Here is a 140,000-nt window from a genome sequence, read left to right as displayed (position 1 = left end):
GCTCAAGGTTTGAACGATGCTGTTATAACAACTATTTTGTAGTATATCTATGAGTCAACATTTGCTAACTCGGCTGATTTTGCATATCAGTTGAATTCTCGTCCCCATCCCCCAATCAACAGGTAAATCTCACAATAGGGACACCAACTGAGTGCGTCTTCAAACGTGCTGCGACAAGTAGCTGAGCTTTGTGTTAAATGCTATCTTTTAGACGTTGGTGCTGCAGAATTGTTTTAAATCCTGTTTTCAGCATCATGGAAATTGCAGGGTTCGCAAGTGTATACGCCTCGTTTTTCAATACTTGCATGGCTTTGCACAGGGTAGGTACGCCGTCTATCGCTAGTCGCAGCCACGTAGAAATGCCAGTAATAGAACAATGATCTCCAACAACTGGACGAAGAAGAATTAGAATCAAAGCCCACAACTGGGAGGGAACAGCGTAGAGGATTTAGCAAGCCGTCTTCTCAACAGACCAATAATAGGGAGCGCAGCGATGGGCGGGACAGACACACTTGATGTTTATTGCTCAGCAAAGTCAGTTTAAGTCTGCGTTTCTGTTTTTGGCGACTCTGGAGAAGAGTTCTCCTGGTCAGTCCTGCCCAACCCTGTATAATCTGGCACAGGCAGGGTGATGGCAGTTAAAATTAGCTGCTCTGAATGAGCTTAGAGCATCAAGGGGAAAACGCTGAGCTTGATGATTGTAGCCAGATTCAGTCTGGCTGACTTCCACCTGCCCTCCAAGACCAGGAGGGTGAGGTTCACATTTGCTTCCCTGAAGTCATCAGTATTACCATGCAGAGTTTTGCTGGTTTGTTTCCACTGATTGGTATGGTATGAGTTGGTATGGGTCACCTTTTATCAGGCTTGTGTTTTCACTGCCAAAAGGGTACCAATGGTGGTGTTCAGACGACATCATTCTCACTCGAGGGAATGTCTGCAGTAAAGCTGTACGGGTCGATCACACATCGTATGAGAAGCACTTCTCACAAAACAGATGCTTTATACACATAAATACTTGTGTATTGATGTTTACTAACCTTACTATAAACAGGATTTGATTATAACTACAGATCAATGATGATATGAAATAATCTACTGTAATGTCTGCAATTATATGAAATATATAAATGCAACATATATGAACACATACAGACCCTTACAGTCTCTGATATGTTACCAAAACTACACACAGCGTACAATTAGTCCTTATTTGGGTGAAACAACAACATGCAACCTATAGCTAGGCCCACCCAGAATCTGCGCGCGCAGAATTCCGCAGATTTTTAGCCCATCATTTATTTTATTTACTTGAGTAAATGTTTGTAAATCTATATTTATTCAGTTTTTTTTTATATAAATTTCAGTAATATTATTGACTTATGTGAAAATGATTACCTGATTTATGTACAATGCAGTTTGTACAGTACTATTTTCTGTCTTTTAATAGATATATTATATGACAAACTTGCTTTATTTACCAAATAAAGAATCTAATTGGATTTGCATTTTAAACATTAAATAAAAGTTAAAAAGATATAATTTTTTATTTCATATATTAAGGTTTTAGTTATGATTCTCCTAAAATAATTCCTCAGAAATCTGCAGATTTTTACCAAAATTCTCCGCAGAAATAACAAAAAATGTCCGCAGATTCCGTCTGGCCCTACCTATAGCCCACAGTTACCCCTCGTCTGTATCTTTAATCTTCACCAGCACATGAAACCTCTTGTTAGAGAGTAATTCCGTCATTCCGAGTAATAGTCCAAAGGGTAATGATGATAGTTAAACATGGCAGTTTGTTCATCTTTTAGGTTGATGAAAGAATCATTTGCTCTTTTGTTTTTTCAGGCTTCTCCTTTGTTTTTTCACGCTTCACTCTCGTGGTTGTTAGTTTCTGAAAGGATTGAGTGTCAGAAGCACTTTAAAAATCCTGCATTATTATCAACAGCTCAAGAAGTTTATTTCAAAAATAGACGCGCACACAAGCAAGTGAATCCACTTTGGATGGCCTCGTAAACAACTGCGGGGCACAGGGTAGATTCTGCTCTTCTTTTCGGCTTTGTGGCTGTTCATCAAGACGACGACAGTTTGTTTGAGCTCGGGTCAACCATGACTTGCTATTATATGTATATATTGCAGATCCCCTAGTTTTTCACGAAAAGTCATTAATTTTTGCAAGCCTGCAAAATTCTTAATTTAAACGCAAAATAATCACGAAATATTTAAATGGCATCAAATTCCTAAATATATTATCAAATTCTATTTATTTCAGTTTGCATTTAGTTGTTTTATGTGACTTACAGACGTGGCAAATGCAGCTTGAGATATATATTTGATTCTCTGTCGAAAAATTACATTAATATGTAATTTTAATGTAATTTATATTATAATTTATATATATATATATATATATATATATATATATATATATATATATATATATATATATTTTTTTTTTTTTTTTTTTTTTTTTCAGAATTGTCACCAAATTTTTGGGAATTACCACCACAAAATTTGTCATTTTTATTGCAAAAGAACTAGAAGGTCTGATTATTACGGCGTAGCGTCTGCTGTGTATTTAAAAATGGCGCTTCCTTTGTTTTCATTCTCCTGGCTTGTGCACGAGTGAGCAACGTTTTTCTATAAACTAATAGCGTTCAGCTGCGCATTTTGCTCTGTATTTTGGTACCCTTTTGTTGTGCTAGGTACCCTTTCGAAAAGGTACCCAAAAAGTTTTACGGTACGGTTTGCTTTTTGGTATCTTTTGAAAGTGGAAAAGCACACTCGGTTAAAACAGGCCATTAAAAGGTTAGTGAACCCCCACCTCCCAAAAACATTCCGTCATCAATTGCTCACCCTCATGTCTTTACAAACCTGTGACTTTCCAAAAAGAGATGTCTTCATCCCAGTTCAGTGCATACTTCTTCCTTTAAATTTAGAATGACATGAGGCTGAGTAACTGATGACGTGTTTTTCTTGTGGTGAACTATCTTTTTATCCTGGTTAAAGGTTGTTTTTAGCCCTATGTAGAGGCAGCATCTGAGTTGACCTCTGTGGCATAAACATCTTATCAGTTTTTTTGGGGGGTTTCCTTATCTAGAACCGGTATCTGGAACCGGAAAAATCAAGCAGATCTGCACTGGTTTTCCTCTGATTGATCTTCTCTGCCCATGACTAAGTGCGAACAGAAGTGGGGGAAGGAAAAGAAAATCGGTTAAAAGTTCATGTAGAAGTGGCTCCCTGGAGGAGATAAAGCCGGGATGAAAGCTTTACTGTGATAAGATATTAGAAATCCACGTCTTGCTGATAAAACGTAATGCCACTATCACCCTTGCAACCTCGGCGGTTCTAATGACTTTTGCTCGGCTGCATGAGTGAAGGCCACTGGAGTGTGTGATTTAACACTCTGATGAAGAGAACATGATGGCTGGGAGACTTTTAAGATTGAATCGGAGAGATTCCACATTACCAGTGAACGAAAGGGCTTGCTTTCATTACTTTCTTTAACTTGGTTCTATTTTGCACCAGTGCGTCTTGTTTTTAATATCTCAAAGTGAACAAATTGAACTTTTAGTTTGCAGATGCTATTTACATTTGCTTTTCAATAGATTTCATGCAATTTGAGACTGCATAGAGGAATATCATTTGTGATTGATTAATTTAAGTGATAGGGGTAGCACTGTTGAATCTACCACTCAGTCCCGATCTGTGCTCCAATTTGAGTCATTAAATGCTGAGTGGCTTCCAATACAGTCTTCATCCTGCTTGTGTAGTTCTATAGATTCCACTACAGGTTACAAATATAATGATGAATGAAAAAGTTGAGGTGGAACCTAAATGCTTTCTTTGGCTATTACTTAAAGATGTTTTCTGTCACTGTTTGCTTAGTCTGCATTAATGCATTCAGTTTAAAGCTGCACAATAAAAACTATAAAAAAATTGTGATCTCGATTCAAACCAGTGATGCATGAATGATAAATGAAAATGATTTGTATATGTTTATTAATTCTTCAAAGAGCTGCATTTAAATAGTTTTTGATCAAGAGAGATTCAGTTTTTACACTTTTTTCAGTTAGTTACAAATAATTAAATAACACAGCAGGGTTCAACGCTAAGGATTTTTTTCTACTGGCCCGATCGGACCAGTGGTTCAGATTTTTACTTGCCTCGCAAATATTGTCACTGGCACCACCAAAAAAAGTTATTAGCTATTGCTTAGCCACAAATAAAAAAAATGTCAAAATGTTTGTAAATCTAGAATTTAAATATTTAAAAAATGTTAAAGTGTTTTGCAAACAAAAGTAGCAAAATGTGCAGGTATTTTATTGCAAAACAACGGATGACTGACCTGCCAAACTAACGGCAAACTATACAAAACATTACTTTTTTTTTTTGTCGTGGTTTACCCTCGTAAATGTCTGCCTCCAAGACGTTAGAGACAAATGTTTTCCTTTAGCATCATCACTTGATGTTGCCGCCATGTTGCTGTCTCTTAGCTTTATTGGTTGTTACGGAAAAAAAAAGAACATGCTCACAACAGCCAATCAGATAAGAGGAACCAAGAAGGTAGCATTTGAAAAACACAAACGGTTTCTCTATTCTGACTGTATTTGCACGCAATTGACAAATAGTCGCAGGCAAATCAAACTTTAGTTACAGGGCATTAGTGGCCCGATCGGGCCAGTAACGATCCTGTCTACTGTCCCGAGCATCTCACACGTTGGCCCCGGGCCATCGGGCAGACCTTATTGTTAAGCCCTGCACAGAAGTACTGGGGGAACAGTTTATATTTCAGATATAAACACTGATGTTTATGGTAAAGATTAAAATGATCGTTTAATGGAACTTGATGCTGGGAAATGTCGCATTAACATTATGTAACCAGTGGGTGGCGACAAACAACCATCTAAATTATGTCACTGAATAGGGTATATGCCGAGCTAGTGCTGTTCCCATGCTGATACACTTCCGGTGACCTGTTATTGTGAACTTTTTTCTCATTTTATACGGTTCCTTATACAGCATCGATGTTGTAATGTCATTAAAATACATTCAGTTAAATAAACTTTTGCATTTATGTAGTGCTCAAGCGTAAAACGAGACAAAAAGCCGTTTACTCGCACGCGCCCGTCAGAATCGGCAGGCTAACGCAGGAGCTCCATTGAATATACTGGGGTAAAATAAATGCTCATATTATTAAGATATGGCGGGGGAAATGTAAATTAACGCAGTGCTTCTTGTACAATCTGAGACCCACTTTAAATCGGATATCACTCAGCTAGTGGAGATCGCTGATTTTTTTAAAGAAAACAGACCTTAAACGCACCGGATTTTGCATTGCCATTCAATTCGCCGGAAGCGCTTAACCCATGGGCAAATTAAAAGTCCTATTAGCATGCTTCGGCATATACCCCATAGGTTTTCAAAAATGATCCACCTATATTAAAACAAAGTTTTATGTGTGACTTGTAGCGTGAACATTACTGGCTTGGGATGGACATCACATCTTAACCAATAAGAACCTGAAAACTTTTCCACGTGGCTAGTTGATGAAACCAAAGATATTCATAACCACCGAAAAGTTGAATTGTGTTATTACCATAGTACAGTGTTTTAATTTAGCATTTTTCAATCTCGGTCCTCACAACCAGGATTCAAAATAGACCTTTTATAACTATTTAAAAATGTGTCGAAAGTGCGAGGTGTGCAGATTTCTCTAACAATTTCAGCTTTCATAGCTTCATAGCTTTCATTGCTTTCATAGCTAAGCAGTAACTGCACTCTGCAAGGAACCACCAATGACAAACCTTTGCTGTAGCGCTGATAATAGATTTATTTACAGGGAAAGGAAACATCTGATGTGATCTGTTTGTGTGCCCTGCGTTCGTCTGAGGTAATTAGTCTACTTTATAACTGAAGTATGCATAATACCTATGGTGCATGCTGTGGCGTTACACAAATCTCCTAATGAACATTCTGAATTGGAGTAAAGCAGAGATGCCAAAACTAGGGCCTGTGGGCCAAAGCTGGCTCCTGGTAACCTTTGATTTGGCCCACCATCCAGTCTGAGAAGGGACTGATGGGAGGGTTGGGAGCGAATGCCTTTAACTGAGATTGTCGTTTCTAATAGGGTTGTGCTGATAGACGATGCCATCGTTCATCGCCGATGGCCGACAAACTTCATGATCCTGAGCCGGCATCATGATCCATCGCCCCGCCCCACATTGATATTGATATACAAGTTATTATTTGCATGTCATCTTAAAAGCAATAACGGCCTTTTCATGTGCTGTTAAATTTTACATATAGCTGCTGCTTGCACGGCTGACAGTATCCTGAGGATTAAATGAAGGATTAAACAGCCTCTCTCGCGCTAAATGTGTAGATTCAGAGGCAACCGCTGTTACCTGCAAACCCCATCCCACAGACTTTGCAGTAAATGGCTTTAGTTATTTTCATAGCTAACTTGAAGCCACTGGAAGTCTTTTATCCAGTCTTAGAATAGTGTAAATTGTGGATTAACATTCAGCACATGATCACTAATAAGATGTGCTATTATTAGTAACTGTGGGTGAATCTGTCAGTGTTATTTTTACTCTCTCATCTTTAGCGCTTTGGATTTTTGCAGTTGTAGTTGCTAAAGGCAGAAGGCATTGATTTGGTGATTGACAGCTGATATTAACCAATCATTCGTGTTCAGGTTCTAGAGCAGTGGGCCAATAAGAAGAGCACAAAGGCGGGGCAAGCACTGCGGGCTTTTTCACCTTAGCAAGTTCACATAACAACTGTTTATATGTTTCTGAGTGCTGCGTTTGGCGGTTTTAGGTGCAAAGATGCGTTCTGCATAAATGTCGCCTAAATCCGCGCACACGGTGAGGATTTTGCTGTGAAAAAAAATGAAAATGTATGCACTACAGTGAACTCCAATTGAACTCTCGTCTTCTACACCAGCTGTGGGAAAAGCCATTAGAACGACACAGATCACGGTATATTATATATAATATATTAATGCCAGAGTTCCGCAGAAAAAAAAATATTGACAGGTTGTAATTCGTTTGTAACTTTATTTATTTATGGTATGGTTGTGGGTAAGTCCACACGGAATCTGCATGCGATGAATTCCGCAGATTTTCCACAGAATTCCGCAGATTTTTAGCCCATTATTAATTCTGTTTATTTACTTGAGTAAATGTGTAAATCTGAATTTATTCCGTTTTTATTCAGTATTTTATTACTTTTTATTTAATATATTAAGGTTTTAGTTAGGATACTCTGCTGGATACTCCCAAAATAATTCCGCAGAAATTCAAAGGATTTTTACCAAAATTCTCAGCAGAAATAGCAAAAAACATCCGCAGATTCAGTCTGGCCATGGTTAACAATTTATTAATTCGTTATGAAGTAATTGGTATTTAACAGCGACTTCCAGCCCCTGAGGTGCCAAAGGATCGAACACCTGCAGCGCATATTAGATTTACTTCTAAAAGGCTTACAGTAAGATTATATATTAAATACATTCACAAATACGAAAACGAACAAGGTTTTTGCTATAATTGTTGTTAGTTTCAGTCAGTTTTGTATGTACACAATACAGTAGTAGTTAGTTCTAGTTTTTAAAAAAAAAATCGTTTTTATTTTTATTTCAGTTACAAACAATTATTTTACATTTTAGTTTTCGTTTTTTCTTTCGTTTTCGTTAACTATAATAACCTTGCCTGGCAGTGGCAGATAGCTTTGGTTTTAAATGTAATTTGTTTGAATCAATATATTTTAGCTCAGGACTAGTGCTATAAAAATATCTATTGTTTAAAGTTACTACACTTTGTTGTTTCTATACCAGATACACTGCTTTTGTACACATGTATTTAAGCATTTGCTTTCCTACACATCCACCGTTTTTGCTTGACTGACAATAAACTTTTGTACGGCTAAATCATTGGATTTCTAAGAATGGCAGTATCAGGTGAGGAAAGATATGTGGTAACTTCATTGATGTTGATTTGAATATAATAAAATTCATAAACATAAAGTCTTATAAGAATCTCTAGCAAAACTCCAGGATTTTCCCATAAACATTTCAATGAGTGACCTATAATGGGTTAAGTTTTTGGCCATAATTTGCAACAAAGCACATCTTCTGATTTGTCAGGTATGTTCACCTCACATATTGAAGCCAATTTTGGAAGTTTTTGAGTGTCACAAGGTACAAGATGTGCTCTGATGTCTCGGAAAGGTCTTTTTTGACACTCACAGACCCTTTAAGTGAGTGCACGCGCAGTTCAGAAGACCTGCACAGGCCTGTTGGTAAGGATTGTTTGGCAGGCGGCCGTCGCAGGCTGCTCCTCATGCTCAGCAGTCCTCACATAGCAGGAAAATTGGCCCAGAAACGCGCCCTGCCTGACCATTTATGGTTGATTTAATCATATCCCTACGAGGAACTCCCCTGTGACGCGTCTGGTTTCTGTCTGGGCAGAGTTGGCCGTCGCGCTGCGGCGTCCCGGACATCTGGAGCGCTGTCTCCACCGCCGTGTGCCGGTAACTGGAGTTTTTTGGTCTCGCTAGTGTTGACATGAAGATTGTAGACATGAAAATAACAGCTACTAGATGTTTAGCTTATGGAGCCGCAGCTGTGAAAGTATTAGACATAGCTAATGGCTCCTCCTTGGCAATGGCGTTTGGGACACAACGCGCTCCTCAGTGTCTGCTTGGGTGGGAAATACCCTCGTGGTGTGACATGGGTGGCAGGATGACCTAGAGGCTCACATAACGCCTAGGATAACACGCGGGCGCAAACATAATCAAACACTTGATCCCTTTTGCCCTCAGTTTGTTCTTATTTGGGTTAAAGTGTTCCCAAAACACCTGTCCAAGTACGCAGTACTGCACGCTTGAGATCAAGGAGACAGATTATGCCTATTTTGACTATAATGTAGACTGTTGGCACAGGTTGCTTGTTGCATTATTTTCATAACGGTGGTATAGTGGAGTCTGTGCTCGTGGAAAAGTCTAGATGCTTTAAAGTTTTTCTCAGGCTGTTTTTTTTTTTTGCACTTAACTGTTAAGTAACAAATGCCAATATTTTATTAATAAAAAAAGGAATAATGCCTTATATTGGTTCAGTGTTGGTGTTCTCATTCAGTTTATTGTTGTTTTTTATTTATTTGTGTTGGTATTGGTGGCTATTGGATATACAGTTAAAGTCAGAATTATTAGCCCTCCTGAATTATTAGAGCCCCTGTTTGATTTTTTCCCCCAATTTCTGTTTAATGGAGAGAAGATTTCCTAAACACATTTCTAATAACTGTTTTTTTTTTATATTTGCCAAGACAGTGAATAATATTTTCCCATATATTTTTCGTGACACTTCTACACATTTCTAAACATTATAGTTTTAAAAACTCATTTCTAATAACAAAATTATTTTATCTTTGTCATGATGACAGTAAATAATATTTGACTAGATATTTTTCGTGACACTTCTATACAGCTTAAAGTGACATTTAAAGGCTTAACTGGGTTAATTAGGTTAACTAGGCAGGTTAGAGTGATTAGTCAAGTTATTGTATAACGATTATTTGTTTTGTAGACTATCTGAAAAAAAAATAGCTTAAAGGGGTTAATAATTTTGTCTTTAAAATGGTGTTTAAAAATTTAAAACTGCTTTTATTCTAGCTGAAATAAAACAAATAAGACTTTCTCCGGAAGAAATAATATTATCAGACATGCTGTGAAAATTCCCTTGCCCTGTTTAACATAATTTGGAAAATTTAAAAAAACTTAAAAAACATTTAAAGGGGGGCTAATAATTCTGACTTCAACTGTATATATATTTAATAAACTGCTCTATAACTACTCTAAACTCTAATGCTGAATAATATGCAAGGACAATAATGTCAAATGTCTGTGATTTTATCTGTGAAAAAATTTGCCCATTTATCAATGACAAAGTGCTCATCATATTTAGGTACACCTCTCACAAATCTACCTTTTAAATACATATTATTAGTAATACATACAACGTTATATTTGTGCATATACATTAAAACAGTCGGTACTGAAGCCAAATCCGAAGCTTATCTAACAAAATAACTTTCGATATTGGTCCAAAAACTTGTTCACGCAAATTTACGTTATAGAAAAATATTAAATGCAAAATTAGAAAAGAGGAAAAATCAAGAAATCAATTGAAGCCAAAAAAATGTTAAAATTAAGTTAAATTTTATAGGTTAATTTAATTTAGCTTGAATTCAATTGTATTATCTTTCAATGTCTAAATATGTTTGGTGACTAAAATATTATTTTAATAAATATATCTGTTTAATGACTCTGTTTAGTTTAAATGCACCAATATACACTGAGAAATGGATCAAAATATTCATTTTCTAAATGGGGTGTACTCAATTATGCTGAGCACTGTATATTAGGGCTGACATTGGAAACAGCTGAAATTCCAATATTTTATTTCTCTGTGATGCATATTGCGATCATCGAGTATAATTTTAAGTGATGAATAATTCTATTTGAAAAGAATGAATAAATTCAGAATATATTCATATGAAAATGTGATGATTTTGTCTTTTGATGGCTTCTGTATTTTGGTGAAAACTTTATTTCATGGCACGGTTAATAAATCTAAGTTACAAATTAAATAAATGCTTTATGGTTTTTATGAGAGTTTAACAGTATTTAGGTACACAAATTTAATAATTCAATGCAAAATAAATAACACTGTATAATAGTCATTTGATAAATACTCTATTGATCTTTCTTGAAGTTACTAAGCTTTTAACTGACTTAAAATGCCTATATAGTCACTGGCCTTAAAACACTTGCAAATTACACATTTTGTTTGGTAACTTTATGGTTAAACTTTGCCATTACACCACAATCAGGTATGTTTTAAAGTCCTGCTTAACTACAATCCAGACCCAACATTGCAGATCATGTGATGTTACTATTGCGGTTATGCACATTACGATATTGATGCTGAAACAATATTTTGTGCCACTCTTAGTTAAAATATTTAAAAATTCATTATTTAAAACTTGTGTTAAATGTGATTTTAGTATTTATCTTTTTGTTTTTTGTATGTATTATTTAATAACTTTTTAAAATACTCCACTGGTTTGCTGTCTGCAGTGTTTTTAAAAAGTTTTAGCATGTTTGTCATTTGCGATATTTTAGTTTTTTTCTCTTAAATTTATATTTTTAGTTTCTTTTATTTCCAGGTAAAATATTTTAGTGTTAACTTTAATAACACTTTGTCATTCTCTACAAATCTTTTAGCACTTGTTTATTGTAGCTGCCAATGTTGCATTTCACACTTACAACTCTGCTAAACTAAATCAACTCTTGTTATTGTGAAGATGCTTTGCTCTCAGTAAACCTGTTGCTGATGCCTGTTCTGTCACTTCTTTTGACTCATGTTTGCACATCGCCATGCGTCTATGAACTTCAGCAGTGGCCCTGACGGAAATAGCCTGCTGTGATCAATCAACCTTGACTTATTTACAGTTAAAGTGATAAACCCCTTGTTACACACACACACACACACACACACACAGCGTAGTGTACAGTAACATGTTATTGTTCAGTCAAATGAGCTGGTTGTGCCACATGTCACCAAATACTAATCCAAAATAAAGCTCCGTTGCAATGTGTTCTTTGCAACCACTTAATGTAAAGCACGTTTATTGACTAAACCTTACTGTTAAAAGCAGTTTCAAGAAAAAAAATGTTTTTTCGTCTAAATATCCAACAGCCACTAGAACGATTATATATTTCTAAATATAGGATCGACTTTTTAAAAGTTTTTAAACGTCTTTTTCCTGCTAATATTTGAGCGGATTCTTAAACGGTGCTAATTGTCCATTGTGTTCACATGCACAACAGATATGACTGTGATTAGTTGTAAAGATCATTGGTTTACCACGCTCCACTACTGTTCACCAAGTACAAACTGAAATACAGAGAATCTGGAGTGTTTCAAAACAATGTTGAATGTTGATCAGCTGATCTGTCTTATTTACTGTCCGTGTAGCTGTGTTCGCACTCAACAGTTCTTAAATATAAGAAGGACACATTTAAAAAAAAAATTCAGCACTGATTGTTACCGGAATCAACGCTTTTGACAAACCTAATGTCATGCGGACTTGTGCTATTTCGAAGAAAGTTTAAATCCAGAAAATAAGGAATTTTAACTAGTGACAAAGACAGAGTATTGTTTTGCCATGCTATTGTTCTGTCACATCCTCAGTTTTTGATTGTTTTTTTATATTAAACATGGAAATACTAAAGACGCTTCAATATGTTGTGGGTTTTATTAGACTGTGAAAAGCAGCATTATAACAGAACTTTTTTAAAGATTTATTTTTGGCCTTTTCCCTTTATAGGACAGTAATGGGACAGGACTCCAGTTAACTCCAGCTGTATCTCTTTTTGGCAACAACTCTTATTACGTAAAAAGTGGCATATTCCACAATCTGACATTGGGCTTCGGTAGCAGCTATCTAAATAAAATGAGAATGTTGACTCCTGAAAGATTTGCCATGTTTTAAGCCTACTTCATAAGCAATTTTAACTAGGACAGAGACCGTGTATTGTTTTGCCATGGTCACCTTCAGGGGAGGTGGATTTTAGTCGCACTGTTAAGTGGTAAAGTGTAGAAGCTTTGGATACACACATCGGTATAGCATCATTTTTTGTGACACTATGCAACAATTATTACTATTTAGTTACAGTGAGGGTTTGGTTTAGGCGTAGGTGTTAATAAAATGCAATTTAATGGCTTATTTATTTAATAATATGACAAATGCTCTGTATAATCACTGTTTTTTCGTTAATATGAGGGTTGGGGGTGGTAGATTTTTAATAAAGTACAATTATTTGGTATTTTCATTATTAATGTAAATAATACTGGTTAACCACAGCTGTATCTCTTTTTGGCAACAACTATATCACGTAAAAAGTGGCATATTCCACAGCCTGACATTTGGCTTCAGTAACAGCTATTTAACTAAAATGAAAATGTTGACTTCAGAAAGATTTGCCATGTTTTAGTAGTACAACGACGACTTCTGATTTCTCAGTCGTTTAATGTTAATGCTTAGGTAAGCCTACTTCATAAGTAATTTTAACTAGGACAGAGACCGTGTATTGTTTTGTCATGATCACCTTCAGGGGAGGTGGATTTTAGTCGCACTGTTAAGTGGTAAAGTGTAAAAGCTTTGGATACACACATCGGTATTGCATAATTTTTTGTGACACTATGCAACAATTATTACAGTGAGGATTTGGTTTAGGCGTAGGTGTTAATAAAATGCAATTTAATGGCTTATTTAATTAATGATATGTCAAATACTCTGTATAATTACTGTTTTTTCATTAATATGAGGGTTGGGGGTGGTAAATTTTTAATAAAGTACAATTATTGGGTATTTTCATTAATAATATAAAAAATACTCGTTAACCACAGCTGTATCCCTTTTTGGCAACAACTATATTACGTAAAAAGTGGCATATTCCACAACCTGACATTTGGCTTCGGTAACAGCTATTTGACTAATATGAAAATGTTGACTTCAAGGCACTTCTAATGTCTTAGTTTGTGACGCCTTTAATGTTAATGCATAGGTAAGCCTACTTCATTACATATTAAACTAGCATCCATTTTGCAACCAAGTGCAACTGTAAACCTTTGCACTGTGGCGGCAGCACTTTATTAGCATTGATGGAAAATCAATAAAATTCATTTGGAAGCACTTAAAGTAGTTGTAGCAATTAGTCGAGCAAATGAACACCTACTTCAGTGCAAGCATGACCTGTTGAAGTCAGCCGTGTAAGCAAAGCAGATAAGAACGCAGCATTTTTTTGGTATCATTCGTCCACTTTCTCAGCATTTTTCCTCGTCTCGTCGGTGTCCTCAAGAAACTCACACCGCTGGCCTGACCCTACGGTTGGTAACTAGAGATTAACCAGCAGGGTATCAGCACACCTTCTCCAGTTAGCACCGCATCGGCTGCTCCAATGGATCAGAGCGCTTTTTATTTGCTTTGGGGGTGAAAGAGATGAAGCGTAGGGATTTACGTGCCTGTCTGCTGCCTGTTAGGGGCAACAACCCTGAACCTTTCCTGTCATGCTTGGCAAGAGGAGGCATGACTGTGTTGTGGGCAGCAGAATCCACACAGACACACACACACAGTGTGTTATGTAAGAGTGCATGGCGGTGATCATGTGAGGGCTGCAGGCTAGCGCTGCGCATCTACAGATGACTGGCCGGCGCTTTGATCCTCTCCTCTCAACCTGGAGTGTTTGTTCTCTGTTTCTGGTTGACTCGCTCCCTCCATATCTTCACCCTTTCTCCGTCTGTCTGACTGTTATCCAGTGATCGCCTTATTCTGCTCAGTGCGATTCATTCTTTCTTGTGTAAAGATTAGTTTGGAGCAAGAATGGATGATAACTGAAATATTGGTGCTGTATTAGCACTCCATGTTGTTTTCCACCTTCAATACTTAAGGTATTTCAAGTTGAATTAATGTAAATAAATCTTTTATTATTATTATTATTATTAGTAGTAGTATTATTATTAGGGATGACCCGATCAGATATTTTGCCTTCGAGTCATTTGATTTTGAGTATCTACCGAAATCGAAACTCGATCTGATACTTTTAGAATTAGGGATGGGTATCGTCAAGGTTTTAACGGTATTACTACTTTTATTGATACCACTTATCTGTTTGGTACTTTAACGCAGTGGTCCCCAACCACCGGGCCACGGATCGGTACCGGTCCGTGGAACAATTGGTACCGGGCCACATAAGAAATCATAAATTATTTCTGTAGAAAATATTCCCCCCCGCGACTTGGTTTCTTCCACTCACCCCCGCCATCTCACGTGAAATGGACTATGCCAAAATCCACCATGGAGCGGGAAGAACGATCGCTAGAATACCTCAGTGGTGGTTGTTGATAGTTTAAAGTTATAAAACAGGTATTATAGAATCCAAGTCATCAGAGCATTTAAGGATTGTGCATATATGTGTGCGTGCATCGATAAGTAAGTACCCGGAATCATTGCAATCTAAATGGAGTTTCACATAATCATACTCATTAGGGCTGTAACATGCCAATGCATACATTTAATTCGGCTATACGGTTGTATAATTGTTAATATGTTCGTCAGTTGAGATGTTTGGCACAGATGTTATGTATTTGATGCATATAAACCTTGATTGAAACATAAGCGATAGTGCAACTAGCGCATGCGCACTGAGTTATTCATGATTAACCTGGATGCACGAGCGCAGCAGCTGTGTCCACGTGAAGACACCCTCCTACATGTTTGCCTTTTCTGGCAGAAGTCGGGATCTTTTTTGGTTTCTTGTGCTCCCTGCAGTTGAAAATACCCTCTTTTAGTTGCAAAATGCAGATAAATAATCAGATAATGATTATGATTTTATATTAACGCATTCACATAAATGAGTTACCGGTGTTTTGGGAGTTAACAATGTAAAAATAAGCAGTTTATTTGAGATGTTCTTAATAGGAATAGTTAACTATTAAGTTATATTTGTAAATATAGTAATGGAAAAGCATTTTTAATGTTTAAGATTTATTTAGGCTACTGCTGAAAAAATACTGTTTACATTGTAACCAAATGTGTGTGTTTAATAATCTATTACTAGTGTACTAATTTACAGAGCCCTTATGTGCTAGCATAACAACACTTTGCTATGGCAATTTTGTCGTCTTCAACTTTGTAATACCTCCAGACCGCAGACATACTTGCGCTTTCCACTTCAAGCTGCTTCCGTGTTCTACTTTGCCGGCATTTAACCAATAGGGTCTCTGCAACAAAGTGAAGTCAAGAAAGAGGTCTAACTGTGTGCTTTCATCATTAACTTCAATATTCTTTAATAAAAAAAAAAAACTAAGTGAAAATTCAACAAAATGTAATAAATCAGGGCTGTGTAATGAGCAGTAGTGTGGATTTCAATCAATTTCCTCAATGTTTTTGGTCTGAATTGGATATATTTATTTGTCTTTCGTGCTTGGTCGTGCCCAACTGTGTCAAGGTTTTCTTTCCTTTAATTTTAGTCAATTGGTGAAGTTTGTTCCTCTCCACTGTTGCCACTAGCCTGCTTGGTTTGGGACTTGTGGATTTGCTCTTCAGTGTTTGGACTTTCAGCAGTTTAAGTTAAACCAAATTGAACTGAACTAAACTGAACTTCAGCAGTTTCAGTTTACTAGAACTTCTTTTTACTTGGTAGCACCGGTGCTCCCAACTTCAAATATTTAGGAGCACCAAAAAAATTTTAGGAGCACCAGAAAAAATTTAGGAGCACTTACCAAAAATGAATGAGCACAGCTGGAAATTGTTTTTTAAAGGATTTATTGTATTTTAAAACAACATTAATAGGACTGACAAAAACCAGAAACAACTATCTGACTAAAGCTGCGAAAACATTGATATTTGTGAGCAATAATTCCAAAATGAATGTCTAATAATTAGGCTATAGAATATAAATTATGGTAAAAAATGACAATAATAGTAACAATGAATTACATTTCTCATTATGATACTGCCTTGAATGTGCATGAATGTAGGTTATCTGCTATAAAAAGTGTTACTTTATGAAAAATAATTGTATAGTTTGCATCAAACAAAAATGAAGCATTGCTGTAAGAAATATTGATTTTGTACTGCTGTTTTTATATGCATGTCAATTTAATAAATAATATTTCTGCTACAAAACAAACAAAAGATTATAATAAATCATTCAATTCAATGATAAAAGCTGCAAAGCAGTCATCAGTAAATAAATAAAAAATAATATACACCTCAAAAAAGAATAGACAAAAGAAAGTAAGTAAAGTCTCACTTCTATCACTCTTTAAAAGTTTTGGTTTCAGTTTGTGTCTATTTAAAGGTTCAGTCTGAGCTGATCTTCATTTTTCTGTGTTAGTGGAAAAGCTGGCGAGTCAGCCGACCCAATTTATGAGCAGGCAGAGCAGGATTCTTGCGCTAACCATCGGCGCAATACCGGTCTTTGTTATGAGCCGCAGTTTCAGTGTAAACTTAGTAAAGGCGAGCTTCTTTGGCGATGATGTGTTCAGTATTAGATTTGACTTTTAGCGAACATTTGCGCTGAACACGCAGTGAATGCAACGCATGGAGATTCGGGCGCCTTCTCCAAGAAGCGCGTACTCGATTGATCTCAGCTGGCGGATCATTATTCACCACGTGACGAGTCATGATTGCTTTCATCTGCGCCTCACCTTTAGGTGGGGTTTGCAAACCTGTGTGCTTTAAGTTTTTACTCTTCAGCCGTTTGCATTTCCCGTGGTCTTAAAAGCTCCTTCCCTGTCACCTGACAGTGGAATACCTTGAGTGAATGACAGCTAATATGAACCATTATAGCGGCAGGGAAGAGCGATTCAGCACGTTTTTACAAAAAATCAAAACAGGTCGCTCTACAACCATTATCTGCAGTCGCACTAATGTGCCCAAATATATTATGAGGTCGCATAGATTAATTTTCGGGCGCATATGTGACCAAAATGGTCGCAATTTCGAGCCCTGAAACATGAATAGAATTTAATTTCTCTACAATCGTGTGTAGTTTTTGAAAATCATTGCATAATACTATATGATAATAATATATAATAATGGCACAGTAGGTAGTGCTGTCGCCTCACAGAAAGAAGGTAGCTGGTTCGAGCCTCAGCTGGCTCAGTTGGCATTTCTGTGTAGACTATGCATGTTCTCCCCGTGTTGGCGTGGGTTTCCTTCGGGTCTCCGATTTCCCCCACAACTCTAAAGACGTGGTACAGGTGGTTTGGGTAAGCTAAAATTATCCATAGTGTATGTGTGTGAATGAGAGTGTATGGGTGTTTCCCAGTGATGGGTTGCAGCTGAAAGGGCATCCGCTACGTAAAACATATGTTGTATAAGTTGGCGGTTCATTCCGCTGTGGCGACCCCAGATTAATAAAGGAACTAAGCCGAAAAGAAAATGAATAAATGAATATATAATAACAATTTTTTTTGTTGCCGTGCTAGAACTTCATTGACAGTGATTCACTGACATATGTGTACCTAAATGAAGCAGCCTCAAGGTTTCGCCCAGATGAATGAGATCTATATTGCCCCGAGAGTATGTGGAACACACAAACATGCCGTTGAAGGCTTTTGTTGTATTTTTCGTCGGAGGCGTTCTCATTATCGCAAACAACACTGACTCATTCGACACAGCTCGGATCAATGCAACCAACTGCGGATTGGATACGCGAATGAGCGCCGCAGTGCCCCGTATCATTCGGCCGCCAGTATTTTTCAGCTCTGTGCGAGGCAGAGTGACAATGTCGATTGTAAGTGGAACATTTAGGCAGCAGAGCCGCTTGTGGTTCTTTTGTATTACTCATCCTGCACACATTCATGCTGGCACACACTCGTACCTCTTTTTTTTCCCTGTCGCCACCATCATTAGTAGATGGAGAACGACCTTTTCCTCTGCCTAAATATAGAGCCCACAAAGAATAGGAGGAAGGGAGGGAAGTGGGGGAGAGATGGAGAGAAACAGAACGAATGAGCGCGGGGGCACTAAACATTTCAGAGCCTTTAAATACAGACCAGAGACGCAGAGGACGGCGTTTTTTGTTTTCTTTTCGTACTTGCGTCACGGCTTCACCATAAAAAAAGAGCTGTTGCAGCTGAACGCTAATGGCAAACAGAGACGGCAGCAATAGGTGCAGTTTTCAGAGACTTCACGTACTGAAACTGAACGCGAACAAAGCCAAGATGGATATTAGCGTCCGATTTCCTTGAACTTGCATGTAATGTTCAGTCAGACATTCGTCAGCCGGTTTGTTTGTTCATGCCGGTACAGTTTGTACAGGTGCTATCATGTAAGGCTTATGTCACTTTGTTTTTGTACGTGTGTACTGGGCCACTGTCAAGCAAGGGTTTCGTCTGGCGGTCTCCTGACTCCAAACCCATTAGTGGCAGTAACTGTCAGAGAAACAGCAGTCCCAGAAGAGCCCGCAGACACTGGGGACGTGCCTGTTTTAGCTGTTGTTGCGCTTTGATTGAGTGTGTTTGTGTGCACGTGCTAAGTTGTCTTGTGGTCTTGTGTGAAAAAAACGAGTGTCTTATGGTGCACTGGTTTGTTTGAAAGTACCTCAAAGCGGTTTCTTGTAAAGTCATTCCTCGGCCCTCCCCAGAGTCGAACATTTAGCTCGCGTCTGGGGTTTATTTTATGTCCCCTTTTCTTATTAAAAATGTCTACCTGTTGATCGTCACCATATTGGCTCTTTGTGAGAGGGAAACCTCACTGTTTCTGCTGCTAGTTTTAAGAGGTTTTGTAAAAACTTCTAAGGCTGTATATAATAAAATTTGGCACGCAGCTAGTCCTTCTGTCTTCAGCTTATTGGGAACGTTTCCAAGTATTTTAATAGTTGCAAAATGTGAAGGTATTTTTGTCGAAGCCACTTATCTGTTGTGTAGTGATAAAAGGAACTTGACTTTATGAAAGGTTTATCCAAAAATAAAGGCTCTTCATTTACACAAATCAGGTCACTGCAAACTTGTATGTCTGTGTAGTGTAAGTCCAACGTTGGACCAAAATAAATCTCTATATGTGTGTATATATATATATATGTATATGTGTGTGTGTATATATATATATATATATATATATATATATATATATATATATATATATATGTATATATATGTGTGTGTGTATGTATATATGTGTATATATATATATATATATATATATATATATATATATATATATATATATATATATATGTATATATATATACACACACACACACACACACACATATATATACACATATATATATATATATATATATATATATATATATATATATATATATATATATATATATATATATATATATATATATGTATATATATATATGTATTTTTATTTTATTTTTTTACAAAAAGGAAGATAGTGATACAGGTTTAAAACAATGAGCAAAAAAAATTACAGTGGGGGTATAAGTATTCAACATGTCAACATTTTCCTCGGAAAATATATTTCTAAAGGTACTGTTGAATTTAAGTCTTAACCGGATGTTGGCAACAACCCAATAAATGCATATATACAATGAAAACAATATTTAGTTTACAAATGAAGTTATGTGTAATAAAATTAAATGACACCGGAAAAAAGTATTGAAAATCATTGTAAATGAATATCAGCTGCTTCAGTCCAACATCTACATCAGCAGAATTTCAGCAAGACAGTGAACCAAAACACAGCCAACAAAACTCTCAAATGCTTTCAGAGAAAGAGAATCAAGCTGTAGAATGGCCCAGCCAATCCCCCGACTTAAATCCAATAGAAAATACAAAATCAAGCTCAGATTTGATAGACGAGACCCACAGAACCATCAAGATTTTTACGTTCTGTTAGGGTTGTGCAATTTGGCCTAAAATAAAAATCTCAATTAATTGAACATTTTAACTCAATTACGATTAATAAGCGATTATTTTATTTATTTTATCTTTTGCCCTCATAGTTCACTGACATGTTTTCTACAGTAAATATGATCACATATCACAAGTGAGAGATTTCTGAATGAAGGGTGCATTACTTTAAAATAACTGAAGGAAACGCACACTATCTACTATCTGTGATTATTTATTGAACATCAAGGATAAACAACTGAAATTAAAGCACACAATGCCAAAAAGAACATTTCTTATAAAAAATATAAAATAAATAACTTGCATATTTAAAAAAAAAAAGAAAAAGGTTTTCAATGTTTTTCATACTAAAAATAGAAAATAAGCAGTATCCCTCCTAAATAACTTTTGTATATTCTGTAAATAATATTTCAAGCTGTGCATTTTTTAGCATCTTCTGTAAACAAATATTTTACTGGAAATAATAAACTGAATGTAATGGAAAATATGAAAATCTATAATATAAAATCTCTGGCGCAGCTTCCAATTATCATCACTGTAGTGCACCGGTGTCAATTCCAGTTCCTGGAGAGCCGCAGCTCTGCACAATTTAGTTCCAACCCTGCTCCAACACACTTACCTGTAGGTCTCAAACAAGCCTGAAGAACGTAATTAGTTTGATCAGATGTGTTTAATCAGGGTTAAAACTAAACTGTGCAGAGCTGTGACCCTCCAGGAACTGGAATTGACACCTGTGCTGTAGTGCAAAGTAATGCTCAAGAACAGGTCCATCATCCTACTTGACCAGAGACTAGATGTAGCTTCAAACTCTTGAAAACCTGGAAAAATTAGATTGATTTTAGCTTATAAATGTCAATTTTGATTACTTTTCAATTAATCGCTGAGCCCTACACTCTATTAATGTCTGTGAAAACAATCACACCTGAGCAATGCATGACTTCATTCTCTATATGAGAGGCGTCTTTAAGCTGGCATCACAAAAAAAAACGTTTATATAAAGTATTAAACTAAAATGTCAGTAGTTCAGCACTTTCTCCATGTGTCATTCAATTGTTATTACACATACTCATTTTTCAGATTTTTAAGTTTTGTTTTATTCTTATTGTTTGGGTTTTTACTAAAATTTGGTTCAATTCCATGTCAACAGCTCCTTTTAGAAATATTATTCTCAGGAAAAAACCTGACACAGTCGTGACGTGTTTAACTTAAGTTGGATGAGATGTAACATTCAGTGAGTCTCTGATGAGAACGCACACATCCGATAGATAAGTGAAACAATAGTTAACAATTTATTAAACAGAGCAAATCAAACAATGAATATAGGAATTTAGAATGTAAATAACAGAATTAAACGAAAAACAGGAGTAATGCCAAAACAAAGAAATAAATATAACAAAATCTAACCAACACCCAACCCACTAAATTAACTAACCAAAAAAAAATGCAGAAACAAAACCGTAATCTTCAGCGTATGCGACGTTTAACTAAACTTCATTAATATTCTAAAACATAATTACAAATGTGGCAACTCCTCCATAAACTAACTAACACAAAAAGACCATGCTGCTCAAAATGACCAGAGTTCTCATGAAGTACACACTGTTAGCCATTAGCAAAACAAGAGCTTATCTGATAATCCAATTCTCATAAAGATCATTCAACTTCTCTATAAATGTTAAATTGAGCTGCACAAGTTTTTCTAATGAATAGATTACTTAAACGAGAGACAAACTACACAACAACAGCAACAACTAAACAAAAACAAATGAACAGGCTGGCCGACCCAAGTGAGGAGTTTGGTGGTAAGCCAAGCGCTCCTGCTTGACCTTTTATACGTGGCGGACCAGCTCCTGATTGGTGCATCATAATGGTGACTGACATCTTTTTCGACCAATGGGTGCACACCTAAAAAAGGACAGAGTACACAATGAAAGAGAGACGAGAAAGCGAAACACAAAACAAAACATGTGTGAAATGTAACAGTCAATACTTATTTCCCCTGCGGTATGTATTTCAGGTGAACTGCCCCTTGTGTTTAGTTGTACTCTGTGTTTGTTTATTAGAATGCAATGTCCTTTGGATATTTAGTGCTGCAGCTCGTGCGTCTTTATTTCATTAATTGATTAATTGAGTTAATTTTTGTTCTCTCTGCTATACGTGTATTTATAGCGCTAAAGTGTCTTGTTGCTAGGAGATGGTGTGGGAGCCAGGGACCCAACGCACGAGAGAGAGAGAAAAAGGTATGAGAGCTGAGGGAAAAGGCGCACTTCTTGTGAAAGCTGAATGACAAATACGCTCCCGCATACGGCGTGAGTCAGCACTGACGCGCGCACGCTGTGGGAAGCTTTGTGTTTCTCTATGCCCACTCTCTCGGTGGAGGTCTGGACCCACAAACATGCAGCTAATCATATATGCTCTGTGTAATGTGGCACATCTTGATAAACTAAGCTTAATTGGTAGAAGATGCACTTTGTCGATATATGGAGACTGACGTCTGGCGTTGCATTCCAATAAAGTTCTATAAAAAGGTGCTGGAGTGGTTTACGTTTTGAATTCTCTGTGTGGATTTTGCGGGTTGTACCTGCATCTTCAACAGCCAACAAAAGAAATCAAGTCAAGCTTGAGTTTTGAATACAGGTTTATGGTTTGAATTGAATGTGCTGACGTAAGAAGACTCTGCCAAACAATGGTGAATAATAGATCTTTCAGCTGAGTTAACCTCAGTAGAAGGATGCATTAATTGAACATACGTTGTTAGTAAGAGTGTCACGATCCTCCAAATCCTACATTTTCGATTCTAAAGTCACGGTTCGATTCGATTTTCGATTATGAATAATTAATTAATTAATAATGAATTAATTATTTGTAGCCTGCTGTTTAAACTACCTGACCTGCATGGTCTTTGTTTTACCCATGAACAAACCATACATTAAATGAATAAAGGCAAGTTACACACATAATTGCCACCTGTCAATCACTTTTTCTGCGGGACTCGTGAATAGGCAGTGATCTGTGTCGTTATAATGGCGTCGGTAAAAAAGGTGCACAACCAACAGGAACCAGCCAACAGTATCTGAGATGTTTGCTAAAGTGACTAAGTACTAGTGTGAAAGTGAAAGGTTGAAGCAGTCTACTGACCCGCTGACTGCCTGGACCCGCTTGTCTTGAGTGCATGATTGTGTGTGCGTCAATGTCTATGTGTGAATGAGTGTGTGTGGTCACGTGATGTGCGTTTTCAGCGGTAGTGAGGAAGGAGGGCTGCTCAGAAATGCTACACGCCAGTGTGGATGTGGATCGTTGTTGTTCTAAAACGCCATTTAAAAACAAAGACCTAGTAGTGTAAACGGCCCAACCCTAATACGTACATAGCAGAGCTTGCAAACTGTGTTTCGTCAACATAACTCACTGGAAATCCAAAATACTTCCACACCGGCGACTTCATTGAAAGAAGTTCTGTCGACGGGTCTCATGTGTCTGCAGTTTAACAAGCATTTTCAACAAGCGTTTTTTTTTTCCTGCTTGGCAAGCCAAGCTGACGTGACATGGGGGCGTGGCAGCATCGACGATTCTATTTTTTGATTCGATAATCAAAATTGAGCATCAATTTCGATCGATTTCAATTTAAAAGCGAAATCGTGACACCCTTAGTTGTAAGCTATTTCAAGCATAGTACATAATCAAATAGCTAACAAGCAGTTCTTGGTTATGAATCAGAAATCTGCAGTCATACCATTGAAATCTGATTACTTGCGTCTAGTGTAACATCAAGTGGTGTACAGGTATAAACAGAGTCTGGTCTCCAATTTGAGCTTGTCCATTTTGTCTAGTTCCAGAGTCGATGGAAAATGGCTTTGATTGGATTCACACTAAATCCACCTTGGATCCTGTTTACACCTGGTTTAAAGGGGATGTTTATGAATCTCTTATGTATGTTGAATGTTTAAAAAGCATGTTGAAACTGGTAGACAGTGACATCAGGGCTGCACAATATATCATTTCAGCATCGATAGTGCAAATCTTTAGAAGTCTCATCCCAGGATCTGCAGTGTTTTAATAATATAACCTGACCTAATCTTATCATTTGATCCTGCTTTTAAAGTCTGTGACTAAGATTTCAAGCGAATTTAAGCCATTTGGGCACTTGAAATTATAAAGTTTGTTACTTTAGCAAAGATTAATTGTTTAATTATTTATACAGTGAAGGCTATGTGCTTTGTTCTATTGTTTTCATCAATTGTGCTTTATTTTTTGTGTATTTTATGCAGATGCACTCTGATACAAAATTACCCCAATCAATATATAATTAGCAATTCTTTCCAAATAAAGTTACTCAAGTCATCTTGCAAAATTATATTCATATTGCTATATACATCACAGAAAAATAAAACACCATGTCAGATTTTCTAATGCCATGCATCCCTAATTGGCATCTATATTGTGATAACAAGTGGACAACAGATGTTTGCATAATCAGAAATATTTCGAGCTTGTCTTATTTTGATAACTTCCATAACAATTTGAAAACAAATTTGACCAGATTTGCTTTTCATATTATAAACACTTGTGGTAAAAATTAATTTTACTTTTTACCAAAAGCTCCTCTCCACCTCGGCACCTAATCCCACTACAGAACATTATGTACTTGTTCTGGGATTAGCTGAAACGTGTCTTAATACCACATGTAAAAAGGGCCTTAAATAACTCTGATATTATAATCTGGTTTTACTTACTAAAATAAATTGTTACTCTAACTAAGGTTGTGCAATATGAGGATTTACAGGGGTTGGACAACAAAACCGAAGTGCCTGCTTTTAGACCACAAAAATAGTGGTATAGGGCCTCCTTATGCAGCCAATTCAGCATCAATTCATCTTGGGAATAGACATAGGACGATAACCGTTTTCAAGTTATACCGCAGTTTGGAAAAGTCAAGGTTTTAAATCAGCCAAAATTTTCTAAGGTTTGTGTTCGATTTTTATTTTTGTTTTTTGTAAGTTTTTTTTTAGGAGAACCGAATCTACGGAGATATCCAAAGATGCAGTTTTAAATTGTAAAGAAATCTGTGTTGTTGAAACAAATAAAAAAAAGCAGAAGTCAGTAATTCATTTGAATCATTTAGCCTGACATGTTTACTGCTCCAAAATATTTTAAATGTTTCTCAAAATTAAATAAATTGTGTTCAAAGGGGAAAGTTTTTTTTTTTTTTTACCCAGACATTTAAAAAGAATATATCTTAGAGCTGTAATTACAATATCGTGAGACAATGATATTATTATCCAGGGTTATTATACCGTCAGAATCTTATACCGGCTCATGCCTTCTTGGGAATGAAAGATACAAGTCCTGCACGGTGGCCAGAGCCAATTTTTTATTTTATTTTTTATTTTTCTTGCAGAATAAAGGCCAGGTCACGTTTTCTGACTTGTTTCTCCAAAACACCCCAAAGTGGCTCAATAATGTTTAGATCAGGTGACTGTGCAGGTCATGGGAGATGTTTAACTTCACGTTCATGTTCATCAAACCGCTCTTTCACCAGTCTTGCAGTGTGTTTTGGTGCATTATCATCCTTATGCACGGCCCCTAGTTCAAAATGAGGTACAGGTGGTATTCAGATCATGACATTTTTGCTACTTGAAACAAACACATTTTGCGTTATCCTTGTAATCTTATTAAGTAAAATATCATCTTAGTTAAAGGCTAACAATAAATGTGAATGAATAGACGTCTGTCGGTTGTCGTGAGTGCCTTCCTGATTTTTCAAGGTGAAGCAAAAGGAGAAGCTGGTACAAAGTTTGATAGAGGTGGCCACCTCATAATTCTCTATGTAGGAAAAACCCTATGAAAAGACCGTCATTTCATATTATGTTCTGAGCCTATCGTTTATTTTTAAACAAAATATATTGTTTATAGTAATACACTTTTCATCACTTATTTGAGTGCAATATTACAGGCCATTATGAGTATGCAGACAGAAACGCAATTAACCACATCAAGACTAAGTTGCAGACTTGAAACATTCTGCATTTAATTTAGCACCTAATTAGTTTTTGAAACATGTTTTTATTTTATATTTTATTCATATTTATTTTATATTTTGAATCAAACATTTCCCCCTTTAGTTCAAAATAAAGTGTGAATTATGATCACACGAATGAGTACAATGTGAAGCTATTTATTTTTTGATATAGTGATATATATCATCATCAGGATGTGAGATGACTTATATCGTGATATTAGATGTTTGTCATGTCGCTCAGCCCTACCATTAACTGCCTTTTGAGTTTTTATGGCTTAATTGAACAGATCTGCTTTTTTGTCAGTAGAGAAATCCTCTATCCGCCAGATTTCTCAACCACACTTCTCAATCATGAGTCAAGCCGCATTGCCGACTGTTCAGCAGTTGTCACGGACAGTTAGTACCAGCCCACGGTGTCCAAGTCATCCTACCGCCCCCCTGCGCAGCGTGGGTCCCCGCAGCACATGTGTGCAGTTGGCGGTGGCGGTAATGCTGAGCTGTTCTGCGTTCGCTGCCTAACACGGCGCTAGGCATTATTAGCAGCCAAGCTCTAAACTGTCTGAAAGGGGCATTCCACTGAGCACAACAACACATCGTGCGCCAAGACCCTCTCTTTCTCTTTTGTGTGCGAGTGTGGGAATTATGCTGTTATTTTCAGCCGTTCCCACCTGACATTGGGTGCCTAAGAGATAGAATCTTGGTTCATTGTGTTTTACTCCGATTTGTTTTTCCATCCTAATAGGACATTGTGTCTGATTTAGCCGGCAGAAATACCTCACCTCATTTTGGTTGAGTCTGCAGCCTTCTCATTCTTGATAATGTACGTCAACGGCTAACATTCTCAGGTGCTTCTGCGATGCGCCGGTTTCAGAGAGCCTTCCGCCATCTCGTTCTGTCACGTTGACTCAGCGTTGTGCATGGATTCGTAATAGGTCTGTCACTTAGCATGTTGTGTAACCGCCTGTCCATGTAAATGTCCCAAGGCACAAACAGTTTCTGTAATGAGACAAAAGACCCTCAAAGTCACGGCCTTGTTTTTGTCTCGCCTCCAGCGACCTCCTGCTACTTTTCTTCTGTTTCTGCAAGTATTGAGTCTAAAAGTAGAGACTGAGACCATCTGTGTATGTGTGTGTGAGTGTTATTTTGACTGCTGCCTCAAGGATTCTGGATTGAAACTCGTGTTAACTAGACACTGTGACATTCTGACAACTTATTCAGACTCTAAGGAGAGCCGCATACAAACTTTAACCAGACAAAATGTTAGTTTGCCTACTGCCCTGAAAGCACATTGTTCTCTTGGCTGCATGTCTTTTGAAAGGCTGCAGAAATAACAAAGGCCGCTTATTATTCCCAGCGAATTTAGCTAGATTGCATCAAAGTAGCAAGGCTCTCAAGTGTGTTTTATGTCTGACCTCTAGGGTTTGCCTTCCCAGACTGGGCCTACAAGCCGGAGTCGAGTCCTGGTTCCAGACAGATCCAGCTGTGGCACTTCATCCTGGAGCTGCTGCGCAAGGAGGAGTACCACGATGTCATCGCCTGGCAGGGAGATTACGGCGAATTTGTCATCAAAGACCCGGACGAGGTGGCACGACTGTGGGGGGCCCGCAAGTGCAAGCCACAGATGAATTACGACAAGCTCAGTCGAGCGCTCAGGTAAAGACTCAACCTGCCTATTAAACCCCAAAGGACTGCCAATTGCGTTCTTGTTTTAATCTGCGGTATCTTTTCTGATGAGCACATCTGCGTTAATGGTAATGGCTTCATTCAACCGCCAAGTGTGCTGCCTACCTAGGTGACGTGTAGGTGTCAAACTCTGGGCTAATGTAGCCTCTTTCTTTACTATGCTGACGCGATACAAATGAATGAATGATTTTGTTTGCCACAAACACAATTGTAAAGATAACCAAACCATTTTAACTTGTGTTTAGTTCCCTTTAGAATATTTTTAGCATCCTTTGAGGGATCTTCAACTGTAAAAACAGGACTGACACGGTTTCAGTTTACTAGAAATTCTATGTTAAGCTGCTTTGACACAATCTACATTGTAAAAGCGCTATAGAAATAAACATGGATTGAATCTAATTAAATCGTTTGATCCCGGACGAGCCCCCAATAAGTGTTATATCCTCATTGATGTTAGTCTAGGGTAAAAGGAATCTTTTGATCTTTTGCACTGCAACAATCTCAACTTCATCTAAGAAACGGGTACAGTTGAAGTCAGAATTATTAGACCCCCTTTGATTTTTTTTATTTATTTAATTTTTAAAAATATTTCCTAAATTATGTTTAACAGAGCAAGGACATTTTCACAGTATATCTGATAATATTTTTTTCTTCTGGAGAAAGTCTTTTTTGTTTTATTTGGGCTAGAATAAAAGCTGTTTTAATTTTTTCAACATCATTTTAAGGACAAAATTATTAGCCCCTTTAAGCTATATATTTTATTCAATAGTCTACAGAACAAACCATCGATATATAATAACTTGCCTTATTACCCTAACCTGCCTAGTTAACCTAATAAACCTAGTTAATCCTTTAAATGTCACTTTAAGCTGTATAGAAGTGCCTTGAATAATATCTAGTCAAATATTATTTACTGTCATCATGACAAAGATAAAATAAATCAGCTTTTAGAAATTAGTTATTAAAACTATTTTAAAAATCTTCTCTCCGTTAAACAGAAATTAAGGAAAAAATAAACGGGGGCTAATAATTCTGACTTCAACTGTATATGTATGTTCCATCTATAGATTCTAAATAAAAATACCCACTATTTGGTGGTATTTAGAGTGACCCTCACAATGAACGATAGAAATATTTGCATCCACACCAGCTGTACACCCACCAACTATATTATTACTTCAAGCATACTACGTCTATGTCATCTGCTTCTTGAAATTCTTGAGCTCTTTAAAAGTCGAGTGACTGTAATTAATTTTGTTCATCAGTGGGTAGAAATATTTCCCACACTGCTGCCTCAGTTTCAATATCACATTAGATTAGGGATCACCAAACTTGTTCCTAAAGGGCCGGTGTCCTGCAGATTTTAGCTGCAACCCTAATCAAACACACCTGAACAAACTAATCAAGGTCTTACTAGGTATACTTGAAACACCCAGGCAGGTGTGTTGAGGCAAGTTGGAGCTAAACCCTGCAGGGTCACCGGCCCCTTCTGGACCGAGGTTGGTGACCCCTGCATTAGATGTAATAATTATTCAAATATTATAATTATTCAAGGCATGGTGGCTCAGTGTTTAGCACTGTCACCTCACAACAAGAAGGTCACTTGTTCAAGTTCCAGCTAGTTGAGGTCAGTTGACATTTCTGTTTGAGGTGTGCATGTTCTCCCTATGTTAATGTGGGTTTCCTCTGGGTGCTAAGGTTTCCCCCACAGTTCAAAGACATGCACTATAGGTGAATTGAATAAACTAAATTGGTTGTAGTGTACGTGTGTAAATGTGAGAGTGTATGGGTGTTTCCCAGTACTAAGTTGCAGCTGTAAGGGCATCCACTATGTAAAACATATGCTGAATAAGTTGATGGTCCATTCCACTGTGGCGACCTCTGATTAATAAAGAGATAAGCCAATAAGAAAATGAATGAACGAATGAACGAACGAATGAACGAACGAACGAACGAACGAACGAACGAACGAACGAACGAACAAACGAATGAATAATTATACCAAATTGCTTACTCAACTTTTAGGCTAACCTAGACTATGAACTTGGAAACATAAAATTGTTGATGGCAACTCTGAATGTTAGTCACGTCTTTCCTGTGGTTCATTTTTTGTGTTTGTGTGGTGTGTCATTAGTGAAGTTGCTTCCCATAAAGAGCCTTTTCGCTCTCTCTATTTCAATTAGGATGCCTCTGCCTATGTAGGTCTACAACATGTTGTTTCTCTGATTTGATGTTGACGGACGATGTTTGTATCCCCGTGTTGTCATTCATCTTGTACAGCATTTTTCCGCCTTTGCCTTTTTCCGTGCTCGTCTGTCACCCGCAATCTGTCCAGTTGCCTGTTTGTCTGTCTCTTCATGTTATTCAACGCTTTGGACCAGTCACCATGGCAACCTGCGGATGCCCACTCAAACCTGCTGAACCTGCCTTTGCCATCCCAGAATAATCAAGCCCACTTAGTGCTCATCAGCCATCACTTACAGGCCTAGTGTGCGTCCTCCACTTCCGAGAACTCTTTCATTTCTCGAAGAGATATGGACGCGTATGAATGGAAGAGGGAGGGAGGGGGCAGAAGAAAGGCAACAGAAAGCAGTTCAGATGGGAAGCAGAAAGTTCTTTAGTGTCACAGCAGAGACCATGACGGCTTCTGAGAAACGGAGAACTGGCCTCTGTTCTGCACATGTGGAGGACACAAAACATGTCCTCTCAGTTAATGCCAGAAAACAGCACACACACACACAAAGGCGTTCTCGTGACCTCATACTGGCTTTTTCGGTTGAAGCTGGTTTTCTTCATTTGTGTTATTGAGTAGTCGGAGGCTCTGCACTGACCCACAAAGACTCTATTCCTCTAATGAAAGCTTTGCACATTTAATGTCCGTTGTTTCTATCCAAATTTGGTACTTTGGCTTGAATTTAAAGAGATCTTTCACCCAAAAATGAAAACCTGCTGTTCATTTCCTCACCCTCAGGCCATCCAAGATGTCTGCTACTACTACTACTTTTGCTACTACTACTACTTTTGTTTTTTTGCCGTAGAAATGTACACCAAACAATCAGGCTGTGCTGGAAACTGAACATTATTTACTACATTACCTTTAATCCAGTCTTGGCAAATGGCTGAGAGTCTGGAGCGTCAGTGTGTGCAGGTGCAAACTCAGACACGAGCTGACACTGTTTTTTTTTACAGCTTTTATGGGTTTTTTCTACCATAAAAAGTGCTGATAACTATTTTCTTACACTGTATCACCAAGGGCCATGGCTCAAAAATATTATTTTCTCCTGAAGAAATAAATCACTTACATTTTGGATAGTCTGAGGAAATAGTCTAGAGTAAATCGCAAGCAAATTAAAATCTTTGGACAAACTATCCATTTACGTTTCAAATGTGTAACTCTAAATGCTAAGTGTTGCTAATTTTTTTGTGCTCTGTTTGTGTAGGCTCTTTTTACTCTAGTAACATACTTGGGGATATACCATAGTACGAATTTGATTGATTCATAAATAAATCAGAAACCATGGTAGTTCCATTACAATGACTAATACCACACATACACTGTAATGCTGTGTTCACACCAGACGCTGGATGCGCAAATAAATTGTGTTATTCTCGTATAAATGGACGTATGAACACTTTGAGTTTATTCGCTTTATTCACATGTCAAACTCGATTGATGCTTCTTTAGCGTGTCAAATTTGCTAGATTCAGGTTGCTTTGTTTGAGTATCAAAGTCGTTTCGTTTGCACATCAAAATCACTTTGCGCATCAAAATCGATTCATTTACGCATCAAAGTTGCTTCCTTAGGGCGTCAAAGCCACTTGATTCAAGTTGCTTAACTTGTGCATCAAAGTCGTTTTATTTGTACATTAAAATCGATTTGTTTATGCATCAAAGTTGCTTCATTTGCGCGTTAAGACCTCTTTATTTGTGCATCAAAGTTGCTTCCTTGGCGCATCAAAGTCATTTAATTCAAGTAGCTCTGTTTGCTCATCAAAGTAACTCTGTTTGCGCGTCAAAGTAGCTCTGTTTGCGCGTCAAAGTAGATTTGTTTGCGCGTCAAAGTTACTACATTTTCCCATCAAAGTCGATTTCTTTGCGCGTCAAAATCAATTTATTCACACTTCAAAGTTGCTTCGTTTGCACGTCAAAAATGCTTCATTCGCTCGTCAGAGTTGCATCATTCCCGCGTCAGTCGCTTTATTAATGCATCAAAGTCACTTCGTTTGCGCATCAAAGTTGCTTCGTTTGCGTGTCAAAGGCGCTTCTTTCACACATCAAATGGGCTTCATTCGTTCGTCAAACAAGTTTCGTACGTCAAAACCAATTCCTTCACCTGTCAAAGCCGATTCGTTCATGTGTCAAAGTCCACTAGATTCTTTCTGATGTGCACCCAGCTTTGAGAGTCCATTAACTCCTCCAGAAACCATACCTGGATGATGGAAGCTTTCAGCAGTGCTTCAGACTGAGCCAAGCCCAGTTTGATGAGCTGTAGTTCGGTGTCGGCAGGAGGATTACCCCTCGGGACACCAACAATAGGTGCCACGTCACATCCCTACAAGAGCAAGCTCGTGATTGTTTAACACGGCACAAATGTCCACTAAAGTTCAGAATTTCCTACTCAATTGACGCAAATCACGTCATCGTGCCGCTTCATTCCTGCAAACAGCCTTGCAGGATGTCTATTATCATCTTTGCATTGACTTAACATGTAAACCACACGCACTTGATGCTTCATCTGCGTCTGGTGTGAACACATCATCAGTGTATACTGTATAACGGCCTTTAAGTCACTGTAAAACATTTTTTTAGAAACAAATTCTATCATACTTTGAGTAATTTATGAGTAATAACAGTTTAACACATTTAAAGATTATTTGTTGTTTTAGTGAAAAGTTTGTTATTCACAAGTGTTGATCTAGTCATTTGAGAAAGAAAAGCCTGAAGGCATTCTGTCTCTGCTCTCTCTTTTCATCCATACCTAAGAGGTTGCATGTGTTCCTCAAAACTCAAACAGCATTCAGACTGACTCCAGACTACACAGACGTCCCATTGTTGAACTGTTGAGAAAATGAACAGACTTCAGGCGAACAGACAATGCAAAACAACATGTACACACTTGTTGTGTTTACCTGTTAACCCGATGCCACTTCAGGTAGATCATACTATAATCGGGCCTCTGCTTTCATGATGGATGTTGTCTGTGTTATGCTTGGTGAAATTAAACAGAAGTGCATTAAGATCATCTATTTTGTTCAGCGGTGTATGTGAATGTCTGCACAGCACACGTGTGCAAAATCACACTAGTTAGAGCTCTTTTGAAGCAAGTTCAAATGCACTTCAAAGTGTTGTTTCCATGTGCTGGTGTTGTGTTCATGCGTATGTGCCCTTTTCTCAGAGTATGCGCCTGTGAACTTTTCAGATCCGCACATCATTATATATCACAATCATGTCTTCTCACACATGCACCCTCAGTGACGTCTTAATTAAACACATTGAAGCCATAAATCAACTTAACATCTGTAGCTTCAGATGGCCATGAAGTCACGTATCTGCTCAGCACATATCTGAATCTGGTTGGCTAAATGCTTTCATGTATGAAAGAATTCAGCATGTGTGTGTTACACACAGTGACCTTCTGTACTCCGTAATGATAAATATAATTATATCAGGCTTTTACTGTGAAAGGTTTGATTTTTTTTTATTTATTTATTTTTTTGATCCTGGTCTCTGAAAAATGTATATAACATGTTGCTTCTCGACAGGTACAATATTTGAATGTTTCATCTTGACAATCTGTTTACCACTTTTGCATATGCCACATTTTTATGCATATATCTTCATTTAAAACACATCTAGTTAACATTAAGAACATTTGCCAAGCGTTTCCATGTCATCTTTTCCATTTTAATTGGATTTTAAGTAAACAGCTGTTTGAATGAGTTTTAGTCATTCAAGGTTCAAGGTTAAATTGATTGCCTCCCTTCAAATGAAAGACTATAGTGTAATCAGTTAAAAATATATATTAATAAAAATTATATGCATTTATAAGCTTGGGTTTTCAGTCCTAGGTGTTTAATTGTAATACATGAGTTATTTGAAACTAAAATAGAAGTTGATCGATTCAGTTTGAAACCTGATCACATTGTTTTACTCTTATGCTACGATGTATCTTAAACTTCCTCAAAACAAAAGTCTCTAAATTGGTCATTTCTGTGCAAGTTTAGCGAGTTCAAAAGTGTCGCAGACAAAACTAATTTTGACTCCTAATAATGTCTTTTGCAAATGTGTAACTATGCCAACACTCTCTCTGCAGATACTACTACAACAAAAGGATCTTGCACAAAACCAAAGGGAAAAGATTCACCTACAAGTTCAATTTTAACAAGCTGGTGCTGGTCAACTATCCATTCATTGACATGGGCTCTGCAGGTAAGGACCACTACTTCTAAATCTTTCAGACTCGCATATTTAATCTCATATGAAAGTATAAGTCCTTTAGATACTAATGTTCTCAACCTCTCTCGTAGGTTCTGGAGTTCCACAAAGTGCTCCACCTGTCCCATCTGGCGTCAGCACTCATTTCCGTTTCCCTCCATCCACACCGTCGGACGTTCTTTCTCCTAGTGAGGAACTACGCAGTCCTGGTGTCTTCAGTGCTGTGCCTCGACGCATAGCTCGTGGCTCTGTCTCTGACTGCAGCGATGGCACCTCCACCAACTCAGAGCTTGAGGAAACTGGCATGGCTCCCGGCGATGACCGCCCGGCTGACCGTGCCTTCAGAAACCTGCTCCACCCACGCTTGTCCCATGATTCATTGTTCCGTGTCTATGGCGCACCGCCCAACCCAACTGGCCTCCCCAGGAGTGGGCCCCATGTGCCACCACACCGGATGCACCCTGAACCCTTGTCCCCATTCCCAGTGTCCCCTCTCCCAGGCCCTGGGGGCTTGTTGCCTCCTACTCTTTCTCCAGCTCTCTCCATGACCCCTACATCTCACATGCCTTACACACCCTCTCCATCCCTGTCACCCATGCTGGGCTCCCACTTTTCGTTCAATCCAGAGGACATGAAGCGCTACCTGCAAGCTCACACTCAGAGTGTGTACAACTATCATCTGAGTCCTCGTGCATTCCTGCACTATCCCAACATCGTCATCCCCCAGCCCCAGCGCCCAGACAAGGGACTAGGTGGGCCAGCGGGTGTAGGTCCACACCTAACAAGTCACCCTCTGCACCACCAGGCTGATGAGCCTCATCTATCTCCTTTCAAGTTCAAGCTACAGCCACCACCACTGGGCCGCAAACAGAGGGAAGGACCAACCCAGACTGGAGGAGGGCATGCTCCAAATTCTGGAAGTGCTGCTGCTTCCTTCCCATACTGTGGGGAGTCTGGTTCAGCCTCAAACTCCTCCTCGTCTGGGATGATGACCAACAACCCAGCGGCTGGTCCACCAAAGATCAAGGTATGTTCACCTTTAAAGAATTCCACATTTCAGCTTTTCTGAGACTGAAATCGGTTTCCTGATTAACTCTCCTTTTTCCTTTTGTAGGTTGAGCCAATCTCAGACATGGAGTCGGAGGAAGAAGTTGAGGTCACAGACATTAGCGAAGAGGAGCATGAAGATGAGGAATGTGATGTATTTTCCCCTCCCCATCCCAATGGTGGCCTCGCCCCTCCACCCAACCATGATCGTATGACAGATGATGATGATCTTGAGGAAGATGTCTTCAAAACCCCAGCTGCCCCTACCTCAGGGGTTGGGCTGAATCTGTTAGGTCTTAAAGCAGAACCCAGGGAGCTAAACCTTGGCCAGGGTGCTCCCATCAGTCCCGGGGGTACACGCTGCATCCCCTTGAAGCTGCGTTTCAAACGTCGCTGGAGTGAGGATCAGCGAATGGAGGCAGGAACCGAAGAGGCCGAGGACAAGAAGAGTAGGGGTGAGAAGGAGGAACTTTCCCAAGAGGTAGACCTTAAACTGGGAGAGGAAAACGGAGACCGGAAGAGTCCAGAGACTTTGGCTGCGCCCCTGGGGACAGGCCAGAGGAGGGTGAGCTCTGAGCTTCAGCGAGCGACAGCACAGCTGTCTTTAGAAAACAATGTTTGCTGAACAGGACCTGGTCAAACACATAAACTTACCAACCCAGAGCTGTCCTCCTTAAAGCCAGAAGGCTATTGTTGCTCTCAGAAATTATGTGAAGACCATCCATTTAGAAAGTGCAGATGACCAAATCATCTTTCTGCACATGCAGGTTCACTCACTTCAGAATGTTGTGACACTAAAAATAAATACTGACCTGTTTTGTTTTTTTGTTTTTTATAGAAATTGAAGTAATCAGGCTCCTTCCCAAAGTTTATCCAGAGCCCCTTGCTTACCGAACCCATTCCTGTCTGTTTGATGTGTTAGACTAACACCATCCCTCTTGTCTCGTTGAAGTCTTGAACACTTTTTTTTTTTACCCCCAAAAAAGCTCTCCAATAGGATCTAATGGTCAACCCAACACCTTTTCATCATATTCAAGAGTTTACAGAAGTGCCTAAACAGGACATTGATGCATCCCCGTTAAATATGAGCAGAGATGATGATCATGAATTGGTCTCAAAGTCTTTTAATTCATGCTCATGAAAATTAGGATCAGTTGGCAAGATGCTTTAAAATTAACACTCTTGGATGAAGTGGAAAGTTACAAGGAAGGAAGGATGCTGGCTGACACCTCCCCCCTAAATACTCAATCATAGTTCTCAAACATTGTGGTTACAGACGCTCTCCTTTTTTGTTTTGCATACCAAGATGAAAGTCCCAGACGTTTTGCAGAACCACCTTGCCTTTCACTTTTAAACCATGACTCTTCATGTCACTGCCTTCAGAGAAATTGACGCTAGCGTGCCACCAGCCGCTATCACTGCCGGCTCTAAACATCAGCTGCTCAACGGACTCTGCCGGCTAACGGGACCACTCAGCAACCTCAACGTATCTTAAGACATGTATATACTTTGGGGGAAACATTTTATATACGTTCGATCATCTTCATGACCACCAGCTGGATGAAAAATGTGATTTATTCCTGCTCCAATTTATTTATTTATTTTTTCATAATGAAGTTTCAACCCCAAGGGAAAGTAATAGGGACATTGGGGCAACATATCAAAGGGCGCTCTCTGATTTTTAGCTACGTAATCATCCCTAAAACCATCTATACAGTCCTATTTTGTAAAGAATGCAAATATTCATCGTGTGTTGCACACCCCTCACATCCAATAGGTTGTCTTTTGAATATAACGCCTTCAAATTAACAAACATTTGTGCCTTTAAATGGAAAAAAAAACGACCGCCCAATTCTTTTAAATGGGTTGTTTTATCGACTCGCATACAGGAGAGGCCTTAGAAACATGACCTCAAACACTGCTTTTATGCCTTATTTAGTTTTGTACGTTTAAAAGAGACTATCCTAAATAAGATTTGCATTTAGAGTCCGTATATTCTCACGATAGCCGTATATATTTGATAAAAGAACAAACGCTGGTTTTGATACAAATTATATTTCAGAAGGTAAATCTATATGTAAGGAAGACCATTAGTTTCAGGGCACTACAGTTCTGTACTGTGAAGCAAAAGTGTTGTTATAGATGAAGCTAAACTTAACTGACCAATAGTTTCAAAAACCCTGAACGGCTTTGCCTTGTAAGGTCTACGTAAAAGGTTTAACGCGTCCAGCCGTGTTTGCATTCTCCCGCTCAGTCTTGCTGCAGTGTTTTAGTTGCAGGAGGCTGTGTTTTCTCCGTGATGATCAAGAACAGCTATTACATCCTATTTGGCTAAGCGTTTGGCTACGTCAGCTCTATTTGTAGCAAAATGCAAGGACTCTTGTAGGAAATGACGTCACGACCATGTCCTTCAGAAAGGGACCTCATTTTATTAAACTGACAACTAAAAAGTGGACATTTAGCCCTCATCTGAGGAGGACAGATAGGACCTGACAGACTTAACACACACTTTTCCCCCCCTCTTTTAACTTTTTCGAGTTCGTTTGGCGGCCTTACACCGGTTCAGTATCTGTATTTCAACTGACAGCTGCCTTATTTGTTAAATACGTTTTTCTTCTTGCTCTTTCTTCAATATAAACAGTGCTGTTTTATTATTTTTTTATTTTTCGCTTATATTACCATTTATCATTTTTAATGTTGATATTATCGCTGGTATTCGTTTGTACCCCCTTACCTGAATTTTAACCTCTCGAGATGAACATTTTAATAAAGCGTACTCCTCTACCCTCTTTGATAACCGTGATAGAAAAGTGCTCTGGCTTTGTATTAATGATGGTTTTAGTTGTGACCAGATGGAGAGGGAGGGGGTGACATTATGCTATCACGTTATTTTTATTTGAATATTACGTTTTTTGGTTGTGTACATATATAAATATATATTTTCCATTTCGAGGGGATGATGTAAGAAAAGACAAATATTTCTTTATCGTGTTCAAGGTCTCTCTTTTTGCTTCTTTCTTATTAAAGCTTTCCATCTGTCTCTCAGCGGTTATGTAATGCTTTGTAAAGAGAGACAAAACTTGACGTTACAAGGAACCATGTATACTTTAGTTTCTCATGTGGTTTCTTTTGCTCTTGTAATTAAAACTGTAATCAGGGTTCATTAAAACAGGTAAAAACGGATCTGGCTTTCTTGTCATTCCTTTGCATTTTTTCTACTTTGGGTAGTATTTTGGGCTGTGCGATATGGCAAAAATTCAACCTCGATAATTATTTCCCATATTAAACGATAATGATAAACATTTCAAAATCAGTTGTTAGAGCTTCCAGCTTTAAAAAGAGTATGCCAACAATGACTTAAACCATAAAGATTAGACGCTTTATTAAATAACATTTTAAACCGGGTGTCCGCGGAGTCTTAAAGTCTTAAGATTTAGGCCTTTAAAAGTCTGAAATTCACTGAAATGGTGTGTTGTAGGTCTTAAATTATTTTAAACAGGTACACGTTATTAAATTATTTTAAACATTTACGTCCAGGTACAGCTACTCTATCAGGTCGACACACGACACAACTTTTTTTAATATTTAATAATTTATTGCCAAGAAATGCTATTCAAAACAGCTGTTAAGACATGTTTAAAGGGCATTATCTAAATTAAATTCCCAAATTTTTTTATTAAGGTGAATTTATTGTAGATAATTGATTAATTAAATTTATTAATCAGTGAAATAAAATAAATCGACACATTCCTTAACATTATCTTTTATTGAGACAAAAACTATTAGACTATTAACTATTAGAAAAGACCCTTCATGTTAAGTCTAAAATTTAATTTATAATGGTCTTAAAAATCTTACATTTGATTTGAAGAGATCTGCATGCAGATACCCAGTTTAAAGTATTGTTTAATAACAAAAACAGTTTACACATCCAATTTTCTGTATTATACTTATGATATTCAATCTAAAATATAATATTCTGAAGAACTGTGACTGCATATACAGTACAGAAACAAGAATATACTTGTTGCGTTTTCTAAAAATAAGCAATTACATAAATATATTTAAATAAATGTTTTACATAATTAAAAATGGTAAATACAGTCATCATTAAAATAAACAACAGCAAATATAGCTGGCGGGAATTTGAATCAAGCTCACTTAACAGTACCAGGTGATGTAGCTTGTTGTTGCATATGTGTGCTGTGTGATTGACTCTTAGATCAATATCGAGTAAAAATGTGCATAGAATTATCATCGACATCAATTTTATTATGATTCAATATAATATCGTTTATTGGCCCCGCCCTTATTTGGATCAGTGATTACAAGTAATTAGACTGCTATTTATACACTTAAATACCTTTTATGATGATTTATTTGCTTTCTTACGATATAGCTTACCGTAGTAATAGCATGGGTATTCCACAAAGGGCATTACATAAATCTGACATATTTAATTGTGTTTATATAATGTTTAATTCTTTAATATTCTTAATCCCCCTTCATTCATATCACCTGTCTGGCTTTTTATTTTTCCATTGAACACAAAATAATGTATTCTGAAAAAATTTAGAAACCTGTAACTATTTACTTTCATGGCATTTGTTTTTCTTACAGTTGACGTCAGTGGTAAAAGGTTTTCATCTTTCCTCAAACTATCTTTAGTGTTCAACAAAATAAATAAACACATGAAGATTTGGAATCACCTGAGAGGAAAGTAAATAGTGAATACATTTTCTTTTTTGAGTGAACTATTTCTTTAAAATCTTTTTGCTTAAAAAAATCATGTTACCTGTGCACTAGCTGTTCTTCTGTAGGATCTGTTATAACTCCAGCAAATCAAGAGTTGTTATTCTAGATCCTGTTGAGTTTAAGCGAGATGCAAAATGAACCAGGATTTGTTTTCCTAATGAACTGGAAATTCACGTCAGGAAGACGTTAATGCTAACGTTTCTGCACGAACCGGATAGTAGACGAGGACTGAACGTCCAAACGGAATTCCTTATTTGTATAGAGAAACCTGAAATCAAACTTATCCGTCTATACATTTTTCAATTAACTTGAAGTTACCAAAGATATCTTCGAAAGAGAAGTTTGAAGTGTTTCATCCGCGTGCGATTATTTGTAAAATGGCGCCATCTGCTGCTAAAACATAGTAATCGTTTAGTCCTGAAGTGGTAACATATTCGAGGCTCTTAAAGGTGAAGTAACATTTTTGTTGTCAAATACTTTCCTCCGATGTTATTTTAACACGCAAATGCTATACTTTAAGTTCTCGACGTTATTATAAAACACTGTTTTAGTTTATTCACGAGTGTCGCGAATGAAAATGAAGCTACTTTTGCTGACAGTTCGGTTGTAATGACAAGTAAGTTAAGCCATAAGAGAACCTCGGGCCTATTTCAAATGCTAGTTAAAATAAATCAGATCTTAAACATTACATTAACGTAACCTTTACCTCATAGTGACGGTTTTATTAAGGAAATATGGGTCGCCAGATATCCACTGTAGTTTGTACAAAAAAGGAAAGAAAATTAGCTATTATTTACAGCTAAGAGTGTAGAAAGTGTACAAATGAAATGAGAATTATTTATTTGGCCTGGTGGACAATGATATTGGTTGCAGCATTCAATTCAAGCAAATTGAAGTACCATTTTGATTAAATAACATGCCGTTTCATCAAGAAACTTAAATTAAATTGTATTATTTGGCTACGGGATGAAGGCAGTAATGCAAATCACATTACTTATGAAGTTGTTAAATATGTAAATGTGTCCTTTAAGCACTTTACAAGCCATAACCAAAAGCCAAATCACTTTTATCGTGGTCATTAAGCATAATTAGTTACAAAAACAATGTATTTGATCAAGTATTTCAACCAATAAAACAACCAAAATGTGTCTTCCTGCCATTGTGGTATTTTTGTAAAGTTAAAATAACACATTTGCTAAGATTAGCTACATTTTAGCTAGCAGTTTTTAATCACAAACACTATAGAAATGTAAATACATTTTCATTTCAGTTCAACAAAGCTCATAATAATGGGGTGAAGGTGGGGGAGTTTGGGTCAACGATTGCTTGACTGACAGGGAAGCCTGGGTTCTTGCTGTGAGTCTCGTTGACCTGTTAAGGGGAGGTCAAAGGTTACGTTTTGCTGGAAAATAAGGCTTTACCATCCAATGGTTGGTTGTAACAAAGAGGTCTAATTTGTCTGTGATTGTGTGCTTTGAAGACATGGTGTGATTCTTTAGTATTTGGCTAGATTGATTGGCACTCTGACTGACTTTTGACTTTCTTTAAATGTATCCAAAAAAAGAAATGGATGCAATAAATAAATAGTTGCTTCAGTGTCAGAAACTATTTATTTCTGCTCTGAAACGGACTACTTTAAAGTTATTACAGTTGTATGACTCGACTTGTAATTAATAGTATGTGCTTTTGGTTTTTTATTTTATTTTATAAAGTTCTGATAATGTTTTCTATGTAATATTATGATTATTTATTTTTTTAAAAATTAGGTACATACTACTACCCTAAAACTTTAAAGGGATAGTTCACCCCAAAATGTAAATTTACTCTCCCAAGAGGTTCCAAACCTTTATGAGATTATTTCTTCTGTTGAACATAAAAGATGTTTTAAAGAAAGCTTAAAGCCTGTAGCCATTGACTTCATTGCAAGAAAAACAAATAAAATACTATGGAAGTGCCATATTTCCATCTTTCTTCAAAATATCTTCTTTTGAGTTCAAGTCGAACAGGTTCGGGCTCATTGAAGGGTGAGTAAATCACTTTCAGTTTTATCTTTTTAAGGACTCAAAATATAGGATTTTATATTCTATATTATCTATTGTTATTTTCTGCAACTAACTGATCTAAGTTATAATATTGTAATTAGATGCAGTTACAATGCTCATAATCAGATTACCATGACTTCCTTGTGGATTACATGATTATATATTATTTACACAATGGAAGTGAATTATTCATAATTGATCCTCCTCTTTATTTATTAAACTGCTTCGTGTAATAATTTAGTTTTAAATATTCACAATATTAACATGAAAATGTGAAGTAAACGAAAACATACATAAATGGATAAAGACAAAAGGATAAGGTTAGTTAAAAGTAGTTTAAAAGTAATCCAAAGGTATTTTGAATGCATTAAAATAAGCTGGAGATTATCTATCTATCTATCTATCTATCTATCTATCTATCTATCTATCCATCCATCCATCCATCCATCCATCCATCCATCCATCCATCCATCCATCCATCCATCCATCCATCCATCCATCCATCTATCTGCATTCAGACAGACAGATAGATAGATAGATAGATAGATAGATAGATAGAATAAAAATAAAAAATAAGGTAAAAGTAGTTTAAAAGTAATCCAATTTATTTAAATATATTAAATAAAAAAATCTATCTATCTATCTATCTATCTATCTATCTATCTATCTATCTATCTATCTATCTATCTATCTATCTATCTATCTATCCATCTATCCATCTATCCATCTATCTATCAATCAGTCTATTTTATATAATGTATTAAACATACTTTTGGACTTTTAGACTAATTTTAACGCAAATTAAAAGTAATTTAAAGTAACCCAAAAGTAATCTGAATACATAAAATAAGTTAGATTATTTAATTGATGAGTTTTTGTCATGCAAATTCCATCCATCCGTCATTCATTCAACAATCCATCCATCAATTTTAGATATTCAGACTACTTTTGGATTACTTTTAAACTTCTTTTAACTCAACTATAGATTGATGGATGGATGGATGGATGGATCAATTGACAGACAGACAGACAGACAGATAGATAGATAGATAGATAGATAGATAGATAGATAGATAGATAGATAGATAGATAGATAGATAGATAGATAGATAGATAGATAGATAGATAGATATTTTGGATTCCACCTTGATGTTACCTTACTTTATGGTATTATTGCTCTTCTTCTGATCTACACTCGAGATCCTCAAATACTCCGGTGTACATGTGAATGTCTGTGAGGGTTTGTTTTTAAGTCAGAGCAGAGTAGATGTTTGTTTACTAATGCTATGAGTCAAATACTCAAATAGGCCGCATGTACACCAGAGCCCTTTCAAAGCCTTCTTTGTTCTTGATGATATTCTCATCAAAGTGTGAGACTAGTCAACCTGAAAGTCTCAGTATGACAAACTGTTTTACATTTAGCCATCTCCTTTCCTTTCGTTTTCGCTTGGTTTTATAGGTCAGGACGAAACTGGCCTTTGAGCGTTGACATAACTCCTGATCATCCTTATCATAGTTAAATGTTAACACCACACAAGACAAACAGCTGCTCGTATATAAACATATATCTGTATTGAACGTCAACCCCTGGCAGGAGCTATAACTGAACAACAGCACAGGGTGTGGCGTGTGTTTAGAGATTACAGCGTGTGTGTGTGTGTGTGTGTGGATGAGGGAGCACTGTGTGTTTCTGTGTGCGCGTTATGCAACTTTTCATTGCATGCCATAATTGCATGCAGGGTGCGTGACGGTCCAGCTGAGCTGTGATGCATACACTGATGATCTCCATAGTACACACAGACACACACACACACACATACACACACCCACAAACATTTGCATGAGCTGAGACCACACATTTATTCAAACATGGCCACCCACTACGATACAATCACATTAAAAGTCAATTTGCAATGCAGAAATATGGATGTGCTACACTCTGTGGCAGTGCATTTGAAGGCTTCATTTAGAGTAATTTAGTCAGAAACCCTTCCTGTTTGGCTGCAGTGATGGCAACAGGCATAATGAGCTCATCACAGGGCTTGGCCATTGGTCTGGAGACCCCTGCGGTTTGGCCAATCACGGGTCGACTTGATGACGCTGCCTTGAGGAAGGCGGGCTCAAGGTTGCCGCTGACGTCATAAGCTGCCCTGTGATTGGCTGGATTCGTCGAGGTATATAAAGTGTAGAATGAACCAGGAGTTTTTGTGGTTGGTTTTCTTTTTAGGTTTCTTTTTTGTTGAATGAAATATGTTCTGACAAAGAAACGAACTTTTTTACTCTTCATTATTTACCTAAACTTCATCCCTGTTGGAAAATCCCATTTCAAAAGCAAAGTTACCAGGGGGTTTCCATCAGAACTGACTATTATATTAATAATAAACAATATGGAAACTAATATTCAAGTCTAATATTAAAGTCTTAAGTCTACATTTTATGGGAATTTTTTTTATTTAATTTTTGTTATTAGTTTATATAGTTATAAATATATATTATACTGATGTATGATTAGTGTATTATTAAACTTAATTATTTAATCAATATATTATATAAAAAATAATAAAAATTATTATTTATATAATATATATATATATATATATATATGACATATATATGACATCACGGTGGTGCAGTGGGTTGTGATGTTGCCTCATAGCAAGAAGGTTGCTGGTTCACGCCTCGGCTGGGTCAGTTGGCATTTCTGTGTGGAGTTTGCATGTTCTCCCTGTGTTCGCGTGGGTTTCCTCCGTGTGCTCCGGTTTACCCCACAGTACATAGACATGCTCTAACAGTGAATTGAATAAATTTGCCGTACTGTATGTGTGTGAATGAGAGTGTATGGATGATTCCCAGTGATGGGTTGCAGCTGGAAGGGCATCCACTGCGTAAAACACATGCTGGATAAGTTGGCAGTTCATTCCGCTGTGGTGACCCCTGATTAATAAAGGGACTAAGCCGACAAGAAAATAAATTAATGAATGGAACATATATATATGTGTATGTGTATGTATATATGTATATATATATATATATATATATATATATATATATATATATATATATATATATATATATATAATACTTATACTACTTATATTTAAAATCTATATAAATTAACTTATACACACACACACACACACACACACACGCACACACACACACACACATATATATATATATATATACTTGTATACTTTTTAAATGGGATTTTCTTATGTATACTGGTTTGTGCAGTGATGCATTAAATGCTAATTTTAAATTTTGATAATTTTCTCTGTATCGCCCACCTACTCCCTTCGGCTGCCCCTCCCTTTAACTCCCATTTGCTGCTGCCGTTTCAGGATCAACCAGCTGTTTCTTGTTTTCCCATAACGCGATTGGCCCGAACGACCTGTCAATCAAGCGGACTTTGACAGATGGCTCCGCCCTCGTCGCCGCTACAGGCTACTGTACAGTTTTGTGGACGCTGATTGGCTCTCGGCGCTGGTTGTCAAGGCTTAGTGCTTCATTCACCATTTTGCGACTGTAGAGTACCCTGGAACCTCAACGGCTGGACTTTTTCTCGTTTGCGGAAGAAAAACACTCTTTGCAAAACCTTTCTCGGGGATTCCGCGGTTTTATAGGCTCTGTTTGTGCATCGACACCATTTCGACGGCAATGTAAATATCCACGGGGTGAGTTGAAACCTTTCATCTGCAGCACTGCAGTGATCTGCCTATATGTTTAATGCTGTGTTTTGCCTTTACGTCGCGGATCCATACACAGTGCTTCGCTGTCACTTGTTTATTTTTTCTTTAGTGGATTGTATAAAATGGCGGAGTAAGCATTTTAACATACACACACACACACACACATTGAAAGGGAGGGGTGGAGGTGCACAGTCAGCCTAAAAACTTTTTTTTTCCTGAAAATGTTTGTGTGACACAACAGCTACAGCTTCAACAAACTGCTTTTGTCTATTCTTTTAGCATCCAGTGACTGTCATTGCTTAAATCCGCTGTTTTTATGTAAAGACAAGGCGATTGTTTTGTTATTTAAACTTGACTGTTTCGTCTAAATATATTTTAGTTGCATTCAGTAAGTGTAAATCGGATGCTTTAATCCTCCAGCCTTTCTCTATATGTTTGAGAAAGATAGTTTTTGTATTTTCTCCCATATTTAATAATATGGGCACGGTCGCCCTCGATTCAGAAGCCTGAGGGAGACGGGAAACTGCTCTGCGGCCTTGTGTTATGGAGGAGGCCTACGCCACTCCACTGTGTCGTAGGTGGTTGTAAGCGTAGAGTAGGGCACTACAACCAATAAAAGCGCTTGACACAGATACGGCGCTGTACTACTCAGCAAAACTTTCGCAAGTCGATGACAGCGGTGGCATTGTTGATGAGAAACAGGGCTTTTACTTTGTTTCAGGGCATTTGTGTTCATTTGGAGTCCTGTTGCATAGGAACATTTATTACTGTGCAGTTAGCAAGTCATTATAAGATTGAGTTGGTATTTTGGTGGGTCATTTGGTGCATTGCAAATGAACGTATTGCTGTTCTGCAATTTTTACATTTTACTTGAAAATATTTACTTTTCATTGATTTATGTATTCATGTGCATTGAGTTTAAATGTGACAGCAATCAAGTATTCATCTCCAACCTTGCTATTGGTAGCACCATGCATTTTAAAATCATTAAAGTTGCATTATGGGTGTCACCATGTTGACATCATATGGCTACTGTTGATGGTTACTACTGCTAATGATACCACAAAACAAAATTTAAATGTCTGTTTTATAAACATTTAAAATATAAATGTGTATAAATGAGTACACTCTCAGATTTCTCAGAAAAAAACCCATATAACCTTTGTATAAGGGGTCTTATAGATCAGAGATGCCCAAAGTAGGGCCTGCAGGCCAAAGCTGGCCCACTGTCACCTTTGATTTGGCCCACCATCCCTTCTGAGAGAAGAGTGAGAATGAGTGGGTCAAATGACTTTAAAAGAAGTCATCATTTCTAATTTGATGTAACATTTTTTGTTAGTACAAGGCCCTTTCATCGCTGCTTGCAGCTTTATTTTGTTTGTTTTATTGCTGAGCTGCAAAAAAGCAAACTAAAATTAAATGTTTTAATTAAATGTTGCAAATGAATCTGATTTTTAAAAGTGTAAATACTGTCACTCGACAGATAGAGGACTATGCGGAAGACATTGGTGATTAAATCGAGGCAAAAACTAGTGTATTTCTGTTATAAATGAGATCGTTTTGTTTTTATTAGTTATTATGAAGCAATGTTTTCTAGTCATTTTTAAATAATATTAAATAAATTGGGAAATGACCCATGGCAACTATATGTACCTTCAGCCCACTAGCCTCAAGCAAGTTTGAATTTTGGCCCTTCACAAGAAAAATTTAGGCACCCCTGCTATAGATCTGTGTTGTTCTTGTTTTTTTTTTTCACGTTATATTGGAATCATCAGAATTATTTTAAATGATTACTCTTTAGTGAAGAAACAAATGTAAAACATTAAGAAAGAAAATTGGCAGTTCATTCCACTGTAGAAGGTGAATGAGGAGTCAAGGAGGCCATACAAAACATTAGATTTAGTTGTAGGCGGTAATTATTTTTGCAACACCTCATTTGATTGTAAATGTTAAATTCTGCGTGACTTGAAAGTCGTAGGTATGTTGTTTTGCATTTCTGAGAAAAACTTTATACTAAATGAGAAAAATAGAGGGTGTGGTTTGCTTTTTTACTGTGACCTGATTGGATGTAGTAAAGTAGACACTTTGTTTATTTTAAAGCTAACAGTCGGAGGGACGTGATTGCTCAAGCCCACTCTGAGGTGTCAATCTGATGACATCAGTCTGTCATTTCAGGGCGGTGGTGCATTTCTATTTTTCAGATTGACTTTCACATATGAATCGTTCACCACAAACTAGCAATGTGCACTAACAAACTTAAATGTATTATATGTCATAATGTAAAGATGTTAGTAGTACTGCTGCACAATATATGGAACTCAGCGGATACAATGCTGCTCAGCAAATATGAGTACACCCCCCCAAAATCTCTTCTTTAAATTAATATTTTTGGTAGGATGCTTTACGTTATTATATTTGTGCATATACATTAGTTTAGTCAGTGCTGGAGCCAAATCTGGAGCTAAGCCAACAAAATAACTTACAATAATGGTTAAATAATTAGTAGCACAAATTAATAAGTTAGGGAGAAATATTAAATAAAAATTTCAAAAATAACAAAAATCAAGAAAAACAAAAATATATTTAAAATTTAGTTTAAAAGCTGTAGTTTTTTGCAATATTTTCGATGAATTTAAATGTATTATCTTTCCATTTCTAAAGATGTTCTGTGATTAAAATATGATTTAATAAATATATCTGTTTAATGAATCTGATTTGTTCAAATGCACCATAATATATTACCCATATTCGCTGAGAACTGAATAAGAATATTAATTTTGTACTATATTTTCCCGTTTCCTGATACATATTAATTGTAATCTAAAGATGTTTGTGTAGAGCTGCTAGTAGTTGTTTGTAGTATAGTTCGATATATTGTGCAGCTCTACTACTAACATCTTTAGATTGCAACAAATATGTATTAGGCAATGATTTGCATAAAATTAATTACATTTAATAATTAAATAAAAATATATCAATTATTATATAATACAAAAGTACATTTTTGTGCCTGCCATTAGGACGTCCTCTGAAAGACTCTTCAGCACATCTCTGAAACTAAGCACAGTGGACATGCTGGTTTTCTTATTTAAAAATCTGCGTTGATTTTAGTATCGATGTTGAAATACTATGATGACCAAGCAAGCTATACTAAAAAGCAATAAGGCCGCAATGTAACTCCACTTTGTTTCAAGTGTTTTGCTTCTTTGATTGAATTTGATGCTTTTAGATAAAACTACATCAGTAGTGCAAAGTCTTGGTGATATGTATTTAATTACATTTTTGTTTGTTTCCACTGTTAAAATGTCTGAATTGTTTTACGCAGCATGGCTGTTCACTTACAGAAGTTGTAGTGATGCTTTTTTCCCCATGAACTAATATGAAACATACGTTGGTTATATACATATTTTTAAACGTATCACATCCCATACCATATAGTCGCCTCACAGCAAGGAGATCACTGGTTCGCCACTTGTATATCGTCCAAGCTTATAACAGGGTTCGAAATGAACCTTTTTGCTTGGTAGCACCGGTGCTCCTAATTTAAAAAAATTAGGCGCATCGGCCAAAATTTAGTCACACACACCAATTATAAGCACCGTTACTACAAGTTTTATGTAAACAGATTTATTGCATTTGAAATCAACACTAGTCAAACTAACAAGCAAAAAAATATGCGTGCGTGAGGAAAATATGTCTCAACGAAATCCCATTATCACAAGAAAATACATTTTCATATCATAACCGAGTGACCAAATGATACACGGATAGCTCACCGGCCCTGCACGCACTGCTTGACATGGATGAATCTGTTAACGATATAACTGTGCTGTTCTCACTGGTGCTGTCTGATATTGCACTGATGCTTTTGACATATACTGTACCTTATTTTATGCATACGTCATGTTAATAGCAATACTGGCCTTTTCATGGGTAGCGATATTAGTTTACTTAGTGCAAGCCAGTTTGCGATGGTGTATGTGGTGTTAAATTTTACATATAGCTGCCACTTGCACGGCGGACAGCATCTGGCGTTATATGAAGGATTAAACAGAACCTCTCATGCTAGATGTGGCAAACAGTTAAAATTGCTTAAAGTTCCATCCCACAGAATTTTTTTTGCTAACTTGAAGTCTTTTATCCATTCTTCGAAAAGTGTAGATGGTGGATTAACTTTCACCTCATGATCAATACTAAAATGTGTCATTGTTTGTAACTTTAGATGGTTTCTAAAACGAAATCTGTCAGTGTTATTTTCATTCTCATCTTCAGCGATTTGCATTTTTGCAGTTGAGCTCTTCCTCATCCCAAGCCAGAAAGCATTGACTGAGTGATTGACAGCTGATATTAACCTATCCATTCAAGTTCAGTTCTAGAGCAGTGGGCCAAAAATAAGAGCGCAAAGTTGGGGCAAGCATTACAGGCTTTGTTTACTGCAGCAAGTTGACATCTGTTTTAAACCATTCCTGAGCACTGCGTTTCAAGTGCAAAGATGCATTCTGCATAAATGTCTCCTAAATCTGCGCATGTGGTGAACATTTTGTAGTAAAAACTGGTCGCACAAAACAATTTTATGCACTCGCACAAATGCTCCCAAATATATTTTGAGGTCACATAGATAACATTTCAGGCGCATATGCAGCCAAAATGGTCGAATTTTAAACCCTGATATAAACATAATAGTAGCAATGATATGGACAAACATGCTATTCAACAATCCAAACAAAATGAGGGCAAAAAATAAAAAGAGATATTGAGTGAAGTCAGTGTAATACTCTAACCGGTGTATAATTTGGCCAAAAACCGAGCTCACCTTTTAGTATAACCTATTTTTTTACGTTATGTGTTATCTTATATGGATTAAAAGGGTTAAATTTTTCAAACCTATACTCATCAACATGACCAGGCTATAAATTTCATAACAGGTCTTAGTAAAGTGTTTTATGATGTAATTTTCTTGCTGAAGGTAATATACTTCATATCATACATTTGCTTATTGCCTGCAAACTTGTCTTACAGTGCAAATGGCAGTGCGGTTACTGTGGTTTCTGCTCACAAGAATGGGACAGTTTTGCACCGCGGACCTATCTTCTTTAATTCAAGCGTGCATCAAAAGAGGTCATTCATGTCCTGACCTTCAACCATAATATACACCTCCGTAATAAAATGAAAACCAGTCAGTCATATTTACCGGTCATAAACTCTGAATGCAGTTTTTGAGATATTCAAAGCTTTAATTAACATTTGACTACACTGGATTATTTGTAATATGTCACATGCCTACATATAAGTAAGTATCTAAATATGCTTATGCAAAGAGTGATGTTGATAACATATCTTGATTGTGTTTAAAACACTAATAACATTGTAAGGTGAAGGGTCTGGCAGGAGGAAAGACTGTGTATAGTAGTAATGTGTAAAGATTGTAGTGTACATTGAATGTTGTAGTGCTTTGACAGGAAGTGAGGACTGTAGGGGTGGATTGCCTCTGAAATGAATGCAAAAAGGTCATTTGAAAGAGCGAGTGAGAGAGAGCCTTAGAGTCACAGAAATACCACTGAACAAGGAATTCCCCCGCCTCTTCCAATCCAGCCAAAAAACCAATGTGTGTGAGACTTGTCTGGGCAAGCATTTTTCTTTGTGTTCTGTCTTAGTCAAAGTGCTTAGTATTTAGTTTGGGTTAATATCTACTTTGTAATGCTATGGTATATCACACTTATGAAGGTCTTTTGATGAGGTTAAGTACTACAAATGTAAACAACTACAACTACAAATGCGTTGTATTCTCTATAAAGGGATTCAGTGATGTGTAAGTGACTGATCCATCTCATGTTCTGTGTTTCGTTGCAGGGTCTAATTTAAGAAGGAAAGGACAGCACAAACAGGAAGAGGCTTGAGCAAGAACAGAAGAAAACGACAGAGAAGGGGCGGGATGCAAGAGAGAAACAGAGTGGAAGATATTGATAGGCTTGGACTCACAGGAAATCAGGAGGATTAGAGATTCTCTTAGAGTAAGAAAAGATGAAGCCCATTAAAAAGCAAGAAAGGCGGTCTCCTCCCTCTACTCGTGCCAAGGGAGTGAAGAAGAGGATAGTGGATAGTAGTCCACAGGAAGAGAAAAGAGAAACAGAGGAAAAAACCCAGATTTCACCTACCTCTCCTAAGAGACATATCTCCTCAAATTCTGACTCGTCACAGGAAGGGCCACTGAGAAGCAGCAATTCTCCGGAAAAGGAAGGGATACACAGTGATGGGGTCCTCAGTATAGCGGTGGATTTGGGGAAGACGGAGGAACACCCTGGGAGCTTTAAGTCTGGCGGAACACAAAGTGACAGCAACAGTAGCACGACCAGTGCCAGCAATAGCCCTAACCCTTCGTCTAGTCGTAAGACGGCCACTTTTAAGGCCCGTGTGCCCAAGAAGAAGTACACCTTCGAGCACTGTGCCGGAAACCATGGCAACGCTAGCACTCCCAGCACACCCCCACAGAGCAGCAGCAGCTCTCACAATGGTACTGGTACTAGCCAGGTCCCAGCTGCCTCTGCTGCACATACAGACCCAGACGGTCAAAGCCAGCAAGCTGAAGGCAACATTGCAATGTATGCACACAATAACATAACAGGGCCCACGGGAAGAACTGCTAGTGATTGTGGTGAAAGGGACAGGACAAGTGTATCCAGCCCACAGCGTTGCTCCTCCACAGATACGGCCAGCGAACACTCGGCTGACATAGAAGTGACAACTTCTGGACATGATTCTAGCGCTAACTCCCAAAAGCCACAAGCACATAGCACTTCAATACCCACACAGGAGAGCCTGTCATCTGGGTTAGCTGGAGTCCTGGCCAAAGGTCTTAAGAATCAGAGAGTTTTGGCCCGACAGGGTCCTAGATTAGGAGAAGGCTGGCCTCATGATCGTGGCCGGGATGTATCAGGAGTGTTTCGCACTGGTGTCGTACGGAGAGTTAGCGAGGAGCATGGGAGTTTGGAGGTGCAGCTGAACGGAGAAAAGACCATTTGCAAGTACCCTTTTCGAGTGGCTTCTGATTCTGTTGATCTTATTCTAGATGCGTCACCTCCTGGTGTGGCCCCAGTGGCAATAGGCACCCGTGTTTGCATCCCCTTTAAAGGGGACGATGAGGGGAGTGAGGGAACACGTCAGTGGTACAGAGAAGGTGTAGTTACTCAAGTAGACCAACATCCAGCTGTGTCTTGTCAATATCGCGTCCAGCTACGGGAGGATGTATCTGATGAGAGAAAGGAAATTAGAAGTGAAGAGGACGATGGAAGGGCCATAAGTGCTCAAGCCATTTGGGTCTCACGACAAAACCTTCGCCTCCTAGTTCCTCCTTGGGACCTAGAACCACCCCAGGCAGCAGAGCCAGAGGGTGATGGTAGGAGGGTTAGAGAACGAGAGTGGGAGGAAAGAGATGACATGGAAGTTGAGCAGGAAGTTGTTCGGCTGACCAGGCCAGGGTATAAAGTGCCGAGTTTGTTACATCCTGTGATAGTTCCTTACACCTCACCACATACTTCGTCTTCTGCCATTAACACTGCCATCACGTCTGTACTCAGTGTAGTCCCAAACAGAGACTGGGAACATCACAGAGAGAAGAATCAGGAAAGAGATTTGCATAGGCACTTAGAGAGAGAAAGGGAACGAGACCGAGATGACATTGAGGTCAGTCGTCTCAGTCAGCTAAGGGATGGCAGCATCACTGCAGCCATGGATGGCAAAGCTCAAGGGGTTCCTTCTCAGAATCGACCCATTCTTTCTAAACCAAACTACCTCAGCCATCCCCTGCTGAGAGGGCCCCCAATTGCACCCCACCTACCCCTTGCTCCTCATCCAAATCATCCCCATATGCTTCTGGGCCTGGATTCAGCCACAGGTGCTGCAGTCATCTCCACACCCCAGCTTCCTCCTTTGCCCCCAAGCTCATCTCGAAGCTCCCTTGACAAAACCCCCAGCTCCAGCTCACATGGAGTGTCAGGGGGTGGATCTGGATCCTCATCCTCTTCGTCACGTTCTCGCACACCCCTCACAGCTGCTCAACAGAAGTACAAGAAGGGCGATGTGGTGTGCACCCCTACAGGTATCCGCAAGAAGTTCAATGGCAAACAGTGGCGCAGATTGTGCTCACGTGAAGGCTGTTCAAAGGAGTCACAGAGGCGTGGATACTGTTCACGGCATCTTTCCATGCGTACCAAGGAGATGGAAGCTGGAGGCGGGGTGGGCCGAGACAGGAGTGGGGCCAGTAGTACAGGCACTCTCACACCTGACCTCCGTTTAGGTGGACGCACCAGCAGCGAGTACGACTGGGATGACAACTCCCGAGACAGCAGTGAAGCAAGCAGTCGTGGTGGGGACTCTCGACCACGTTTGGTGATGACCTCTCTTATGCCGCAAGAACTGCCACGTGATCTATCTCGCTTTGACTTTGATGAGTGTGAGGCTGCAAATATGCTGGTCTCACTTGGCAGCTCACGCTCATGCACACCCTCTTTCTCACCTGTATCCAATCAGTCACCATTCTCCCCTGCACCTTCCCCCTCACCCACGCTATTTGGCTTCCGCCCAGCTAATTTTAGCCCCATCACAGCACCTTCGCCTCTGACACCCCGCCGCCCTCGCCACCTCAGTGGCACAAAGATCCCAGGGACCCCCACCACAGACCGTGAACGTCACCTCTCCGGCATTGTGCCCACTTTTTCGACCAACCTTACCTTTACTGTACCCATGAGCCCCAGTAAACGCAAGTTGGATGCCCCACCACCATCAATGCCCAGTGCATCAGACTATGTGAAATCTGATCCCCAACTCAATGACCCTAGCCTCAGCATTAATGCTGCAGCATTCAGGGTTCTGTCCCCACAAAGCCAGCCTACTACCCCCTCTTCTCTTTCATTCCCTAGACAGAGGAGTGTCACAAGTCGCCCCTCGTCCTCTGCTGCCTCTACTCCACCACCTATGCTGGTTTCTCCCACACCACCCTCACCTCTGCCACAGGATCCCAGCTCGCGTCGTATTGTTCCCCTACGAGATTCGCCTGTCATTGTTCGTAACCCAGATGTGCCATTGGCAAAATTCAGCGATAGTCCCCTGAGTCGTCGAGCAAGTTCCTGCTCTAGGGAGCACAGCCAGACCCCTCACCATGCTGTGGGACTTCAGGCCCCTGTCCCCATTAATGGTGCTACCACCAACGGAGCTGTTCTTCTCCGAAATCCAGCTCCAACCTTAGTTCTGGTGACCTCCTCTCAGTCCTTGGCACCTGTGGCTCCTGGATATCCCACCCATTCAAATTCTACCGCTTTGAATGTGTCCACTTCTAATGCAACCACTGGACCCGCACTCGCAATATCTGGCTCAGGAGGTAAAGATCAAGAGAGGAAGTCGGATGCAGGCAGCGCTCTCCCTCAGCCTGTGGCTTGCCATCCTTCACCCACAGCCCTGTTACCCCTCATCCTTCCAGCTGAGTCCCCTCACCCTGCTCCTCGCAAAGACATCATCATGGGAAGGCCTGGCACTGGTAAGATCCCTAAAAGATAAATACAAAAAAAAGAGATGTTAATGTTTGTAAATTACTTATTGCCAGAGTTCTAGAGTGGAAATATATTTAAATTTACAAATGCTTAGTTTTTATTAATTATACACTGTATTGTTTTGCGTAAAATAGAAAGAAGAATGACCAAAAAAAGTCCTTTTCTAGCAAGTATGCGTAAAACTGATTAATTGCTTTTATAATTCAAATGATTTTTTCTTTTTTTAAACACTTGATTTAATCAGAGAACCAGATTTAATCAGAGAATCTATCTTTTTTTCTAATGAAAATGATTCCCATGTGTGATTCTCACAGGAGGTTATCACACTTTGCTCAGATTTCCTGAAGTCTGTGTGCTTTTTTTAGTAACTAAAATCTAAAAGTCAAATTCTTCCAGTGCCAAAGATACATTTATTTGATGTATTTCTTTATATAGGCAATTTCTATATATTAAGAAGGATTCAAAAACTGCTAGATTAGTTTGTGCTGGCAGGAATATGCTGCTCTGCATGTTGAAGTACACCAACAATCACTTTCTATTCCTTTCAGTCTGGCAAAGTGTCAAAATAAGGGGGGCTCAGTGTGACTTTGGTATGCTGGTCAGCAGCAGGTGTGTTTGGGTGTGTGTAGTGAAGAATGCACTGTGCTTTCGGGTCAGTGCCTCTTTAGACAGTTGCAGCATGTCTGAAATGATACACAGGAACTTGCCCAGACATGCACAGCTAGAGAGTGATTAGGCCGCCCTGATTCTCATGAGTATTTAATCTGAGATGCACAGTTCACTGACATGTTACGCTAGTCACTGATACACAGACATATGAATGGGTTCATTCAGCTTTAGTCTAACATTTTAGACTAACACTTTAGTCTAAATTTTTTTTTAAAGCACTGCAAGTTTTCTTAAATCCGTCATGCGTAAATGTGAAAGTTTTTGTCTGTTTCTGCATTTAGTTTGGACCAATGTGGAGCCCCGCTCTGTGCCAGTGTTTGCATGGCATTCATTGGTTCCTTTTCTGGAAACCAGCCAAACTAAAATGTCCACGCAGCCTGCAGATGGCCAAACACTTGTAAATCAGAGCAAAGGTAACAATCAATGAAAAAAAAAAAAAAATGAAATTAGCATTTTAAACTGCAACATATTCTTTAATGACACAAAATGGCATTTAGAATACTTGAGCTGATGTTTTGGAACCGAATGAACTTGCAGAGCCTCGTTGTGGAGTAGCCCTTGTGTCTGAGGGGCTGACTGACCATCCAACACCAGAGAGAGGCTCCCCGTCTTGCCCCCCTCCTTCAGCTGAAGACCCACCCGTGGAGAGAGAAGGAGGCGACAGCGAGACTGAGAGTGACGCTGACGACCTGTAAATATCTGCTTGCATCTCACTTATTGAGCAGGGGGTCATGGAGGGATGGGTGAGGAAGGCATGAAAAAAACAAAACATTTAGATGACAATATCTTAATCTTTTTTGCTCACAAACAGAACTGATCACAATAGTAGTATATGTAATATACAGTTGAAGTCAGAATTATTAGCCCCCTGATTATTCTTTTCCTTAATTCCTGTTTAATGAAGAGAAGTTTTTTTTTTCAACAGATTTCTAAACATAATAGTTTTAATAACTCATTTCTAATAACTGATTTATTTGATCTTTGCTATTATGGCAGTACGTACAATTTTACTAGATATTTTTAAGACACTAGAATTCAGCTTAAAGTGACATTTAAAGGCTTAACTAGGTTAACTAGGGTCAAGTTATTTTATAATGATGGTTTGTTCTGTAGACTATAGAAAAATATATAACTGACGTGGTTCAAATGATGGATCTGCGACAAAGCAGCTACGGTTTTGGGAAACACTTATCACTGTATCGTTCTTTTCCTTAACGATGCATCATACTATGATAGTTCAGCTGCGAGTTATGTTGTTGTTTAAGAAACGCCTCACTGTTTGGTTACTGTTTTTTGATGGAATTCTACTTTTTTATTAATAAATGTTTTTAATTGCTTTTCAGTTTTTTACCAGGTGTAGTTCCAGACTCTTCTCCATCCCTCAACCCAGTGAAAAGGCGCACGCAATCTCTCAGTGCGCTCCCAAAAGATGGTGACAAGAAGGTAACTGTGAGTTTTATGTTAGCATTTCCATCCTGTGGTTTTATTCTAAATGTCTACAGTAGTGACATACTATAAAACAGGACGTTGGTTTTCTATTGAGTAGTAACGCAAAGTTCCCCCAACCTCTTTTTAGTTGACTGAAAAAATACCCTGGAAACTTGTCAATGTGTTCAAGCTACAAACATTTCCCTTATTACCATCTATATAAAGTTCTACACAACTGTATAATTTCTTCTTTCTCTGTTTCTCTCTAACGTGCACAAAGAGGGAAAAGGACCACATCAGGCGTCCAATGAACGCATTCATGATCTTCAGTAAGCGGCATCGTGCATTGGTTCACCAACGACACCCCAACCAGGACAACCGCACTGTCAGTAAAATACTGGGCGAGTGGTGGTACGCACTGGGACCCAAAGAAAAGCAGAAGTATCACGACCTTGCCTTCCAGGTCAGACAATCCTAATATTGCATGAGACCATCACATTCATTCATTCATTCATTCATTCATTCATTCATTCATTCATTCATTCATTCATTCATTCATTCATTCATTTATGCATGCATGCTTGCATGCATGAATGTATGCATGCATGAATGTATGCATGCATGTATGTATGTATGTATGTATGTATGTATGTATGTATGTATGTATGTATGTATGTATGTATGTATGTATGTTTGTATGTATGTATGTATTTGTTTATTTATTTATTTATTTATTTATTTATTTTATTCATTTATTCATTCATTTATTTAAAGGTGAAATTAAATAAATCTATTAGCTAATGTGCTCCAAAACAGTGATATCATTCGTGTTTATAAGATATAAAACTGATATAAACATACAAAGCTTGCTCATACTTTAGTTTCCCATCAAAAATATTGTCCAATCAAATGCTCTCTAGTATCTGACATGGCTCGTCTTCTTCAAGACGCTTCTCATTTGCCTTTCATTTGATGCGCTTGAGCAAGACCACTCTTACTGGCAGAGCTGTGATAAAAACGAAAGGCTATTGGCTGTTTTTTGAAGGGGGAGGAGCTATTTTGTGTTCCACCCTCTCTTTATTTTTTTCTGTTAAGATTACATCAAACATAGAATAAAAAAAAATTAGAGCACAGTAATTAAAGGCACAGTATGTCATTTTCACCACTAGAGGGTGCATATTCATGACAAACAAAAGTGTATTTTGATGATGCTGTGACTGAGTGTGGAATCGTGGGAGTTGTAGTCTTCATTAGAGAGATGAGTGCAATTTTATTACCCTACAGTCCACCAGTTCAGGTTTTTCCTCTGTTTTTTTTATGCTAAACACATTTGAATGTTCTGTTATATTGCTCTGTACAGTCTAAGAAGCCCATTTATGTTCTATCAACTGAATCAGCTGCAGATTGTTCACGAGTGTTGCTGTTATATATTGGTAATAATTGTAATATTTTATAATATTGGGATATTCAAGATTTGTAAAGTCATACAGCTCTTAATAACTTGAAACAGTAACTACTTGTCTCTCCTCCATCTTTAAAAGTCTCCATAGTTGTCTTTACAATACAGCCACTGCTGTCACATCAACGGAAAACCCGCCTCTGCTTTCATTTGATCGGAGAATTACTGACATAGCGCGTTTTTTCTGATCAGAGTTGTCTTTTTTTGTACTGCAAGCGCACAACGACAATAACGCAAGGTGCAGCAGGTGGTTAAAACGCAAGGTGTGCAGGGTTTATAAGCAGCGCACAAAATGCTCGCGGCTGTTAGTTAATGATTCAAAAGATGCGCAGCTTTCAGCGCAAAAGAAAATGTTCGGTGTAAACGGACGCTAATGAAACAAAAAGAAGATTAAATCCTCTTTGGTGTTTCCCTCAAGCAGAAATGGAGGATGTCAGTCCACACTTTAGCTTTTTAAAGAAATTGCATATTTTTCTGGAATTTGAGCATTCTTCAAAACATTTAGGATAATGGATAAGTCAGCACTTTAAAAACGAAATCTTACAGATGTCCCTTTCATATACAATGTGGAAGTGAAACATGGTTTTGCATTTGAATTAGTGGTAGACCCATATCAGTTTTACTGTGGTTAATGTACAGTGTGTTCTGTAGATGCAAATTTCTGGAAAGCAGGATGATCGATAGTTTCTAAGAAAGCAGGATGGTGGATAGCTTGATGCAAATATTCACTTGCATTTTCTGCAGGCTTTTGCTTATCATGGCTTTGTTTTTTTTATCAAAAATACAGTAAATAAAATAGTAGCATCTTATTTGCCTTCTATTTTAATATTTTATAAATTGTTAAATTCTACTCCAATCCTAAGTGTCACATGATGCTCAACAAATTAACCAAAAATAAATAAAAGCGTGTATCAGTCTAGTTGCTAGTGTAAGTCTTGAATATTTTCAGGGAAACAGTGGTAGATTATTCAAAGATGCTTTGATTAAAAAAAAAAATATATATATATATGTTTATTGAAGTATAAATCATCAATACTTTTACTCACTGCCACTTCTTTACTTATATATTTGGCATATATCATTGTATAATAAAATAATTTAACATTTAATATGAACACAATATATCAAACAAATTTCAAATATTTCCCAGATGATGTTTAAAAGAGCAAGGATTTTTTTCATGGTGTTTTCATGGTGTTATAATATTTTTTTCTTCTGGAGAAAGTCTTATTTGTTCTATTTTGGCTACAATACAAACAGTTTTTATAAAAAAAAAATTAAAAAAAAACATTTTAAGGCCAATATTATTAGCCCCCTTAGGCAATATATATTTTTTCAGTCGTCTACAGAACAAACCATCATTATACAATGACTTGCCTAATAAACCTTGTAAAGCCTTTAAATGGCATTTTATGTTGAATACCAGTATTGTAAAAAAATATATAGTAAAAATGTATATACTGTCATCATGGTAAAAATAATAATTATTAATTTAATGCACATATTGTGAATAAAAGTATTAATTGCATCCTTTAAAAGAATCTTCATAAACATATGAATGATAGAATATACAATTGAAATCAGAATTATTAGCCCCCCTTTGATTTTTTTTTTTCTTTTTTAAATATTTCTCAAATGATGTTTAACAAATCAAGGAAATTTTCACAGTATGTCGGATAATATTTTTTCTTCTGGAGAAAGTCTAATTTGTTTAATTTCAGCTAGAATAAAAGCAGTTTTTAATTGTTTAAAAAAATTTAAGGGCAAAATTATTAGCCCCTTTAAGCTAAATATAATTTTTGATATTCTACAGAACAAACCATCGTTATACAATAACTTGCCTAATTACCCTAACCTGCCTAGTTACCCTAATTAACCTAGTTAAGCCTTTAAATATCACTTTAAGCTGTATAACAGTGTTCTAAAAAATATCTAGTCAAATATTATTAACTATCATCATGGCAAAAATAAAATAAATCAGTTATTAGAGATGAGTTATTAAAACTATCATGATTAAAAATGTGTTGAAAAATCTTTTCTCCGTTAAAAAGAAATAGGGAAAAAAGTAAACTGGGGCTAATAATTCAGGAGGGGAGTTAATAATTCTGACTTCAACTGTATGTAGTACATTTATGATGAATTATTTATAATTTAATAATTATATTTACTGATGATAAAGTGAACATTTTGAATTTATATTAAATAAAGAACATTGCTTAAAACATAATTTTTAACCAAACCACACTACATTACCTGCAACTATAGACCTTTTTCTTCATTGCTGCATGGAGGGTGCATTAGTTACCAGCGCCTTTCAGTAGGGTGCTTATGACCATTGAGAACTGTCATCGACCAGAGCAGCGTTTCTCAACTGGGTGTCAATACTGTTTTCAGTGGCTTATGGAGTGTTTTTGTGATGCAAAACTTTAATTTAGAAAGAAAGACTTGTGTTAAAGCCGTTAAACTTCTGTCAGATGCGGTTTAAGTGTGAGAGAAAAACGTTTTCCTTATTTAGTGTCTGCCATCAGATCAGATGCTGAAGTATAGCGTCAGTGTTCCCAACCTGTCAGCTGTTATACTGCGCTCAGCGGCTCTTCAATACACACACACACGCACACACATAAAACATTGCTGCATTAGAAAGAACAAACCATATTACAGGCATGAAACTAGCAAGTATGTAAGCTGTGCAATTTCCAAATAATTACCAATTACTATTCTGGTTGATTTGCATGTTGATACTAATCGGAAGCCGTTTTGTTTAATTTAGTTAGTTTGTATTGTGTGGTATTTACCAGGGTATGTGTTTTTCTGTCTTTTCAAAATGCCACTTCATTTTCACGTTGTGACACTTATTCAACTAATGTGTTAGTGGGACAGTACAGTAGGCTACGCGTGTGTGTCAGACATTTTGGTGGAGTACATTTGTTTGGGTTGGTTATATATTTGAAAGAAAGAGAAACTGTTGACTTTAGCGATGACGAGGCTTTATTTAAATGGCACAAGATGCCATCTGACGGTGAGGGTAAATGACTTGCTGTGATTGTTTTTCTTCTTTTTTATTTTTTTTATTGTAGTTTCCAAATTAACATACAGATAGGGTTTTCCACAGTGTATTCACAAAACGATCGGATTCCCAAAATTGTAGAAATAAATGAAATGATATAATACAAAAAAATTCCATTAATAAAAATGGAAGTTACATTAATGAAATAAGGACATTATGAGAAATAAGGAAAACAATACACTTATAATTGTTTTGTATATCATCAAAAATAAACAGATAAAATTAATTTGTTGCCTTTCAGTTACAACTCTCAATTGTGTACTTTTTGTCATATTGTGGCACCCAGTCACCCCTTTTTCTTTTTGTCTTTTTTATTAATTAATTAATTAATTAATTTATTTATTTATTTATTTATTTTTTTTATTACCTAAACTATGTACATATGGAACTATGAGGATAGTACGTTTAGGATCTTAAATATACTATATTTAAAATAGCTAGTGTTCTTCTTTCTGTTATGTTTTTCTCATTACTAGAAATAATACATAAAATAAACAAAATAAAATTCACATCTTTCTAACTATACATTCATTCTATAATAAATCTGGTCTTGAAAAAAAAAAACTGAAAAAAAAAAAAAAAACTGAACTACACTGTTCCAGTTACTATGACCATTTATGTGAAGCTGCTTTGACACAATCTACATTGTAAAAGCGCTATACAAATAAAGCTGAATTTAATTTAATTAAATCTTAATGGCAAGATATGATCTACCTATTTTCTCCATGTCTCATTAAACTCCTCCGTCTGTAGACGACGGTTCATTGTTAGCCTCTCTATCTTATAGATTTCATAAATTATGTCAAACCAGTCACTAATTTGAGGTATTTCAAGCTGTAACCATTTTTTTGGTAATAGCTTTTTTACAGGCTATCAGCAAAATTTTCAGCAGTTTTTTTGTCAGATTTTTCTTCTAACATAGGATTTTTAAGGCCTAAGTATAAAGTTGAGAAAAAAAAATCGATGGGGATATGGAATATATTTTCTAAACATTTATGAATTTCTTGCCAAAATGCCTGAATTTTTAAACATTTCCAGAAAATATGTGAATAATTAGCTTCATTTGAGCCAGATAATCTCATGCAGACTACCTTTTTGTTTAAGTATCTCTTTTGCTTAGGGGTGACGAAAATACGAATGATGTTTTTCCAACCAAATTCCTTCCAGACCGAGGAGGATGTTGATTTCCACTGTGTTTTAAAAATTATTTTCCATTCTTCCTCAGTAATTTCAAGTATTGCACTCTTACTGTGATTGTTTTTCATTGACTAGATCGCATTTTTAAATGATCAGTCCAGTAGGTGGCGCTGATTAACATCGGTATAAGTTTAAAGACATAAAAAGTAAACTATTCTTAAAACTATCATTTCAAAGCTGTCTGAATGTGACTGTTTACATGCATCAGCTGCTGACCTGATGTTCGAAGCATCCTGTTTGCACATACAGGCAAAGCATAATGGGTGATTTGTGTATGTTTTCATCGCATAACTCTATCATTAACCATTAAATTTCACACTCTTGTAGGTGAAGGAGGCTCATTTCCGGGCTCACCCTGATTGGAAATGGTGTAACAAGGACCGAAGGAAGTCCCTGTCTGAGGGCCGGGGAACTCCAGGGGCCAAAGATGCTCGCGAGCGCAGCGTGTCTGAAAGCACAGGTCCGTGTGGGTGTTTGTTTACATGAGTGGGTGTTTGTTGGTCTTGTGAAACTATGAGTGTATATAGTAGTGTGAAATGTAACTGATGGCGAATTATTAACTTTCTCTGTTTCCCCAGAGCCCCATTCAACGTCTCAGGGTGCAGAACACAAAGGGGCAGGGCCCAGCTGGACTTCACCTCCATCTGACTGTCACGGACGATCACCAGCAGGACAGCTTCAGCGGCCTCGTGCTTTTTCCCAGAGCGCCGTGCACACTTTGGAGAGGAGGGAGAAGGAGAGAGAGCTGGACAGTGGGAGTTTGTTTCAGGCCCGTCCTCTTACTCGCCCGCGCCGCCCCAGTGAGGATGTGACCAGTGATGAAGAGCACATGGTGATCTGTGAGGAGGGGGATGATGATGTCATAGGTAAGTTATGTGCATTTGTTATATACTTTTATGATACAATACATATTTAATACAATTGATAAAATGTAGTGTAAATGTACTGTAAATGAATGAGATGAAAGCTATATTTCCTCAGTGTATGTTTATATATATAAAGAGCATCCGGAAAGTATTCATAACACATCACTTTTTCCACATTTTTTATGTTACAGCCTTATTCCAAAATGGATTAAATTAATTTATTTCCCCAAAATTCTACACACAATACCCCATAATGACAATGTGAGAAAAGAGTTTTTGAAATGGCTGCAAGTTTATTAAAAAATAGAAAAGCTGAAAAATCACATGTACGTCAGTATTCACAGCCTTTGCCGTGAAGCTCTAAATTGAGCTCAGGTACATTCTGTTTCCACTGATCATTCTAGAGATGTTTCAGCGGCCTAATTGGAGTTCACCTGTGGTAAATTCAGTTGATTGGACATTATTTGAAAAGGCATACACCTGTCTATATAAGATCCCAGGGTTGACAGTGCATGACAAAGCACAAACCAAGCATGAAGACAAAGGAATTGTCTGTAGACCTCTGAGACAGGATTGTCTCGAGGCACAAGACTAGGGAAGGTTACAGAAAAATTTCTGCTGCTCTGAAAGTTCCAATGAGCACAGTGGCCTCCATCATCCATGAGTGGAAGATGTTTGGAACCACCAGGACTCTTCCTAGAGCTGGCTTTCCATCTAAGCTGAGTGGGAAAGAAGGGCTTTAGTCAGGGAGGTGATCAATAACCTGATGGTCACTCTGAGCTCCAGCGTTCTTCTATGGAGAGAGAAGAACCTTACAGGAGGACAACCATCTGTGCAGCAATCCACCAATCAGGCTGTATGGTAGAGTGACCAGACTGAAGCCACTCCCCGCCTGGAATTTGCCAAAAGGCATCTGAAGGACTCTCAGACCATAGGAAACTAAATTCTCTGGTCTGATGAGACTAAAATTTAACTCTTTGGAGTGAATGCCAGACGTTACGATTGGAGAAAACCAGGCACCACTCATCACCAGGCTAATACCATCCCTACAGTGACGCATCATGCTGTGGGGATGTTTTTCAGCAGCAGGAACTGGAAGACTAGTCAGGATAGAGGGAAAGATGAATGCAGCAATGTACAGAGACATCCTGAATGAAAACCTGCTTCAGAGTGCTCTTGACCTCAGACTGAGGCGACGGTTCATCTTCCAGCAGGACAATGAGCCAAAGCACACTGCCAAAATATCAATGGAGTGACTTCACAACAACTCGGTGAATGTCCTTGAGTGGCCAAACCAGAGCCCAGACCTAAATCCTATTGAACATCTCTGTTGAGATCTGAAAATGGCTGTACACCGTCACTTCCCATCCAACATGATAGAGCTTGAAGGTACTGCAAAGAGGAATGGGCAAAAATTCCAGGTGTGCCAAGCTTGTGGCATCATATTCGAAAAGGCTTGAGGCTGTAATTGCTGCCATAGATATTGAACAAAGGCTGTGAATACTGATGTACATGTGATTTTTCAGGTTTTTTATTTTGAATAAATTTGCAACAATGTAAAGAACTCTTGTTTCCACATTGTCATTATGGGGTATTGTGTGAATTTTTTATCGTGTGAAAACCTGATCTGCAGATAATGCTGTTGCATGTAGAACGTAGCCACCATCAGAAAACGATTATCTTACAGGCATTTTGTTTTGATGTTACAAGCATTTTGCGTGACTGTTCTCATAGTTTCGTTATTAGTCAGTCCTCGAGTCTGTGTCTCCCACGAGCTCTGTGCTCTCTCTGATGCACCACCATCCATTAACTCGTTTTGGAAAGGCAAACTCTCCTCATTGCTCAGCTTTTTCAGTCCCATGAGTGTGAGAAACGCAAGCCCAAGTCTCACAGCTTAACGTGTGATTCCTCCGCAGAAGACTCATTTGCAGAGGGCTCCATTGACCTGAAGTGTAAGGAGAGAGTGACAGACAGCGATGATGAAAACGAGCACGCAGATGAGGCTGACAGCAAGGTAACACCTAACGCATCACATGGGTAGTTGACTTCACATGACAAGTAGTGTTTCCCACAGTTCAACTAAACCGATTGGAAAGACTTCTTGTTAAATTGCTATTTGTGCAGTTACAGTTAATAAGCATTTTGCACTCCACAGATTGCTTATTATGGTAAAAGTGATTAACAAGAGTGGAAAACATTCATTTGTTAGCTATTATTTTAAATGAGCTGTTCATTGTGAGGTATTTTTAGTCCTCTTGAATTATTAGCCCCAGAATTTTTTAACACATTTCTAAACATAAGAGTTTTAATAACTATATTTGACAAGATATTTTTCAAGATACTAATATTCAGCTTAAAGTGACATTTAAAGGCTTAGCTAGGTTAATTAGGCAAGTCATTGTATAAAAATGATTTATTCTGTAGACAATTGAAGAAAAATATTGCTTAAAGGGCCTAATAATATTGACATTAAAATGGTTTTAAATATTTAAAACCTGCTTTTATTCTAGCTGAAAAAAAACAAATAAGACTTTGTCCAGAAGGAAAAAATATTATAGGAAATACTGGGAAAAATACCTTGCTCTGTTAAACATCATTTGAGAAATTCAACTGTATAAGTTATATATGTGATGTTTAAAAAATGTCAGTATTTTTTTGTGATGTATTGAGTAAAGTTAATGTTTGTCTTTCGCTGGTGAAAGGAACATCGATCCCTTGTTGAGATATGCTTTCAATTAGATAAGCCTCATTACCATAGCAACAGAAATAATATTTGCTCTCATTTAATTATTTATGAAACCAGATCATTTCAGTGTCTGTGTATTTGTTTTAGATAGTACCTACTATATCTTCAGGTTTTACTCCCGATATATTAGCTTTTTTGTCTTTCTGTTTTGTTTTCATGTATATGTGTATATATATACACACACACACACACACACACACACACACACACACACACAGCCTCCCTGTTTATTTTTCCCCCCAATTTCTGTTAAACGGAGAGCAGATTTTTTCAACACATTACTAAAAATAATAGTTTTAATAACTCATTTCTAATAACTAATTTATTTTATCTTTGTCATGATGACAGTAAATAATATTTTACTAGATATTTTTCAAGACACTTCTATACAGCTTAAAGTGACATTTAAAGGCTTAACTAGGTTAATTAGGTTAACTAGGCAGGTTAGGGTAATTAGGCAAGTTATTGTATAACGATGGTTTGTTCTGTAGACTATCGAAAAAAAAAAATATGTAGCTTAAAGGGGCAAATAATTTTGACCTTAAAGTGGTATTTAAAAAAGTTATAAACTTCTTTTATTCTTGTCGAAGTAAAACAAATAAGACTTTCTCCAGAAGAAAAAAATATTATCAGACATACTGTGAACATTTCCTTGCTCTGTTAAACATAATTTGAGAAATATTTAATATTAAAATATTAATATTTTAAGTATATATTTTTTCTACAGAATAAACCATCGTTATTTATTCATTCATTTATTTTCTTGTTTTATTAATCTGGGGTCGCCAAAGCGGAATGAACCGCCAACTTATCCAGCATATGTTTTACACAGGGGATGCCTTTCCAGCCGCAACCCATCACTAGGAAACACCCATACATTCTCATTCACACACTACGGACAATTTTAGCTTACCTAATTCACCTGTACCGCATGTCTTTGGACTGTGGGGGGAAACCGGAGCACCTGGAGGAAACCCTTGTGATTGCAGGGAGAACATGCAAACTTCACACTGAAATGCCAACTGACCCAGCCGAGGCTTGAACCAGCGACCTTCTTGCTGTAAGGCGAGAGCGTTACCCACTGCGCCACCGCGTCACCCATTGTTATTCACTAATCTGCTATATCCTGCCTAGTTAACCTAATTAACCTAGTTAAGCCTTTAAATACTTTAAATTATTATTAACTGTCATCATGGCAAAGATAAAATAAATCAGTTATTAGAAATGAATTATTAAAACTATTATGTTTAGAAATGTGTTGAAAAAAATCTTCTCTCTGTTAAACAGAAATTGGGGAAAAAATAAACGGGGGGGGCTAATAATTCTGACTTCAACTGTATATATTACAATCATGATTTTCGAAAGTATTACATCGCTTTGTAAATATTTATTATTACGATTTGTTGAGTCTCCCCATACAGTTTGATAGAGCGATCGTACTCTGAACTCGCTTTGCTTGACGTCACACTTAACAGCTACAAACAAAAACCTTCTTGGTGCTAAAATATTAGAACATAAGTTTGAGTTTTAACACCATGGGTTTTATTTACAGCAATGCATGAAATAAAAGAAAAAAATAGTTATAGTTTTAATGTGATCCTAGTAAAATACATAAATATGATGACAAATCAAAATTAAAGTTGTTGTATTTTTAAACAGATTTCTCTAATTGTCCATTACACATATTGGAATTCCAAGTAATGTAATTAACATCAAAATGTAATTTTCTGCCAAGTATGTGAATGAAATGATCAGAATATCTGAATATAATATTAATCTGATATCATGAATTGTCTTCTCTCCAGCGCACCTTCACACCTGTACTCCATTCCTCATTGACATTCACTCCAACTGCCAACAAACATGAAGACAGGCATGAAGAGAATCTGGCGAAAAAGAAAAAGCGAGGGCTGGGTGGTGCAGAGCTGGATAATGGCGGGCCCAAAGAAGGAGAAGGAGGAGGTGGAGGAGGGCAGGTTCCATTCCACGCCAATTCAGCCTCTGTTACTCATATAAATTCCACTTTGCTGCATGATGCGTACCATTCACAGGGCACCGTCAGGATGGCCCCCACTATAGTGACCAACGTTGTTCGACCCATAACTAGCACCCCGGTTCCCATCGCCAGCAAGCCAGTTGATGGGGGTGTGGCGGTCGGGACCCTTCCTCTAGACGGCAAGCCCAAGCTATTGATCGGTACCGGCGGTGCAGGAGGAGGTGGGTACTTTCCCTCCTCTTCTCCAAAACCTAGCGGTCAAGGAAGCTTAGTTACTGGTTTAGTCCTTGGAGGAACCTTTCCTAACCAACCCACCGTTCAGCTCATTACCCCACCCCATCCTACTCCATGCAACGGAGCCCCTAATAACAATGCAGTGCCCCTTCCTCTTCTCCATCATCAGTTTCTTCCCGCCACCTCTATTACGTCCCCTAGTGGGGGCAAACCTGTCACACAGGTGCAGTACATCCTTCCAACTCTGCCCGCAGCTGCCAATCCCAACAGTCCCTCCACCCAGCAGACCCAACAGCCCTCCAGCGTCCTGGCTTTACCCGGTGCCACACCCACCCATGTGACCCTAGCCAATGGAGTGCATTCAGGGGCGGGTCAAGGAATAAGATATGCTTCAGTCTCAGCAGTGGGCGGAGTCAGTCCTGGAGGAGGTGAGATTTAAGGTTCAGTTGTGGTGGTGAAATTTAGGCTGATGTATACTTCTGCATCGAGTGATCGCCGGTGTGTTCTGTTTGTGTTGCTCGGCCACTGTCGAAACGCTAGCTGGCAGCAGGTTTTTATGTTCCTCTGTGTTGTATTTCCTTGTGGCCGTTTTGTTTTTTCTGAACGCTACTTTAATGTACAAGTAACTAAAGTTCACTCATTCAGAGGCAGGAACTAGCAAACGTGCAACAACTTTAATCATAAGGTAAACGCAAAACAAAAGCATCCAAATTTAGCTCCTCCCCAGGACTTGACAGTAAACACTTGCTTTAAAAGACTAAAGGCTCCTACACACCGGGACGTTTTTAGTTTGTGTTTATCGGCAGTGTTTTACGAGACATTTTTCTGTGTTCAAACCCAATCGCTTTTCATTGGCGTCAAGCAAAAGAGTATGCAAAATCACTCTTTTGACGTTAGATGGCGCTGCACAACATTAAGCTTCTGACACCCGCTTATAACACAGAAGAAGAGTAGGAGAGGAAGTTCACACGTTTGTTTATAAAGTTACTGGTAACTCGAACAAGCATGGATGGTTCAAGCAGCAGCTTCTGCTCTAGCGATGAAGAAATGATTATTGTTTGCAATAAGCAGCTCCACGTTCATAACGCCTCTGGGCATCTTCTTCAATGTGCGCTCGCATTGACAGTTTTGCGCTTGAGCGCCTCCAAGTGCTGTTTACGGTAACTTCAGCAGGTCCGTGCACGTGAACAAAAAAAGTGCTGATCTGATTGGTGGAGAAGGTTTTGACGTCATGCGTCAAACAAAAAACGACCATGAGGTGTTTTTTTAAAAATGACGATTTTGCGCCTGGCGTTTTGCGCGTTGGTATGCATGATCACATTGACGGCCTTTATTTAGTTACGAGGCGTTAAACGTCGACGGAAAACGCGAGCAAAAAACGTCTCGGTGTGCACGGGCCTTAACTGTTCTCCCGCGACTCTCATCGCCTCCACACTCGTTAATGCTACCAAGCTGACCTATCACAGAGCTTGCGTTGCGCTTTAGTGTGTCATGTCGTTACATTTTTCAAGACGTGCCACGTGCGTGTCAGCCACGGTGAAGTGTATGCGACTGTGCGAAGGTTGTGCAGGACCATCTGCGCACACTGCAGAACATAAATCAGCCTTTAGACAAGACTAGCGAGTTTGGTCATGGGCTTCCCACATTGGCAACAGATCATTGTTGTAAATAGAAGTAATTATATGTCATTTTGGCGTTGTTTTAAAATAAATAACATTGACTTAATTAGTGTATGTGACTGTTCAAAGTTTTGAACCTGGAACACACCAATCTGACATCAAAGAATTAGCGGTGGAGCAAACCAGGTTTGCCGCCTCACATCAGCTGCATCTTTACATTCTGCTTCTTTAAACTGGCCTATTTGTGAGGTGTGTATTCTTAGTGTGTTTTATGATTTTAGATATTTGAATGTTTTTTCTATTTTGAATATATTATTTTTATTGTTACTCCAAACTGTATTTTTTTGAGTAAAGCACTTTGAGAATTTAGTTTAAAAGGCGCTATATAAAAATTAATTAATATTATTATTATCTAGTCCCATCTGAACCAAAAAGCTGTATGCATTCTATGTTTGTGTGAGAGGATGGATCTTTTCATACCCACAGATAGTAGTATCTATTATCATTCCACAAAGGGAAACTGGAACTAGTGACATACAAACCATAAACAAAGCAGCATTCATGTACCAATAGCATTACAGTTTCTCTCACTCACCACGGAGGGATCCAGTACATATTTGTACATATTATACAAATATGTCTGATAATCTGAAAATCTATATTTTGCAAATATTTTCAAAATGTGACCTAACAACAACCGACCTCTTAGCTCAACAACCAATCACAGCGCTCTTTTTCACAGACGGCTAATGCCGATTTTATATGCTGAACAGTGCTTCCCACAGGTTTGAAACATACTTGTGTTGGCAGCCAGATTAAAACACACCATTTAGCCACATCATATAAATAGTTAACTATATGTGAAAAGCAAAACATAATTTAATTTTTAACAATATTTTGATTTATTATGACACTATTATACACTGTTTCTTTTTTGATGGGTTAAAGCAGGGGTCACCAATCTCGGTCCTGGAGGGCCGGTGTCCCTGCAGGGTTTAGCTCCAACTAGTCTCAACACACCTGCCTGCGTGTTTCAAGTATACCTAGTCAGACCTTGATCAGCTAGTTCAGGTGTGTTTGATTAGGGTTGGAGCTCAAATCTGCTGGACACCGGCCCTCCAGGAACAAGTTTGGTGATCCCTGGGTTAAAGTAAAAAAAAACAAAAACAAAAAAACGTGTTGAAATAAAAAATAAATCTCTTTTAAGTTCAAAGCAAACTTGAAGAACGAACTTAAAACATTTTAGATATGCATATAAAATAGCCTATATAATATATTAACATCATCAAAATAAATAAAATAATCAGCAAATGAGAAATAAATGACAGGAAAGGAATATAAACAGACAATATCTCAAAGAAATTATCATAATTACAAGATTAAAACGTGTAGATTATTTAAATAAGGCAAATTAGTTGATTAACCATTACTAATGGTGTACAAATATTTTGCAGCCAGTTTAGACCTGTTATTTCATCCTCTTCGAGTTGTTTAGATTAGAAAAATTATTTATTCAATGTCAACGCTTCAGATTCAATTTGAATAAGTGACATCAAGCATTACCGAACTAAATTGTGGATCTGTTGGCGCTGGGTCAGCGGTATTGCTCTTTGCAGAAGTTGGGGATTTCTCAACTTTTCAAGCACCAACAGAAGTGTCAGCCAATCATTTCTCTTTATCCAAATACCCTAGCTCAGACAGTACCCAATTGAGGTCTAATTTCATTGGCTGACGCTACTATGACGATCGCATCCGCACCAAACTTCAGACATGCCTTCCGGCAAGCGTTGACGCCCGATGTAAATGTGCCACAAGGGCTTTTTCAGACCTGTAGATTGTTTGCTTTGTTTTTGCTTAGTTCAATTCACTGTCACAGGTTAATATTTAAAAGTCCATCAAAGTGTGCATTTGCAAGTCACATGGGAGTGAAACAGCCCTCTCATTGGTCAGAGTGCACGGTTATACATTTGTCATTTGCTGTTTATGCTTGTCATTAGCTCCCATTTCCTGCTGTGACTGATGAATGATATACATTTAATCATATTTAAAATGATTTCAGTAATTCATAAAGCAGTTAAAGTGCGACTCAAGGCTTCATCAGGAAGGCATTTTTGCAATTCACAGAGTAGAGCAATTGCACAACATAAGATGAAGCAGTGCTATTAGGTTTAAACTGCAGTAACTAATGCGCTCATTTACAGATCAGGCACTGCTTCATTTTATGTAGCACATTTACTGTTATGAAGGATGATATCTTTTCTTGGTCTTTTGGGTGATCGTTTTCTCACCCCAACCTTTTCTCTCACCTGCTCCAGAGACTTTTTGGGAATAGGTCGAGACACCTCCTTCTCAGATAGATTTTTTTTTAGTGCAGGTCTGAACACTATTATCATGTACATATACAGTGGGGGAAATAAGTATTGAACATTTCATGATTTCTCTAATAAAACATATTTCTTAATGTGCTGATACCGGATGTAAGTACCGGATGCAAAGGAAACAAAACTAATTATTTACTTATTAAGTAATGTGTAATAAAATTAAATGACACAAGGAAAAGTATTGAACACATGAAGAAAGGGAGCTGTAGACACGCAGTAAAAGTCCAGACAGCAGCTGAAATCTCAGTAGTTATTCAGCAATTATCCACCCTTCCTCATTGTAAATGAATATCAGCTGCTTCAGTCTAACATCTACATAAGCAAGATTATGAAGATGAAACCAAAGTGGACATTTCAGCAAGACAATGATCCAAAACACAGCCAAGGAAACTCTCAAATGCACATCCAATCATCTGACCCGAATCCAATAGAAAACACAAATTAAATATCAGATTTGATAGACGAGACCCACAGAACCATCAAGATATTTAAACTGTTGAAGTCTGTGAAAAAAAATTACACCTGAGAAATACATTTGACTTCATTCTCTATATGAGAGTTGTCTTTAAGGTGCCGTCACCAAAAAAGCCTTTTATATAAAGTACTCAATACATTTCAGTAGTTCAGTACTTTCTCTCTGTGTCATTCTATTGTTATTACACATAACTAATTTTTTCTAAATTATTTTGTTTCGTTTTTATGCTTGTATTGTTTTTTTTATTTTTTTTATTAAAATCTGGTTCAATTCCATGTCAACAGCTCCATTAGAAAACAAGTATTCCCATGTATTTCACCCACTGTATGTCTAAATGAACCTAACCAATGGAGAAAACCCAATAGGTTCTAAAACGATGAGCCAAAAAAACATCCAGTTTATTAGGATACAATCTAAAAAAATTTTGAAATAATCGTCAAAAAAAGAAAAGAAAGTAACTGATAACATTGATTATTTTGGCAGCACGAATATTTACAATTTCTTTAATACAGAGATGCACAAAGTCGGTCCACCATCCATTCTGAGAGAAGAGTGAGAATGATGGAGAGGGGTGGGTTGAATGCCTTTTTTTGTTGGGTCCCTTTCATCGCTGCTTGCAGCTTTAATCTGTTTGTTTTATTGCTGAGCTACAAAAAAAGCAAACTGAAATCTAATGTTTTAATTAAATGTTATAAATGAATTAGATTTTTAAAAAATGTAAATATTGTCACTATGCAGAAGACATTGGCGAGTAAATCAAGGCAAAAACTAGTGTAATTCTGTTTTAAATGAGATTCTTTTGTTTTCACTGTAATAAGTTTAATATAAAATGTAAAAAAATACTATATTGGTTAATATAACGCCATGTTTTCTAGTCTTCAATAGACATGTTTAAATATTATTAAATAAATTAGAAAATGACCCATGCCAGCTATATTTACCTTGCCTCAATCCAGTTTGGTTTTTGGCCCTTCATATGAAAATGTTTGGGCAGCCCTGCTTTAATAGCTTTGAGTTCAACAAGGCAAAACCTCTGGGTGTGAATCACCACGATTGAAATTTGAGCAGCTTTTTGAGTAAACGAATCCCAATATTTGAGTGAATTCTTTTCAATGATTCAGTCAAGTCAGTTCAAAAAATGACTCATTTATGAACAAGCCACTGAAATTCATTTCAAAACATGTGGGAACCCTGTAGTGTCCACATTCTTTAGCACGTTTGCATTCACGCCTTTTGAAGGGATTTAATGTGGTTTCTCGCTCTCACACCGAGCGGGATTCTGCAGACAGTGTTTGGCAAATTAGGCAGTTAGTTCATCAAGTCTATTCTCGGTCTGCGCTATATCAGTGGTGTTCATCTCTCTGCTCAGTTCAAGCGCAGTCCCCTGTCCTGCAGAGCAAGATGCTGGTTCCCATGGCAACTGTCGGAACAGGATCTACACCTCCGCAGCCAATTTCCCTGGTGGGCCCGCCTCTTCCTGTTCAAAACGGTGCTCCAGGAAGTAAGGTACGTTGCCTAGTGTTACTATCTAACTCTATTAACAACACCTATACAGTTAAAGTCAAAATTATTATTGTTTTTCAAATATTTTCCATTTGATGTTTAACAGAGCAAGAAATTTTGCACAATATTTGCGATAATATTTTTTCTTTTAGAGAAAGTCTTATTTGTTTTATTTTGGCTAGAATAAAAGCAGTTTTTTAACCATTAAAAATTTAACGTATGTAGATTTTAAACTGTTTTAAATCATAAAAATACCATAAAATGTTTGCAGATATTTCATAAACATGTTAAGTGAACATTTTCGTTTATCTGAAAAACAATGTTAAAGTCAGATATTCTGCTTTGAAAATGTGCATGTAGCGCATGTATATATAAAAATATATATAGGGGGGCTAATAAATCAGGAGGGCTAATTATTCCGAGTTCTCACTGCATGTATTGTATTTAAAACAGTCTGATTTGTACTCTTCTCAGATCATCCAGATCGCCCCAATGCCTGTGGTCCAAACAAACGTGCATCCTGGAGGATCAGTGCATACCAGCAGCTCATTTCCTGTGTCTATGCCAACCGCGAGTGTCATGGCCCCGGGATCCACCCCTCCTCAGACGGTGCTGCTGACGCCACCACCAACAAGGTTCTCCAATACCCACTGTCTCTTTTACACTGCTGCCAGATGGCGGAGTATTGAAACATAACCCAGACTAACCTCTAGTAACTCTGTGCCAACTAGGACATGCTCCTGGGTCAACATCCTTCTTGGTCGTGGGACAACATCCTATATACTGACAGATTTTAGGGATAGGGGGAAACCTAGGTTTAGGCTTAATTGATTTTAACGGAAACATTGGAAACAACTTGTTTGTTTGACAAGTTGACACTTTTTTTTCATTCATTCATTTTCTTTTCGCTTAGGCCCTTTATTAATCTGGGGTCGCCACAGCGGAATGAACCGCCAACTTATCCAGCACATTTTTACGCAGCGGACGCCCTTACAGCCACAACGCATCTCTGGGAAACATCCATCCACACACACTCATTCACACACACACACACACTCATACACTATGGACAATTTAGCTTACCTGTACCGCATGTCTTTGGATTGTGGGGAAACTGGAGCAAACGCAGGGAGAACATGCAAACTCCACACAGAAACGCCAACTGATCCAGCCAAGGCTCGAACCAGCGACCCAGCGACCTTCTTGCTGTGAGGCGACAGCACTACCCACTACGTCGCCCACTTTTTTTTTGGTCACTGAAAACTAAGATTCCATCCTTCTTCGCTGTGGAGACCCCTATTTAATATAGGGACTAAGCTGAAGGAGAACAAAAGAATGAAACAAATTTTTGGTTAAAACAATAAAAAAAATCTCAATAAAAATTATTTATGGTGTAAAAAATGTACACTTTCTTCTCATTTTAGAGGTAGACCTGATTAAGAGTTTAGCTGTGTCCCAAATTGCATACGTATGCAATATTCTACACCATTTTTTAGTTTAAAGAGTGTAAGTAGTGCGTTCACACTGAAAAGTGTAAGTAGAGTGTAAGTAGTGCAAGCACTTTAATTACCCAGGTGATGCACTCATTCAACTGGTAAAATGAAGTGTGTAATGTTGGACACTTCACACACTCAAAAACTGCAGGTTTGCTCACGTAGCGGAAGGGGCAGAGCTATAGAGCGCACATGTTGGATTGTGAAAGCAAATTTCTCCTACAAGAGTGATTATAGCGCCTCTCGTTGGTGACTGTGGTTATACTCATGGCAGGTATTATTTGATAGTGTGGTCATTTATTTCACTGATTTGGCAACCGTCAAACGTCATCAGGGACACAGTTTGAATTTCCGCCTAGTAAAAAAACATTAGTGCTTTTGTCTTCTAATGCTGTGTTTACACCAGATGCGGAACGCGTGGGTAAATCGTGATATTTGCGCATAAATAGCCGTGTGAACATTTGCATTTACTCGCTTCATTCATGTAGCAAACCCCGATTCATTCGCACGTCAAATCCGCTTCATTCTCACTTCAGAACAGACGCGGATTTGGGTGTTGGGCAGGGCTTCTGTCTGCCCGGTGACTCTAGCTTCCATGCTAAATGGCTAACATGGATTTTATTAAGAAAATAACAGTGTTGATGTGCTTTACGAAAGATGAAAAACATTGTCGATACGTTTAGGGCCATGTCTGAGTCCTCTAGATCCTTTCAAAGGTGCATCCAGCTCTGTGAGCTCATAAACTCCTCCAGAAACTTAACTAGGATGATTGAGGCTTTTAGCGGTGGTTCTGACTGAGCCAAGCCCAGTTTGATAAACTGTTGTCTGTATCGGATGGAGGATGTTTCTCCGGGACACCAACAACTGGCGCTATGTCACCATCACGCCCCTACAAGAGCAAGCTCCTAATTGGTTAACGCAAATGTTCGCTTAAGCTCAGATTTTTGAACTCAAGGGATTCGCGTGAAACGCGGGATAAGCGCATCAAACACGCAAAATGCTCAATTTGCTATTCGCGCGAATCGCGCCGCATGATGTCTATTCGCACGTTTGCATTGACTTAACATGTAATTCACTCGCGCTTGACGCTTCTTCCGCGTCTGGTGTGAACGCAGCATAAGAAAGAAGTCTTACTTTTTGCAACTCAAACTTTCTGCTTTTGTTGTTCAGGATCACTTATGTCCAATCAACACCTGGAGTCGCGGCTCCTTTGCCATTGGCTTCTACACCTGCGGTCTCCTCCACCCAGCAGGCCCCGTCACCCGCAGGTCCATCTTTTCTGCAATCTCCAGTAGCGACACTCGGGTTTACTGCAATTGCCCCTGCTGGACAGACCTTGGTTCAGCCTATTGTTGCAAGTGAGTACAACCTCTGACAACTCGCCACCACATACACAACAATGTACATACACCACCATTCTAAGTTTTTAATCTATAAAAGAAGCTAATTTTTCTTACCAAAGCTGCACTTATTTAATCAAAAATACAGTAAAAACTGTTTAATTGTGAAACATTATTAGAATTTGAAATAATTGTTCTCTTATTATAAATATTTTATTTTATTCCTTTGATTCAAAGCTGATCTTTCTTCATTATCATCATTATTATTCCAGTCTTTAGTATCACATGATGCTTCAGAAATCATTATAATATGATGTTTTGCTTCTCTAATATGACCAGTTGTTAGTGGTTGAAAATCACTAAGAATGATTCTCACAATTATCAGTGCTGAAAAAATATCGCCTTGCTTCAAAGTATTGTGGAAACTGATATATTTTGACTTTGTTTGATATAAAAAAAGCTCTTATCTGCAATGTCTTGTTTTCTTACATTAAAAATATTTTATATTTACTTTATTTTATATTTACAGTGGGGGAAATAAGTATTCAAAATGGCATTCAAAACCAAGGAAACTCTCAAGCGCTTTCGGAGAAAGAAAATCAAGCTGTAGAATGGCCCAGCCAATCGCCCGATTCGAATCCAATAGAAAAATACTAAATAAAGATCAGATTTGATAGACGAGACCAACAAAATCATCAAGAGTTTTACACACTGTTGAAGTCTGTGAAAAACTCACACCTGAGCAATTGATGTGACTTTTATATAATGTATTAAATACATTTCAGTAGTTCAGTACTTTATTTTCGTGTCATTCTATTGTTATTACAAAAAAGAAAGATTTTTTTTGTTTTGTTATTTTATGTTTTTATTGTTTGGGTTTTTACCAAAATCTGGTTTAATTCCATGTCAACAGCTCCTTTAGAAATATTATTCCCAAAAAAACATGACATTTTCATCACTTTTTTTCCCACTGTATATCATATACTTACTTTCATCCTTGAATAATTTATTATTATTTGTATATTGTAACAATTTACAATATATTGTAATTTATATACAATATATTTATATCATTATTATTATTATTATTATTATTATTATTATTATTATTATTGTGATCAATAAAAGAAAATAATTTTATTTAGTTTAGTTTCCCAAACTAACAACAACAGAAATAAATATTTCTTCTTTAGCAGATTGTGATACAAAAGTATTTGAAGTATTAGGTGACATTAAAGACATTAATCATGCTTAAAATTGACCTTTAAACCACAAATATAAAATAATAATAGTAAAATAATAATAATAATAATAGCAATAAAGTAACGGTTATTTAGTATTGCAAAAACATTTAACAACTTCACAGTTTTTATTGTATTTTTAATAAAATAAATGCAGCATTTGTAAGCAGATAAAGCTTATTATAAATGTTTTTTTTTTTTACAAATCTTACAGATTCCAAACAATTCCCTGATTTATTTAATTACAAAATACAGGAACATTCTTTTTCATGTTTATCTTGTCGGCTTAGTCCCTTTATTAATTCGGGGTCGCCACAGCAGAATGAACCGCCAACTTATCCACCCATGTTTTTACGCAGCAGATGCCCTTCAACCCGCAACCCATCTCTGGGAAACATCCACACACATACATACACTACGGACAATTTAGCCAACCCAATTCACCTGTACCGCATGTCTTTGGACAGTGGGGGAATGCGGAGCACCCGGTAGGAAACCCGTGCGAACGCAGGAAGAACATGCAAACTCCACACAGAAATGCCAACTGAGCCGAGGCTCGAACCAGCGACCTTCTTGCTGTGAGGACCGCACTACCTACTGCGCCACTGCGTCACATTAACATTGTGAAACTGAAATATTTTGACATACTACAGTAAATAACTCTTATTGTATTATTATATTCTTTTTGTGGTTTCAAGGTAAATTTAAGCATTAGTCTTAAGTGTCACATTATCCTTCAAATACAGTAGTATCACCATCTGCTAAAGAAGAAACATTTATTATTATTATTATTATTATTATTGTTGTTGTTGTTGTGTTTGGTCAGTTTGGGAATTGAATACAAAACCATTAAAAAGTACCATTACATATTTATTTACTTTTATTCATCACAATATATTATTCAAGAGTAAAAGTAAATACAAGTATAATTTAAAAACATGTCAAGCATGATCAAATTTGCTCCACAGGTCAGCCACCCCTTCTGGCTCCATGTCCACCTCCAAGCGGACTGACACAGAACACACAAGCCTCCACAGCCACTCGTCAGCTCGTGACCGCCATTTACCCTAGCGTTAGTTTAGCTGGAGGAGTCGTGTCAGTAACAGCCATGCCACAAAGCACATCAAGCCTCACATCAGCTCCAGCCTCATCATCATCATCATCATCAACGCCTCAAGCAAAAACCTCTTCAGTCACCGCTGCGCAGACACGCACACAGACAGATGCGCAGCCGCAGTCTCAGGTAAGCATGCAAATGGAAACAGAGAGAGGACCAGAAGCTAGAAAGGAGGTGGAGAAGCAGAGAGACCTGCTGGTGTCAAAGGATGGACTTCGGGCGCCACCCAGTGGTTCGGAGGATTCGGTGCAACCTGGATGTACATCAATCACACATAAAGGTAAATGCAACCTAGCTTCATTTGTATGGTAGCAAATTTAAGGATGATTATAATTTGATCACAGTATTTTTGTATGCATACATAAAAAAAACCAACTGGTCTCTTAATTATATGAATGCATATAAAACAGTAAGATTCAATAAATTACATAAAACAAAAATGGGAGAACGAGTCAGACCATCAAATAACAGCGGAAGACTGGACAGATATGTGTGTGACACATGCAAAAACCACAAACTCGAGAGCTTGGAGAGAGTTTGGATGGAAAAATCTGATGAAGTTCTTTAAACTCCTTTTTTTTCCCCCAATATGTTTATTGATTTTTTTCCTTTTCACCCCATCAACTAGGCATACAGACAACAATGCAGCCTACACAGCACATATCTACACCCTTCTTATATATATGTATATACACCCATACAAAAAAAAAAAAAAAAATTATAGTAATAAATAAATAAATATATATATATATATATATATATATATATATATATATATATATATATATATATATATATACACATACATACATACATACATACATACATACACACATATACACATATACATACATACACATACATACACACATATACGAACATACATACATATACAATATTTGAATTATATATATATATGTGTGACGTAAACAATAACACAATAATACAAAAGAAGAAGAAAAAAAAAGGTATTAATAAATAAAAAACATGTTTACAAACACACAGTTTACATAATATTCATAAGTTCTTTAAACTCCTAAACTCTCTGCATTGCGTACAGGTATTGAAAGTTTGGGCTCTTGTTGGAGAGAATGTAGGACCTCAATGTACTACCAGAAACCCTCATACAGTTATGTGATGCATTGTGTGTATGCTTTACCAAAAAGATATGTCTTTATTCTAGTTTTAAACTGAGAGAGTGTGTCTGAGCCTCGGACATCATCAGGAAAGCTATCTCTGAGTTTAGGAGCCATAAATGAGAAGGCTCGACCTCTTTTAGTAGGTTTTTGTATTCTGGGTACTACCAGAAATCCTGAGTTTTGAGATCTTAAAGAGTGGGTTGGATTGTAGCGAGGCAGAAGGTTGGTTAGAAAAACTGGAGCTAAAAGTGGTCCATCACCTACATTGGACAAAAGCAAAATTAGCTAAATTTTCACCAACCCTTGTTATAGATGTGAAGTAGAGATAGCTAATCACACACGTTTAAGTCATGTTCTAAACTTACCAAGCTCTGGCAATTATTATTTAATTACTTTTCAAATATTTTGCATGTATCAATTGACTCTTGCCCTATTGTAGTATTATTTGGTTTAATTACAGATCCGTTTGGACAATAATACCAAAAGTATAATTTATTTTTAACATTAATTGCTAGACATTTTATACTGCTCAAATGGAAGGACAAATTTCCTCCAACTTTTAGTCGTTGGATTGGAGATCTTGCGCACCTTTTACAAGGGAGAAGATTCAGTATTCCACCAGACGTTGCAGTGAAAAAAAATGTATCTTATTTGGCAGCCAGTGCTGACATCTAAAGAGCAAATAGATCCAAACTTAATATTTGCAGTCTGACCGTTGTTTTGTTTTTGTTTTCTTTCCTCCATTTTCTTTTTTTTCCTTTTTATCTATATTATTTTATTTCTTCTTTTATCTACTTATATATATGCATATATCATGATATGATGTAAAACAGATTAAAAATTTGCTTAATATGTTAACAAAATGTTAATAAAAAGATTTGAACAAAAAAGAAAAACAGGAACTAGATTATTTAAAGCTTTATAGGTAAGAAGCAATATTTTATAATCAATACGGAACTTGATAGGTGGCCAGTGTAGGGAGGATGAAATTGGGGTGATATGATCATATTTTCTAGACCTGGTAAGCATTTTGCACCAACTGAACTTTATTAATAGAGGATGCTGGGCAAACAGAGCATTACAGTAATCCAGCCTAGAAGTCATAAAAGCATGGACTAGATTTTCTGCATTTTTTTATTTTATTTTTACATAGGACATGTAATCATTAGTTTTAAAAGTGTTTTATTTTTATTAATATTTTATATTTCTACATATTATTTATCAAACATTTGCCCTGCCCTATCTAAAATTTCATTACATATGAATAAGTACATTTCTGTGTATATGCTTAATAATGTAAAGAGAAATAGCGCTTTGCACGTGGTCAATATTTATACACTATTAATTCATTGAATTTACACACATGATTGGGATCTTTATCAGGATATGAGATTACTTATTTTGTGATATGAAATTAATGGTCATATTGTCCAGCGCTTTTTTTTTTTTGCAACATCACAGTGATGCTACAAAAATTCTATTTTGGCCATTTCACAGTCACCATCAGCCGACAGGAAAAGCATTTGTCTACTACCGAATATGCTTGCAGTTCTTTAAAAGTCATGTTTAAATGTTTAACAGGTCAGCACTGCGAAGGGAAGGAGGGTGGAAAGAAAAGCAGTAAAACAGAGCGAGAGTTTGAGAGAGAAGTGGGAGGAAGTTCATCTCAGTCAGAGAGAGCAAGAGCAGCAGAAGGAGAGTCAGAGGCTCAAACTGAGACCAACAGCAAAGATGAAGAGGTAAGAAGCTTTTCTCACTTCTACAGTACAAATTTCATCACATACGTTTTGAACTTCACATTATTTATTAATGTTTCATTCAGGCAGCGTCAAAGGAAAAATCTGTTCTGGACCCCCCGCCGCCCCCTTTGCAGACTGACACCCCTTCAGCTAAAAAGATCAAGTTTCGTCCTCCTCCACTAAAAAGCACCACTGATTCTGGTGACAAGTGAGTGTCATTGCCTAAAATCAGTCAAATACAGTGTGTTTTATTATCAGGTGTATGTATATATGATGTGCAATATTCGAGGAACATTATATCACAGTATTTTCTTGATAATGATACTATTTTTTTGATATGTGTTTTTTTTTTGATTTATTGGCAGATTTAGCCCTTAATCACACCAAACTCATTTTTTGCAATAAGAGACCTTTTTTAAATGGTTTTCTAATTGCTGTGAGCGTATTTGATTTTCTTGATAATGATAGTCATACTATTTTTGCTATGTAACAATAATAATAATAATAATAATAATAAATAATAATAATTCCTTACATTTATATAGCGCTTTTCTGGCGCTCAAAGCACAGTTTTGGGGGGAATCTCCTCATCCGCCATCAGTGTGCAGCATCCACCTGAATGATGCAACGGCAGCTGTATTGCGCCAGACCACACCCCAGTTGATTGGTGGAGAGAGTGATGAGGCCTATTATGATATGGGGATGGTTAGAAGGCCATGATAGACAAAGGCCAGTGACCAGGATGCCGAGGTTATGCTGCGTTCACACCAGATGCGGCACGCGCATCAAGCGCGAGTGATTTACATGTTAAGTCAATGCAAACGCGCGAATAGACATCCTGCGGTGCGTTACGCGCGAATGGCGCAGCGTGAATGACGCAAATTGCGCGAATGGCGCGAGGCGAATTGAGCGTTTGACGCGCTTAACTAGCGTTTCGCACGAATCTCTCGATTTCGAAAATCTAAAAACCTGTTGTCGGTGTTCCGAGGGAAATCCTCCAGCCTTCACCAACAACAGTTTATCAAACTCGGCTTGGCTTAGTCAGAAGCACCGCTGAAAGCCTCTGTCATCCAGGTTAAGTTTCTGGAGGAGTTTATGAGCTCACAGAGCTGGATGCATCTCTGAAAGAATGTAGTGGACTCAGACACGACACTAAACGTATCGATGCTGTTTTTCAGTCTTCATAAAGCACATAAACACTGTTATTTTCTTCATAAAATCCATGTTAGCCTTTTAGCTATGAAGCTAGAATCTTCGGGCAGACAGAAGCCCTGCCCATCATGCGAATCCACGTCTGTTCTGATGTGAATTTGACACGCGAATGAAGCGAGTAAACTCAAATGTTCACCCGGCTATTTATGCGTGAATAACGTGGTTTATCCGTGCGTTCCGCGTCTGGTGTGAACACAGCATTAGACCGCTAATTTTTTTCGCAGGACATCCCGAGTTTTTTTTATCGACCACATAGAGTCAGGACCTAGATTTAACGTCTCATCCAAAAGATGGCGCTCACTGAGCAGTATAGAGTCCCTGTCACTATACTGGGGGATTGAGATGCACACAGACCACAGGTTGAGCGCCCTTTACTGGTCTCACTAAAACCACTTCAGGCAGCAACCTAGCTTTCCCATGTGGTCTCCCATTCAGTTACTGAGCGGGCGCAGCCCTGCTTAGCTTCGGTGGGCGACCATGGGAAAGTTGCAGAGAGCTAGCTGCTGGTTATGTGTGTTTTTGTTGTTATATGTTTGCAGATTTGATCACACACAAATGTACTTTTTGTGATGAGAGGTGCCTTTTTTAAATGGTTTTGTAATTGGCGTGAGCATTTTTTATTCACCCATACACTCTCTCACCCTCTCATTCAAACTCTACAGCCAATTTAGTTCATACAATTCACCTATAGCGCATGTCTTTGGACTGAGGAGGAAACCAGAGCATTTGGAAAAAACCCACGCCAACACGGGGAGAACATGCAAACTCCACACAGAAATGCCAACTGGCCCAGCTGGGTCTCGAACCAGTGACCTTGTTGCTGTGAGGCGACAGTGCTAACCAATAAGCCACCGTCCCGCCTACGTGTGTTGTATGATTTTTTGCTATGTGTTTTTTTACTGTGGTATATTTACCGATTTAGACCTTGATCACACTGAACTCGCTCTTTGCGATGAGAGGTGTCTTTTTTAAAATAGTTTTCTAATAGCCACAAGCGTTTTGTGCGCTGCTTATGCGGGATTCACATTTTTGCCGTTGTGAGTTATGCGTGTACGGTCTAAAACATTTTTACTTTGAGCGGAAAAAGCGCGATACTTCGGTCACGTCTTTTTATTGTCCAATCAAATGAAAGCAGAGGTGGGGTTTCCAATGAGGTGACAGCAGTGTTTGTGTTGTCAAGATGACTACGTAGACTTTTAAAAAATGAGGAGAGACTAGTGGTCGGAGTTTGGAGTTATCTAGAGCTGTATGACTTCACAAATCCTGAATATCACAATATTATTAAATATTACAATTATAACAATGTCAACAGCAGCACAATACTCAGCTGATTCAGTGGTTGCCTAGCGACATAAAATACGCAGCACCGCTCTTTTTTTCTTGTCAACAAAAATAGGCAGCATGGTGCGTTCTCAGAACGAAAAAGTATTCAGCCCATAGGTCTGTCATTGGTACTGCCAGTAGGTGGCGACAAGCTCAAGTTTTAACTTGTGATTATGAATCATTCATTTGAAAGATTTGTTCAAAATGAATGATTTGTTTAGATTTAATAATTAGAAAATTTTATTCAGATTTGAAAAACAGAAACAAATATTAGTTATTTTTCCATTTACTAACTTCAAACATTTCTTCTAAAATGATTGCTTTTATTAGAGACTTTGAACATTTGACCTTTTACACCATACAGCTTGAACACCACATTACACTTAATTCCTGCTTCTAAAAATCATTAAGTACTGTACATTTTTAAAACACAAGTGGTTCTCTTTTTTCATGAGGTCTGGTGATTTGACAGTTGTCGTTGTGATTATTTCATTGTCTAAAAGTTATACTGGCTTTTTCTCAGGGCACTCTTTGGCTCCTCTTTCGAAGAGCGTCTTAAAGAGCTCCCGGAGTTCAAGCCTGAAGATGTGCTGCCCTCTCCCAATCTTCAGAGTCTGGCCACTTCCCCTAGAGCCATACTTGGAAGTTACCGCAAGAAGAGGAGGAACTCCACAGGTCAGAGCTAATATAATATAAAATACGACCTAAGATAATGAGCAGTCAAGCACCACATTTTACACATGTAGCAGCAGATTTACTAACAGCTAGCTCACTCCAGCGTTTCAACACAGTTTTGGCAATAAAAAACAACTGTCAGGATTTACTACAGGCAAGCACTGATAAATTAGCAACCAAAAAGCGTAGATATTTATTTTTGCAGCTTAGTCTATTACAAATGTGTTTGTAGGAGTTTCCCTTTTAAAGGGAACTGTGCCACATGATTTGCTAAGGTTTACAGTAGCCTGTTTAGTGGCATATGCGCCGTTATCGAAATCTCAAAACAAAGAATGTCTTTAACCTGTTTATGCTAAAGAATTTTCTCTTCGGATCTGGCTGAAGTGTTTTTCCTCTTTTATTCATTTAGCAGAGGATTTATCTAAAGCCACTTACAAATGAGGATAAAAGAAGCACTTCAGATCAACAGAGAGTAGCAGTATATAAATGCTATGACAAGTCTACTTTACTAAATCTACAAGGTTGGGGGCTTTGAAAGAGAGGAGAGAGTGTGTCCAATAGATGGTTTGTCAAGCCCTGTGCACAGTGTTTTCAAGAAGTATGAGGTACATATAAGAAGGTGCATGTGAAAAGGAAAAGAGTCTCACCTACATGTGGTTTGTCCCACTCAGCTCAGATGTGCAGAGCACACTCAGAATGGCGTTTGGACTTGTTGCTGATAACAGTCTGGATTATTCTTTTCTTCTTTGGTCCGGAGCACATGGCGTGCATTTCTCCCAAAAAATACCTGAAATACTGATTCATCTGACCATAGAAGACGTTTCCACTGAGTCATGATGCATGCCAGATGCCTCCGAGAAGTCAACGGCACTTCTGACAATGTTAACATAGGGCTTCCTTTTGACACAGTACAGTTATCACAGGCATTTGTGGATGTAACTATGTATTGTGGTATGTGATAAAGCCCACGTGGTGATATCACTTATAGATGAAAAAGGATTCTTGATGCACTGAGGGATCGGAGATCACTGTTGTTCAGCTTAGGTTTGCGCCTTTGTCCTTGAAGCAGCATTGACTTCTGCTTAAAATGATAAAGCAATGTAATGAAAGCTTGAAGGGTGACTGATATCATATCCCGTGACACAAAAAGTGCACTCTTCTTGCCAGTTAGATCAGAGTTTACTTTGACAAATTTATGAAATGTTAATATATTCGCCATTTAAATGTTTGGTTTAGAATGAATCAAACTGGCTGTTTCTCAATTCCAAGAACGCAGAGAACGAACTTGCATTCTTGTGGAGACCGGTCTTGCCAGGTGTCCTCGGAAGAACGAACTCAGGAGACCGCGAAAACAGAGAACACTGTGAGAAATTAAATGCTGCGTTCTTCCTGACGGTCACATGACCTTCACGCATTTTAAATGGAAATTATTTAAACATTACAGCACTCATACAACCATTTATTGTTTTTCCCCTCTTCAAAATATATACTTTGCATAAAAACATTATAAATATACTCTGCACAATATAAATAAAACACTTTTTAATACGAATTTCACCGAACAAACATCCTTAATGTGTTTATTCCTTTATTAAGATATTCATGTTAATGTTTACTTTCACCGTTTTATTTAGGGAAACTCCTGAGGTAAATAAGTGATATCTCTGAACTTTAATAATAAATCTACATAAAATGTGGTGCTTCCCATCTCCAGTCGCAATGACTTCTGGGACTTCCAGAGTGAGTTCGGTGCTCAAGTCTGCATCAGTGCGTCCTCGATATCAAGAACACATTCGGGAAGTTTCACGCGTCCTCCGTACTTGCGGTCTTGAGTATTGGAACTGAACTTTGGCAGCTGATGATGACGTTGCACGAGAACGAGGAACAAGACCGCTGAAGAACGCATATTGAGAAACAGCCACTGTCTTAATTTGAGCTGATATTGGCAGATTTATTTATTTTTTCATAGTGGAAACTAGTTACAACATCTATGTTCGCTAATCAATAGAAAGACCCGCAGAACTTTAAACTCCCCATTGATGCTTTCAGGGTGTCCTCTAAGCTGCCCTTATTCAGTAAATCTGTCTTCTAGTTTCCTCTCTGCCTCACGTTTTCTTTTTCATGTGCTTTTGATCTCCCCTTTCATTCAGCTGTGCATGATTTGGCTCCTCCTTATGTTTGTGATTTTGTTTCCCCTTCATCATCATCCCCATTCAAAATTTAAATCTATGGGACAAGGAGTCTTCTCTTATTTTACTCAGAGGTTATAGAGTGCACTTCTGTTGAATGTTCAAAGTACTTTAAAGAAAATGCATCACTTTAAAATTCCTTACCACTATTATTCTGGCAATTAGGATTTTAATTTGATTCATTTCGATGTTTTTTTATTGTTTCACATATTGTACTTTTTATTTTAATTGTTGTATTTTTATAGTTTGTTGTGGAGCTTTAGGTTAGAGAAAAGCACTATTTTGTAAATAAAATGTGTTATTATTTGCAATCAAGACACAAGTATTCAGTTTAAATTGCAATTTAAAGGTTCAACTAAGTTAAATAGGCAAGTTATAATAAGTAAGGATAATGATGGTTTGTTCTGTAGGCAATCTAAAAACAAATATTGCTTTAGGAGGCTTATAATATTGACCTTAAAATGTTTTTTATTTAAAAAATAAAAACTGCTTTTATTCTAGCCAAAATAAAACAAATTAAACTTTCTCCAGAAGAAAAAATATTTTTGGAAATACTGTAAAAAATTTCTCGCTCTTGTAATTGTCTTTGGGACAAACTTTAAGAGCCCCTCTTATACATTGAAAAGGGTCATATTTTGGTTTTGGAGGTCTCCAACAACAGGCATTGTCTTAAAATATGCATTTATTCTTACCTAATTATCCCAGTGACTCCCATATAATTTGTTCAGCGTTTCTTTTGTTCCTAAACCCCTCCATAGCCCGATGCTAATTTGCGGCGATTGGACTGATAACAGTCTGTTGTGATTGGTCAACTGCGTTCAGCGTGAAACAGAGTGAAATGCCCACCACGGCTTATCAACAGTATTGAAATAGTCAGAGTGCAGAGTGTATGTGTGAGCCTACCCGCCAACACTCTTTTTTTTTTTTCTCTCTTGTTTTACCTGGGAGTTTCCCGTATTTCAGACCCGTCACCCTCCCGTTTTGTTATTTATCCCAGGAAAACTCCAGTAATTTCAACCATGAAAACCCATAATTATAGCTCTTTAAAAAAGAAAAAAAATAATAGCAGGGCACATAATTGTGACTTATATTATATATAACTGTATATCACACACATTTATAATTTATTTTGGTTGCGATTAACCACGATTAATCTTTTCCCAACACTAAATATCATCTTTTTTTTTTTCTCCATCCTGCAGATCTAGACTCCACCGATGACCCCACTTCACCGAGAAGGAAGAGTCGTCGTCTGTCAAGCTGCAGCTCCGAGCCCAACACACCCAAGAGTGCTGCCAAGTGCGAAGGGGACATCTTCACCTTCGATAGAACTGGTAGGTTCATTTTTATATGAACGCAACTTTATTAACCCATACATGAACATAAATGCATTTGGGTCTTCTGTGTTCATCAGTTGGAGAGACCGAGCATATTTTAGAAGAGCTGGATCGCGTGCCGCCGTCCTCTCTGCGTCGGATGCTGGATCAGCGGCGTGCTCTCGTCATGCAGCTCTTCCAGGAGCACGGCTTCTTCCCCTCAGGTAAAATCAAGATACTCCTCTTCCAGTATAGAATAGTGTTGTACTGATACTGGAATTCAATGCCAATCGATATTGAAATTTTCAAAACGTCCATTTCCTGCTAACATTTGAGCGGCATTCTTATAGCCCGTTTCCACTGAGTGGCACAGTACGGTACAGGTCACCTTTATCAGGCTGGCATTTCCACTGCTAAAAGGGTACCAATAGTGGGCGTGGTGTACGACAAAGTTTCAGTCAACGTCAGTCAAAAAACAGATGCTTTATACACATAAATACTTGCGTATAAATGTTCATCACTAACCTTACTTTGAACAAAATGTATTATAACTGCAGATCAATACTATAAAATGAAATAGCCTACTGTAACATCTGTGATTATTTAAAATAAATAAAAACTACTCACAGCATACATTTAGTCCTTATTTGGGTTCAAAAACAACATGCAACATATAGCTCACATTAACGAATCATCTGTATCTTTAATCATCACCAGCACTTGTGACCTCTGTTCCGTCATTCCAAGTTCATAATAGTCTAAAAGGTGATGATGATAGTTAAACATGGCAGTTTGTTCATGTTTTAGGTTGAAAATCATTTGCTCCTTTGTTTTTTTAGGCTTCTCCTTTGTTTTTTTGCGCATCACTCTTGCGTTTGTCCGTTTCTGAAAGAATGTCAGAAGCACTTCAATCATGCGCACGTTAACGTTGTTATTATTATTAGCTCAAGAAGTTCATTAATTTAAATATAGACGCATGGCTCGCGCAAGCAAAAAAGCGAAACTGCTCGCACTTTAGACGTTTGCGCTCGGGTCGACCATGGCTTGTTGTTATATGTATATATTATTATGGTGTAATGTCTCTGCAGTGTATTTAAAAATAGCGCTTCCTTTGTTTTCATTCTCCTGGCTTGTTGTACGAGTGACGTATCTCTGTAAACCAATAGCATTCAGCTGCCCGTCTAGCTCTGTCTTTTGGTACCCTTTTGTCGTGCTAGGTATCCTTCCGAAAGGGTACCCAAAAAGTGGTGCGGTACGATTCGCTTTTAGGTACCTTTTGACAGTGGAAACAGCCATAAAAGCGCACCAAACTGTATCGTACCACTCATTGGAAACGGGCTGTTAAACGGCACTAATTTGCCATTGCGTTCATGTGCTCAACAGAAAAGAATGTGATTGGCTGTGAAGCAGACCCGTGCAGAGACCGTCCAAAGGGCATGTGCAGGATACTTTTTTTTTTTTGAAGAGCGGGGGGGGGGTTGTTGTTGTTGTTGTTGTTGTTGCGCGCGCGCGCGCGCGCGCGTGTGTGTACTCAAGAGCGGTGTTGTCGCGCGCCTAATGAAGGGCGGGACCGAGGGTGTGCCTCGTCGCGGGGGCACTTTTGATCATTTTGGAAGGGCACTTTCCATCCAAGACTAAAAAGGGCATGTGCACTGCACAGGTTGAGCCCTATGTGTGCACGTGCCTGCTGTGAAGGTCATCAGTTCACCGAACTCACCTCTGTTTACTGAGTGTAACCACAGACACAGGGGCATTGGAGTGTTTCAAAGTCATGTCGATAAGTTAGTTTGTCTATAAGCTGACATAGAAGTGATCCGCTGATGATTCGCTGCTTTAAAATGCTGTTTAAAAAGCGCTGTTTAAGAATGTGCTCAACAGCACTCAAATGTTAGCGGGAAATGGGCAGTTTTATAATTTCAGTATCGACTTTTACCGAATTCCAGTATCGTGACAACACTAGTAAAGAAGAAGATGCAGATTTTCTCTCAAAGGCAACCAAATGTACATTTGGATAACAACTATGGTTTTGAAAAGCAATCCAATCAAATGCATTCTGGACCAGTCAACCACCTCTGGAAGTCTAAACCAATAGCCCCGGTTCACATGTGTATTAATTGTCATCTATGTGTGATTTTTAACAATGGCGTACATAAACGAGGCCTTTTTTTTCTGTTACAGCGCAAGCCACCGCTGCCTTCCAAGCTCGCTACTCGGACACATTTCCCAGCAAGGTTTGCCTGCAGCTGAAGATCCGTGAAGTGAGGCAGAAGATCATGCAGACCGCCGGCAGTACTGAAATCACAGGAGGCGTGGCCGGCGGAGGCTCAGACTCCACCTCTGCACCCGGACCATCCAATCAGGCGTCCAGGGAGAATTCTGAGCCAGACGAAAGAGGCAGGGAGGAGCCAAAGAAAGACACGGGCGACCCGCAGGAGTCCAGATGAAGAACGAAAGAGAAGAATGGAAGATGAATGTAGGGATGGATTATAGAAATGTGTAAAAACCATTTCCACTGACGTTACAGCACTTAACGTGGATTTTGCTTCATTTCTAATTGAGCTGATTTCGTTGCCATTGCGTTCACTTTGCTGATGTTCTGTTGTTACACACACAGACACACACGTACATGTTCACACACACACGTTATGCAATTACATAACAATATCACTTTTACTCTCGCACAAGGAACTATTACATAGGGGGCATGGGGGTCGCTCTCATTTGCATACGCCACTCGTTTTAGCCAGTCATTGGTCCAGCTCTGCGCTAGGGCGTGGCTTCACTTTCTGTCCGAATTTTAGAGCCCTTCAATGCTGCACCACAGGCAGCACCAAACCAGCCTGTCTGCACATGCTCAGTAAAGCCCCGCACGGGGCTAGCACAGATTTTTATCGAACGGACTGAATGTTTTAAAAGAGAAATTAGACTGTTTGAGGTACCGGTAACTTTCAATCCAAAACAGGGATGGGGTTGGGGGTGGGGGACAAATGCGCTTGCACTTTCATTTGTAGAGACCGAGGAAAGCAATAGCCAGGGCGGAGAAGGGTCTTCGTGCAAATGTTACACCCCCCAAGTCGGGGTACATGCATCGGCTGTTACTGTTCTTCAGCACGGGCTGTAAATCCACAACAGCTTTTTTATTTTTCTCCCAGAAGCAACAAACTCAAAAATCACGTAGACCAGCGGAGCAGAAAACAGAGGCTACGGCGACCGCCACAATCACATAACAACAACAACACAGCACACTCAAAGCAGAGAGGAAAACATTGTCCTAACCTCGGAAGAATCATTCAAAAGGAGACGAATAGAGACACTACCCCTCTTTGAATCAACGTGTAGTTATGCTTTGTCGTTTTGTTGTTGTGTCGTAACGGTGGAACTGACTGATATCTCTTTTTTTATTTGTATTAGCTTGCGCCTCTTCTTCTTACTCTAGTAATACTTTCAGCATGGACTAATCCAGCTAGCTAAGTGTCGGAGCGAATACGTGGAAAAACAAGAAAAAAGACTGTGTTTTAGCCTCTTAGCTGAAGCTCCTCTTCTCTGGCCGCTGACGTAGGCTTTTCCCCGTACACTGTATATATATATATATATATATATAAATATATATAAAAATATAAGCGTGATGGCAGGGGAGGGGGGCCGAGGATGGGCACGAGGCTCTCTCTGTGTTCTTTCCCTCCTTTCTTTCGTTCTTTTTTTATATTTCAATCAGGTGTTTGCACAATATATGGTCTTAGACCATGATTTAAATCAGGAAAGTATTTGTTTTTAGATATTTAAAAACTAACCAACGACTTTGTTCCATTACGTTTGATTCTCCCTTTCCGGATCCCGAAAGGAAAGCTTTTGTTTTCTCTTTAAGACTTTTAACTGAAGTGTTGATGGAAAGCGCCACTTTAAGCGCTGGTCTGGAGTCAGAATAAGCTTTGTAGTCGATTTAGGATTACTCAAGGGAAAGCTGACCCGAGACCAGCGCTGGGGCGGCATTTCTCAGGATCTCCTCTTTCTTACTCTGCCTCTTCTTTCATTGGTGCAATAGGACGTGGGTGGGATTATTTTTCTCTTGAAGTAGACGAGTGACCTGTTAGTGCCATAGATTTTCACTGTACAAGCTGTAATAAAATGATCTATATATTGAAAAGAGCGTGAGAGGGGAAAAAATCAGAAGCAAGTATCGAGAGAGAAATCCAAACTGAACAAACTAAAATCCGAAGAAGAAAAAAAAATGACAAAAAAAAAGTAACTTAGCACTTTCTTGCGTCTGGTTTTGCTGAAAGAGAAGGAGTGATGAGTATAAAATGCTACTCAGTCTTCACTTGAATGTGTGACAATATAAATGTATAAATATACCTATATATTTCTATATGTTCATGATATACAGATGTCTGTGTGTGTGCGAGCGTACATGCTTATACATTACATGCACCTTGACAAATCTGACTTACTCCCAAGCAAATGCTATTCATATCCTAAATCCCCTTCCCCTCCAAAAAAAGGCATTGGCACCACATCTAAGGACTGTTAGCATATGCCTGAGAACTGGTGGCTACTGACGTGCCAGAGGAGATATCAGCATATGTAACCATTCAATTCTGAACTTAATTTACCTGGGCTTTCTTTCCCTTCCTCAGATGAAAGCTTGCACACACACACACACACACATACCTGCACATGTATGCGTGTACACCTTATGATTGTGTATCCAATAAACTGTCTTTACTTTGGAGAAGGAGTTTTAGAATGAGAAAGGTGAGTGTAAACTCATCAACAGGCATGTTGACCATGTGCAATATTTCTAAACAAGAGATTATTGAAAAAATTAAAGACCTAATACAACGCCCGGCTTTCGTGTGGTGTTTTTGGGATGTATGATTTATTATCATACGTTATTTTTTTTTTATATTAAAAATGACATTAAAATACATTTAGATTAAAATATTATCATTGTTATTTTTTTTCAATATCATTAAATAAATCAAATAAAAATGTTTTAACATCTATTTATTACCTCGATTAGCCCTCAAATGTTAGGATTTATATGTTTTATTAAAATTAGTTCTATTTAGTTTTGTACATCTTTCATTAGACGTTATTAATTTGTTTCATTTAAGTATATTTATTCACAATTTTAATTCATTCATTCATTTTTGGCTTAGTGCCTTTATTAATCTGGGGTCGCCACAGCAGAATGAACCACCAACTTTACACAGCGGATGCCCTTCCAGCTGTCTTTGGACCGTGGGGGCATCAGGAGGAAACCCAGTCCAACATGGGAAGAACATGCAAACTCCACAAAGAAATACCAACTGACCCAGCTGGGGCTCAAACCTGTGAACTTCTTGCTATGAGGCGATCGTGCTCTGCCACTGTGACACCTCCACATTTTTTATATTAATATATTTTTTTGTTCATTCTTTATTATTATGGTATTGAATATTATTATGGTTTAATTCAGACTCATAATTTTGAAACAGATCTTTCTGTAATGTTTTCTGTATCTGACTGACTTTTAAAAAAGTCAATATAATTTCGATTTATTACTATTTTTATTATAAATTCATTTTTAGCCCCAAACTGATTGAAGTCTGTAGGTATGTAGACATGGTCAAGACGATCTGCAGCTGAAACCGAGCATCAGAATGGAGATTTAAGGTGATTTAAGTGGCTTTGAATGTGGCATGGTTGTTGGTGACTAATGGTCTGGTCTGAGTATTTCAGAAACTGCTGATCTACTGGGATTTTCACACACAACCATCTTTAGGAAGAATGCCTTGTTGAAAGGAAACAGTGGCTCAAATAACCACCCGTTACAACCGAGGTGTGCAGAAGAGCATCTCTGAATACACAGCACTTCAAACCTTGAGGCAGATGGGCTACAACAGCAGAAGACCACACTGGGTGCCACTCCTGTCAGCTAAGAACAGGAAACTGAGGCTATAATTCGCAAAAGGGGGTCCAACCCGGTACTACTAAGGTACCAATAAAGTGGCGGGTGAGTTTAGTCTTATTCTTATAACTAATTAAATATAATTATTAGCTATTATTATTATTATTTTTTTTTTGTAATTCAACAGGTCTTGAGTTTAGGAAATTCAGGAAAATCATAATATTTAAGCTTTTTGACTTATGAATATTGTAGGCTTATATTTATTCAATTCGATTAAAGTTTATTAGTATAGCATTTAACACAATATGTATTGTTTTAAAGCAGCTTTAAAAAAGGTTCACATTAGGCTATTGCATTACAATACAAATCAGAAAAGTTATGGTTATAACTTATAACTTTATGTGTTACTAATAACTTTAATTAAACAGTATATAATAGAATTTAACAGTTAGTTATAAACATATAACTATAGAATATAGGTGATGTCTATTGTGTACCTGTTCAATGAAGTGTATTTGTGTATGAGTTTATCATTGTAATTTATCATTATTGTTTTAATCTAAGGTAAAGTTACAGATACTGATCCCTCTGGTGAGGTAAATGACACCTGCTCCTGACCTGTAGTTGTTTAATTAATCATTAAATTATTCTTATTAGCTATTTATATTTTGTCCTTTGTAGGTCTTGAGTTTAATTAAAGAGCTATAAATAATATTTTCTGTCCTTGCCAGGAAAATCGCCATAATAATTAAGCTTTAAGACTTTTTATCACTAACGTTACTGTGGGCTTATATTTATCATTATTGTTGTGCAGTATAACATATACAATGACGGTAAAGTTACAGACAGATGTACTGATTCCTCAGGTGAGGTAAATGACACCTGCTCCTGACCCGTGGTTGTGGTTTTGATCAATATATTTCGCCTCCAGCGCTCTGGAACTTCATTCCCCATGAGGCTGCGCGGATTCTCGGCGCGTGAGGGAGTGGGTGATCGCTGAGGGTCGCGGAGAACCGCTTATCATCTTTTTTCGTTTTTAACCCAATGTTTCACCCAGCACCAGGCCAAGTAGACGAGGGAAGCGCTGATCGTCGACCCACCGCCTCGGTAAACTTTCAGTCAGATATGAGCGGCAGCGGGCGGCCCAGGACAAGCTCGTTCGCTGAGCCTCAGGGGGCGTCCGGAACCGCTGCTGCATCCGCCGGAACCGCCGCTGTCGTGGGGAGCAACGCAGGAAAGCCCGGGGTCTCGCAGGCCTCGGCGGACAGTTCATCTGCCTGCGCGAATTTAAAACTAGCTAGTGAGTATATAAACGAAGTTCTGTCAGTTGTGAATTTTTACTCGATTTGTCGTTCATATACTTAAACAACACACCCATGCGTTCGTGATACTGACAGCTATGACATATTTACGAAATTAGCACAGGCTAACCGATGAAAATTGTCTTGTTTTTTGGTTAAATTATTATTATTAAGTTACATATATTTAATGTAACGTTACCCTAAAACCTAAGCTGCGTAACTTAAGCACCCTTTCGGGCATTACAGAAAAAAAGTCGTCTGGTTTTACCATGGTACAGTGATGCTAATATGGTAAATTTATATAACATGATTTTTATATGCAATGTTCATTGATGTTATCATATAAAACGTGCTTCAAGGTATCATGGCCAAAAATATAACATGATTTAGCATTGTAAGAATGTTTAAAAACACAGTTTGCGTTTTAACATGAATTATGAGGTTTAGGATTTGAGATATTACCATTAATTTGAGAATAATTTCTTAAGGCTTTTTTATTGAATTGTTAAAATGATTTAAAAGATAAGCAACTAGGTTTTAAATGGGTAGTAATTACCTGTCCTGAGTCTCCTGTTGTCATAATGTCTGATGTGTGGGACTGCTCAGGGCTTTATTTTACATTATATGTTACAGCTATATATCATCGGATAACTTTGCAGTAGCTGATGCTTACTGTAAATGTTTATTTAAATTTTATAAAAAAAATTATAAAATAATGCTCCACATTCAAAAAGTAGTTTATTTTACATTCTGTATGAGCCAAAATACCATAATAATTAGGCATGAATCAACATAAATGGAAAACTAATAATATGAGACCACTTAAAAGTCTTGGTTTATTTGGGTGTATGTAGAATTTAGAGTTATGCATATACACTCACCAGTCATTTTGTTTGGTAAACCTTACTAGTACCGGGTTGGGACCCCCCAACCCCCTGCCTTCAGAACTGCCTATATCCTTTGTGGCTTAGATTCAACAAGGTAATTCCTCAGAAGTTTTGATCCATGTTTACATGCTCGCATCATGCAGTTGCTGCAGATTTGTCGGCTGTACATCCATGATGCGAATCTCCCGTTCCATCACATCTCAAAGGTGCTCTATTGGATTGAGTTCTGGTGACTGTGGAGGCCATTTAAGTACATTGAATTCATTGTCATGTTCAAGAAACCAGTCTGAGATGATTTACACTTTGACATGGTGAGTTATTCTGCTGGAAGTAGCCTTAAGAAGATGAGTACACTGTGTTCATAAAGCGATGGACATGGTCAGCAACAATACTCAGGTAGGCTGTGGCGTTGACACAATGCTCAATTGGTACTAATAGATCCAAAGTGCGCAGAAAATATCCCCCAGACCATCACACCACCACCAGCCTAAACCATTGATACAAGGCTGGATGGATTCATGCTTTCATGTTGTTGACACGAAATTCTGACCCTACCATCCAAATGTCACAGCAAAAATCAAGACTCATAAGATTGTTTTCCAATCTTCTATTGTCCAATTTTTGTGAGCCTGTGCGAATTGTAGCCTCATTTTCCTGTTCTTAGCTGACAGGAGTGGCACCTGGTGTGGTCTTCTGCTGCTGTAGCCCATCTGTCTCAAGGTTGGAGGTGTTGTGCATTTAGAGATGCTCTTCTGCATACCTCAGTTGTAACGAGTGTTTATTTTGAATTACTGTTGCCTTTCTATCAGCTCCAACTAGTCTGGCCATTCTCCTCTGGTATCAACAAAACATTTGCGCCCACAGAACTGAAGCTCACTGGATATTTTCTCTTTTTCACACCATTCTCTCTAAAGCCTAGTGATGGTTGTGTGTGAAAATCCCAGTAGATCATCAGTTCCTGAAATACTCAGACCAGCCCGTCTGGCACCAACAACCACATTCAAAGTCCCTTAAATCACCTTTCTTCCCCATTCTGATGCTCAGTTTGAACTGCAGCAGATCGTCTTGACCATGTCTACATGCCTAAATATATTGAGTTACTGCCATGTGATTGGCTGATTAGAAATGTGTGCACTTGTGGAAACTTTTTTTAAAGTTCTGTGTAATACCAGCACAGTGCTGCAGTCATGGTACCACAGCAAAGTTTCTTTTTTTTTAGATTTATTTTGGCCTTTTTGCCTTTTTTAGATTGGACAGTAATGAGACAGTAAACAAAGTGCGAGAGAGAGAGGTGGGTAGGGTGGGGAAATGTCCTTGAGCCTGGATTCGAACTCAGGACGCCCTGATGTGCTACTACACTATATGTCAGCGCTAACCACTAGGCTATTGCACCAACTGCAGGAAAGTTTCTTGATTATTATTATTATGGCAAGATCAGAGCATAGTTTCTAGCCATATCAGCCTAGAAAACAGCAACTTTTAATTTCAGAGACTAACAGAGATGTATTGTGGTGGAATTTGTAAACTATAATGTAAATGAAAATACAGCCAAGAGTTATTATCAATCTTTGCATAAACAGTAATGAGACAGTAAACAAAGTGATCCGAGCAATATGATCCGAGCCCGGCTATATCACAGTGTATTATGGAAATGTAATAGGCATATATGAAGAGAGAATGATGAATAGGGCGGGATGTCATTCCTACCGATTAATGTGCGTTTCGTGTAAAATATGAAAGTGAAGGCATACACTATTAGCGAGAGCTGTTCATAAAACAGGTATAATAAAATACCTTTATCTCAGGGAAATCACAGGAAGAGCTGAGTGATAAGACAGGTGTACCTAATAAAGTGGCCTGTGAGTAAGTAGAGTTACATTTTTGTGCTTTTTTTCTATAAACCTCTGATGACAAGTCTTTTAAATTGAAAATGAAATGATTTAGCGCAATTGATTCGTATAAAATAGAAAGTTGCCACATTTTCAGATGTTCATATTCATTACTGGATCACACAAAACAAATGTTTTAACCTTTTAAATCAGGAAAAACCCAAATTTTCAATCACAAGAAATGAAAACATTTCTTATTCCCAACCAGCTGTCACTTTCTTACATTTAAAAAAAAATTGTAAATAGCATTTTTTTTATTTATTTGAAATTTAGAAAATTAGTCAGACCTTTAGAAAATAAAACCAATTGTAACATTTTATTCAAAACTATACATTATAAAGCCACATGATTTCCACACTTTTTATTTATAGATTTGAAACGCTCGAACTAGCATCACGTTCTGAGTTGATTCAAGTTCATGACCGAAAATATTGTTGCTTCATTTACACCCAGGAAGCTCCTCAACTTTGTTTAATCAGATCTGCTGTCTGGAATGTGTTTCAGGAGACAGTGGGAAGGTGACCACAGTGGTTGCCACCCCAGGCCAGGGCCCGGATCGCCCGCAGGAAGTGTCCTACACTGATATCAAGGTGATCGGTAATGGCTCCTTTGGCGTGGTTTATCAGGCACGTCTCATTGACACTCATGAGTGGGTGGCCATCAAGAAGGTTCTTCAGGACAAGCGATTTAAGGTACGACACTTCCATACATATGTGGCTATGAGTACTTGTTGACCCGTTCAGTAGAGAAATGTCTTTAAAGTGTAATTCCTTTTTAAAGGTCCCATTAAATTAAAATAAAGTATTTTTAGTAAGTTAGTAATCTAATAAAGTAAGTTAGTATCAGTACTGTTAGTTTTGTGCACCAAAACTGTGATAAAATTGTAGTTTAGAAGATTTCAACCTGATATAAATATACAAAGTTTCCTAAATCGATCAACAATGTTTTTGACGTCACCTTATACTTCAGTTTCTCATCAACTGCTCTCTAATATCTGGCATGCCCCGCCCCCTTTAAGATGCTTCACATTTGATGCTCTCACTAGCAGAGCTGTTATAAAACAAAATGCTATTGGCTGTTTTTTAAAAAGGGAGGAGCTGCACTACGCCTCACCCTCTTTGCATTTTTCAATTGTGATTTTGTCAAACATTAAATAAAATAAAAAAAAATCACATTTCAAAGCACTTTTAATCACTGGGCTTTTAGGGTGCTTTCACACCTAAACCGAGAAACCTGTCTCGTTTGCCCAGTTAGCGCCATTTGGCATATGTGAATCCAGCAATCGTGCTGAATAAGGTGGTCTCGGCTCGATTAAAACAAACTCTGGAACAGTTCGATTGTCATGAAAAAGCATTATGATTCGAGCCCGGCTATATTACAGTGTATTATGGATATGTAATAGGCATATATATGGCTATATGAAGAGAGAATGATGAGTAGGGCGGGATGTCATTCCTACCGATTAATGTGCGTTTCGTGTAAAATATGAAAGTGAAGGCATGCACTATTAACGAAAGCTGTTCATCCGAAAATTGACCGAACCGCAGTAGTTTATCTGTTTTTTCTCTCTATAATGTAAAGCCTATAATGCATAATCCATCTGCTATGTATACTCTTACATTTGATCTATAGTGACTACGTCTATGGGTGTCACCATTAAAAATTAAACTTCAGCTTTTCGCTTATATTGTCTTATTGCTCATCGTCATAAATTAAAATAAGGATGCATGACAGCTGAGCGGGACTCTGCAAAATAAACCCTGAAACTCTGACCAAAGTGAGGAGAGTTTACTCGCACGTGACATGTTTTAGCTATTTTGGTCCGTTTAGAAACTTTACAGTGTGAAAGCGAACCGCACCAAGAACAAAGAGCAACAATGTAACAATTTTAATCCCTGTTTCGGAACAACTGAATCAATTCACAGGTGTGAAAGCACCCTTAATCATTTTCAGCTGCCTAATTTGGTCACTTGGTACTGAATTATAGCAGATTTTGATGCAAACGAGTAGAGCTCGACTCCAAGAAACCAACAACAAAAGATACAGGAATCATTTTTTCCTCTTTTTTTTTAATGCAAATAATACTTTGCACATTAAAAATAGTTTTCCCTACTGTCTGTAGATGTAATCAGAACAGATCTTTGAATCATGTATGGGTTATGATGACTAGAACGTAGAATCTGCAAAATTCGCAGAATTTTTAGGCCTTCATTGAGTCTTTTTATTTACATATGTAAATGTGTTAAACTTAATTATTCAGTATTTATGTTGATTTCAGTGATATTATTGAATAATGTGCAAATGTTTTTATGATATATTTACAATACAGTTTGTAAAGTCATATTCTCTGTCATTTACTACATATATTTTATGTGAAACTTGCTTTGTTTACAAACAAGTGGATCTAATTGGATTTTCTTTGTAAAATTTAAATAGAAGTTAGAAAGTTATTTTGTATTTCATTTTTTGTGTTTTATTTACTATACTCTCATAATCATTCCGCACGATTCCACAGAATAGCTATCTGGCCCTGGTTTTGACTAATTTTATGCAGTAGAACGATTTTTAAACATTGAGTCTTTATTTATTTATTTATTATAATTATATTATAATAATTTAGTTTTTTTCACCATTTATTATGATAGGATAGTGGAGGACAGACAGGAAAGCATTCGGAGCAGAGAGAGGGGAAGGATCAGCAGGAATTGAACTTGGGTCTTCGTGAGCACCATGGTGCTGTATGTTGCCGCACTTAACCCTTAGGCTTTTGGCTTTAAGCCTTTTTGATAAGACATGTTCATCACAAATTGTCTATTGTCCAAAGTACAGTTATCTTGGAGTCCAAAAAATTCAATAAACATCACGTTAAAAGGCTTAGGGTGCTTGTCCATTTTCATTTTCAGTTGCCAGTGGAAGCGCAGTGTTTTTAAAACATAGACAGCATGCATTTTATGCTCAACTTCAACACTCGCCCTTAATTAAAGGGATTTATTAATAGTTTTGTAATGCATTATATATAAAGGCTTCCTTTTGGTAATTGAAATGAAATGAAGATGAAGTAATATTGAAGAAAATACAAATAAATTAAAAACTAAAATATAAAAAAATCTTAACAATAAGGTAAAAAAGTACTGATATAAGTCTAATACTGAGAGGAAAATTAAATTATATAAAAAAAAAAGCTTATTTAAAATACAAATAAATACTACAACCCTAAAACTCATTATTTGCAAATTACTTTTATATAACTGTGCCCAATTTCTGTTTATATGAATGATTCCTGAAAATGAATCAACAGAAGCAGTTCGTTCAGACTTACTGGGACGACACTGATGTTTATAGGGCGTCTTGAGTAAAAAACCTTCTCAGTTGTAAAGTAATGTTCTGGTTTGAATATATCAGCAGTTTGTTTCCATTAGATGACTCCGCAGCTAACCGTTTACATGACCCACTTTTGCTGTCCACCACTACTAAAGTAAACACTGTGCCCTTGAACGAGGCACTTAAACCCAGGCTGAGAGGGATGGAACTGTCATGACTGTTTGCTTGTAAATATGGTGACGTGTTTTATCCCTGAGAGACGCTGACAGTGTTTTCCTCCATGCTTCTCAAGAACCGAGAACTTCAGATCATGAGAAAACTGGACCACTGCAATATAGTGAGGCTGCGCTATTTCTTCTATTGCAGCGGAGAGAAGGTAAACACCTATGATAGTTGTTGCATAATTCTAATTAAAATGATATGAGCATGTACATTACACAACCACACATTTTGTTTTGGTCTGTTTGTATTCCACAGAAGGATGAGGTTTACCTCAATCTAGTGCTGGACTACGTGCCTGAGACTGTCTACAGGGTGGCTCGACACTTTAGCAAGGCTAAAACCATTATTCCCATCTTTTATGTGAAGGTAAAGTTGACCAAACAAATGATCTCAACATCTTACAACAACAACAACACAAAATTTCTTTCATCTTAAGGAGATAGTTCACCTAAAAATAAAAATTCTGTCATCATTTATTCACTATTTGCTTGTTATAAACCTGTTTATTTACTTTATTCTGTTCATATATTGAGGAATGCTGGAAACCTATGCCTAGATTTCCGCAGATTTTTAGCACATTATGGATTCTGTTTATTTACTTGTGTAAATGTGTGCAAATTTTTATTTATTCAGTTTTTAAATTAATTTCAATAATATTCTTGAATAATATGAAAATATTCATAAGATCTATTTACAATACAGTTTGTAAAAGTAACATTTTCTGTCTTTTAGTAGAGATATTTGTTGTAAACTTCTAAGAGCCCAAAAAACCAGGGAGAATCTTTCGGTTGTCTTCAAAGCAGAATCCTTTTTAATAAGAAGAACTCTGCGTGGCTGTGGCGTCATCGAAAGCAAACTCTAAACTCCAAAGCAAACATTATACATTTTACAGCATGTAGGTGGGGTCAGTCATGGTGGGGACAGTCAAACAAAGCATCCAAATGAAGTCTGGTTGTCTGCAGGGTGCCATGCCTTCTCCAGGTCTGATCTCATCAGTATATAAGTACATCATTACAACAATGTGCAAATGATGTTCTGGAGACAGAGAAGACAATAGATACAGCCATGCTGTGAAACCGATAATTGCATCACTTTGGCTTAGCCTGTAGTCAGCAAGGCAAAGGTTAAATGTCCCTCCTAGCTGGCATGTCAATGAAATGATATAATTAAAAACCAAAGAATATAACTTTTCAGTTATACATAGATTATTGTTCATTTGGAATTAGATGATAGAATTTTATATTTCCACATATTATAAGAGAGACTTGCTTTGTTTGCCAAATAAAGTCGATCTAATTGGATTTGCATTGTAACCATTAAATAAAAGGTAAAAAGGTATCATTTTTTTATTTCATATATTAAGTTTTTAGTAACGATACTCTCAAAAATCATTCTGCATAAATCCCTAAATTTTTAACAAAATTCTGCTCAGAAATAGCAAGATATGTCAGCAGATTCTGTCTGTATGACCATTGACTTTCAATGGTATTTGTTTTTCCTACTATGGAAGTCAATGGTTACCGGTTTCCTGTTTTCTTCAAAATATCTTCAGAATAAAGAACCACTTGAGTTTTTCATTTTGATTTTTGGAGGAATTATACATTTAATGTGCCCAAATTATCAGTTTATGTAGATGTTAAACTTTATTCAAGTTGTTGGATATGCGGATCTAAACATGTGAGTTACCATGTTTAGCAATCACAGGCAGCTTTCATTTAGACTGAAATCAAGCACTACCTAACAAAAGTCTTGTCGCTTATCCAAGTTTTAGGAACAACAAATAATAGGTTGACTTCTAGTTGATCATTTAGTATCAGAAGTGGCCTATATAAAATGTAAAGGCAACTAGATTACACTTATTTTACCAAAACAAAATATGATCATGCCTTGATTTTTAACTATTTCATTAGGACAGGAAGGTCTGACTTTGCTTAGACAAAAGTCTTGTCACTTAACAGAAATGATGTACAGTATAGAATATAAAGTCATGCTGCAGTGAAAAAAGAGTTAATATTACGTATAACTCCCATGAGCTTAGAGGACTGCATCCATACATCTCTGCAATGACTCAAATAACTTATTAATAAAGTCATCTGGAATGGCAAAGAAAGTGTTCTTGCAGGACTCCCAGAGTCCATCAAGATTCTTTGGCTTCATCTTCAATGCCTCCTCCTTCATCTTACCGCAGACATGCTCAATAATGTTCATGTCTGGTGACTGGGCTGGCCAATCCTGGAGCACCTTGACCTTCTTTGCTTTCAGGAACTTTGATGTGGAGGCTGAAGTATGAGAAGGAGCGCTATCCTGCTGGAGAATTCACCCTCTCCTGTGGTTTGTAATGTAATGGGCAGCACAAATGTCTTGATACCTCAGGCTGTTGATGTTGTCATCCACTCTGCAGATCTCTCGCACACCCCCATACTAAATGTTACCCCAAACCATGATTTTTCCTTTATTAAACTCGACTGATAACTGTGAGAATCTTGGGTCCATGTGGGTTCCAGTAGGTCTTCTGCAGTATTTGTGATGATTGAGATGCAGTTTACAGATGATTAATTAGAACAATCTACCTTTTGCCATCGAATGAATACTTAAAAGTCAAGTTATTATTTGTTGCTCCTACAACTGGGATTGACGACAAGGCATTTGACAGGTAGTGTAAATGGTTATATGTTAGGTTGGAGGATTTTAAGAGCTCACAATCATTAAAATTGAATAATTGTCAGGCCTGGAGAAATGAAAAGAAATAAAACCAAAATGTTTTGGAATGGTTATGGACGTTTCTTTCATAGATATCTGTATAAAAGAATGTGTAGGTTATTTTCTGATATTGGCTAATAAGTGATCTGTGGCTGTTTTCTGGCACAGTTGGAGTTTGTTTTATATATAATTTTGTGTAATGCCAGGAACATCCTAACTTAAAATACCTTTGCGTGAGATCATGCAAAAAGGTTCAACGTTAACACGTGGTGAACACTGTGGTGTATTTTCTATTTAATTGACCCTTTGCTAAGCCCTGCCCTCCTTAGTTACTGTTGCTACGCCTGTCAAGCTTTTGTGTCTGGCATATACGTACAGTAGTATGACTAACGTTACTATGGCGAAGGTTTAAATGGACTATTACTCATATTATCTAGCAAAAAAAAAAGAAAAAGACAGCTGTGGAACATAACCTGCTTTGTATTTTTGTAGGAAACAGTTTAGATCTGTTTAGGGTAAGAGCTGTGTGAGTTATTGCCGTCGGTCTATGTCTGAATGTGTCAGGAATATTAAAACAAAACCAACTTAGCTCCGCTCCTTTAGCGCCCCTCACACGGCTTGATCCACGCTGGCATTTCTCCTCTTGGGTTGTTGGTTTTGAAAGGGGAAAAAATCCACCATCCTGCCCAAACTTTAAGGAAACCGGGTCGAAAGCTTGAAAGCTCGAAAGCTTGACAGAGCCGCTGTGCGTTGCTACAGTTGCCAAGCCACGATTGGTGGGTGGCGGTTTTTGGGAGTGGCTTAGTGAAGGGTCAATTGCATAGCCTGTCAATGATTTAATTAAAAATTGTTTCTGGTAAATTTGCAGGTATACATGGACATTAAGTATATTGGAATCCAGCATGAATATTTTCTGGAAAACCAATTCAAATAACCTACATGAATCTGAGCAAGAACCATGCTTTATGTTTTCTCTTAGGTGTACATGTATCAGCTTTTTCGCAGTTTGGCCTACATCCATTCCCAGGGCGTATGTCACCGAGACATCAAACCACAGAACCTTCTGGTGGACCCAGAAACAGCTGTTCTCAAGCTCTGTGACTTTGGCAGGTCAGTGATTTGTGTGTGTGTGTGTGTGTGTGTGTGTGTGTGTGTGAGAGAGAGAGAGAGGGAGCAGGTAGATTTGATGGGTTCTCAATTGTGTCCTTCTGCCCGCCAGTGAACATAATGTTCAGATTTAATGGATGCTGCACAGTAATACTCATTATATTCTGAGAGTACACCTTAGTCGGTGTCTAGATTTAATGTATAATTTCAGAGCGCTATCACCGCCTGCCTGAAGCCTTATGTAAAGTATATTTTCTGTTCTGATGTTAAACTTGTTCACAAATACAGTTGTTGTTGTTCTCCACGGATCATTGACGAAGACAATATGCATCCAGATATTCATGCTGCTGGTCAGATCGTCTCTGCTGTGATCCTTTGCCCTCCAGGCCAAACTCTGGCCTCTTTTCCTATTTATAAACACTCCCTTTTTCTGAGTTTTTAAAAAAAAAATTATGAGAACCACTTGATGCATTGTATGATGTGAAGAGGACTGTAATTCAGACCACATTTGTTTAATTTATGGCAATCTCAAGAGTTAATTTCGTGATTAAGGCACTTGATGCACTTTAGGTTATTATATTTTTTCGTTTCTTTTGTAAGAACATGAGCACTGCTCTCCGTATTCTTAAAAATGGACAGTCTGGCAGCCGAAAAAAGGCTTGTAAATTGCTACTTGGCTGATTGGAGATGCACATCAGACTGGAATAATCACTGTGTTTGGAAGACAAAGCATCTGTATTGAATTGTGCTTTATTCTGGATCCCTTTTCACAAGAGGTCTGTCATCCAGATATGTTTTAGGCCTTTTTTTTTACTATTTACAAAGCATTTCAGTGCTTTCCACGAGAAACACACTGCTTGTGTTTCGAGCATCAGTTTAACATACTGTCATGCTGGTGACAGATACATCTTGCATTATTAAAGTTCATCAATTGATTATTATTGATTTTGTGGAAACCGTCATGGCTAATCTGTATACGTTTGCGATTGATTTTTTTGTCTCTTAGTGCAAAGCAGCTGGTGAGGGGTGAGCCTAACGTCTCTTATATCTGCTCGCGATACTATCGCGCCCCTGAGCTTATATTTGGTGCCACGGACTACACCTCCAACATTGACATTTGGTCAGCTGGATGTGTGCTGGCCGAACTGCTGCTGGGACAGCCCATCTTCCCTGGAGACAGTGGTGTGGACCAGCTAGTGGAGATCATAAAGGTAAACAGGCATGTTATATATACCTGAGAGTCAAAGAGTTTTAAAAATAATTTGTGGGGTATTTTGTGCTGAAACTTCACATACACATTTCTGGGACATCAGTAATTTATTTTACATCTTGTACAAAGGGGCCTTTAATCAAATAAATGCAATATATATATATATATATATATATATATATATATATATATATATATATATATATATATATATATATATATATATATATATATATATATATATATATATATATATATATATACCACAACCGTGTTGATCAGCAGTGTATTATTTCAGCTCCGCATTCCTCACTGTTGTTTCTGTGATTCTGCTCAGGTACTTGGAACCCCCACAAGAGAACAGATCCGTGAAATGAACCCAAACTACACAGAGTTCAAATTCCCACAGATCAAAGCTCATCCATGGACCAAGGTGAAATCTCACACCCCCTATCTGACTCACATCTGCAGCCAAAAAGCCATGAGGTTTCTGTTAGCGGTGATGCAAAACTGCCTTATAAATATTCTCAAGTAACCATTTCTGACAGCTTTTGGCAAGTTTACTGTTTGTCCTTGTCAAGAACTGTCTTCTTTGACAGGAAACAAGCATCTGACTGACTGACATCTGCAAAGATTTATTACAGCATTTTTCAATATGGGCTGTTTTTCAGGTTCATTTGAAATGATTTTATTTAGGCCTCACATTTTAGTACACAAGACTATATTTTTAGTTTGCTAAATGTATGTATGTGTGCATGCTCATTTGTTTTTATTTTTAATTTAGTGACTTTTATTTATTTATATTTATTTGATTGATTTATATTAATTAATAATAATAATATTTAATATTTTTTATTATAATTTATTTATTTATTATTTGTTTATTTAATTTATATTTATTATTATAATTAATAATAATAATAATAATATTAACAATTATTAATATTTATTATTATTATTTATATTTATTTAATGTAATTTATATTAATTAATTAATAATAATAATATTTAGATATTCTTTTTATTATTTATTTATTCATATTTATTTACTATTTATATTTATTAATAACAATATTTAATTACTTTTTATTGTTATTTATTTATATTTATTTAGTTCATTATTATTTATTTAGTAATAATAACATTTAATTATAATTTTTATATAATTTATTTATTTTTATTTATTGTTTTCATTTATATTTATTAAGTAATAATAATAATAATATTTAATTATAATTTTGATATTTATTTATATTTATTTAATTAATTTATATTTATTAAGTAATAATAATACTAATAATAATATTTAATTATAATTTTAATATTATTTATTTATCTATATTTATTTAATTTATTTATATTTATTAATTAATAATAATATTTTTTTTCTATTGTAAATATGGTTAACTTTACAGGATTTGTTGCTGTGTGAAAGAAAAAAGGTGTTTAATATTAAGTGTTATAAAATTGGTATAAAACATATCTAATAAATTATATTATAAGTGTAAATGTTTTTAGAATATTTTGTATGAGCTATCAGTAGCCAATATTTTTTTACATTTATTTGAGCATTTATTAAATAGTTTTTTATTTTTATTTTATTTATTAAATTACATTTATTGAAGTCTTTTTACATTAAGTAGTTTCTTTTTTTTTTCTTCTAAACATCAATATTTTGACCAGATGTGACTTGAGCTACGTTGATGATAAAAAAATAGTACCTATAGTAAGAAACTTACTAGTGGATTGAGTAAAAACTGGCCTGTTAAATAGTGTTGGGTCCATGATATCACATTGAATATTTGTTTTATGTGCAAATACTGCAAAACTTTTGTTTAAACAGTTTAGATTTTCCTTCAACACATTATTAAACATAATACTTGTAATAACTAATTTCTTATGTCTTTGCTATAATGACAGTTTATAATATTTTGCAAGATACTAGTATTCAACTTAAAGTGACATTTAAAGGCTTAATTAAGTTATGTTAACTAGGAAAGTTTGGATAATTGGGTAAGTTATTGAACAACAGTTTTTTTTTCTGTAGACAATTGAAAAAATAATAATATTGACCTCAAAATTGATTAAAACAAATTTTAAACAGATTTTTTTCTATTTAAACTTCAAAAGAAATCAGACTTTCTCCAGAAGATGAAATAAAATAGGAAATACTGTGAAATTTGTTAAGTGTTACTTGGAAATTTTTTCAAAAGAATAAAAATTTCTCAGGAGGGCAAATAAATTTGACTTTATAATTTCCACTGTATATATAATCGAGTTCATTTTCAGAGAATTCAGTCTTTTTTTAATCTTTCATTGTTTTCTCTCATATCTCTTTCTTGCAGGTGTTTAAACCCAGAACTCCTCCTGAGGCGATCGCGCTGTGCTCTCGGCTGTTGGAGTATACGCCAGTGACTCGGCTGTCTCCGCTTCAGGCTTGTGCTCATGCCTTCTTTGACGAGTTGCGCCAACCTGGCACCCGTTTGCCCAGCGGCCGAGAGCTGCCTCCGCTTTTCAACTTCACCACAACAGGTGAGTTTCCCTTCATGCGCATCCTCAAAAAAAAACATCTCACTGATTGAATGCAGATATCATCTATCTCAACAAAACAGGGTTTCACATGATACGTAAAAGTTTTAGCTTAATCTTGCTCAGAAGTTGATCTTTCACTGTATTTAGAAATCTTTGGAAACTTTAGAAATCTCTCCCCAGTGGACTCATTTATTAAAACTAACCTACAGTTTTTACTTTAAACTGCCTTTTGTTTACTGCCGAACAATTTTTTTTGCTCTGATAAAATATTGGGTGGCACGATGGCCCCGGCTGGGCCAGTTTGCATTTCTGTGTGGAGTTTGCAGGTTCTTCCTGTGTTGGCGTGGGTTTCCTACAGGTGCCTCGGTTTTCCCCACAGTCCAAAAATGTGAACTATAGCTGAATTAAATAAACTAAATTGGCTGTAGTGTATGTTTAAATGTGTGTATGCGTGTTTCCCAGCACTGGGTTGCAGCTGGAAGGGCATCCGCTGCGTAAAACATATAATGGATAAGTTGGCGGTTCATTCTGCTGTGGCAACCCCTGATAAAAAAGGGACAAAGCAAAAGGAAAATGAATAAATGAATGAATGAATGAATGAATGAATGATTAATAAAAATAGTATATCCAACGCCGTCTACAAATGTTAGCCATTCACAACAGAGGGTATTTACAAAGTTTGAGGTCTAAATGATTTTAAAAAAAGGTTATTTTAATTAAAAAAACTAAATTATAAAAATGAGAACACATTTTTAAAATGATTTTATTTCATTTGTTTAAATTAAGTTTTTTATTCAGCAAAGACACTTTAAAGAGAACCTATTATGCCAAAATCACTATTATAAGAGGTAGTTTAAACAGTCGTGGCAACAGCTGAAAATAACCAGTTTCTAATAAAAACTGTCAACAGAAATACTTTGATTGACATTCTCCTTTTGTACGTGTCATCAGAGGGGGAAAGCCCTGCACATTAATGACGATCTTTCCCTCATAAGCGTAGGACATCTGGTTTTTGAATCTGCCACTATGCTGACACACTGGCATTTGTAGCTCCGCCCTTTTTTGAAAAGAGCACAATATAATTTTTCATTTAAAGTGACAGTCCCCAAAACAGCACAATTAAGATCAAAGCCTAAAAGGGTCAGTTTCAAAGAGTTATGAAACTTTATTTGGGTTTTTTATTTTGAGCTGAAACTTCACATAAGCACTCTAGGAGCATGAGAGACTTATTGAGCATCTTGTAAAAAGGGGCATAATAGGTCACCTTCAAAGTGAAAAAAATGAGAGTGAAGATGTTTATTTAAATGTTTTATATATATATATATATATATATATATATATATATATATATATATATATATAGATAGATAGATAGATAGATAGATAGATAGATAGATAGATAGATAGATAGATAGATAGATAGATAGATAGATAGATAGATAGATAGATAGATAGATAGATTGATATAGATTAAGGCTTTTGTTCAGCAAGGGCACTTAAATGTGCAGTATGTAAGTTTGACACCCAGTGGTTGAACTAGGTATTGCATTTCTGCATCAAACCACATGCAAGCGCAGGTTACCAGATTGAGGACCAACAGGAGCAAACCATTGAGCCTAAAGGCTGATTTAAGGCTAATTAAAGTCGTGTTCTAAATAAAAGCAATGGCACGTGATAGAAGGAATATTTTCCTTATTATAATAAGTTTAAACAGCTGAAATTTATATTTTAGAAACAGCTTCTATTTCTTGCAGCTGAACAACAGGAAACTTTGACAATGATCACCTCAGGTAAACCTCATGTGCCTTATTCAGTGTTAAATGCTTATGACGTGATTTTTAATGCCATTTTACATGATATTTATTGCCATACTACTGAAAGCAGCAGCAGATAGTTCAGCTCAGATCTCGAAAAAAAAGCATTTGAAATTGAACTTCAGAACTGTGACTCAGTGTAAACCAACACATATCAGTGATTCAGCATGTACATTTAGTAGTGATAAAGAGGTTTAATATGTATGAATTAGATTATAAACCTTACCGTTTGTTTGAGTGCAGTGAGTGCACTATTCTGTGCTTCTGAATGGCTACATCTAAATTTCTGTGTTTCGTCTGATGCAAACAGCAAAATCATCTCTGCAAATTTCAGCACTTACCGTGTGTTAAGACATGAAGTAACAATATAACCTGCTCACCTAATGATTACGTTCATAAAATTTATACTATTTGCTAATTAATAACCTCATGTGGAACTCTGAATCTGGGTCTCATTTCGGAATCTGCTTCTGTCCTCCGCAAATCACATTTCGGTCATGGATTTTACGACTTTAAGAGCCTTTCTGAGGGAATGAATGAAATACGCTGTTATCCACAAAGGCAACCCGGGGTTCTGAAATATAATGGGCTAAACTGGCATTGGGCGGGTTAAAAGAATCAAAACAAAGATGCATGTTCCAGCACGTAACACAATTTTAGACCAGAATGACTTTAGCACAGTTTTCCAGATAAACAAGAATGTTCACGCATGTTTCTTAAATATCTGCAAACGTATTATAGTATTTTTATGCTTTAGAAGAGTCAAAAACTTACACACAGCACCTTTAAAAAGATCAAAAGTGACAGTGATGACATTTAAAAGAGGGATTGTTTGTAAACAATTGCTTTTATATAAAATGATTCTCATTTAATACTGAAAATAGTTTGCAAAACAAATGTTATGAATCACTATTAAACACTGATGAAAAACAAGATGACAGTAAGAAATGTTTATCTCAGTATAACTGTTTTAATGCATTTGCATTTAAATAATTATTTCCTTTCAAAAGCTATATAACTGTCCCAATGATCCCAAACTTTCCACTGGTGGTTTATTTAAATAAAAACTAGCTTGGGTTTTCTTTTGTAATTTATGCACCATCGTGTTACTATGCATCTTTCAATGCACATCTATGTGTCTATAGCAAAAGGGAGAAGCTGAAGAAATGTATTAGTAAATAATTTATGTTAGTCTGTTCCTCATACAACATTACATGAGTTCAGAGACATTTGGACGACTTTGTAATAATTTGATGAGGCCTTTTATGTCCTTTTTGAAGCTTAATTCCCGATATTTAATTGCACGGACAAGAGGAGCCAGTACAAATCTTTCTTTTGATCCACATAAGAAGTGAAGAAATACAGATTTAGAAAGACGTGAACGTGTGTAAATTATGGCTGAGTTTTAATTTATGGATGAACCGTTCCTTTAATTCTACAGGTTAGAGAGCGGGCAGTGAATGATCATGTACAACTAAATTACAACTACGTTTGATGAAATAAACCTTGACTAACATAACTGGACTTTAGGGAAAAAAATGAAAGATTACAGCCACGCTTTAGAGGAGGCTGGCAGCTTTTTGTTACTGCTCACTGATATTCAGTCATATTTTATTTAATGCATTTAGTTTATTTTTTACCAGCCCAGGGATAGCGTGTGAATCTGAGCATTTGATATTTCTGCTCCGTTGTTTGTTCCACTTGGAGATCTGTCAACAGAGTGTGTTTCTCTTTATTTCAGAGCTGATGATTCAGCCGCAGCTCAATTCCACTCTCATTCCACCGCATGCCCGCGCACAAACCGTAGCATCATCCAACGGTAAAGCTGTTATCCTTCTCACTGACAACATTAAATCATAAGTGACCTCATTCACTTAATGTTAATAAACTCCTCTTGTCGTATTAGTGTGCACGATTCACCAATGCATTTAGTAACACTTTACGGTTAGTTAACGTTGTACCTCATTAGCTGTCATGAGCAGACATACGAATATAAATTAGAAGCATCTATTATTTTTTTAATGTTCAACTAACATGAACAATAAACATCCATACTTTTAGCTAACGTTAACAAAGATTAATGAATACTATATAATGTTATTTAATGCATTAATGTGAACCAATAGTAAAGTGTTACTATGCATTTATTCTATTGAGCAAAATGCTTTTTTATTGTGTTTCATGGACTAGTAACTTTCCTTGCTTTTGATAATTCCTTATGTAAGAAATGCACCGATGTGAATTTTAGGACTGATAACCGATAACCTTTACATTTGGAGGCCGATAACCAATGTATTAACCGATAAATATTTTTAAATGTTCTATTTTTGTACGGCGAGCAACTTATTTTATTTAAAAAACTTAAAATAGCACACTCAAAGCTAACAAAAAAGCAATAATATCAAAATTGTGATTATATAAACCTATATTCATTATTTCCAGAGATGGCAAAAGTACACACATCCTTTACTTGAGTAGAAGTACAGATACTCATGCTTAAAAAGACTCTGGTAAAAGTTGAAGTACTGACTACACTTTTGTACTTAATTAAAAGTAAAGAAGTATTGCCCGAAAAATATACAAAAGTAAAAAGTACCCGTTTAAACCACAGGCCCAAAGAAATGCGGTTTAGGTGATTAATATTTCAACTAAACTGGCAGAGTATAAGTGCGTGTGTGAATGTGTATGGGTGTTTCCTAGTACTGGGTTGCAGATAGAAAGGTATTCGCAGTGTAAAACATATGCTGGAATAATTATATATTTATTCATAAATTGCCCAGTATACTTACATGTGTTGTTGAAAAATATTTGTTAAAAAAATATTAATTGAGGACAACAGTATAGCCCTATGTAAAATCCATAGGCAGATAAAAAAATCTATAAAAACTGAAAAACAGCATAAATTCTGTATTAGGAAAATAAACTTATCAGAAATAAACCGTGATGCATCATTTTTTTAAATAAAGTATTTGATTGTTTTAGTACTAAATGTACAATCTTTACAGAAAAACACAAATTTTCACGATATTAGATTGAAAGACCAGAGAAGCCTGTGCAGTCAGAAGTGGACGAAAGGCTTAATCAAAAATGGCATGCTTTTGAACTGGAATGTGTATCTCTTGTCTACCTGTGATCCGAACAAGCAAAAGTCGTCTTATTCCCGTGTAAACAGGGCAGCATTGGTGATGTTAGATTCGCCCCTCTGTCACATCTGCGTAGTCATCTTAGCCTTTCTCATAGTAATCTTCATGAACTAGCCCACGTACAGAGCGCGATAGCCTTGAAAAGACCATGCAGTGCAGCACGCAGGCGCACAATGAGGAGAAATAGACTGACTGCATCAAAACTGTGTTCACATTACGCAATGACCAGAAATAATATAGATCACGCTACCAAACACATGAAAATGAAAATAACGACCGTGGTTTAAAAAAATGTAAGAAGTAGAAAGTACAGATATTTGTGCAAAAATGTAAGAAGTAAAAGTAAAAAGTTGTCAGAAAAATAAGTAGTGGAGTAAAGTACCGATACTGTAAAAATCTACTTAAGTACAGTAACAAAGTATTTGTATTTCGTTACCTCCCATCTCAGATCATTTCACATAAATCAGCATGCCAAAAATAGATTATTTTCTTTTCTACGCATAGCAAATTAACATGCGACTTGACTGTTGCATAAAAATAAAAGGGTAAAAGGACAAAAGTGGATTTAATCAACAAGTTAAATAAATATATTTTAAATAAAATGAAAACGAAAATGAAAGAACTAAGAACTAAAACCAGCTGAAATGTTCTCGAATAAAAAGAGTTACAGTAATGTACAATTGTTTGTCATTAGACATTTTTTTTTACTGCACTCCTTTAAGATTCTCTCGTGCTTACAAGACAAGAAGTTCTGTATTTTTCATATCAGACCAATAACGATAACAATAAAAGTAGCATTTCTCTGCCGATATCGATATGGCTGGCGATATATTGTGCGACCCTACCTCATGTAATGTCTGACTTGATTAGAGCCACTTAATACCTTTTATTAGAGTAATGTTTTTCTGTAGTTTAAAATTTTTACTTTAAGAATGCCATATCATCAGAATCTGGATTCACATCAGCATAGCTAAATAGTTATTCTATTACATGGAGCTTCAAACACCATTGTTTCCTCATTCTCATATAAATACTGTGAGTGTGAAGTCCCAGTAGAAAAAAAGACAATAGGGTAAAGGCAGACGGACATTTAAGTTTCTGTAACCTGGTTAAAACCCTTCCGGTGAACTGTGTCATCTGTTTTTTATAAAAAAAATCAACGATCTTCACTTTCTGATTGATATTTGATTTTAAAGTGGGTCTCAAAATGTGCAAGAAACACTGAATTAAATTTCATTTTTCCGCCCCATATCATTAAAAACGAAAATTTGTTTTGCGGCAGTATTTTCAAAGCGAGTTTCTGCTCTCCCTACTGATCTTGATGTCAAGTGCATGTCTTGTTTTACGCTTTAACAAGTAATTGAATGCTTATATCTATAAAGCTGAGTAAATTGCTAATACATTACAACATTGAGGCTATAAAAAGAACTGTATAAAAGTGAATAAAGTCACATTAACCGTTCACAAGTTTATCGGTAGCGGAAATAACACAAGCTGTCGGAACAATCGGAACAACCCTGACTGTATCATTGCACATGGGTTCACTAATATGCACAATCCAGATTAAGTTTGATTGGCCTTAACATTTTCTAGTAAGTTTACAGCAGTGATCACCATTTTTCCCATATTTTTAATTTTATCTAAAATTTTATTATGCTTACTATGTATGTGGGACTCTTATTTTGAAAACGGTTAGGGCAGAGGGACTAAAACCCAGCGAGCATCACAAGTTTTTGCATTGTTTTCTATTAATTGCTTAGCAACATGGACAATCCAGTTTATACTTCTCACTCAGCCATCTGTTTACATGCACGTCAGTATGCAAAATGCAGGATATATGGATTGTACATTTATTCAGCACCACTCCGAAGAGGTAGAAGGTCTGTTTAAATGCATCTTTTGTTAGTTTAACAATGTATATTGTGAAATTTCCCATCCTAAATATGAGCAACCCTGAGCTTCTGATTCTAAGGGTAATTTCTATGGTTATTTATAATAAGCATATGATACCATTTCTGCAGAATTGTTTCACTTGCCTAACCCACAAATCTACTATGTGGATATAGAGAACATTTCTTTGAATTAATGCACTACTTGACTGTTTAGGTTATTGATTTTATGTCCTTCTTTTATTGTAATCAATGTTGAAAACAATGTTTTGCTGCTTAATTTTATTTTCCCCTCAGGACAAATACAACATTTCATTAATTTAAAATAGAAATCTTCTGTAACATTATCAGTAGCTATGTTTCTAACCACATATAAAATAAATGATGTAAACGCCAATATTGCATACATTTTGAAAATAAAAAGCTGACGCGCATAATTGAGTAGGATAAACTTTATATTCAATAAGATAAAATGTGCATAAACTACAATGGAAACACTTTTACCGAACAATTTCTAGCATGCGCATTAAAAAAAGTCATGTTATAATGGCGCAATGTCACTGAGTGGTACAGTACGGTACGGTATGGGTCACCTTTATAAGGCTTGCGTTTCCACTGCCTAAAGGATACCAATAGTTCATTACTAACCTTTCTATGAACAAGATTTGATTATAACTGCAGATCAATGATGCGCAAAATAACCTACTGTAACGTCTGCGATTATATCAAATAAATAAATGAATAAATACAACATAAATGAACACTTACAGACCCTTACAGTCTTCGATAATCCCTCTCGTGCTTGTCCGTTTCTGAAAGAGTCGAGTGTCGGCAGCACTTCAATAATCACGCGCACGTTATTATGACCAGCTCAAGAAGTTTGTTATTTCAACTATAGAGCGAAACCGCTTTGGCCTTGTAAACAACTTCTTCTTGGCTTTGTGGCTGTTCATAAATACGACGACAAGGTTTGTTTAAGCTCGGGTCAACCTTGGCTTCTTGTTTTATGTATATATTATTACGGTGTAATGTCTTAGCTGTGTATTTAAAAATGGCGCTTCATTTGTTTTAATTTTTCTCGCTTGTGCATGACCGAGTGACGAATCTCTGTAAACCAATAGCATTCAAGTTGAGTATCTTGCTCCGCCTTTTGGTACCCTTTTGTTGAGCTAGGTACCCTTTAGAAAGGTACCCAAAAAGTAGTACCGTACGGTTCGCTTTTTGGTACTATTTTGATGGTGGAAACGGCAATAAAACCGCACTGTACCATACCGTACCATTTAGTGGAAACGGTCCAAAAGAGATCATGTGCACATTGTAAAACATCGTAAATGTTATTTTGGTCATTCTGAAACGCCTTAACCGTTTTAGTATCAGTATTATTAGATTATTAATGACCTCCAGAACTGTCCAGAGCGTCTGCTCCACGTCTCGCGCCTTTAAACACTACCACGCATTGATTGCGTATCAGCATTGTCTTCTGAGGCGCAAGTCGTTTATTAAATAAAGAAAAGATTCATGCTGCTTCTCCTACTGCTGCAAATTCCATTTTTACTGTTGATACTTGGAGCAAAATAATCAGGAAGTGACGATTTTATTCTCTTTGATGGAAACGCTGATTTAGTCGCACGTCTTTTATGCAATAATCCAGTTTTGCGCCTAAATTTCATTAGCATTTTTAGATGGAAACATAGCTAATGTCTCTACTGACACTTTTGATCAGTTCAGCACAAGTAACCATTTGTTTCAACTTTTGAATGATGGTGTATTTGTCATTTTACGCATTTAATACATGCAAGATTTCTGTTTTGCCAATTACACTGACAAATGCCATATTTAACGGTTCTCTGTGTGTTTTGTCCTCTTTCTCTTCTCATCCAGATGGCTCTGAAGGCTCCGTACAGCCCGGATCTACCCTGACCAACAGCACCTGAGACTCATAAAAACCCACAAAACACACCACAGCATCTGAGCCACCACAACACACACAAACACACTCACAGTCTCACACTCTCAATACCTCATCCACGGCTTCTTGCTCCACACATTTACAGACCGATTCAGGAGTCACTGCACACAGCCCTGTGTTTGCTGACTGTTGGTCAAACATACTGTACACACACACTGCCATGTACACGCAACCGCAAACAGAGTAATACCGCTAATATGTGCTTCAGATAATAGAGGTAGTCAGTCTGAGGAGAGCTCCAAGCGGCTGCGTAGAAAAGCTCACGTGCATCCATATTGTGTGTTTTGGCGCTCAGATATGATTGGTTATCAGTGGCTAGGGGCGGGTCCTCTAATTTTACTATTATTTTAAAATCTTAATTTATTGAAATCGTCATTTACGGTGGATGTTTCCCCTTGAACGCTCGTCTTTTTCGTCATTATGCGAGGTCAAATATGTTTTGAAGGGGAACAAGCTGTCATTGTAGATGATGCATCTTGTTGTAAGTGTCAAAGAGGCGAGACTTAAACGTGGTGGTTTTATACAGTTATTTTATTGTATTTTTTAAAAACAGGAGAATAATATCTTTTTTTTTTCTGGTAATTATATTTATTATTTTAATTCAACCACTCATTCGGACGAACTTTTGAGAAGGCATACATGTAATAATTCCACAGAGCAGTTTGGGGAAACGTTCGACATTATTGTTGACCACAAAGAAGGGAAGGAACGATGTATGCAAGCCAATAGCATATTCATTTTATTGTACCGAACTGAAGTGACTTTATATTCCTGGATGTTTAATTATCATTAGCTCTTAATGATGCTCCAGGTCTAGGCTTAATTTATGCTTGTGAGATTACAAAGTCTTCTTCCGTTCAAAGTCATTTTCAAACGACGGTCTGAAGACTCCACCACGCATCATAATTCAGTGTTTTTTCCGTTTTAGCAATCATTTTTATAGTACATTAAGCTATTCCTACCATTTGAAGGCCTTTGTGGTAGAACAATACTAGTTTGTGAATCAGCACATGAGTTCTTAACGTCAGATGGTCAATCATATCGATTTCTTTACTTGAGAACATGTCTGTTAGTAATAAACTCTATTCTGAGGCCCTCAGGAGCCCTACTTCCATCTTTCCTTGTTCCTGCTGTTCTTCTGTTTATCTTGTTCGGTGGGTGTACATTCATACACTCTTCTATATGTAAATATAGTTTGGCTTTTAAGCCCTGTGTAAGATGTAAATACTGTGCCACTTCTGTTTCTTTTCCGTCTATGTCTTTCTCTCCCTTCATCTCTCTTGGGCTGTCTTTTATAAGTTTCCAAATAACCGTTAATGTCTGTTTTGTTTGTCCTAAACAGTATTTATTGCTTTGCACTGTAATGTTGAGGCTGAAAGTTTCAGTTTTTTTTTGTGAAATACTGCTAAATATACACTCGCTGGCCACTTTATTAGGTACACCTGCTTGTTACCGCTAATTTCTAATCAGCCAATCACATGGCAGCAACTTAATGCATTTAGGCATGGTCAAGACGATCTGCTGCGGAGGCGGATGGGCTACAGCAGCAGGGGATCACACTGGGTATCACTCCTATCAGCTAAGAACTGGAAACTAAGGCTACAATTCGCACAGGCTCACCAAAATTGGACAATAGAAGATTGGATAGACGTTACCTGGTCTGATGAGTCTCAAATTCTGCTGCAACATTCGGATGGTTGGGTCAGAATTTGACGTCAACAACATGAAAGCATGAATTCCTTCTACCTTGTATGAATGTGTCAGGCTGGTGGCGGTAGTGTAATGGTGACGGGATATTTTCTTGGCACACTTTAGGCCCATAAGTACCAATTGAGCATTGTATCAACGCCACAGCCTACCTGAGTATTGATGTCCGTCCCTTTATGAACACAGTGTATCCATCTTCTGATGGCTATTTCAAGCAGGAAAATACGCCATGTCAGTGAGAATTGTCTCAGACTGGTTTCATATCAATGAGTTCACTGTACTCAAATGGCCTCCACAATCACCAGAACTCAATCCAATAGAGCACCTTTGAGATGTGGAGGAACGGGGATTCGCACCATGGATGTGCAGCCGACAAATCTGCAGCAACTGCGTGATGCTATCATGCCAATATGGACCAAGATCTCTGAGGAATATTCCCAGTACCTTGTTGAATCTCTGCCACGAAGGATTAAGGCAGTTCTGAAGGCAGACGTGGGTACTAGTAAGTTGTACCTAATAAAGTGGCCGGTTAGTGCATCTACATATTGCGTACTGTATGTCAGTTCATAAGCTCTAAAGTTGATTTTTGAAAGCAAACCTCAAGGTTCATGTCCAATAGGGTCATGTTGATCTTTGTTCTCCGCTTGGCAATTGGAGCACATTTTTTGTAAACGTGCACTAGAAGCCATGCTCATATGGTCTGTTTTCATGAATTAAACGGCTGCTTGAAACACTGCAACTCTTTGTGGCGCTTCTTGCCAATCTGGCGTGAAGCCTCAAAGACACGGGAAATGTGTTTACTCTTTAATCGGACATCTGTGAATCAAGCCCACAGCATCATGTATGTGTGCTCTTTGAAAAATGTGAGTTATTTATTTTATTATAGATCTATCTATATGTGCAATTGGCTTTGAAGTTTATTTTCCTTCCCTTTAAGGCTTGTTCAATGAATGGAGAGCAGCCTGCAAAGTCTCTTCCTCTTCATTGCACTTGTAATCCTGCCTTCCCTTTAGTCTCTGCCTTAAACCTGCCATGCAAATGTTAGCTTATTACCTTTTTTTTTTTTTTTGGTTAATTGTTGGAACTTTCCGCCTCAATGTTCTGGCCCTGGGGAATCCTGTCCCGAAACAAAGAGAGAGATGAATGGAGAGAGCTTGTCAGAATGAATTGAACTCGTTTAATAAAGTGACGAAACTGACTTTTAGAGGCAATGATGATGATGATGATGATGTGTGTGTGTGTGTGTGATTGTTTTAAGTGGTTTATGAGGAAACAGATTTGTGTAATGACATTAGGGCAGTGATGGGCAAACTCGGTCCTGGAGGGCTGGTGTCCTACACAGTTTAGCTCCAACTCTAATCAAACACACCTGCTTATAGGTTTCTAGTGATCTTGAAGACACTGATTAGCTTGTTCAGGTGTGTTTGATTAGTATTGCAGCTAAACTATGCAGGACACCGGCCCTCCAGGACTGAGTTTGCCCACCCCTGCATTAGGGTATGACCTATGATACACTGTAAAAATTCAGGGGTCCCGCACAATTCATTTATATTGTCCCAATAAAAAAAAATCAATGGAGATAACAAATTTAAGTGGATTGAACTTAAAATTATTAAGCCCAAAAAAGGGACAGCAGGGTTCAGGGAACAGGGTAGCCCAGGGATAGCGTGTGAATCTGAGCATTTGATATTTCTGCTCCGTTGTTTGTTCCACTTGGAGATCTGTCAACAGAGTGTGTTTCTCTTTATTTCAGAGCTGATGATTCAGCCGCAGCTCAATTCCACTCTCATTCCACCGCATGCCCGCGCACAAACCGTAGCATCATCCAACGGTAAAGCTGTTATCCTTCTCACTGACAACATTAAATCATAAGTGACCTCATTCACTTAATGTTAATAAACTCCTCTTGTCGTGTTAGTGTGCACGATTCACCAATGCATTTAGTAACACTTTACGGTTAGTTAACGTTTTACCTCATTAGCTGTCATGAGCAGACATACGAATATAAATAAGAAGCATCTATTATTTTTTTTAATGTTCAACTAACATGAACAATAAACATCCATACTTTTAGCTAACGTTAACAAAGATTAATGAATACTATATAATGTTATTTAATGCATTAATGTGAACCAATAGTAAAGTGTTACTATGCATTTATTCTATTGAGCAAAATGCTTTTTTATTGTCTTTCATGGACTAGTAACTTTCCTTGCTTTTGATAATTCCTTATGTAAGAAATGCACCGATATGAATTTTTGGACCGATAACCGATAATCTTTACATTTAGTGGCCGATAACCAATGTATTAACCGATAAATATTTTTAAATGTTCTATTTTTGTACGGCGAGCAACTTATTTTATTTAAAAAACTTAAAATAGCACACTCAAAGCAAACAAAAAAGCAATAATATCAAAATTGTGATTATATAAACCTATATTCATTATTTCCAGAGATGGCAAAAGTACACACATCCTTTACTTGAGTAGAAGTACAGATACTCATGCTTAAAAAGACTCTGGTAAAAGTTGAAGTACTGACTACACTTTTGTACTTAAGTAAAAGTAAAGAAGTATTACCCGAAAAATATACAAAAGTAAAAAGTACCTGTTTAAACCACAGGCCCAAAGAAATGCGGTTTAGGTGATTAATATTTCAACTAAACTGGCAGAGTATAAGTGCGTGTGTGAATGTGTATGGGTGTTTCCTAGTACTGGGTTGCAGATAGAAAGGTATTCGCAGTGTAAAACATATGCTGGAATAATTATATATTTATTCATAAATTGCCCAGTATACTTGCATGTGTTGTTGAAAAATATTTGTTATAAAAATATTAATTGAGGACAACAGTATAGCCCTATGTAAAATCCATAGGCAGATAAAAAAATCTATAAAAACTGAAAAACAGCATAAATTCTGTATTAGGAAAATAAACTTATCAGAAATAAAGGAAATAAACCAATGCATCATTTTTTTTAAATAAAGCTTTGATTGTTTTAGTACTAAATGTACAATCTTTACAAAAAACACAAATTTTCATGATATTAGATTGAAAGACCAGAGAAGCCTGTGCAGTCAGAAGTGGACGAAAGGCTTAATCAAAAATGGCATGCTTTTGAACTGGAATGTGTATCTCTTGTCTACCTGTGATCCGAACAAGCAAAAGGTGTCTTATTCCTGTGTAAACAGGGCAGCATTGGTGATGTTAGATTCGCCCCTCTGTCACATCTGCGTAGTCATCTTAGCCTTTCTCATAGTAATCTTCATGAACTAGCCCACGTACAGTGCGCGATAGCCTTGAAAAGACCATGCAGTGCAGCATGCAGGCGCACAATGAGGAGAAATAGACTGACTGCATCAAAACTGTGTTCACATTACGCAATGACCAGAAATAATATAGATCACGCTACCAAACACATGAAAATGAAAATAACAACCGTGGTTTAAAAAATGTAAGAAGTAGAAAGTACAGATATTTGTGTAAAAATGTAAGAAGTAAAAGTAAAAAGTTGTCAGAAAAATAAGTAGTGGAGTAAAGTACCGATACTGTAAAAATCTACTTAAGTACAGTAACAAAGTATTTGTATTTCATTACCTCCCATCTCAGATCATTTCACATAAATCAGCATGCCAAAAATAGATTATTTTCTTTTCTACGCATAGCAAATTAACATGCGACTTGACTGTTGCATAAAAATAAAAGGGTAAAAGGACAAAAGTGGATTTAATCAACAAGTTAAATAAATATATTTTAAATAAAATGAAAACGAAAATGAAAGAACTAAGAACTAAAACCAGCTGAAATGTTCTCGAATAAAAAGAGTTACAGTAATGTACAATTGTTTGTCATTAGACATTTTTTTTTACTGCACTCCTTTAAGATTCTCTCGTGCTTACAAGACAAGAAGTTCTGTATAATTACATAATTCGTCGGCTTATAGATATCGACCTATTTTTCATATCAGACCAATAACGATAACAATAAAAGTAGCATTTCTCTGCCGATATCGATATGGCTGGCGATATATTGTGTGACCCTACCTCATGTAATGTCTGACTTGATTAGAGCCACTTAATACCTTTTATTAGAGTAATGTTTTTCTGTAGTTTAAAATTTTTACTTTAAGAATGCCATATCATCAGAATCTGGATTCACATCAGCATAGCTAAATAGTTATTCTATTACATGGAGCTTCAAACACCATTGTTTCCTCATTCTCATATAAATACTGTGAGTGTGAAGTCCCAGTAGAAAAAAAGACAATAGGGTAAAGGCAGACGGACATTTAAGTTTTTGTAACCTGGTTAAAACCCTTCCGGTGAACTGTGTCATCTGTTTTTTATAAAAAAAATCAACGATCTTCACTTTCTGATTGATATTTGATTTTAAAGTGGGTCTCAAAATGTGCAAGAAACACTGAATTAAATTTAATTTTTCTCCCCATATCATTAAAAACAAAAATTTGTTTTGTGGCAGTATTTTCAAAGCGAATTTCTGCTCTCCCTACTGATCTTGATGTCAAGTGCATGTCTTGTTTTACGCTTTAACAAGTAATTGAATGCTTATATCTATATAGCTGAGTAAATTGCTAATACATTACAACATTGAGGCTATAAAAAGAACTGTATAAAAGTAAATAAAGTCACATTAACCGTTCACAAGTTTATCGGTAGCGGAAATAACACAAGCTGTGCATATAACCTATCGGAACAACCCTGACTGTATCATTGCACATGGGTTCACTAATATGCACAATCCAGATTAAGTTTGATTGGCCTTAACATTTTCTAGTAAGTTTACAGCAATGATCGCCATTTTTCCCATATTTTTAATTTTATCTAAAATTTTATTATGCTTACTATGTATGTGGAACTCTTATTTTGAAAACGGTTAAGGCAGAGCAACTAAAACCCAGCGAGCATCACAAGTTTTTGCATTGTTTTCTATTAATTGCTTAGCAACATGGACAATCCAGTTTGTACTTCTCACTCAGCCATCTGTTTACATGCACGTCAGTATGCAAAATGCAGGATATATGGATTGTACATTTATTCAGCACCACTCCGAAGAGGTAGAAGGTCTGTTTAAATGTATCTTTTGTTTGTTTAACAATGTATATTGTGAAATTTCCCATCCTAAATATGAGCAACCCTGAGCTTCTGATTCTAAGGGTAATTTCTATGGTTATTTATAATAAGCATATGATACCATTTCTGCAGAATTTTTTTACTTGCCTAACCCACAAACCTACTATGTGGATATCAGAGAACATTTCTTTGAATTAATGCACTACTTGACTGTTTAGGTTATTGATTTTATGTCCTTCTTTTATTGTAATCAATGTTGAAAACAATGTTGTGCTGCTTAATTTTATTTTCCCCTCAGGATACATACAACATTTCATTAATTTAAAATAGAAATCTTCTGTAACATTATCAGTAGCTATGTTTCTAACAACATATTAAAAAAATGATGTAAACACCAATATTGCATACATTTTGAAAATGCGCATAAAAAGCTGACGCGCATAATTGAGTAGGATAAACTTTATATTCAAGAAGATAAAATGTGCATAAACTACAATGGAAACACTTTTACCTAACAATTTCTAGTATGCGCATTAAAAAAAGTCATGTTATAATGGCGCGATGTCACTGAGTGGTACAGTACGGTACGATATGGGTCACCTGTATAAGGCTTGCGTTTCCACTGCCTAAAGGATACCAATAGTTCATTACTAACCTTTCTATAAACAAGATTTGATTTTAACTGCAGATCAATGATGTGCAAAATAACCTACTGTAACGTCTGCGATTATATCAAATAAATAAATAAATAAATACAACATAAATGAACACTTACAGACCCTTACAGTCTTCGATAATCCCTCTCGTGCTTGTCCGTTTCTGAAAGAGTCGAGTGTCAGAAGCACTTCAATAATCACGCGCACGTTATTATGACCAGCTCAAGAAGTTTGTTATTTCAAATATAGAGCGAAACCGCTTTGGCCTTGTAAACAACTTCTTCTTGGCTTTGTGGCTGTTAACGACGACGACAAGGTTTGTTTAAGCTCGGGTCAACCTTGGCTTCTTGTTTTATGTATATATTATTACGGTGTAATGTCTTAGCTGTGTATTTAAAAATGGCGCTTCATTTGTTTAAATTTTTCTCGCTTGTGCATGACCGAGTGACGAATCTCTGTAAACCAATAGCATTCAAGTTGAGTATCTTGCTCCGCCTTTTGGTACCCTTTTGTTGAGCTAGGTACCCTTTAGAAAGGTACCCAAAAAGTAGTACCATACGGTTCGCTTTTTGGTACTATTTTGATGGTGGAAACGGCAATAAAACCGTACTGTACCATACCGTACCATTTAGTGGAAACGGTCCAAAAGAGATCATGTGCACATTGTAAAACATCGTAAATGTTATTTTGGTCATTCTGAAACGCCTTAACCGTTTTAGTATCAGTATTATTAGATTATTAATGACCTCCAGAACTGTCCAGAGCGTCTGCTCCACGTCTCGCGCCTTTAAACACTACCACGCATTGATTGCGTATCAGCATTGTCTTCTGAGGCGCAAGTCGTTTATTAAATAAAGAAAAGATTAACGCAGCTTCTCCTACTGCTGCAAATTCCATTTTTACTGTTGATACTTGGAGCAAAATAATCAGGAAGTGACGATTTTATTCTCTTTGATGGAAACGCTGATTTAGTCGCACGTCTTTTATGCAATAATCCAGTTTTGCGCCTAAATTTCATTAGCATTTTAAATGGAAACAGCTAATGTCTCTACTGACACTTTTGATCAGTTCAGCACAAGTAACCATTTGTTTCAACTTTTAAATGATGGTGTATTTGTCATTTTACGCATTTAATACATGCAAGATTTCTGTTTTGCCAATCACACGGACAAATGCCATATTTAATGGTTCTCTGTGTGTTTTGTCCTCTTTCTCTTCTCATCCAGATGGCTCTGAAGGCTCCGTACAGCCCGGATCTACCCTGACCAACAGCACCTGAGACTCATAAAAACCCACAAAACACACCACAGCATCTGAGCCACCACAACACACACAAACACACTCACAGTCTCACACTCTCAATACCTCATCCACGGCTTCTTGCTCCACACATTTACAGACCGATTCAGGAGTCACTGCACACAGCCCTGTGTTTGCTGACTGTTGGTCAAACATACTGTACACACACACTGCCATGTACACGCAACCGCAAACAGAGTAATACCGCTAATATGTGCTTCAGATAATAGAGGTAGTCAGTCTGGGGAGAGCTCCAAGCGGCTGCGTAGAAAAGCTCACGTGCATCCATATTGTGTGTTTTGGCGCTCAGATATGATTGGTTATCAGTGGCTAGGGGCGGGTCCTCTAATTTTATTATTATTTTAAAATCTTAATTTATTGAAATCGTCATTTACGGTGGATGTTTCCCCTTGAACGCTCGTCTTTTTCGTTATTATGCGAGGTCAAATATGTTTTGAAGGGGAACAAGCTGTCATTGTAGATGATTTATCTTGTTGTAAGTGTCAAAGAGGCGAGACTTAAACGTGGTGGTTTTTTACAGTTATTTTATTGTATTTTTTAAAACAGGAGAATAATATCTTTTTTTTCTGGTGAATATATTTATTATTTTAATTCAACCAGTCATTCAGACGAACTTTTGAGAAGGCATACATGTAATAATTCCACAGAGCAGTTTGGGGAAACGTTCGACATTATTGTTGACCACAAAGAAGGGAAGGAACGATGTATGCAAGCCAATAGCATATTCATTTTATTGTACCGAACTGAAGTGACTTTATATTCCTGGACGTTTAATTATCATTAGCCCTTAATGATGCTCCAGGTCTAGGCTTAATTTATGCTTGTGAGATTACAAAGTCTTCTTCCGTTCAAAGTCATTTTCAAACGACGGTCTGAAGACTCCACCACGCATCATAATTCAGTGTTTTTTCTGTTTTAGCAATCATTTTTATAGTACATTAAGCTATTCCTACCATTTGAAGGCCTTTGTGGTAGAACAATACTAGTTTGTGAATCAGCACATGAGTTCTTAACGTCAGATGGTCAATCATATCGATTTCTTTACTTGAGAACATGTCTGTTAGTAATAAACTCTATTCTGAGGCCCTCAGGAGCCCTACTTCCATCTTTCCTTGTTCCTGCTGTTCTTCTGTTTATCTTGTTCGGTGGGTGTACATTCATACACTCTTCTATATGTAAATATAGTTTGGCTTTTAAGCCCTGTGTAAGATGTAAATACTGTGCCACTTCTGTTTCTCTTCCGTCTATGTCTTTCTCTCCCTTCATCTCTCTTGGGCTGTCTTTTATAAGTTTCCAAATAACCGTTAATGTCTGTTTTGTTTGTCCTAAACAGTATTTATTGCTTTGCACTGTAATGTTGAGGTTGAAAGTTTCAGTTTTTTTTGTGAAATACTGCTAAATATACACTTGCCGGCCACTTTATTAGGTACACCTGCTTGTTACCGCTAATTTCTAATCAGCCAATCACATGGCAGCAACTTAATGCATTTAGGCATGGTCAAGGCGATCTGCTGCGGAAGCGGATGGGCTACAGCAGCAGGAGATCACACTGGGTATCACTCCTATCAGCTAAGAACTGGAAACTAAGGCTACAATTCGCACAGGCTCACCAAAATTGGACAATAGAAGATTGGATAGACGTTACCTGGTCTGATGAGTCTCAAATTCTGCTGCAACATTCGGATGGTTGGGTCAGAATTTGACGTCAACAACATGAAAGCATGAATTCCTTCTACCTTGTATGAATGTGTCAGGCTGGTGGCGGTAGTGTAATGGTGACGGGATATTTTCTTGGCACACTTTAGGCCCATAAGTACCAATTGAGCATTGTGTCAACGCCACAGCTTACCTGAGTATTGATGTCCATCCCTTTATGAACACAGTGTATCCATCTTCTGATGGCTATTTCAAGCAGGAAAATACGCCATGTCAGTGAGAATTGTCTCAGACTGGTTTCATGTCAATGAGTTCACTGTACTCAAATGGCCTCCACAATCACCAGAACTCAATCCAATAGAGCACCTTTGAGATTTAGAGGAATGGGGATTCGCACCATGGATGTGCAGCCGACAAATCTGCAGCAACTGCGTGATGCTATCATGCCAATATGGACCAAGATCTCTGAGGAATATTCCCAGTACCTTGTTGAATCTCTGCCACGAAGGATTAAGGCAGTTCTGAAGGCAGACGTGGGTATTAGTAAGTTGTACCTATTAAAGTGGCCGGTTAGTGCATCTACATATTGCGTACTGTATGTCAGTTCATAAGCTCTAAAGTTGATTTTTGAAAGCAAACCTCAAGGTTCATGTCCAATAGGGTCATGTTGATCTTTGTTCTCCGCTTGGCAATTGGAGCACATTTTTTGTAAACGTGCACTAGAAGCCATGCTCATATGGTCTGTGTTCATGAATTAAACGGCTGCTTGAAACACTGCAACTCTTTGTGGCGCTTCTTGCCAATCTGGCGTGAAGCCTCAAAGACACGGGAAATGTGTTTACTCTTTAATCGGACATCTGTGAATCAAGCCCACAGCATCATGTATGTGTGCTCTTTGAAAAATGTGAGTTATTTATTTTATTATAGATCTATCTATATGTGCAGTTGGCTTTTAAAGTTTATTTTCCTTCCCTTTAAGGCTTGTTCAATGAATGGAGAGCAGCCTGCAAAGTCTCTTCCTCTTCATTGCACTTGTAATCCTGCCTTCCCTTTAGTCTCTGCCTTAAACCTGCCATGCAAATGTTAGCTTATTACCTTTTTTTTTTTTTTTTGGTTAATTGTTGGAACTTTCCGCCTCAATGTTTTGGCCCTGGGGAATCCTGTCCCGAAACAAAGAGAGAGATAAATGGAGAGAGCTTGTCAGAATGAATTGAACTCGTTTAATAAAGTGACGAAACTGACTTTTAGAGGCGATGATGATGATGATGATGATGATGATGTGTGTGTGTGTGTGTGATTGTTTTAAGTGGTTTATGAGGAAACAGATTTGTGTAATGACATTAGGGCAGTGATGGGCAAACTCTGTCCTGGAGGGCCGGTGTCCTACACAGTTTAGCTCCTACTCTAATCAAACACACCTGCTTATAGGTTTCTAGTGATCTTGAAGACACTGATTAGCTTGTTCAGGTGTGTTTGATTAGCGTTGCAGCTAAACTATGCAGGACACCGGCCCTCCAGGACCGAGTTTGCCCACCCCTGCATTAGGGTATGACCTATGGTACACTGTAAAAATTCAGGGGTCCCGCACAATTCATTTATATTGTCCCAATAAAAAAAATCAATGGAGATAACAAATTTAAGTGGATTGAACTTAAAATTATTAAGCCTAAAAAAGGGACAGCAGGGTTCAGGGAACAGGGTAGCCTCACAACAAGGAGGTCGCTGGTTTAAGTCCCGGCTGGGCTAGTTGGCATTTCTGTGTGGACTTTGCATGTTCTCCCCATGTTGGTGTGGGTTTCCTCTGAGTGCTCTGGTTTCCCCCACAGTCCAAAGATATGCGCTGTAGGTGAGTTGAATAAACTAAATTGGCCGTAGTGTATGAATGTGTGTGTGTTTGTGTGAATGAGTGTCTATGGATGTTTCCTAATACTCTGTTGCGGGACTGTAAAACAAATGCTGGAATATTTGGTGGTTCATTCCGCTGTGGCAACCTCTGAATAGAGACTAAAAAGGAAAATGAATGAATGAATGTCCCCAAAAAAGCTTATTTTAATTTGCAGTTTGATCAAGCGGCAATATATATTATGCTGGCGTGTGTGGACTTGTTTATGTGATTTATGAGGGCAAATAATAAAAACGAATAGTAATTATATGGGTATGGCCTAGTTGTACTGTATTAAGGTGGTTTATGAAGACATGTCAAACAAATTGCTCAACAATCATATTTAATGGGGTATTTACTTTTAAAATGTGCCCTGTTTCTCTTGTGGGTTGGGGTTAGGGCTAGGGTAAGGCCATCTAAAAAGGGTTTTTTGCAATATAAAATACATTACAACTATAGAAGTCCTCGTAAACCATATATACAAGTGAGTGTGCTGTAAGTGAATTTTAATGTCTGGCATATGAATTCAAATTTTAATCTGTTTAAATAATAATTTGTGGTGCCAAATTTGTGAGACCACAATTTAAATTCAGTTTATTTTTATTTTTTCAGTTTATTTAATTTAATTTTTTATTTTTTTAGTTTGGGTTTATTTACTCACTCTCAAGTGGTTCCGAATCTTTATAAAAAAAATTTTTGTTAAACACAAAAGAAGATATTTAGAAGAATGTTGGACACCTGTAACCTCTGACATTAATAGTCGGAAAAACAAATGCTATGGAAGTCAATAGTTGCAGGTTTCCAGCTTTCTTCAGAATTTCTTCTTTTGTGTTCAACAGAAGAAAGAAGCTCAAACTGGTTTGGATCAAGTGAAGCTAGAATGAAGGAAGACCATTTTCAGTTTTAGGGGAACTGTTCCTTTAAATGATAAAATCTATTATTATTTATTTGATTTAATTTTTAACAATCAAATTTTTTATTTGCATCAAAAAAGCTAACAATCATTTTTACTTATGGAAAAGTTAGATAATTTAACAATGTTTAAAGAAAACAAATATTATATTTATTGGTTATATTGGTTATACTTGCTCTGAATAAAATATTTGTGCAATATTTTTAATTCTATATACATTTGTAAAAAGTGGAGGTTTTCTTGACCAGAGCCATCTCTAACGCAGACTGGAAGTAACAGGAAAAAATGGATATGATCGAGGGAATAAAAACAGGAAAAAAACAAAACAAAACGTGAGTACAGTATTATCACAGCATTATAATATTATGTCAGAATCTTTCTGATTCATTGGACAGTTTGTTACAGGCAGGTGCTGTCTCTACATCCTAGAACGAACACTTGAAACCATTATTTATGCGTTGTTATTTTGTACTAAACCTGAATAATTTAGTTTTTTTATGTGAAACGCAAAAGGAGATATTTGAATGCATTTCTCAGACAAGACAAGAAAAAAAAAAGATTAATTTTAAAGTGTTGTGTATATACACTCACCAACTGCTCATTAACATAAATTTCTAATCAACCAATCACATGGCAGTAACTCAATGCATTTAAGGATGTAAACATGGTCAAGATGATCTGCTGCAGTTCAAACCGAGCATCAGAATGGGGAAGAAAGGTGATTTAAGTTACTTTGAATGTGGCATGGTTGTTGGTGCCAGAGAGGCCAGTCTGAGTATTTCAGAAACTGCTGATCGTAAATGTCTTGTTGATGCCAGAGTTCAGAGGAGAATGGCCAGACTGGTTCGAGCAGATAGAAAGGCAACAGTAACTTAAGTAAGCATTTGTTACAACCGAGTTATGCAGAAGAGCACCTCTGAGCACACAACACGTCCAACCTTGAGGCGGATGGGCTACAGCAGCAGAAGACCACACCGGATGCCACTCCTGTCAGCTAAGAACAGGAAATTGAGGCAACAACAACATAAAAGCATGGATCCATCCTGCCTAGCATCAACGGTTTAGGCCGGTGGTGGTGATGGTGTAATGGTGTGGGGGATATTTTCTTGGCACTTAAAACCCGTTAGTACCAATTGAGCATCGTCAACACCACAGCCTACTTGAGTTTTGTTGCTGACCAAGTCCATAGCTTTATGACCACAGTGTACCTATTTTTGGATGGTTACTTCCAGCAGAATAACACACCATGTCATAAAGCATAAATCATCTCAGACTTGATTCCTGAACATGAGAATGAGTTCACTGTACTCAAATGGCCTCCATAGTCACCAGAACTCAATTCAATAGAGCACCTTTGGGTGGTGGTGGAACGGATGAGTTGCATCATGGATGCGGAGCCGACAAATCTTTTTATACCATGTCAGTATGGACCAAAATATTTTCAGTACCTTATTGAATCCATGCCATGAAGACAAAAGGGGGTCCAACCCGGTACTAGTAAGGTGTACCTAATAAAGTGGCCGGTGAGAGTTTAACGCATGCTATATTTCGTATCATTCAAGTTAAATAAATAAAACATTCTGCTGGGAACAGAGAAAACCTATCTCTATTGGCATGCATCTCAACTTTAATTTTTAATGAATCAATAAATAATAAATGAAGATGTTCTCCCAACACTATGTTCTCAAGATGAATTGAAATTGAGAGTAATTGCTGTAATCTCTACTACTGTTGTTTTCGTGGTGCCTTTTTTAAAATCACAAGTTCTTGAAGCTCATTCGTGTTTGCATTGTGCATGTTATTGAACTATTATATTAATAATAATGCATTTTATTTAAAGGCGCCTTTCATGACACTCAAGGTCACCGTACAGGACAGCTAAACAATCAATTCAAATAAAAACACAATAAACAATAGAATACAATACAAGCTTTAAAAATGCAATCGGGTCAAAGAGAATAGGGTATATGCCGAGCTAGTGCTGTTCCCATGCTGATACACTTCCGGTGACCGGTTATTGTGAACTTTTTTCCATTTTATACGGTTCCTTATACAGCATCGATGTTGTAATGTCATTAAAATACATTCAGTTAAATAAACTTTAGCATTTATTTAGTTGCTCAAGCGTAAAACGAGACAAAAAGCCGTTTACTCGCACGCGCCCGTCAGAATCGGCAGGCTTCAGGGGCGCCCCCAAGGGGTGGCCAGGGGTGGCCACGGCCACCCCTCGGTAAACTCTGGCCACCCCTGTGGCCACCCCTTTGGCCACCCCAATATAATTTTGCTGTTGACATTATGTACTTATAAATCCACAACGTTTAAATAAATAAAATGGAGCCACTAAATTATTGTTGGTGTTACTGATGTAGCTGATTCATTGTCTCTCCGCCTTAGTGCTGGTTCAATGCTGAATGCTGGTGAAAGCAAACTGACGCATGCGCGCAGAAAACCATTCCCGCGCGCCTCACGCACTCCTGTGTGAATCCCGGTTGATTGTTTGCATGCACGCCGACAAAATACAGTACGCGCCGCTCATGCGCCGTGAAACGGAGTAACAGCCTTTTGTGCAGAGGTGAAAGTCGACTAAAGTTTATATAATATGATTATGATGATGATGTTACTTTCACTAAGCATGCCTTTAAAGCAGAAAGGAGGGATAATGAGTCAGGGAGGTAAGACTTCATAACATGATTTCTCAGATCTGGTCTAAGACCACAGATAATTCTATAATACATTTTTTGTATTCTTTAGAATTGTCATAATTAATTTTCATGCAAAAGGTTTCTTAAGTGATCTTGGCATATCACTCCAGTTGTTCTTTTCCAGTAATATTTAGGATTGATTTCTGTTATTTATTCAGAATAATAATTGTATAATAATATTAATTGTATTTATTTAAAATAAATATAAAATTTTTTTTATATTTATTGAATAACAAATCTAACAATTCAAGGGAGGTGGGGTGTATAGGGTGGCTCGCCCAGGGTGTCATTTAAACTAGAACCACCACTACCCTTCCCGATCGTCGTTGACAGCACGCACACACCTTCAATAGACAGCAACGGCAAATTAATATTTACCTTAAGGTACAGTATATCAATAGAAGAAGCTGCATTAATAAAATGGCTCAAAAAGTAATATGGATAAATGATATTATTTGGTATAGTGAGTGTGTATAGTAATGCCTTTTTGTTTCAGTTTGATCATTTGTTTGGGTTATTAATGAACTCATTATTTTTTCATTCATTTTCTTTTCAGCTTAGTCCCTTTATTAATCCAGGGTCGCCACAGTGGAATGAACCGCCAACTTATCCAGCACATTTTTACACAGTGGATGCCCTTCCAGCAGCAACCCATCTCTGGGAATAATAAACTCATTAATCTTCATTAATTTTAGACATGGCATATACCGTATGATGTACAATAAAAGCACGTAAAAAGTTATTTATGTATATATATATATATATATATATATATATATATATATATATATATATATATATATATATATATGAAAAGTGTTTTTAAACTAAACATAGATTTTTATTTGGTTTGCACATGTACTTCTTGAATTACTTCAAGGAATAAATAGCAATATTTCAAGAAGAATTAATTAAATGAATAAAAACTACATTATTACATTTACCAAACACAAAAATATAACATTACACTGAATTCATAATTTTTATTGTGTGCCACCCCAAGATTTGGTGCGGCCTCTTCTGGCCACCCCTAAGAAAATTTTCTGGGGGCACCACTGGCAGGCTTACGCAGAAGCTTTATTGAATATACTGGGGTAAAATAAATGCTCATATTTTAAAGATATGGCGGGGGAAATGTAATTTAACGCAGTGCTTCTTGTACAATCTGAGACCCACTTTAAATCGGATATCACTCAGCTAGTGAAGATCGCTGATTTTTAAAGAAAACAGACCTTAAATGCGCCGGATTTTGCGTTGGCATTCAGTTCGCCAGAAGCGCTTAGCCCAGGTTACTGGCAAATTAAAAGTCCTATTAGCATGCTTCGGCATATACCCCATAGGCTGTTCTAAACAGATGTGTTTTGAGTCTGGACTTAAATTGTGAAAGAGAGTCTAAATTCATTCATTTTCAGCGTGCCATCCAAAGCTGTGTTTTAGTCATCCAGCAAAGTTCAATATGATCAAAAACAAGGCCATCTTCTAATTTTAAATCGATGCTTTGCATATTGTTTTTCTTTTTACCTCCAAGCCTAACACATTTCCAACTACATTTAAAAGACCACATTGTCCTGAATAAGCAATAAAAACAATTGTGCACCAGAGGGCATCATCGCACAAATATACGCAATGATTGGCCATAATCACCCTTCCTCTGTTTTGTTATTGGAAATGTTTTTATAGGGAGCTTGATGTGCTGCTGAACCCATCAGATTCTGGCCTCACGGCACACATTAGCATGCGGCGCTGATTGTGTTGATCGCTTCAGCACCTTTGGCCTTTCCAGATGATCGCTGTCTGATGTGTGCGGCTCTTTAAGAGATGGTTGCCTGGATACAACCTGCACGTTAATTGCGAGGAATGTTTCTTATAATTCAGTGTAATCTGTTCAGAATAATGGACTTGCGGTTCATCTACAGTTTGTTTATGGGGCTGATCGAGTGTGATTTGGGTCTTTTATATGGACTTTTGCATGGGTCAGCTCAGCTGTCATCATTACTGCTGTACTGATGCAGTTTCAATGCACCCATCATCCTCTAATCTTCTCTAGTTCGTGTTGTTTATTGCATATTCAGAGGATTTTAGGTAATTTTACCCCATTTTGACTGTGGTCTCTATATAAAGTTGAGGTCAGAATTATTCAATAGTATCTGGATGCAGCCTTTATGATGCAAGCTGAGACTGCATCACTCAGCGAGGCAATGTCAGACACAATGCACTCAAGTGGAGCTATATAGTGACGTCACGGTGAAGGGTAGGGTTAGGGGTGGGGTTAGGCGAGCACATTAAAAAGCATTGGATGCAGCCCAGATTGCACTGCACCAGGTCTGCAGCCAGACCCCACACCAATTATTAGCCCTCCTGAATTATTAGCCCCCCAGTATATTTTTGCCAATTTCTCTTTAACAAATCTTTTCAAGATCTTTAAGATTTTTTCAACACATTAACTCATTTCTAATTACCAATTTATTTTGTCTTTGCCATGATGACAGTACATAATATTTTAGATATTTTTTGAGATACTAGTATTCAATTTAAAGGCTTAACTAGGTAAATTAAGATAATTAGGTAAGTCATTGTATATCTGTGTTTTGTTCTGTAGACATTTGAAAAACAATATTGATTCAGGGCTAATAATTCAGACCTTATAATTTATTATTTTTTTTTTATTAAAAACTGCGTTTATTCTAGCCGAAATAAAACAAATAAGAAGAAAAAATATTATAGGAAATGCTGTGAAAAAATCTTTGCTCTATTAAACATAGTTTGAGAAATATTTAGGAAACAAAAAATCACAGGAGGGTATATAATTCTGACTTCCACTGTAAATATACAGTGAGTACGTAAAGTATTCAGACCCCCTCACGTTTCACGCTTTGTTATATTGCTCTCATTTGCTAAAATCATTTAATGTACACACAGCACTCCATATTGACACAAAAGCACAGAATTGTTGACATTTTTGCAGATTTATTAAGTAAGAAAAACTGAAATATGACATGGTCTAAGTCAGGGGTGTCAAACTCAATTCCTGGAGGGCCGAAGCCCTGCACAGTTTAGTTCCAACCCTGCTCCAAAACACTTACCTGTAGGTTTCAAACAAGCCTGAAGGACTCAATTAGTTTAATCAGGTGTGTTTAATTAGGGTTGGAACTAAACTGTGCAGAGCTGCGGCCCTTTTGGAACTGAGTTTGACATCTGTGGTCTAAGTATTCAGACCCTTTGCTCAGTATTTAGTAGAAGCACCTCTTGATCTGATACAGCCATGAGTGTTTTTGGGAAAGATGCAGCAAGTTTTTTTTACACCTGGATTTGGGGATCCTCTGCCATCCCTCATTGCAGATCCTCTTCAGTTCTGTCAGGTTGGATGATAACCTTGGTGGACAGCCAATTGTAGGTCTCTCCAGAGATTCTCAATGGGGGTTAAGTCAGGGCTCTGGCTGGGCCATTGAAGAACAGTCACTGAATTGTTGTGAAGCCACTCCTTCGTTATGTTAGCTATGTGCTAAATCACAGGAGACCTCATCATTTTGACTGTACCTAAACCATTTTGTGATTTAGGCAAACATTTTTTAGCTGTTTTCAAATGAAGAGTTTGTCAGTCTTTTTTCTATTACAAAAGGGTTAAAAGATCTTTCAAACAGTTTACACATTGTAAAATACAAATAGTTTCAGAGCTGTCACATTAAAATAGGAAAATAGTATAATTAATACATTTATAAAATAAATAAAGGGACTAAGCCGATAAGAAAATGAACGAATGAATGAATGAATTTCTTACAAACATAAACTCTTCTAAGCATAATTCTTTCATTCGTATCGAGAGGAAGTAATTTAAGCGTTTACTTTTTACATTTTATATAAAGAACTTTAACTAAGACTATTTATAACGCTTCAAAAATATGTTTCCCTCTGGCACTCGGTCTCAGTTTAAAGCTAATGCATGACTTTTCCTCCCACTTCAAATCTTCTGAGCCGTTTGAAGGAAAAATAGTCAGGTGTCTATAGAAACAAAGCTCAATTTGACTTTGATGGAATTAAACGTTCACAGAAAGCTCTTGAGTTCTTGATTCCCGGCTTTCACATCGATGAAGCAATTCTGCGT

General features: G+C 37.3%; 3 protein-coding genes and 2 long non-coding RNA genes across 10 annotated transcripts in view; all 5 read left to right on the top strand.

Moving 5' to 3' along the window:
- Positions 1 to 38,829, top strand: part of erf (Ets2 repressor factor) — a 52,100-nt gene extending 13,271 nt beyond the window's left edge. Inside the window, exons 2-5 of one of the 2 annotated variants that reach the window (XM_005159364.5) lie at positions 27,899 to 28,133; positions 34,478 to 34,593; positions 34,692 to 35,626; positions 35,714 to 38,829. In XM_005159364.5, coding sequence (XP_005159421.1) covers positions 27,899 to 28,133; positions 34,478 to 34,593; positions 34,692 to 35,626; positions 35,714 to 36,271 — 1,844 coding nt within the window. In that variant the 3' untranslated portion in view covers positions 36,272 to 38,829. The remainder of the gene's footprint in view (positions 1 to 27,898; positions 28,134 to 34,477; positions 34,594 to 34,691; positions 35,627 to 35,713) is intronic. The other variant, NM_001044927.1, reaches the window with a different exon arrangement.
- LOC141379000 (uncharacterized) lies at positions 5,843 to 10,653 on the top strand. Its single transcript, XR_012394881.1, has 2 exons — positions 5,843 to 5,893; positions 6,131 to 10,653. It is a non-coding gene; the product is annotated as an uncharacterized lncRNA (long non-coding RNA).
- A 7,139-nt stretch (positions 38,830 to 45,968) lies between the features above and the next one.
- cica (capicua transcriptional repressor a) lies at positions 45,969 to 94,937 on the top strand. Of its 2 annotated transcripts, none has more exons than XM_009294004.4 (20): positions 45,969 to 46,117; positions 51,983 to 55,661; positions 56,625 to 56,756; positions 56,881 to 57,034; positions 57,687 to 57,786; positions 58,052 to 58,234; positions 63,822 to 63,954; positions 64,073 to 64,360; positions 66,277 to 66,374; positions 68,912 to 69,323; positions 75,181 to 75,317; positions 75,789 to 75,949; positions 77,978 to 78,165; positions 80,357 to 80,785; positions 83,226 to 83,383; positions 83,467 to 83,591; positions 86,442 to 86,593; positions 89,985 to 90,116; positions 90,197 to 90,322; positions 92,277 to 94,937. In XM_009294004.4, the coding sequence occupies exons 2-20, from the start codon at positions 52,154 to 52,156 to the stop codon at positions 92,540 to 92,542; spliced, it is 6,882 nt and encodes a 2,293-aa protein (XP_009292279.1). In that variant the 5' UTR covers positions 45,969 to 46,117; positions 51,983 to 52,153; the 3' UTR covers positions 92,543 to 94,937. The 2 variants fall into 2 exon arrangements, with proteins under 2 accessions (XP_009292279.1, XP_003200581.2); XM_003200533.6 differs by having other exon boundaries at positions 68,912 to 69,764.
- A 1,955-nt stretch (positions 94,938 to 96,892) lies between these two features.
- Positions 96,893 to 122,890, top strand: gsk3aa (glycogen synthase kinase 3 alpha a). Of its 4 annotated transcripts, XM_073930929.1 has the most exons (11): positions 96,934 to 97,288; positions 100,570 to 100,757; positions 102,711 to 102,803; positions 103,679 to 103,762; positions 103,864 to 103,974; positions 107,288 to 107,418; positions 108,422 to 108,626; positions 108,963 to 109,058; positions 110,971 to 111,157; positions 114,713 to 114,790; positions 119,885 to 121,471. In XM_073930929.1, the coding sequence occupies exons 1-11, from the start codon at positions 97,033 to 97,035 to the stop codon at positions 119,935 to 119,937; spliced, it is 1,482 nt and encodes a 493-aa protein (XP_073787030.1). In that variant the 5' UTR covers positions 96,934 to 97,032; the 3' UTR covers positions 119,938 to 121,471. The 4 variants fall into 4 exon arrangements, with proteins under 4 accessions (NP_001038386.2, NP_001352463.1, XP_073787030.1 ...); NM_001044921.3 differs by lacking the exon at positions 102,711 to 102,803 and having other exon boundaries at positions 96,893 to 97,288; positions 119,885 to 122,890; XM_073930930.1 differs by lacking the exon at positions 114,713 to 114,790.
- Positions 122,891 to 123,381: 491 nt separating this feature from the next.
- LOC103909195 (uncharacterized) lies at positions 123,382 to 129,852 on the top strand. The gene is made up of 2 exons (XR_658947.5): positions 123,382 to 123,510; positions 128,652 to 129,852. It is a non-coding gene; the product is annotated as an uncharacterized lncRNA (long non-coding RNA).
- The last annotated feature ends 10,148 nt before the right edge of the window (positions 129,853 to 140,000 follow it).

Source organism: Danio rerio, chromosome 19, assembly GCF_049306965.1.
Source record: "Danio rerio strain Tuebingen ecotype United States chromosome 19, GRCz12tu, whole genome shotgun sequence".
Classification (NCBI taxonomy): domain Eukaryota; kingdom Metazoa; phylum Chordata; class Actinopteri; order Cypriniformes; family Danionidae; genus Danio; species Danio rerio.
This window is presented reverse-complemented; position numbering and strand designations above follow the sequence as displayed.

Excerpts from the sequence above, each read along its gene's own strand:
- cica (XM_003200533.6), top strand. The coding sequence starts at position 52,154 with ATGAAGCCCATTAAAAAGCAAGAAAGGCGGTCTCCTCCCTCTACTCGT. Across the intron at positions 64,361-66,276 it reads GGGGGATGATGATGTCATAG|AAGACTCATTTGCAGAGGGC; the intron begins GTAAGTTATGTG and ends ATTCCTCCGCAG. Across the intron at positions 75,318-75,788 it reads ACGGTGCTCCAGGAAGTAAG|ATCATCCAGATCGCCCCAAT; the intron begins GTACGTTGCCTA and ends TACTCTTCTCAG.
- gsk3aa (XM_073930929.1), top strand. The coding sequence starts at position 97,033 with ATGTTTCACCCAGCACCAGGCCAAGTAGACGAGGGAAGCGCTGATCGT. Across the intron at positions 102,804-103,678 it reads TTCGTGAGCACCATGGTGCT|AACCGAGAACTTCAGATCAT; the intron begins GTATGTTGCCGC and ends ATGCTTCTCAAG. Across the intron at positions 103,975-107,287 it reads TTCCCATCTTTTATGTGAAG|GTGTACATGTATCAGCTTTT; the intron begins GTAAAGTTGACC and ends GTTTTCTCTTAG.